Source organism: Zosterops lateralis (genome assembly GCF_965231275.1).
Source record: "Zosterops lateralis genome assembly, chromosome: 1".
NCBI classification, from domain to species: domain Eukaryota; kingdom Metazoa; phylum Chordata; class Aves; order Passeriformes; family Zosteropidae; genus Zosterops; species Zosterops lateralis.
In genome coordinates, this window is record NC_139762.1 from 92,790,981 (window position 1) to 92,934,658 (window position 143,678).

Consider the following 143,678-nt stretch of genomic DNA (forward strand, 5'->3'; position numbering starts at 1 on the left):
TTTATTTCTTAATGAGTCTGAAAAATGCTAATCACTCAGAAGAGTGTTGGCTTTGTTACTAGAAATAACCTCTGGCATCTTTAATTAGGTTGCTTTAGCCTGGGTCAGTGAAGAAGCACAGCTTTCTGTGATCTGTGCTGAGGCCAGTCCAGAGGAAGGACTGCTCATTGCAAATTCCTTGTGTCCAGATTCAGTTTGTCCTCTTTAGCTCCCTTCTGCTGAGCACTGCAGCGAAACTGCTGCTATTACAGGAGACATGATAATCTTCTGTTTAAAAATGTGCAGTTGAGAAATTTAAAAAAAATCTAGTGAGGAAGCTACTGCTGGCTGGTTTTCGAAGTCTCTATGAGCACAGGCTGTCATTGTACCTCCTTTTTAAGGCAGCCATTCAAAGAAACAGCCGGGGGACTTTGCAGCCCGTCTGTGCCTGCCCTTGTGGCCTCATTTTACAGCCGAGTCCCTGAAGGAAGCTCCCTGCAGGCACGTGTGCTCATGGCAAAAACACTGCTTTGAACAAAGGCACGTTTTCAAATAGAAGAGCAATAGTTTCCTCATTTTCCTCACTGCCTGGCTGGATGTGGCTGTCCCTCTGACCAAGGGGAAGCAACTGCAGCTGGCACCAGAGAAACCCTCTGAGAGGCTTCTGACATTCACAAAATTAATTCTCTATTTTCACCTCGCAGCAAGGGCTGGTTCCAACAGAGAGACATTGGACAGAGAGTGTAAGTTCATGATACTGCTGTAAAAAAATGACACTGGAAATACTGAAATCTGCTTTTCCTCTGGACAATCCTGTGTCCGTGCAGATGGAAAAACACTGTGAAGCATTCCTGGAGCAGGTCATTCACAGCATCTCAGTCTCACTGGGCTCTCTGAGGTCTCATACAGGTTGGCCTGCTTTTCCTTCCATTTCCACTGTCCCAGCCACACATATGGTTCATGAACCTTGTAGGAACTTGGGGTCTCCAGGACTGCTGACTGGCTGCTAGGTTTGATTGAAACTGGCCAGGGGTTTAAAAAATATTAATGATCACTGTGCACAATGTTTCCTTAGAAAAACAGGCTAATAGGTCCTGCTCATGCCAAGGTTGGAAGCTGAGCTTGGATCATGCTAGTAATAACTGCATGGAGCAAGTCTTAAAACTGTATTGGGAAGAGTCTGAAAAGCAGCTGTTTGCTGCTACTCCCCAAAATGTACTTGGCTTCTGGCCACCAATGCATGTTAAAGCCCTGGGGACCTGTGGGGAGGAGGTTTCTCTGGGTTTGCCTGAACCTTAGCAGATGGGGTTTGCACAGAAAATATTAAGAGTTCACACCAAGCAAAAGGATTGTGTGTCCCTGATGCAGGTCAGCAAATAGGGAAATTCTGCTGGCTGTGTGTGGCTGAGGGCTGTTTTGGGTGGCTTTTGCTGTCTTGCCATACCAGCCCAATACTCAGAGGCTCAGAGGTTGTGAGTGGTCTTGGCAATTCTGCAGGGTTGGGCCCATCTGTACCTCTTCACACATTGCTGAAAGCATTTGGTAAAAAGGCAAGAGCTGGGGAAGCCACAGCAGAAATATTTAGTGACTTGTTTAGAGCCATAACCCCAGGTGAGGCTGTATAGACAGGGTGTCTGTCCACATGCTCACCCCATGAGCACTGGCCACCCATGGCACTCTGATGGGTCTGGTTCTGGGTCCAGGTCCAGGTCCATGTCTGGATCCAGCCCTTGCCATCACTGACTGTCATCAGCACAAACTCATCCTGGAGTGCTGCCAGCTATCTGGGATCCAGCCATAGCGTTTATTGTGCAAGGGCGGGCTTAGAAGCTGTATCCTCTGGTGCTAATGTACTTTCACAACCTGTAACACTCAAGGCAAGGAATTAATGGCAAGTTTTAATCAAATCTCGTTAAGTATTCGTTGTTAGGCACATTTTCTCCTCATCAGCAAGGCCTACTAAAGTAATGTTGTGAAGAGTCCTTTATTATTTCTGATCCAAACTGGCTGTGCAATTTAGAAAGAAAAAGGTCTGCTTCATATTTCAATTTGTTTCCAACTGAAAAAAAAAATCATTTGCCATGAAAACTCTGAGAAAAGAAAGAAACCAGGAGCAAAAATGTCATGTTTAAAAGAAAAATGGCAAAAGCATCATTTATACATGAACTGCATAGCCTCACAATATGAAAATTTATCTTATTTTGTGATATGTGCAATTGGTTTATAGAAAAAAAACCCCAACATATGAGTCACTGGTGTCAGGGAAAGAAGGCAAGAATATTGTTTATATTCATAAATGGAAATAATCTATAAGCTAATAGACGAGTCTAGATTTAAACTACATTTAAATGACAATAAAAAAAAAAAGTGTGCTGTTTATCCTACTCATTCATGGTAATAATTTTAAATTGTGCTTTTGTTTTGGAAAGAGAGAAGGAGATTGTTCTCCTGCAAAGGAGTAGACTTCACGCAGTATGGGAGAGCTGTACTTTACTTCTTACCTCAGGGAAGTGTTGTTTGGAAACACAGTGTTGTGTACCTGAAGGCATGTTGTTTACCTTTATATTTGTGTGGGCAAAAAACCTTTCCTCAGAGGGGTCCTTTCAGGACCAGTGGAGATTGATGGATTTCAAAACCATCCAAGGCAGAGCTCTTTGTCTCCTCAGACCTTTGACGTGTGGAAATAAGAACATGCAAGTATGACTAATATTCACCCATGGCTGTGAAAAAGCTTTTCCCACAGAGCTTTTGTTAATTCTGTACCCATACAATGCTTAGACTCCATCCTTCAGTGGGAAAATCATAATGGGATTCAAGGTACATTTTGAATAATGATTAAAGTACTGAGAATTTCACATCAATAAGTCTTTCAAAACAACCTCAAAACCATTTGCATGCTTTGTTTTGGTTTTTTTAGTATTGCTCTCAATCATTCAATTTTTGGTGCTTTTCAGAAAAGGTGGAACTTTTTTGTCATTGTTCATTGCAACTGGGGACCCTGAGAGCTTACTGGTGAGTCTGCAGCAGACCCCTGGCAGGGCAGCTGGTGAAGAAAATGCAGTTGATAACTTTGTAGAACATGAAATAATTTGCGGGTATCAATATTAAGATTTCCAAGGAAATAGGTGATGACTGCAATTACCTGAGGAAAACAGACAAAACCTTTGGTAACTTAAGCCAGTAGCAACAGGGTTTTTTTTTGTTGTGTTTTACCCCTTCCTTTAGTGGACTGTGCTCTGCCTTATTATTATATGATTAACATATAAACAAACCTTCCTTCATTTCATCCTTCTGGATGCACAAAACCTTATCCTTTCTCAGCTGAATTATCAGCAAATCTGATAACTCTCATGCAGAACAGAAGTGGTCTCATACTCAGCATCAGTTAAGAGGTTTTGTGCTGGGGCAGTGGCTCTTATTGTGGATGGCTCTCCTGCTCCTCACTCTCATACACTGCGAGCTTACACGTGTCCTGTGGAGCCTTGTCAAGGATGCCTTGACCTTAGGAGACAACTGCTGAATAAAAGGAAGGTGTTCAGTCACCAACCTTCTCCCAGCATTTGTGGGAGTTCATATGAGTTTCACCTGGGTATAAAACAACATTTACCGAACACTAGGGGCACTGCAAGGGTATAACTCTGTCCAACACCAATGTTTCCCTTTTTGCTTGCATTAGAACTGCTATGTTCATACAGTGAGGACTTCACTGTTCTGCTGGGCATTAGTAAAACCCACAAGCCCTAGATTTCCAAAACAGGCTGCATTACCTAATGCCTTGTGCTAAATAGCTTTGGTAGAATAAAATCCATACATAAATCCAAATAAATTAAATTCCTGAGTGGGCCTAGGGCCAGTACCATTTAAATACGTCTTAGACTGTACTTAGGGGTGGAGTGGGAGCCTTGCACTACATGGGGGAGATGGGAACTGTCCCACAGCATCTTCTCCCAGGCAGAGAGCACAGCACAACCTCCAAGTCTGAGCATAACATCCTCAGCTTCTGCTCTGAAGACAAAGGGAATGGATCAATCTGGACATTTTGTATTGCCATATCACTGCTGCTGCTCTCCTCTGAGAACTGTATGGGCCTTATCTAGTCCCAAAATTTAGATGGATAAAATTGGTGAAGATAAATCCCTCTTGCAGTGATCTTCTTAAGAGGGTTTCAACATTTTTTACAAAATAGCTAAGGATGTACCTGAAAATAATTATAATGAGCTGTTTCAAAGCTGTTCATTTAAACAAAGTAGTTACAGAGTCCACAGCCCAGGCACCAGCGACCCTGTGCCAAATATAATGTGTGTTTTATTAAGCCTTTTAGCTCTGTTAATCCTTTTGATCAGAGTAAAGAGTGATATATTGGAAAACTAAGTTGGAAACAAGAAGAAAATGATGAGAAGGAACAGGCTATGCCTGTGCAGAGTGAAGGGCATCAGGGGAGAAGAAATGCACAGAACACCTAAGAGTCTTAAAAGCATTAAGGCATGGAGCAGTCACTACACTGAGCAGCTGGTTTGAGAAGTCCAGATAAAAGCATGTAACTTATATTTTAAAATATGAAAAAGAGCAAAATTTAGCCCTTGGCACATGAAAACTTCAACCCAAACAGGATAAATGTGTCTCTGGTGTAGATGCTGTGGCATGGTGTTTATGGTTAAATGGTTTTTAATACTTTGGAGATTATGATCCTGTGCCATAGGTAGAAGTTCTATTTCTCAAAGCTTCTGAGTGCTGGTGGCAGCTTTCCAAGAAAGACACCAGATCCTGAAGCTTCTTTGCAAGGCACCTTCAAAAACCAGTGTGGGCTCAGTTGTCCGTGGCTGAACTCTTGTACCTCTGCAAGAACTGAGTGTTCCTCTTGAGGAGAATCTGAGTTATAGAAGCATTTGTAAAGTATTGTATTAAATAATGGAAAGGAGCTACTTTCTAAGTGATGGACAGCTGTAGGGAATATCAGTATGCATCAAGCACATTCTGGGGCAAATGCAGACCTCCAGTAACATACTACTATCATGCTATTAAAATTGAGAAATACTTTTCACTTTACTTTGAGTTGCCAAATTTTCTGAAGTGAGCTCAACACTTATAATTTTCATATCTGTTATTCTACAGCATACCCAAGCAAAAGGTGCTTTCGTGTTTGTGACAGGCAAACCTCTCCACATCCAAAAATGTTACACTGCTTGCTCTGATGCTGAAATCACATTTCTGGGGTAAATTCTCTGTGTGCAAATGAGCATATTCAAAAACAATATAGAAATGAAGCTCAAATTTTCAGTTTTATTTTTAACATACAGATTTTAGAACACCAGGACAAAACTGAAAAAAAATTAACATATTCCAATTATCAAAGAAAAAGTCTGCAGTAAAATAATAGCAATAATCTTGTCACCATGTTTGCAAAACTGCTTAGTAGGAGTACCTGTTATGTACTTTTCATAAGATGAACAACATAAGACATGTAATGCTTTTGCACAACCATAGCAAAACTAGGCCCTTTTATTTAATACAAAAGATGAGATAAAATTTGAACCCTTATATTAAAATAGCTTCTGTTGTATTCACCAGATGTCAACAGAATAGCAGATAGACCCACATTTAGGGAGGAGAGTGCAGAAGTGTCTCCCTTTCCCACTCCTGATCATCACAGAGTGCAAGACCTCTCTCAGCAGCAGGAGGCACAGACAGGGACCTCAGAGTCTGGCCAGGTCAGAGGAACCATCCTATGGAAAATATGGAAGATAAAGTAACTCCCACAACCAGCTTTACCCTACTTACCCTTTCTATTTAAAACCTGTATTGAAGGGAGTTCAGTATCTGAAAGGGTTTTGGGGAAGGGATGGGCTGATGCATAATTGAATCGTTTCTAGTTTGGAGCGGCAGTACAAAGCCAAGTTTTTGCACCGAGTTCCTAAAATCTAACCCAAAAATGTCAAATCACCTTGAAGCAGAAAAAAATAAACTTCTAAGAAGAATGTAGAACAGAGAAATTCAGTTTGCTTATAATTGCTTGTATTTCCTTTGCTTTTCTAGTGCAAGAGTGCTGGATAAATCCAGTGTAATTTAAAACTTAACTAATTAATATTTTACCTACACATGCATATGGGGACGTTTTAATATACTCAGGTGCTCTTTGGAAACGTTGAAGCATTGCATCCAAGTTTTTCAGCTGGAATTGAGAAACTACCACATTTTATTACAGAATCATAGAATATCCTGAGTTGGAAGGCACCCATAATATGATCAAGTCCAACTCCTGACAAGAGCCCCAAGGGTCACACCATGTGCCTGAGAGCATTGTCTAATCCTTCTTTAACTTGGTCAGGCTGGTGCTGTGACCACTTTCCTGAGGAGCCCGTTCCAGTACCTGACCACCCTCTGGTTCAGTCACTGAATGGTTTGGGTTGGAAAGGCCCTAGTTTCAACCCCACTGCCACCTTCTTGATGCTGAGTGTTAGCTGATGATATCTCTGTAATGAAAGCTGTCATTAGGTAAGCCCATAGCTCTTGAGTGAACTATTTATTGCTCATTAACTCTGTGCTTGTGGTAGTAAGGTTGATTAAGCCATTTCCGATTGCCCTTTGTACTATCTCATGAGCCAGTGTGACTGCTAACAGGGACTGACTTGGGAGCTTGACTCAGGCACATACTTTCATGGTGCTTCCTATGCACCTGTACTGGGAAAAAAAATTAGATTATTGCAGCTCCAAGAAGATGGTTGTCTGCTGAATATGGAGAAGTATAGTGCCATGGCCCCCAACAGCAAGGACCTAAGGGAGGATCACAGAAAAATCCCATTTCTGTGCAATATGCAGGTGGGATGCAGAGCTCTCTGACATGAAGCTGGAAAGCTGTAAATTGTCAGAGGATAAAGAATAAGGAGAAAAGCATCACAGCATTTTGCCAGCTAGTGGACCCCCCTGCACAGTGACCAACAGCCACAGAGAAAGGCAGCAAATGTGCAGGGAGAAATTTCCATAGGAGATGCTTGGTTCACAGTCCAGGGCAATCCTGTGAGCCTGCCATGCTGTGCTTCCCTCCTAGCTGATGGGCCACCTGGTAGAAGGGAAGGATGGATATCTCTAGGAGGAGCCACTCCTCACTCCGAACTGAAATGCTTTCTCCCTAGGTCATTTGCTTGGAAACGTTTTTAGGTGCATATGAGGTAATACTCTTCTGTGGGACAGGGAAGAGAGAGCAGATAATGTCAGTACTGACACTTCCTCAAGGAGCTCATAGCTTGGGCAGATGTTGCTTGGTAACACTCTGAATAATTTTCACAGTTTGCATTACAGTCACAAGGGTAAAAGATTTTGAATACGTATATAAATACAGAGCTGAGATTGCAGGAAATAAGTTAGTAGATTTTGAAACAAACACGTGCATATAAAACTGAGTCCCTGCCAGCCTGACTAAGCCCCAACCATGACATCTGAAAAAAACAATTGTAACTTGTTAAGTGATATTTTCCACAGTTGCAGGTCCTGATGACACAGGTTGGGTCTGACAATACAGCTGAACTGGTCAAAGCCAGCCACTACTGGAAGCTGTGAAGAGAAATTACATTAGCAGGTTTGGACCCACAAGAGATGTCAAAAAACCAAAATCCCTTTGCAAATATCTGTGGAAGGTACTACATACCTTTGATAAGCATGAGTTTGCATTGCTTTCCCTTGCTAATTTAGGCAGGTCCTACCAAGCATATGATGTGTATTTAAGACCAGATTGGGTTGTCAGGAAGGGCAAAGGTTGCTTTCTCTCTCAATTTGGGGACTGGGAAGTGTTCTGCTTGCTTTGCTGAGCCCTCAACTTCTCAGCTGTCAATGCAGACATCAGTGTAGGAAATCCATGTCACCCCCACAGCCTGGGCTCAGGACAGAGGTGCAGGGAAGCTACGGAGATTCCAAAAGGCATTAAGTTCATCAAGAGGTTTACTTCAGAGCAGGAGACAGCAGTGGTCTTTCTCCCATGGAGAAGGGTCTCCTTCACAGCCACTACCTGCCTCCTCTGTCATCAGCACATCAATATTTCACATGAGTACTCTGGAAGCACAATGAAATGGTTATTTCTAAAAACCATGGTTATTTCTAAACCCATAAACTACATTGAAACATCATCCAGCCAAAAGAAGGGCAGGAAAAACACTTCCTTTTGCAGCAGGTCTGCATGGTTTCTGAATGTTGGCTGGAGCTGGAGTGGGAGTTTGCCTGAGTCAAGTCTGAAGGATCAAACACTTAGAAATTGTCCCTCTCATTTTGGTATTTCATAACTCTATGTCTTCAGTGCAGCTATCACCTATCCCCAAACTCCAGATGAGTGGCAGAAATATCAGCCCATATTATTTACATTTTTTACATTGATTGGCAAAATAGGGGCAGCTTCAGTTTAACTAAGTGTTGGTAAGGTACCTGCCCTTGGTTTGGTTTGCAAACCCTACAATAAATCACGATTATACAGGAAACTAACCTGATGACCTCAATTCTTTTGATGACCTCAAAGAAATGTACTGCACTGGTTTTTTCTACCCTTTCTAATAGTCATTATCACCAGGTTTGTTACACCTCATCATTAGCAAAAAAGAACACAGTCACGTATTATTTGTGAGTCAGATCAGTCATTTGAGATCAGTCATTAGTACTGACATTAAAGTTCTCACTATTTTAAAGATACATTAAAAACAAAAAGCTTTAGTCCTTGTGGCATTTTTAACCTGTTGCAATCAATTTGATATATTAAAATGAGGGGATTTAGGGTGCTATTGTTATATTGCCATTTGTATTTAAATTTTTTCCATTTAAGTACCCATCAACAGAGGCTCTAAAAAGGTCAGAGGGAGGTCTGGTAGACTAAAATCAATCATTTCCATGGTGCTACCCTGCTGAATTAATCAATTAGAAGTGTTTTCAAGGATCTTTTGTGCTACTTCCAACACTTGTGTATTGCTAGACTACATATTCAAAGAGAGTCATGCTGCATGAATTAGCTTTTGTGGAGGATATGCCTTTCTTTACTGCTTAAAAAAAGACTATTTAGTTGGTTGCAGGAAATAAGTCTTGTTCAATGAGTGCTTCCCTGGGTAAATGGTCAAAGATGTGTTCTGTGTGAAGGCACTAGGCAAAGAAAATTAATACCAACAGAATTATAGATTATACTTTATATGTAATACATATAAATATAAGATAGTGTGTATGTTCTAACATACAAAGAAGATTTTGAAAACTATAGAAAGTGAGGACTGTGAGATCACTCAAAGATGATTATTTGGCTAATTGTGTTTCAACTCTAAAACAAGGGATTGTTGTGGTCTCTCTCTCCATCTTTATATGACATGGTGGCCTTCACCATATATCAACAGCTGCACAGTTCTCTCTCACACACAAGTTAAATTAAACCCTGCAAAAATTATTAAGTAGAGTATTATCTGTTCTGGAACTGTGGCTGAAGATCATAATCTTGTTTATCTGGCACAGAGAAACATGGGCATTACCTTTGTACTATGACACAATTATTTTGGTATTGCCTTAATTAGCAACCATAATTGCTAATTAAGATGAAAACAGGGTACTTTGTGTCTCAGGTATTTTCATTAAACATAATTTACTTTAGGAAAAACGAACAGTGGCAGAACCAGATTTCAAGTCTCTTCTAAGCCTAACTTTTTCCAGCATGGGCTCGGTGTGTGCATGTGACAGTAACATGAGTAAGGTGCATGTGCTCTGTGTGCACTGAGGGCTGGCAGGGTGCTCTGGTGAGCACACCCAGGGGAGTGGGGGATCTGGGGGTGCTGTACCTCCCCCTGGAAGAGGAATGGGGGAGCTGCCCTTCTGCACAGCCCTGGAGAATCCCCCTCCTGAAATTGCTCTCTGGTCTGATTTTTCATTTCATTTGCAGGTTTTGCTCTTGCTGTTGCTGAAAAGCAGAAGCTTAAAGCCTTCTTGCTGTGGTGGCAGATGGGATTTGGGGGGCATTTACTCCTTCAGGGCAAAAATATGTGTCCAACTAACGATTTCATTTGTGTGGAAACATTACAGTGTGGTTGGGGCAGAGATGCTGAGTTGTTTATGCCAGACCTCTCTAATCAAGCTCTCTACAGAAAATGCCAAAATCAAGGCCATTTTTTAGTCTCAGTTACTTCATGAGAGTTGTTCAGTCACATAGAAACAGCATGTCTGAAGAGAAGTATGCAGGTTAGTATTGCAAGTATCCAGTTGGAAGCAGGATAAGGCTCATAATAAATGCAAATCAATTGCATGCATGATAAATCTGTATGTGCTGATAAATCCACTTGAATTACTAACACAATACAGAGCAAGTCTGGTGGTCACGGCTCTTTGGTGGCGCATTTTTGCTACAGCAATCAATCAGGGGATTGAGTGGTCCATGCTCCCTGACTTGTGATATAAACCTGCAATCTTTTCCTGCCAGTCCCTGAGAGTCCCACCAGAGACTGTGACTGCTTATTTTTTAATATTGCAATTGGTTCATCAAAGATGCGGCACAAAATCCTAAAGTGTCCCAAAGGAATGTTTCCCCCTTTGAGTGGGAAGGGACAAAGGTACTCTAGGGGCTGGGACTTTCAGTGTGATATATCTGGTGCTCAGCTACCCCCAGGTTATGTGGGATTAGGTACAATTTGTCCAGCATTTATCTCCTTGAATGTAAAAGAACCTAAAACAAACAAACCACCCAGTGAAGCTGAGGGAGAGTGGTGTAATTCTCCCATCCTTGGGTTTAAATGAGGCCATAAAGGGACAAAGGACTAAAACATCCTGCTCTGTCTGCCGAAGGTTAAACTTGCTGTGACCTCCTTAGTAATGAGCCCCTGCTTTGCAGGAGCCTGTGGTTCAAGGTTCCCACTGACGGGGGATCCAGATCTTCTCTCAGATGAATCCAAACCCTGCTAGTTCTGTCTGCAGTCAAGACAAGGTTATTGCCAAGGTTTCTGCACTCTGTTGGGTATCTCCTGTGGAGCTACATGAAAGAAGAAATTGAAAGGTAACTATCCTTCTCAAAACTTACAAAGACTCTTCTTTCAGCTGTAGGTCTTGAGAGGAATCACAGAAGTTTGGCTCCTACTGAGACCACTTTCATTGCAGACTTACCCCCTACTAGGCTCGAATCTCATGCCCACCTCCTCACAGATGATATGACCTCCTGCCAACTAATTCAGAGGGACAAGTTTGTCTCTGTGAGATTCTTCCCAAGCCATTACATAGGGTCCAGAGAAACACATTTGGGGAAGACAAGAGGACAAGCCATCAGCAGCCTTACAGAAATGGGCCTCCAAGCTGCTGTGCCTGGGTAGACCAATTCCAGCTCCCTTTCCTGATTCTGCAGAGGAAAAATTCCTGCCATGTTTCCAATGCCTTCCTATTTGTTTGCTATAAGAAAGGCCACTGAAGATCATCACAATGGCATTTGCTCGTAGTATTTGTACAACATGACTCTAATACACGTCTTACTGTGACTCATTTTGTCCCTAAACATTACATAGCCTAATTTAGATGGAAAAATTAGCACAATTATCAACTGAAGCCGAAAAAGCTATGCTGAGATGCTGCAGTACATCACATTAAAATGCAAGATAGGTTAAATAAGTATATTTTTGTTCAGATAATGTGTCAGCTTATAAGCAAGACGTTTGTCATCGTGTGTGAGATGTTTTTCTGAGAGCTGTGATTTTTATAAGAGCACAGCTCCCCAAAAGAGCTACTGCTGGTAGCTGCAGTGTGAACGCTCTATGCTGGCCCTGTACCTGTGCAGGCAGCCAGGCAGCTACCTACTGCCCAGGGACTGCTCATGTCCTAGAAATACCCACTTTCAGAAAGCAGAAAAAGATAAAAAGCACAAGGGAAGCAAACAAGCAGTGAGCAGCACTGGGTACCAGGAGAGGGTTGCTGATTTTCTGTTAGCACTGGCCTGTTCCTTCACAGGGAAGAGCTTTACACACAAGTGGAAAGTACTGGGATATGCAACTGGAGTTATTCATGCTAGTGCTCCTCCACATTTGTGCAATTGATACCTCCTTATTACTGTGGTCAAGGTTTGACATGATCTGGAGGAAGCTGACTTTGGTCTCGTTACTTCAGTTCCCGATTTCATGCTCATTACCCACAATAGTTTAATGCAATTCCTGTGTTTTTCTATCATTATTTTACCACCAATGTTCCTTTGTTAAATACATAGAGAAGCTATAAATGGAAATGTCAATAGAAATGAATTTGTTAGATTGTTTGAGTGAACGTAATTCCCCGTGACACTCATTAACACCCAGCTACATTTCTGTTTACAGAACAAGGCTTCTGGCACCACGCAGCATTGTCAGTAAGCACCTATAGCTGTCCTCCAGAAGCACTCAAAGTATTTTGGACATGTTGCTAATTAAAGCAGAGAGCTACAAGAGGATTTAGGTGGGACCAGCATTCCTGACAATTGTAAATGTTGAATAACAAAGTAGCACAGCTGCTTTGTGCGTATGCAATAGGCACATGCTGGTGCATGTGTTAGAAGTCCAACAACCCACCCAGAAGACCCAGCTGCTCAGGGAAATTGTTCTGTAGCTTAGGTTTTCCTGATTGAGTTCCATCAATGGGCTCTTTGTGGGAGTAGATGAATGCTGGTGTCAACAGCAGAGTGGACAGGACCACCATAAGGCCCATATAAATGGCTTTATCCTGGGGAGAAGCCTCCTCCTACTGCCTGGGGACATCAGGCTGCTGCACTGAAAATGGTCTCGTGTCTGAGAGGTGCTGAGATATTTTGTAGCCTCTCTGGAAGTCAGTATGAAACTTTGTAGGGGTGTGCTTACTGGTGAAAATATTGTTGCTTATAACCCTTGAGGAGCTTTGGCTAGTCTGATTTTCAGTGCTGCAGGGGGACTGAGAAGGGCAGGTTCCACCGAAGTTGCACTCTAGGTCAAAAAGCCTTTTTTCTTTTTTGTTTGTTTTTTTTGTTTGTTTGTTTGGTTGGTTGGTTGGTTTTTTGTTTGGTTGTTTTTTTTTTTTTTTTAGACTTTCCATTATATACAAGCACAGAGGACAACACAAGAAAGCAGGTGAAAATCTGATTTCACTACACTTTTTGAGATCTTTGTAATAGGTTTCCACTGCACTTCACTCACTTTCTTTTCATGTGCCCAAACTTATGTTTGTAACAACTCCTTTGCTGAAAATATTCCTTCTCCTTTGTTCCCTCTGCGACTTCATCAGCATTGCAACAATAGTCATGAGGGATTCAAGAGTGGTAAAATTAACTTCGGATCCTCTTTTACTTTGGAGGATGGTATAAAGACAGTGTAATTGGTAGCCTGTGTATTATCTAGTGACCTACTACAAGTAGATTAGTTATGGCTAAAAGACAGTATTGAGGGGTTGAAAATAAGACCAAATGTTTGGTTTGGATTAGAAGGCTTCCTGCTGGATATCTGTGAGTGGTTTTACTTGCTAACTGCTGATGTTCAGTATTTAGCAATAGGAATACTTAGAGAGGAGGACCTGGAAAGCCACAAATCCACAGTGTTGCTGAAATCTGTGGGAGGACCGGATGCCAGATACCAAGTACTAACTTTGTCATTATGTCTAATTATATAAACTGTATAATAGAGGGGTCAGGAATATAATGCAGCTCTTCTTAATTTCAGCATCTTCCAAGTCTGTTCTCTCACTGTGAGGTAGTTGCTCTCTCTGAAATAAGACTCCTCACAGGAGAGAGGGACATATTCTCACCGCCACATTAAAACTGCTCAGAGCTAACAATGATGCTAGTTAATAAGTTTAAAGTATCAAATTAATAGTTGCAGTGAGAAAAGACTGAAGGAGGCCTGCTCTTTTGGGCCTACAGATATAACTGAAAATGCAAAACACATGTTTTTGGGCACAGAAGCTCTTCTTCTGGTGGGAAGCAGCAGACTAAACTGAAGTCATGTACTGGGAGTTTAGTAATACTGCAGAGTTTATCCTAACAATACTTATCCTTTAGATACCTCATGCCTTGCAACCATGGTGTAATGGGGAATGCTAGAATCATTAGCCCCCACCATACAGACAAGAAATAGGTAACTATCATGTTAAGGGATTGACTGGGATAAGACATGGAAGAATTATTGTTTGCTATGAAATCAGTGTCTCAATTGCATTTATTATTTTTTAATAATAGTAGAACTATGACTTCTATTTCCCAGTCTAGTATTTGGAAATATTTTGTGGACATATATTAGGGGGGTTTTTTTGTGTTTAAGATATGTCATGACATGCATCAAGAAAGGCTCTGCAGGATGAAAACAGAACCCAGATGCAAAGAGTGCTGATATTTCAGTGTTGGAAAGAACAGCATGCCAGTTTCCTGCTGTGCCCTGGGCAGACACATGGCCTTGGGGACATTTTTCTATTTTAAGTGATGGGGTGGGCTCTCATGAGAGAGGAACTGATAGTGCTATTTTAACACCCCAGTTTTAAGAAAAAGTCAGCCCACAAAGCCAGAACAGTTCCTGCTACAGCTGCATCTTCAGCCTCAGTCTCAAATATCCTCAACCCCAAAACTATCACAAGCGAATCATTATAACTGAGTTCTCCTTTCTGCCTATCACTGTGTGAGAGCCTGGAGCCAGTGCAAGGTGTGTGCTGAGTTTTAATGAGATTGACCAGAAATGGAGAACTTTGAGAATTTCCATGAAAGGGGAGGAAAGCCTGCTAGACTAGTTAGATCCCAAAGAAACCATTGCTGGCTGCAGCAAACTTGAAGATGAGTTTTTCTACTTGGCCACAATTGGGTTTTTGTAAACATGGATTTCTGTTTGATGGGTTCAAAGAGGGAAATGGTGGTAAGGGAAAGAAAGCCTGCAAACCCCTTCTCCAAGCATTGACTTCTACCCCTATCTTTAAGCTGTGAGATGATTTCTTTTTTCCCCACTTTTTTTTTCTTTAAAGAGGGTGTTGCCAAGGGGTGTGCTATGACAGCAGCATCCTGCAGTATGTTATTTGCTTCCTTCCTAATCAAAATATTATGGAGATGTTATTGCATATCCCTGCTGTAATTTTGGAAATGTAGTCCCCAGCATTTGGGGGATCACACTCCTCCCTGCCATGTAAACTTCCTAAGCGGACTCTCTGCCAAGTTTTCAAGTGTTCCAATTTCAAGTCATTTTGATCTTATCTCTGTTGTGTTTCCATAGTGCTTTTTACCGTTAAAGATTCTTTATCACAGTCAGAAATTACATACAATTACACTCAGGATCTGTGAACACGGGGCATGCAATCCAGAGCTTTCTTGTTTAATGAAGAGTGAGCAAAAAGTTACCTGGGCTGCCCCAGAAATTCAGTTTAAGGAGAGGCACAGATTTCGTAGCTTTGAACTGTTTGAACTGCTGGAATCTGGCTCCCCTAACCTTAATATACCACATGTTAGACATAAAGAGGACCTCTCTAACTTTATCTGGTTTAGAATATAAATCTTAATAAATCATAGAATTTTCCTGTCTAAAAGCTGCAAAGTTCTGCCAAGAAAGCCAAGCTGACACGGGTATAAAAGAGAAGTTTTGCCTGGTGTCCCTCAATTACGCAATAGCGGAAATCGGTAGTAAATGTCCTCTCCTGATTTCTGAAAGCTCTCTGTAGAACTGGAGTGTCCTGAGGGAGTTCCCCCAAGCAGCTGCTTTTCACTGCTTGTTGAAATGCCTGCCGTGTGTAGTAAGGGCGTCAATGGTTTAAGATCCTTCACAGAGCCTTGCCTTCAATCCTCAGCTGTGCTGCTAAAGATGACTCCGCTCAGCCACACGGCTCAAAAACACCCGCAGCAGCTCCGGCACAGCTGCGCTGCCTTTGCTCCCGGCACACAGATTAATTCAAAGATGGAGAACATCATGTAACAGCCCAAATCTTTATGCTGATCCTGGGGCTCTTCTTCCTTAATGGGGAAGAACATTGTGCACTTTAGGAGGATTACATATTTGATGATTTTTTTTTTTTTTAAAAACACCTTTTCTTAACTGCTTGCTGTTCTACCCTCTTTCTTGGATACCAAGGCTCTCATAGCAGCACATTGCATGGCAATGGAAGACACATTAGTCTTTGTAAGACTCAGGCACTGTAATCCATGGATTCATTTGCACTCACACACTCAGAGACTCACTTCCACATCCTGAGTTAAATTCAAAGACTGACATACAAGATAGGAAGCATACCTTCTAGTATGACCCTTTGAACATCCATAGTATATCTTGGATCAATGAAACACTTCACACACCAAAATGATGCATTATGCACAAAATGTACTTGTGTAGATATGTTGAGGGAGATGGAGGCAGAGACTGAGAAACCAGTGGAAAACTGGCTTTAGGAGAAGAGCTTTGGCAGCTCTGACCATCCTATGGAGCAGGCAGGAATGTGAGGTGCTAAGGTCGCAGACAAAAGCAGAGAGTAAACCCAGAGTGTCTAATTTACCTACCTTGGGAACAGCAGAAGCTGCCACTCCAGGGCACTGATGACACTGTGCCATGGCAAGGTGAGCACTGCATGATCCACCAGGCACTGAATGAGAGGCTAAAGAAAATACTCAAACACAGTTGGGCATCAATAGCTCTGCCATACCATGTACTAGGGATAACCAATGATGAAAACTAATCCCATCTCCTACAGAAAGTGAGCTTCTTATCCTCGTGAAGTAAGCCAGCAGCAGTGGGGTCCTAATAGTCATTCTGAATCCTACCTCTTATTGCCATGGAGAAATGGCTTTCAAAAAGCTTTAAGAAACATTTTACACCAGCCAAATTCTTGATAATGCACAGAAAAGCCTCGTGTCAAAAACTCCATGTGATACTAGTGAGACAAGTAAAACATTCATTTATGAGAGTTTTTCTCCCCTGGGAGCTGCTAGGGTTGCTGGAACATACTTTGCAATCTTGGATGAGCATTCTCTGGTTTATACCCCATCCTCCCTGGGATTTCAAATCGCATGCAAACCAGAACTCTCCTGCTGGGACAGTCATGCAAATAAACAACTCACTGTTATTTTATGACTCCCCTTGATTTTCACAGCGAGACATTTCTAAGCAGCAGATAGCAAAAGCAATACTACATAGCATCATCTCTCTGCACTTTCTTGGAGAGCTCCAGCACTTGCAGCTGGGCATTGCACATCCTAGAATATGAGCTGGCTTGCATATGAAGCTCCCTGTCTTCTATTTTCTTTATTACTAGTTTTAGTAAGCCTTTACTTAGGTAAAGTATTTCATTTTCTTTTGAAAACTACTAGCATAGGTTGATCCATGATGTTATTCAGCTGAATGAACCAATTCATTCCCCACCAAAAATAGTGCATGTTCTGCCCCTCTATGTCATGTACAAAAAGAGTTTTCCCACCAAGACCCACTCAAAACTGCTTTATCCAGGCATGGTTGCTCTCTGCTGTGCCCTGTACCTCCCAGCAGCTTGTGTGCTTGTTGCAGCTCATGCACAGCATGATATCAGATGTTTACTATCATAAGTGGCCAGCTACAAGCAGAGCTGAACCAGTGCCAAGCACAGGGGCTGCAGCAACACTTAAGCATCCCAAACTTCCCCTCCTGGCAGCAACAAGTATCAGGTGTGGTTCATTTGGGTTGGTTTTTTTTTCTGTGCAGACCCAGCTGTGAGGTCAGGACAGGACAATGTGGGAGGAGCCCCTGGCAGGCCACAGAGGGGCATTGGGGACAGGGAGAAAGGTGCTTGTGGGGGTGCCAGACAGCACTGTGCTGGGGGATTGCGAGCACTGTGCCTTGATTTCATCAAGGGGGCTGCTCACACATAACAATCATTCTGCTGCCTACCTAGTTGGGGTCCAAGAGCCAGCCAGTCTGCGGTGAACCTGTCTGACCAACACTTTGCATCTACCCCTTGGCACCAGGGGTAGAAACCCAGCATTTTCTGCTCTGTGGTCCATTTCTGTTGTAAAGCTGAGGGTGTGATATGAAACCAGGATATGATATGAAACAAAACATTCATTTAACTTCAGAAAGGGGATGTTATACCCAAAACTATAACTCTTTTGGACCATTACACATTTTTGTTTCCTGAATCAACCTTTGCTCTTGTGTTGTCCCTTTGACAAATGACTGTCAATAAAATTCAGGGGAAGGCTTGATGTTATTGCAAGTAAGGGCTTCCTAAATATCTTGATCAAGAAAAATAAGGAAAAAAAATCCCTAATCAGTATATTTCTTTTAAAATGTACATAAATTCAACGTATTTGCTAAAAGTAAACATTGCATCAATGTTTAGTCTTCAACTTCAGCAGGACAGAACTGGCTTAGATTTTAGGCAACATTTTTTAAGGGTGGAGGCCACAGAGCATTGAGACAGACTGCTGAGAAAGGCCGAGATCCCCATAACCCAAAGTGTTAGGGAACAATGTAGCAAACATCAGTGTAGAGTAGTCTCACCCTGGGGGAGAAGAACTTCTGCAGGTCTGAACTAGCGCCTGTAGGCTGGAGGATTAGGTGGAGAGAAACTTTCTGATGATGTTCAAGAAGAGAAAGTGCAGGGTGCTGCACCTGGTGAGGACCAAACCCAAGTACCACCACAGGCTGAGGCTGACGTGCCAGAAAGCAGAGAAGGACCTGGGAGTCCTGGTGGGTGACAAACTGGCTATGAGCTGGCAATGTGTCCTTGTAGTCAGGAGGCCAGTGCTATCCTCCGGCACACTGGGAACAGTGTGGCCCCCAGGTCAAGAGAAGCGATCATCCCTGTCTACTCAGCCCTGGTGAGGGCTGTGTCCAGTTCTGGGCTTCTCAGTTCAAGAAGGACAAGGAGCTACTGGAGAGGGTCCAGTGGAGGCCACAAAGGTAATTTGGGTCTGAAGCATCTCTCTTATGAGAGAGACTGTGGGGACTGTGTTTGTTTAGACTGGAGGAGAGAAGACTGAAGAGGAGCTCTCATTAATGTATGTAAATATGTCCAAGGTGGGTGCCAAGAGGATGGTGCCAGACTGTTTACAGTGACAGGACAGGAAGCAGTGGCCATAAACTAAATCACAAGAAGTTTCACCTCAACATGAGGAGGAACTTCTTTACATGGAAGGTGGTAGAGCACTGGAACAAGCAGCTCAGGGAGGTCATGGAGTCTCTTTCTCTGGAGACATTCCAAACCCACCTGGACGCTTTCCTGTGTTACCTGCTCTAGGTGACCCTGCCTTGGCAGAGGGGTTGGAGTAGATGATCTCTAGAGGTCCCTTCCAAACCCCAACAGTTCTGTGTTTTTGTGATTCCATCTCTTCCAACCCCATTTTAATTTTCTAGGCTTTTAGCTGTCCTTAACAAATGTCCCCATTCAGTGCAGGGTAGCAGCCAGCAACAGCTCCCAGCATGATGCCAAGGTGGAGGATAGATGCCATGCAGGATACAGGAGGAGCCAGGAGGGGAGCTTCCAGAGGCTTATCTCCTCCCTGAGCCGAGGAATGGTGATGGAGGCAGAAACACTATCTCCTGCTGAGGAGATGTGGCTGCTCCACACCGCACATCACAGGCCAGGACTGCATCCCCATCATCATCAAATGATGTCTTCACCACCTGGCTGTGTGGCTTCTACAGTCAGGCTTTTGTGCTAAAAGAAAAATAAACAAAAGTGCCGAAGTGTTCTTCTTTTAAGTTACTCTATGAATGAAATTCTCAGCTTTTAGTGCACTTTATTTTCCTGGATTGCCAAAATTCTGCTGATGAGGAAAGTTGCTGAGGGTTCATTTTGTAACGAGAGGGCACAAGATGTGGAACACACCCTGGGATTTGCATAAGGCAACTGAGCACAAGCTGTAGTAATTTGTATTTACTTTATTGTGTCATCTTTAAACATTTTTCCTGCTCTGTAAAGACTGACTTACTGTCAGAAGAAGTAAAGTTTTGCATGTGGCAAAGAACTTGTTGTCAAGCAGTGACCTCCTGGAAATTGCACCATCATGCTCAGCTTCTGCCCTGAGAGGACATTTTGCCAAGTTGCTTCAGCAAGAAATCTTTCTCTTCCATTCAATGCCATGGATTTGTCTGATGACAAACCATTTTTGGTTAAACCTGTTCCTCATCTGTGCCTGAGTTTTCTCAACTCTCAAATATGCACAAAAGAGTTATGTGAGTGTTTGCTGGTGAGATGGGCCCTACCAGTTCCACACATGACCCAAGTTTTCAGATCAAGAGGAAATTATGGCTGATGGTGATTTCTGCTTCTCCTGGTAAATTGCTTAATTTCACTGAGATGGTACAAAATGTCTTGTCAGAAAGTTATTTGGGATTTTTTCTGAGAAAGAGATTTTCACCTTCTGGTGAACTACAACTTTCATTCAGGGTTTCAGCATCTCTTTCTGTCAAGAGATGTCTCTCTCAGACTTCCTACACAGTTGCTGAGGCTTACCTGGGCCAGGGGCTTAATTTAGCTGATGCTACACAATCAGCTCTTCAAACTCCTTCCTTCTTTGTTCCTTTTCTCTTTGTCCTCTCCTTCAGCGGAAAAATCTGGCAAAGATGTTTCCAGATTTAGCTGCGGTACCTGTGGGTCTTTCTCACTCTGCTTCTGCAGTTCTATAGTCCCATGATTTATCTACAAATTATAAATTGTCTTCCTGAGAATCATGTTTCCAGCCCATAACCAGATTGAGATTGCATAGACAGTAGCACTGGTGTTTGGCTAACAGTGATTTCATTGGATTTGCATTTGCTCTCCAGCATAGTATATTTGTGTTAGTTAAACTTGACCTTTTTTAAAAGAAAAATTACATCTTCTATTTTTAGATAATTTTATTAACTGTGTACCAAAATGCTGTACAGGTCTGTATTCCCACCATGGACATTTTAGGGGGTTCTTTTGTCAGGTGGTGGTGTTTTTTTTGGTTTTTTTTGGTTTTTTGGTTTTTTTTTTTTTTGTTTGTTTTTTTTTTTTGGGTTTTTTTTTTTTTTTGGAGGGGGGTTGGGGTTTTTTTGTTTTGTTTTTGTTTTGTTTTGGTTTTTTTTGTTTGTTTGTTTTGTTTTGTTTTGTTTTGTTTTTTTAATCCTTTCAAAGTGCCACAATTGAAAATTTGTTTTCAGAGTTTAATTCCTGACACCAAAGTAAAAAAACCCCTCCCATTATTTGTTAGTAGAGGAGAGAATTTCCATTGGTGAAGTTGTGCTCAGATAGCTATACCAATGTAATTTTATTTCTCACACAGTTTGAAATTTCACTCCTTTTAATAGGGCTGATTCCCAGGCATCAATTCTCAATTACTCTGGGATGATAAAAGGCATATATCCCAATTCCTTCTGCTGTCCTCCTTCCCTCCCCACTATATAGAAAGTCATAAGAAGAAAAGTTGTTTCTCCACCCACCTTCAGTCTGTTGGCAACCACGAGGCTGTTTTGTACCCAGTGGTCGTGGATGCTGCAGTTGAGGGTGTGATGCTGTAGCTTTCCACAAGCTGCTCTGGAAGCAGCTGAGATGGATGGAGCCACCATCGTTCTATGACCCTCAGCAGCCTCATCTGCTGCTCACTGCTCTAAGCTGTGAAGCTTCACATGGTGGCTGTCTCAGCTGTCAGCACGGCTGGACTGCCCTGAGGAATGTCACTGGCACCTTGTAGAAAGCCTCTGCCTGGGGGATTTGTTTGCTGTCTGCAGTCTGCGCTGTGTCCGCAGTGCCGGGATGGGCTTGGGGCAGAAGCTGAGTGTGGGAGACCAGGACTTCTTCCTCACCCTCAGGAACAGCCAGGAGGCTAGCCCAAAACCAAAATGGTAACAACTGTGTGCATGGTGCATTGCTCTTGGTGGGACTACTGTTTGCTGTTTCGATCTGCGGTGGTTTGTGTCTGATGGTTCCTTGGCCTGTCCATGGCTTGGGAGAAGAGGAGACACCTTAACTCCAGCAGTCAGCATGGATTTTTGGTGCATCAGGCCATTGAAAGCAGCTATTTCTGTGCAGCTTGGGATGTGAAGCTTGCAGGCTTTCTAGCCTCCAGGGACAACTGAATAAAGGACGTTATACTCTTGGATCTTCCTGTGCCAGTTCTTTCCTCAGCACTAAGATACTCAGCAAAATAGCTGTGCAAGTAATACTTTGAGAAACAAAGTGCCACAATGCATTAAAGAGAACATCATGAATATGATCAGAAGTGAAACCATGCAAGCAAATCAGTGGAAAGCTCTAGGCAGAAACAGCTACCACTGAGTCCTTGGTCCTGGGAGTGTGTTTCTGCCCAGGGCAGGTGACAGCAGGGCTGTGGGGCTCAGGCAGAGGTGTGAGGAGCAGAGGGGGAGCCCAGGGCTGAGCACAGAAGGGCTGAGCATGGAGTGAAGGCATGCAGGGCATTTCCTAGCCGTGCTCAGAGCAGTACATTTACTCAGTCTGTCCCCTGGGACACTGGTGCACAATCCCTCCAGTGCCTCCCAGGGCCACTGTGACTGACTACTGAATGAATGCATCAGCCATCTGGAAAAGAGATGCCTTCTGCCTCAGAGTGTTGCCATCTCTTGGGTATTTGGGTCATGCCCATCTGACTGTTTCTCCCATCTCCATGGTTCTGAGATACTGTGCAGGTCCTGGCAGTGCTCCCAGCAGCACCATCTTTTTTTTTTTTTTGAATCTGTATTCCATGCCCATGCAAAAGTCTTGGTACTGCCTGCAGGTACGGATGTCCTCCTTGACAAAGAACATCAGTCCTACTATTACGTGTCTGTGACCCTGCAGTTCCTGAATGCCAGCCACATGCTCACCTTCAGAAGGTGCAGATTGTTTTATCAAGTGGGCTGGGGTTTGTGGGTTTTTGGTTTGGAGTCTTGTTGGAAGGGTAGGGTGAAACTGTAGGACTACAAAGAAACCAAAAATATGTGTCTCTTCATTTATCCCCTTTTAAACCTGCATGAAACTTCTGACCATCTCACCCAGTTGTTAAGGCCTGTACTTCTGTCACAGACAGAAGCAAAGTCCTGAGTGACAACATTCCTGAACCAGAAAATTTTGAACTCCGTATTGGCTATACCCAAATGTAATATCTTCTAACATTTCATTTGAATTTGGGCAGCAGATAGTAGACAGGAAAACAAACCCAGCTCTTTAAGGTAAGACTCAGATTAAATCTTTCATTTTACACTCTGTGCAGATTTTATCTCCTAAATATTTGATGTTATCCTTTAAATGCCTACTTCCTGGCTCTTCCTTTTGCAAGTGATGAGAACATATCTAGTCTAGCAACTCTATATCTTCTGAATAGATCACACTGTATGTGCTTATGCTGGCAGTCATTGCTTCCTTGATGGAGGAAATGAAAGGAATCAAGTTTTTCACCATCTTGATGATAAAGAGAAATTCAATGCCTTCGGTGCCTACGCAAGCAAAGAGTCTCTTTTTAATCACATAGTACTAAAAGCAAATGAGTTTACCTCCAGATCTCCTACCATGGATTCATAACACATCCCACATTCATCACATAGAATAATGAATAAATAATGTAGGAAAAATGCTTCTAGCTATGAGTGGCATTCTTATTACAGGAACACACAGCATTTCAGACTTGAGAAATCTGAGGAAACTCACTCAAATGAGTTCTAAAATAGCTGCCATAAAAATTCACAGAAGGCTGGTATGAAATAAAGGTGGCTTCTTCCCACCAGAAGCATCAAGCAGGCTAAGAGCAACTGGAAAAAAGCTACTGCCACTGAAACACAAAAACAACAGGAGTGGGATTGAGCCAGCTGCAGGAGCACCTCTCACCTCGTGCTGCTGCTGGATTTGCTGGGCAGAAGGGACAAGCTCACTTCACTCCTTGCTGTGAGGCACCAGCCCAGCTGTTGGCCCACCATCACACAGTAGTTAGGCTTTTATTACTGCCATTTAATTACAGCATGCTCAGGAAAAGAGAACCTCTCCATCCCTAATTTCCACACCTGCTGGATAAATCTGTGAGGGAATGGCAACCTCACATGAAAACTCTCTGGCTTTAGCATCAACAGTGGCATCAGGAGCCAGTGCAGCTGGCTTTTACTGGTATTTTTAGATTGTGATTTAGGGGCTGCATGGCTGTTTCAGCTTTCTTAGGCCCCTCTCAGGCCTTAAGTTGACAAGTTTGCCACAGCACATCCTGCTGGCAGCTGGCCTGGTGGGGCAGAGCCCAGCAAAGGGGATGAAAGGAGGTGCTGCCTGTGCAAGGAAGAGTTGCTGTGGCATTGTCCCGTCACCCTGATCCTGAGCTGTTCTGTTGTGGCAGGACTTGCCAGTGATGACAAACAATGTAACAGAGTGGAAACACAAAAAAACCCCACAAAATTAATGCACTGTGTAGAGGTAGTCATTTATCTGATGTTGGGTTTTGAGCAGTGAAACAAATAAAGACAATAAATGAGTGGTGAAATTTAAGTCATTCAGTGAGAATCCTATGTATCTTTGCATGCAGAAAAATTCTCATAGTAACCAGCTTGGTAACACTACCCTTGATTATGAGGTTTTTATGTATTTTCAGCAAATCTCATATGTCTTTTGTTGGTTCTCTTAAACTAGCTGTGGCATGTAGGCATCTTCCTGACACAGCAGAGCTGCTTCACTGCCCTCTACCCACCCCCCCAAGTGCTGGTGAAAAGAGTTATTTGTCCCTAGCTAGAGTTATTTGAGTCAATTGTCCCAAGACAGTGAATTCTTCATGAACTTCCATTTGTATTTGAGTAATTAATCAAAGGAGTTATTTAGCTGTTCCCAACAGTTGCAAAGTAGCAGCAATACTATAAATCACACATTCCTGCCTTAATACACTTTAAATACTCAATTTCCCAACTACCAGTCAACTGTATATGAAAAGGGAGCAACACCACATATGAGAAAAGCACTCACTGTTGGTAGAAATTATGATCCTCTGGGATCATAATCATTTTCAGCTGCAACTCTGGCTGAAGGGATGAAAGACCTGGAAGACCATTCCTAGTTGCAAAGTAAGAGGAAAGGACTGAAAAGGGATCTGCTGCTTGGTGTATTCTGTATTTTCTGCACAGAAAATCGCATTTTTGCCAAATATAGTCAGTATCAGTGCATGGGGATTGGGTCATGTTGTCTGAGCCTTCTGCACAACAGTCTTTGGACTGAATCACCTCAGCTTTTCACTTACAGACTGTGAGAATCCAAAAGGCTTTTTGTGTCATTCCAGTTGAAATAAAACCCTCTCCGTGCTGAAAATTAATTATTGAGTGTTCTGCTGCTTTATAATATATTTATGTGCTCTTGGGAACCTCTTTCTTTTGGAGCACAGAAAGCAACATCTTAAACGCGGCTCAGGCGAGAGAAGTGCCCAGCTCTGCTTTGTGATGCCTTTCCTGCACGCAGATCAGGAGGGCAATGTGCTATCCACAGGCATATATATCCTGGATTTCCTGAGAACTGGCTATGAAATGGAAGGTAAAGAGAACCCTGTTGTTCAGGATGGGCTGCTACTCCTATGCAAAGTGGACTTCCTCAAATTCAGGTTAAATGAGCACTGTGCAACCCTGCAAGGAGCTGTATTCTATTTTCTGCTGAGATTTCCATCTGGGCTCATGCCCATGGCAAGTGCACCTTCCAGGGGCATGGCAGGCACTGTGGCTGGCAGCTGCCATAGTCCTCTTATTCTTGCTTCCCATCCCCAAAGGGACAAATGTGTCCAGTGGAGTGTTTTGGTGACCTTTTGTTTCTGGCTTGTGCAGGTATTTTTATAACAAATGTAATTTTACTGTTATGTATATGTTAGGAAAGGCCAGCTAACAAAGAGCAGTCTGGGCTGGGGACTGGATCACAGAAGCTGACCAGCTCTTGTAGCAGTCCTCTCCACCAGCCACTGAGGAACACATGTCCCTGTCTCATGTCAAAGTGGTGGCTTTGCTCCACTCATGGGGCTGTGGAGCAAACAGCTGAGGGGTGAGAGCTCACTCACAGTCAGGTCTGACAGGAGGCTATCTGGATGGAGCACGGCTTTTCTCTGCCTCCCCTGTTTCCAGAAAAGAGGGCTTGAGCAAGCAAGGATTCCTCACCCCTGCTTGCTGGAGCTCACTAGAGCCAGGCAGAGTCACTTGACTGTGACTGAAGGTGAGAGATGAAGGAACAAGAGAGCATGGGCTGAAAGCTCAGAGTGTTGCTGCTCTGGTAGCTTGCTCTCACTCTCAAAAAGCAATTGAAAAAGTAAAATCCACAAACTTATAAGGCTGGGTCAGTCCTTCTGTTGCTGTTATGCTGTTAACATATTTTGTGATCCTCCTACGCTGAGTTTCTTTCTTCTTATGCTTAACCTTGACCGCTAAGGAAAAAAAATCATCTAGCAACTTCAAATTCAGTGACTCATTCCACACATTACTGCATTTTCTAAAACACAATCTACTCTAAAGTCCTAATTGCAGGCTTATTGCCTGCCTCAAAAGTTTGCTTTTGGCCTAGAAAATGGAAACAGCTGTATTCAGGCACACTTACAGAGCTGGGCCTGGAATCCAGCAGTGATGGATTGCTTACCTGAATGCTAAAGCAACTGAGGACAAGAGGGGATTTCATTAAAACCTTCAAGAGAAGGCCTTTTGCTTTGCTTTAATCAGTCATAAATCCCCAAGTGTGGTAAAGGAACAAGTAGGCACTCTGGGAAGAGGTTTGGGTGAGTTGGCATTAGGCAGCATCTCAGCCTTGTGGTGCAAGGAGAGTCAGAATCAAGCTATCACTCTGACAAGACACTCAGAGGGCAAATCTCAATAAACATGAAGAAATAAAAATTAAAACTCTATGGAGGTTTCATGTATGAGAAGGCTCGTACATGTATGAAGTATTTCCTTCAGGTATTTCCTTCCCACCTCCAGTTCCCTGCTTCCCTCAGCAACATCCTCCCTGCAACTTGTCTCCTCCATTCATTGTCTGCAGGCTGGAACAGCGTACTTTTTTCGGGGAAATAATATTGCTCAGATGCTAAGAGATAAAAAACATCATTATTTGCTTTTAGGAAGGAAAACACAGCAAAACCAAAGGGCTTCGAATCACTCAACTCTTTATTCAAAATGCAAGTTCCGAATATCAGCTTGTAAGACTAACCAGATTTGGTTCATGGCCAGCTGCATAGACCTGGCTGTGTTTCAGCCAGGGGGCTTTGCCTGCTCCCCCTGCACAGAGGAGGTCTGTGGCTCTGGAGGAGATTCCCCTCATATTTCCCAAGTCAGCCTCTGTTTTCACAAATAACTTCCCAGGCAATGCTGGCCACACCTGGGAACCCTAACATAAATTTGTCTACCTAGCATCTTTCTTTAGTCTCTTCTAAGTCTTAAATTTACCAGAAAACTTGCCAGCAAGATCCAGAGACCAGATTGAGATTAATTTAAAATTTGGCTGACAAAAGAAGGCTCAGACGGAGCCAGCGCTGCACTGAATATGTCACCAGCTGCCTTTCTTCTCTGCTCTGCTCCAAAAGACAGCTACTTCAAACAGGCAGCCTTCCTTTTCCACCTTTCTCAGATGTTTTTAAGCAACCTAGTTTCACTGAAGAGTGGTCCATGGGGGCTGGGTTTTCTTACTTTGAAAATGTGAGACCTTCTGGGCATCAGTTACCAGGAGAGTGCCAGTCCCCAAAAGCAGGCAGTTTTGGAGGGTTACCAAAGCTGCTGCAGAGGCAATTCTCCACGGGGAGGAGAAAGGTTCAGAAATTGTTCTCAGCCAGCTTGGTCCACACTGTGAAACCCTTGCAAAAAGGAAATGGTCTTCCTACGTGTCAGTTTTGACATTGCCATCCTGTTTCTTTCTGCATTTCAGCATGTTAATTGCTTGGAAAGGTGGGGGGTAAAAGATCTTATACTTAGATCTTTGTGTAGGTGCTGTTGCTAAGATGCATGATGGAAAAAAAATTCCTTTTTTCTTTTGATTTTATTCCCATCCTGTCCATACTCTGCAGAGGAGCAGGGAGGAGGGGTACCATTCCCTTGAACACCAACCCAGGGTCTGGCAGGAGGGAAGGGTGCATTGGCAGGGGGCAGACACCCTGTGAGAGGTGGGGAGAGGCCCTTCCTAGGGCTCTGCCTCACACCACAGTGATGGCAAAGATGAGCTGCTGTGTCCTGGGCAAGGCCCACTGCTGCTCACCAAACCAGTCCTCCCTTGGCTGCTCCATCCTTGCCATCCTCCCTGAGCAGGATCATCTCTCTGCCCATCTCTAGGACTGTGAAATCAAACTGAGATAAAATATACTTCCCCCTCACCCCCAAGTTTTTTTTTTTGTTGTTGTTGGTTTTTTTTTGTTTTTTTTTTTTTTTTTGTTTTTTTTTTTTCAGCACTTTGTGCAGAGAGCATGAAGTAGGTTATGCCATATCTTCCACAGTGGCTGCTTTGTCACTCAGTGTAGATCACTACTTTGTTGTCACCAGTTTCTTGTCTCTTCTGCAGTTTTGAAACCTGTGTTGAGGCTATTAGATCAACCATAATACTGTCCTGTCCTAGAAGAAAGACCCTCCCCACAGGGATATGCTTTTTGTTTCTGGTTTTCCTTCTTTTTGGCCAGCTTATGTTCTTTTCTATCAGCCATGAATATTATTTCTGAATTGCCTGTTGTGTAAAATTCTAAAACTCATTAACATCAGACTGAGCCATTTTTTGTTTACTGTGAGAAACTAACTCCGCAGTACATTGCTGTTAAGAAGCACCTCATACTACTTCAATATGTGTGTGTGCAGTCTCTAAACAAGAGTTAAACTTGCTAGGAAAAGAAAATTCAGGAGATGCAAACAGGGAGAAAAGTAATTGCATGAAGTGCCACATTTTGCAGAAACTCTTGTTGCTATTTTTACTTTTCTGTGTTGTACTGCTCTCTCTGAAGTTGCTCTCTCAGCAAACAAGGCCAGGATGAAAGACAGGCTGATTAGCAAAATCAAGGCTGCTGAAGAATGACTGATGTAGTGGGTGGTGATCTTTCCCTGAGCCAGCTGAGCATTAGTGCAGCAATGCAGCAGGAGGGACCCAAAATCCTGGCCATGTACAGGCAATGGAAGTTTTTAGATATCTTCTGTGAGTGAAGTTTTTCTGGGATACCATGGCCAACAACTGCCATTATTTAAAGGTGGAAAACCTGCTCTTTGCTTCCTGTCTATAACTACTTTATGTTTTCAGAGTAGAGAACTGCAGATGCACTCAAATATTTACAGAGATTTCCTCATTCTAAGATACTCTACAAATGCTATCATTGTTTGTCCACCCAGCTGCCAGAACTTCTTCCTGAAAGATGTGGATGTGGCTCTTCACTACTTTCTCTTGAGGGACCTCAAGTCCACATTCCTTCAACTGACCCCCCTGTGCTTTGCAGAGAAGGGAGAACTGTTACTCTTCAGTGAAAAGCAACCAAACCCAAAAAAGCCAAATAAATCTGCTGTGGTCATTACACTGTTTCTGAGCTGCTAATCACTTCAACAAATTGCAAAAAGGGAGACACTGTGCTAAAAATATATATTTATTTAAAATCCTCTTTTCTGCTCTTCTTTGTGGGAGTAAAAATGAAGCAATCTCTCCAGGAGAGCTATTAGCAGCCCTGTGCACATCCAGCCCCTGCACATACCCTGTACCACTTGCTCAAGGAGGAAGGCAAACAGGGCGGGGATGCCTTGCAGTGCCATTTCCTTTACCACAGGTTCCGTTCTCAGCTATGCTTTTTTCCTAGGGCTTCAGATAAAGGAGAAGTAAATCCTGCTGTTGCAACTATTCAGAGAACTCGATCCCAGAGTGTTACCAATGTACCAAGAGGCTGAAAACACAAAACAGGGACATTTTTCAGAACAATTTCTCAAAAAGGTACCTGAAATACAGAACAGAATAAGCCCATCTCAATTTAACATTGTTTTGTCCTTAATGAAAGTGTTCTCCTCTGCTGACACATGCACAATAGGCAATATGAAAGCTTATCCATCCTTTGGAAACAGTTTCTTGTTTTCTAAAGCCAAAGTGCTCCAGTTTTAATAGAACCCCACTGCTGACTGTGTCATGGCCACCTGCAGTGTACAGGTTGGAACTGGGGAAAGATCAAAAGCTTGAGTGCTCAAATTGCCACTATTTAAGGAGTAAGTGCTCAGATTCCCTGGAACCTTGGCACCAGGTATCAGGGACACATGGCCTGGGAGATAGCACCTAAGTCAGGGCCAGTATCAGCAAAAGTTTCACAGAAAACAGACTGGGCTTGAAACAAATGACCTCCCTGGTGAAGCTGGTGTTACACCATCTTTGTCATTACCTGTGTGAGCTACAATGAAGTGGTGCCTTCCTACAAAACAGAGAAAGTTCAAGGTTTAGGGCTGTTCCAGCTCTTGGAGATACAGAATCTGTGTTAATGAAACTTTCCCACCTGACCATTCAGATGCCACTCACTCTGACAGTCACACTCCCACTGCCTGAGATTTTAACTCTGAGACCGAAGCCCCTTCCCACGGGGAAGTTCCACTGAACCAATGGGACCCCCATTTGACTCCATCCACAAACTATGCTCACACAGCAAGTTACCCTCATCCCTTCAATCCTAAGCATCCCATAGCAAAGTCCCAGACATCTGGCTTCATTAAGTAATTTAATTGTGGTGCTGTGACATAATAATAGCTCAAGCTGGGGGTGAGCAGGGAGGTCCCAAACAAAGGAATTCCTGGGCTTTGATACCCTTACAGTCTCTGCACCCACTCTTCACACTGCCTGAATTTCATACTCCTGCATGCAGCTTTATTTGCAGCAGCAATTCCTTATGTCCACTAGTTCCTGCTAAGTGCTCTGCAAGAGAGATGTTAAACAGTAATTTAGAGCATTTTAGGGACTTATGAGAAGAATGCATTGGAGGCAAGGGGGAAATGCTGAGACTTGGCAGTGTCCTGGAGATGGAGGCAGTTAAGTCAGACTGCCTGAGAGAAATGCACACTTGCTCCTTTGGGAGCAGCCCCAGGCAGGGTCTGAGCCATCTCACAACTGAAGCTGCCCATCTCACCCACAGTTTGTCAGAATATGGGAGAATGTCTTGAAAAACACCCTTTGGCAAAGGAAAAAGACCCACACTCTCTTGCAAAATACCCAAGATCAGTTCTGTCAAGAACTATCTCCCAGCAGCAGAAAGAACACTGCTGGTTTGAGCTGGTAGAAGCAAAAACTAGGGAAGAGGGCCAGCTCCTGAACTCCTTCCAGCAGCTGGAGAAACTGGAAAATACAATGTACACAAGGAAGTAAAGGCCCCCAAACTGAATAGTTCACAGGCAGAATTGTTAATATGAAGGAAAGACGTTCATCCACAGACATCATTTGTTAGACAGTGTGACCTGGGAGTTTAAAATAAATGACCTGGGGCTTTCACTCCATTTCCAATAACCTACCTAAAGGGAAAGAAGGAGACCTCCTCATATATTTTTTGAAATATTACTAAAATAATGTTGAGAATCACCTTGCAATATTCCTGGGATGGAAAGCATACAGCTGAACAATGACTTTGACTTTCTTGCCTGTATTTCCTCCAACACCCCAGGTAGTTAGTATTGGAGAAAAAAAGTATTATTAACAAGAATTATGGTAGAGAAAACTGAGATGGACTCGTGGCTTTGGCATAGGCATTTGAATATTGTCTAGATTTCTTGGGTCAAATTTAAAATTTGTTCACATTGGTAAAAGTATTATATAGTTGATATCTGACTCTTAGTAAAACATAAGATTTTGATGCTTAGCAGGATTGAGCATAGTTGTTGGTTATGCTGGGAATAACAAGTTTACATATTATTATGATATGTAGACTGCTTCTCTTTAACAATTTATGGGAACAATCTGAAGTGCTTCTGACAGAAACCCCTGGGATTTAATCATCAAAGGATGAAAAATCCATCCTCTATTCTTTGCTGATGACAATGACCTCACTGGATTACAGAGGAATAGGTGACAAAAGAACTAGGAAGAAAGAATGAAGGCAAAAGCAACCAGACATGAAAATTTCTTACAGAAGCAGAAAGATAGTAGGGATACTTAAATTGCTTGAAATAGCCAAAATATTCCCATCCCAGTCAAAAGCCACTGGAATGTTCTGGACCCCTCAAGCAGTGGGAAAATTTAGCACTCGGCTAACTGTCACTGAGAAATAAATTTAACAAGTAGAAATCCAGTATTACTCAATAGCTGCTCTAGCAAAACAGCACTAAGTCTAATCTCAAGGGATCCCCTGTTCCCACTGCCCTCCCCTAAGACAGAATCAACCATTCTTACATTATTCCCAATAGCTACTTTTCTGCTCTGTTCTTCAAAAGCCTTATATATGCTTTGTAGGTTAAAGCAGCACTCTGATTCACTCAGCACTGACTCACCCAAGCACTGTCTTTTGCTGCTTCACTGTCTTGGCTGTTGGAAAGTCGTTTTTCCTAACTTACTCCTTCCTATTTTCTGCTTGTTTGCTACCTAATCCGCCTCCTCATTTGCTTCCTCCATTCTGCACTCTCACTTCATGACACCTTGTTCACAACAAAGGCGAAGAAGAGGTCTTGAGTACTGCTCTTATCTCCTGTATTTGTTCTCTCTCCCTCAAATGAAGTAGCTACAGTTTCTCCAGTCTTTCCCTTAATTTCCCATTTCCTAGCCCTCAGAACAGTCTGGTTGTTCCCCTCAGGAGCATCACCAAACAGTCTCTATCCTCCTTGAACTGAGACCTCCGAAAGGAAAAGCGGTGTCCTGCTTTGGCAGAGGTCTTATTAAACTCAAACACTGCCTGAATTACTTTGCGTCTGTGCCTTTGATCACACCCCATGGCAAGCTGTCTGCTGGTTTGGGGTGCTGCTGCTGAATCCCCTTTTGCTGCCTCCTGCCTTCTTTCTGAAAACATGCTACTAAAGTAGCCATCCTTCAGCCTGCATGTATAAGGATTATTTCTAGTGGAGCATAGTACCTCACAGATCATTCTCTTGCATTTAATTGTTTCCAGACTCCTTCTCCAGTTTGTCCCTATGAACTTGAATTTTGATTCTGTCCTCCAGTGTATGTATGCTGGGAAGCCTGGCATCTGCAATTGTAATGAGTGTGATCATATCTATTCTGGGATATTAAAGAACATCTAGGATATTAAAGTATATATTGAGTAATACCAGATCCAAGGCTGAGCCCCACAAAATCATGCTTGACCGTTTTCTTATCTTTTGATAATGAGCCACTTGGGAACTACTTAACTGAGTACAATTTTCAAGATTATATTCATTCTGTAGGGGTTTCATCCAGCATGGTTTGCCTCCTCCCTTTGAACTGAAATAATATTTTGCTATGAGAAGATAATAGGCCAAGTGATACTGGAATGAAAAAGTGCTGTCTTGGAAGAAGCCAAAGTCACCTTTGATGTGCTGGTGGGATGTGCTAGGTGTTGTAGATTGCAGTGTTACACCCGAGGGTACACAAATGCCACTCACCCCTGGGGCATGCGATGGGTTCCCTGCTCACAGTGGAGTGGGGAACATGAATGGACACCAGTAGGACACCAGGAACAGGAACAACACCTGTGCCATGGTTCCTGCTCTCTGCAGTGTGTGTCTGCTGGGGAATTGAGCAAAAAGCTCATGTACTACAGGGGTCCTAAGGAACTACTGTCCTGTCTGCTGTGTGAATGGTTCCTGGAGCCAGCTCTTTTTTCAGCTCTCCCAAATCCGTGGTGTATATTTCACAGCCTTGTGAAGATTGGTGCACAGGGCTCCTAATGTCTGTGAAGTTGTGTGCAGTGAGTCAGACTGGCCTGGCCTGCTGACTCTCCTTCTGGACAGTAAAAGGGAGAAATTCTCCCAGGTTTTCTCTGGAACTGAATATCCCTACTTAAAAATAACAATAATATAAAATGTGCTTAGACTTTTGGCAAAAAAACAGTGCAGAAGATTTCAAGAGTTGGAAAGAAAAAATATGCTAAGCTCACACTGACACAGACTGTTTAAATATAATCTAAGTCCCTGGAGTCCCTGTAACTTGCAAATGAGTTAACAACTGGACAAGTTATTGTAACTCTATTTATCGGATTTCTGAGGAGCATGTTTTGGTGGAGGACTGACAGCAATATCAAGAGCAAAACTTTTACAACTACTCTGAATGTATATGAACACTCACTTTCCCAAACTCACCAGTGTCAGCCACCTTTTTCTACATTCCCTTTCATACTATCTCCACCTCTGAGTCATCTGCCCTTCCTTTATCACTTTTTCCCCCTCCTTGTTTTCCATGTAGATTATCCCACCAAATATGATCTTCACTCCCAAAACAGCCTCAGAACAAAGCAGGGCACTAACTACCTCTGTGACCTGCAACTTTCTGTATCCTGAGAATCTTTCTAGTGCTGGAACAGGAGGAGATGTGAATAGGGCAGAGCTGTTTCAGACACAGAAAAAGGCCCACTCATCTCTCCTGCTGCTGGTGGAGGTGTTGTAATTTAAGGTAGGGTTGAATTAAGACAACCCCAAAACTTCTATATGGCATAATTTTTTGCACTTCTTTTTAAGTAAGAATGGCTTTTAGTCCTGTATCTGAAGATAAAACATCAGAACATATGACTTTTTCCTGGATCAGAAATTATAATAAAATAAGCTGCATGGGACAAAGAGTAAGGTTGGAGTAATTTAAAGAAGCTGCTGTAGAAGTTGTCTCTTTTTGCTTGATCCACCCTTGTTTTTGACATTTCCCCGGATACCCCTGCTTTTTGTTGACAGGTTCTTAGAAAATGGTTAGAAAATGGGTGGTGGCTTTTTCTGACAGAGGTATCAGATGTGGTTACATGAAAAATACACACGTGAGAGTTTTGCAGTGGAGGCAAAATTGATTGGGGGGGGTTTGATTTTGTTTTTTTTTTTGGTGTGGAGTGGGTCTTTTTAAGCCAACAGGTGAAAAGAACTTACTGTGTTTCAAAACAGCTCAACAAGAATGAGAGAAAAGTACTTCTTGTGGGTAGACAAGGGAAAACCCCCAGATATGCTACAAAACAAAGCAGGAAGGAGGTCGCTTTGTTAGGCTGGTGGTTGAGATCAGTAAGCAGCAAAGACAAATTGCCAGGGCAAAATCCTGCTGCCCCAAAGGCAAAGATGGAGAAGGGTAACCTGGGCATCCACCTGAGGTGGATTGTTTTTGTCTGTGTTAATTTGTCCTGTCTCGAGGGAAGGAGCACTGTGCTCCCCGGGGGGAACATCACATGCTGAGAGCAATGTAGGTGAGGTGCTGCCAAGGGACGATGTGGCAAATGGGAACGAATCAAAGCAACTCCTCTTTGTGCATCTGCAACGGAGGCTGAGTCATTACCATTCATCACTAGCCCGACTGGTGTGTTAATTCTGGTGACAGTTGTTTTCGGCAGAGAGGACAGCTTTTGATGCCTTTTAATTCCTGAAAATAAAAGAAAAAAGGGCTGTCAAGGTAACAGGCATCCGGAGAGGCTGACTGAAAACAGTGGGTAAGGAAATAGCTTTAAGTCCCAGGGAAATGCAGCATAAAAGAGAGCTGCCACGATAACCAGGACAGTGTGGCTTGCTCCTTCACGTTTCTGAAGGAAGCAGTAAATGGCTAAAACTTCCCAAGCCCAGGTTACAAATGAGCACCAGTTTTGGGACAGCACAGGAAAGTTAGCACTGCTGTATTTTTTCTGTGATTCTTCCTGCTGGGCTGTCTGTCTGGTTTGAGTATTCACATCTGTATTTGTAGCATCATTCATCTTGAAACTTATTCTAATCAAGTCCAAAAACCTTCCTCAACAGAGCAGAAGCTTCTTCTGGCCCACCCCGGTCCTCAGAGACTGACAGATTCCACAGCACCCTGGGGCAGTTTAGCCATTGACTTCACAAGGGCTCAAAATTTCTGCCAACCATTTCCTGCTGTTTCAAGGAAACCATGGGCAGCGGCTGCCCATTGCCAGGAGTGGGTCTTGCCGGGAAGCTTTAAGATAAGATACACCCTGTGGCTGTCTTTCCTTCAGCAACTTCTCCTTTCCCTCAGCCCCAGAAATCATTTCTCATGCTGGCCTCACCAGCCTCTGCAAGCTCAGGGGTTCCCAGCCCTGACCCTGGGAAGCTGCACCTGGAGAGGTCCCAGCCTCCTGTGCCAGCATCCCTTCCCTCCAGGCTGGTGGTTCTCCTCTGCAGCTTTCACGCCTCTTACTATTCCTCTTTTCATACCTCTCTCTCTTGCCAATCCTCTCTTCTTCTCTGCTTCCCCTCATCACCCAATAATGGTGTTTCTCTCTTTTTATGACTTTCTCCATCTACTCAGCACCATGGCAGGAGGGCCATACTGAGGGAGAGGGATGCTCTTGTTGAGTACCATCTAATCAGAGATGGTCTTTGCCTGAAAAAATAATTTCAAATAAGCAGAGCAAAAGAAAGGGTGAGAGAGGATGTCAAAAAAAGGAGGAGTGACTTCCTCAAGGCTGTCCAGCAGGGCCAGAAACAAATCCTCTTCTCTTGCCTGTTGGACCAAGCTGTCATGTCTGTGGGGATTTGAACAAACATAATTTGAAAGCAAAGCCAAGTATGAGGGAGCCATATTGGGAACAGAGTTCCTTAAAGAATCTTGATGCCATGGCAGAGGACCAACCCAGCAGGCAAATGACAATGCCCCACTAAAAACCAGTCCTGGGATGCTCTTGGCTTCAACCACATCCACCTTGGAATACACAGTTTCCCAACCCTGGTAAAGCAGCAACTCACAGGCTGTGCAACCAAGAACCCATGATGTGACAACCAAAACACCTGATGTGACAGTGAAGGGGAGGCATGAGCAGGTGGAATGCAGCACCACTTTCCAAGGATCCTGCACCCAGAGGAGGTCTCTCCCTGAGCTGGGAAGGGTCTTTTCACTTTCCTATGATGACCAAAGTGCTGCCACAGGATTTGCTGATGAACATGGTCTGTGCTGAGGTGAGATCAGGTGCTTCAAAAGGACTTGTCCCATCATCTTTAGTTCAAGTTGTGCAGTGCCTTGCAGACACCCACTGGGAGAGCTTTACAAAATTCCAACATAATAACTAGAGAAGAGCTCATTATATCTGTGACTCATCTGCCGGAAGCTGCAGCAAACAGGGCTGCTGTGCTGGGAGTCTCACTTCCAAGGGTGTGGTGACACATGCAATTACTAGACTGAGTAATCACTGCTCAGTTCAGGTTTACTCTCATTACATTCTGACTTCTGATAGCAGAGCTGTGGGGAACTGCCTGTGCTAGGACCCACAATGGACAGACATATATATGAAATATCCCTGAGTGGATGATTAAGACAGCAGGGCTAAGCAAGGCTCAGACACTACCTAAAGGCCAAACATATTTTTGTACAAGTTTAGAGTAAGTTAGTTTGTAGGAAGGATCCTCTCATAAACTGAGGGACCTGACACAAGGGAGTCAACTTGCTTTATAAAGTTCAAGAAACACAGTGACAGAACAGACCAGTGTGATGCCGAATTAGTAGTGAGCGAGATACGCAAATAATATGCCTATTGTTGGCAGACAGCAAGTTTTACTTTGGTGTTGTTCTGTTGTACACCTGACCAGGAAGGTCCTTAGGTCTGGTAGTGCACCTGAGACTGTGACTCAGATGAGTGTAACTGTGAGGATCATGTCCCTGCCAAGGCATCTGCCCATGGGACAACTGGCATCACCTATGGTTTCCAGCTTGTCCACATGTCCATTGCTATGGGCCACCCCAGTGTGGGTGAGAAAGTGATGTCACTGCCGCCGTGCTAAAAGAAAAATGAGTTCCATGAACACATGACAGTGAGAGAGCCTGGGGGTTTCCTCATGTCACACTGTCCCTGGGGTGAAAGGGAGGAGTTGCTCTTCAGTCCGAGCAGGGTGAGTTGTTCCCCAGCTCTGCCTCTGCCACTAGAAAACATTCCCATTCATATGCAAAACTTTTAACACCCCGGGCTGACAGGGCTGTCGCTGCGCAGTTATGGCACTCAGCAGCAGGGCAGGGTGCATTTCGAGCCTGTCCTGCCTCCTCTGCCTCAAAATTAACTTCTCTCAGCAGAAAGGACACTCCACCTCAAAGCTCATCTCAAGGGCTGACTGTAAAAGCAAGAGGCGCCATTTCTATGAATGAGATTGTTTTTCTAAGTGCAGATGCGGAAGCTGTTACCACCGAAATATTTAGGAAACTGGTGAAAGGAAACAGTCGAGCTGTAGGAGCAGGTTCAAGCACTCGGCTCTGGCTGCGCCCAAGCTGCGTCCTTGCCACGATGCAGCACTCCCAAGAAGATTTGACTGCACTCGGAGAAGAAGACGATTCCTTTGGGGAAGGTAAAGTCATCTTTTATTAAACTAATCCTTCTGCTGCTCAGGCTAGAGACCGGTTACTAGCCCCGGTGGTATTTCTTGTGTAAATCTGAAGTTGTCTGTGGGCTTCAAGGTCGCAGGGTGACCAGACTCTTTTTCTCCTTAGAGAATGGAGAACAAAGGGACCACAGATACAATAAAAATACCTCCAGTCTGGTTCAGCAGCTTCAAGGAAGTTACTGCAGAAGAAAACTGGGGGGGCACACAGTGTATTTTCTAAAGTGGCTGCGCTGTGCAAAGTACCACATTGGGCATTCAACACCACAGGTGCAGCTGTGGTTAAAGTAGTAGGGGCTCTTTACAGGGGCTAAAGGTGACTTGCTACTTTAATTATCTGAGCAGAATTAGCATCCTCCTCTCCAACTGCCCCAACCTGGGACACAAAGCCGGTGTGATAATTTCTTATCCCTCAAACAGCTTCTGCTTGTGCTTGATTCCTCTTTGCTTGCATCCTGTACCATCATTTACATGTGTACTGAGTGCTATCAAGTCAAAATAGCAGAAACACAGATAAGAGGGCCCTGAGGAGGAGGAAGAATCTGGCCCATGGTGTTCAGTTTCTGCCGCTGTTCACTGCTCCCCTTTGCACTCAAGCCAGGGGGAGAACTTGCTCATGCAAATCTTCTCCCGGCCCCCAGCCCTCACAGTTTCTAAGGGAATTGAAGGCACAAAGAGCTGCCTGGATCCACTCCAAAGACTGTGAACCTTTAAACTCACTTTCAGCACAGCTTCAGCAAGCCTCGTTTAAACAAAGCTCAGCTGCGGTTGGTATGGAAAACTTAGCAGTGAATAGTGCCAAATCAAGTTATCTGAGCCCCAGTGAAAGGCATCAGCTCAGAAAGAAAGCAGTCTCAATGATGTTCTCTCTGTATTCAAATAGATTTCTCACGTCACTATGCCCCCACTTCTCACCCTGTATCCCAGTCTGGGCTCAGAAGGGCAATGGATTTGCAGAAAGGAGAGGTCAGTGTATTTGCATTGTGGAAGAAATCCTGATAGTCCAGGAAGCACCTCATGCCAGTGAGCAAATCAACTGGCATTGAAAGTACCCCACTGCATTTGCTGCATCCTGCATTCAACACAGGTGGATGCTGCTTCCCAGAATAATCATCCATATGTCTGACTTGACACAGACATTTGCAAGTGCTCTGAAGAGCCAGTGGTTTTTTAAGCTTTGCTGTTTCTGAAACCTTTAGCCCATGTTCTTAATCAGAAATGTAGAAGGAAAGGAGAGAAATGTGGGCAGGTTAGTCAACATATATAATTGTGTTATCTGAAGGGAATGATACACCACTTCAAAAATCTGTTCCAGCCTCTCAGCTAAGTTGTTTCTGGCAGGGCTGATCTAGAAACAGCTAGAGGAGGCTCTGCTTTTCAAAGGCAGGAACATTTAAAAAACCTCTCCATGACTCTTCTTGGAACAGGAGGTTGGAAATAGATGATCTTCTGAGGTCCCACCCCACCTGAGGTATCCTACAAGTGTGTAAGTTGGTGACATCCTCTTCAACTCACCTACATGTAACTGGGAGCAGTTGTATCCCAGCTGCTCTCTCAGACAGAGGGATTGTTGGCTCCCAAACCTGCCAGCTGGAGAGCCCAAACAACACAGGCACAGTGCTAGACTTCCCCTTCAGCCCCCTCTCCTCTCTCTTGAACGGGTTAGCAAGGAAACATTAACTTTTTGGCTGCTATTTCTGGAGCGCTGTTGACCCTGGACAAGCCAGTGCACTCCCTCGGGCTGGGTGGGATGTGAGCAGGGAGGGGCAGGGCCCGTTTGGGTCACGGGGCAGTCCCGCCCCGCTCATGCTGCAGGAATAGGCGCCAGCCAAAATTCAGTCACAGCCAAAGCTTAGTCGCAGATTTTCAGGCATTTGTCAGGCACTGAGCTCCCAGCCCAGTGCAGACCTCAGCTCTTAGGGCATGGGCTGCTTTTTATTATTTTCCACATCCAGCTTGATTTGGAAAGTGATGATGGCAAATCTCCGTCCACCTTTTTAACTCATCCCAAGGCTTAGTTACCATCACAGTTAAAGACAGCTACATTTTATTTCTTCTAACTCTGATCTGTCTACTTTTTTGGAGTTAGTTTCCCTCCTGTCTAGGAGAGCTAAGTTCTCCCTATTGCTTGTGCATATAAAAATCTCGTATAACTATCTACAGCCAATATTCAGACCACTCTTATCCTTTGCCAAACAGACTGTTATCAATAACTGTTTCCTTATAAAGTTTTATGGTCCTTGAGATCAGTCCCTTGGAGAGATGTGGACACCAGCATGGAGCCCAGCACTCCAAAACTGTTAGACCAGGGACAAATCCACTATATATAAACATGATATGTTTACTCATACTTTTTAAGTATATATGTAATATATCAGGATCAGTTCAAGGATCTGCTGAAGTTCTTTCAGGTTGCAGCATCACATGAGAGTTTGCTCTTCTCAGATTTTTCTCATTAATCCTAAAGTCTTTCAGAGTCACATTTCTCAGGACAAAGTCAATGCTATCCTGTCAGGATGGCTTATCTCCCTTGCTCTCAGCTATCCCCATACCAAAGCCTGATAAATCATCTCGCTTTGAGTATACTCTTTTCCACTTCTCCAGACATTGTGCCATCTGCATACTCAGTCAATCACTGTTTAAAGTTCCCTTTCAGATCACTGACATAAAAATAGTTCAATCCCATGAGGGAGAACCAATCTTTGTATGTCCTCTCTAGAAACTGGCATCCTTGATGATTTCTCAGCTGGGAAAGTATGTAAAGATCTCATGCAGTACCAAATTTTATTTCTTACTAAAGTCTGAGTACACTATCAATACAATTATTTTCTCTAAATTCCTAATGATTGCCACTGATTGTACTCCATCTCCTTTAATTATGTTTATATGACTTCTACATCAGCTATTTCTTGATGAGGCCAAGACCACTGCCAGGCTATCACAGCACTAGTGACACAACATTAACTTACAGCTCTCTGAAATTCCTCTGGTGTTTCAAGTTTTCTGAAATATCAACAAGGAGTTCCTAGGATAACTCTTCTCAAAATTACAGTTTTAAATTCTCCTGGGAAAGATCAAGGGGGAAATATTTTCCCATTGATATAGACTGTCAGATGGCACTGATATTTTCCCACATGCAAACCATTTGTTGAAAACTTCTGTGTTTTCTTCAGCATAATTCATAATTCCACAATTTTCATTTACTAATTCTTCAATAGGCATTTTTTTTTCCTTATTATACATTAAAATAACAAGTCACAGAACTGGGTGTAACAAAATAGGCTAGAACTATCTTCACAAAAGTGCAGTAGGTATTCAAAGCTTTGAAACGTTCATCCTCAAAGAAACCTTGTTAGCTCTTTTCCTTGTTTTGTAATACCAGTGACTTGCACTTGACATGGCGCTCTCTCCTTCAGAGGTTTTGCAGAGATTTTGCAAGAGACTGTGTTTAGCTTCAGTGAAGCACAACTCCCTCTCCTCTACAACGTGGCCAGTGTTGAACTTTTTGAAAACAAGAGTTTCAAAAAGAAATTCTTTTAGCCTTTTGAAAGCACAGGAAGCGGTAGGGTAAATTTCTTTCAAGCCTTACTATGTTAACTCAAAGCAAGTGTCTTCAGTTACTCTTACAATTTTGTTAGGTCAAAGCACCCACTTTGGGGAAAATGCTGTTTAATTGTTTAATTTTTAGTGACTCTAAGTGCTTGAAATTCTGAAGTTATATTTCATTAAAAAGAAATCCCTTCCTCTAGCACCAGGCTTCCCCTCATCACTGCAGCCTGCAGCGATGGTGTGGATTTTCCCTGACTCTGTCTAAGGTGAGGAGCCAAGCCTAGAGAGTGAGGGAGATTTGAACATGAGTCAGCTCTCTTGGCAGACCCTGGTTTCCTGGGAGAGCTGAGGGCCCACATGGAGGTGTGATGCCACCACACCAGCACAGCCTCTGACTGGGACCAGAGGCTCAGCACAGCAGGAGCTCCTATATCAGGCAGACTTTGCAAGAATTTGCAAGTAGTCAGCAAACATGGGCAGTGTATCACAGAGTCATAGGATATGCTGAGTTGGAAGGGATTCATCAGGATCAAGTTCAGCTCCTGGGCCTGTACAGGATACCCCCAAGAGTCACACCACGTGCCCAAGAGCATTGTCCAAACACTTCTTGAACTCTGTCAGGCTGGTGCTGTGACCACTGCCCTGAGGAGCCTGTTCCAGTGCCCAGCCACCCTCTGGGGGAAGAACCTTTTCTTGATCTCCTGCTTAAACCTCCCCTGACACAACTTCATGCAGTTTCCTCAGGTCCTGTCACTGGTGACCACAGAGAAGAGATCAGTGCCTGCCCCTCCTCTTCCCCTCACAAGGAAGTTGTGACTGCAGTGAGGTCTCCCTTCAATCTCCTCCAGGCTGAACAGACAGAGTGACCTCAGCTGCTCCTCATGTGGCTTCCCCTCAAGCCCCTTCACCAACTTTGTTGCCGTCCTTTGGATGCTCTCTAATGGCTTCATATCTTTTTTATATTGTGGTACCCAGAACTGCCCCCAGCACTCGAGGTGAGGCCACCCCAGGGCAGAGCAGAGCAGGACAGTCCCCTCCCTTGCCTTGTTGGTGATTCTGTGCCTGATGCACCCCAGGACAGGGCTGGCCCTCCTGGCTGCCAGGGCACTGCTCAGATTCAGCTTGTCACCAGACTTTCCACAGAGCTTCTCTCCAGCCTCTCGTTCTCTAGTCTATACACACAACCAGGGTTGCCCCATCCAAGGTCCAGAATACAGCATTTACCAGTCACTAGAGGACACAAAATGAAGGACACACATGCAGTCAGTCATCAGGGTAAAAATAGGGGTGTTTATTTTTCGACTTCAATTTATATAGATTTTGGACAATGACCAGGGATTGGATGATGAAGGTTGCCACCTCTCCAACTACACTAGTCAAACTAAAAGTCCATCAATTGTCCCTCCTCAAGAGAGGTATGAAAAAAAAAAATCACTTTGTTTACATAATAATCTATGAAAAACTCCACTACAAAAATACAAACATCAAAAAGCTGAAAAAAATCAAAACAACACTTACCCTTGTTGAACTTCTTACTGTTCATGATTGCCCAGTCCTCTAATTTGTTGGGGTTTCTCTGCCCTTGAGGGAGTCAACAGCTCCTCCCAATTTAATGTTGTTGGCAAACTTGCATGGTATTCCTTTGAGAATTAGGTCCAAATATTTTGTTAGCACTAGCCATCCTATCCAAACTGAGAATGCACAGGAAAAGTAGAATTAAGCTGTGATTCATTGCAGATATTTTCATGCTCTACACTGATCTCTCCTCTCACCTCCACTTCCCACTTCCTGTGTATGCCCTCTGGTTGTACATGGGGTAACCATAACCTCCCTCTCAGGTCAAAGCCAACACAAAATCCCATCAGTGTTTCCAAAGAATGTGGGGGAAAACCAATACCGTCTTTTTCATTAAATTCATTGTGTGTGCTCCAGTTCAGTAGACCAGAGCGCCATTTTAGATGGGGCACTGCACAGTGTCAGAGTCCCAGGGCCCTTTCCTTGCCCAGGACTGACATGCTGTTTATGGCATACAGATACATTCCAGCACTGCTGCCCATCAAGGCTCCTGGGAGAACAGTAACTGCATCAAATGTTTAAGATGTGCTTCAAAAATGCACCAGATGCCTTTACATCCTTTAAAGCCTGCCTGTCTTGTATAAGAGAGAAAAGAGCTTTAGTTCTGGGGTTTGGGACCAGCTTTGAGGCTTAGCTGAAATGAAAGGTAGCTGCTGTACATGGTTATGTGCACTGCCTGCACATAATGAGGTTAGAGATGTTAGAGAAAACTGAGGATAAAGCCTTGGATATTAACTTATAGTTGATGCTCTTTATTCAGCAACAATTCAGGTTAAGCAACTTTTCACTTTCCCCAAAGCAATACTAGACACCTTGCTTTTCTTGGATGTACAACTGCAGTGGCTTGTCAAAACGTCTCATGGGTCATCCATGTCACAGCTTGTCTGTGACCCATGGGACCAGGTTTCTTTCCATGCTGTACTTGGCCCTGCTTTGGTGAGACCCCTCAGGTATGACCCCTCCCCACAGAGTACATCAAAGTAGTGTAACTTTAAGAGAATTATGTCTTCTAAGGATACTCACATGTTCCTATCAGTATGATATTCCAGCAGATGCCTACCTCAGAGATATACAGAGATGCTGGTTTTCCCATGTTTTCACCCTGAAGAGTTTGACATGGCTACTCTTTATCCAGCATACCAGTTCCCAATACTGCAGGAGGCTGTTGTAAGGATGAGCAGCCTTGCAATGTATCAAGCATGGGAGCTTCTCCTTCCTCACTGCTGGGAGACTGCAGATCAGTGTCCTGAAGATGTTTACAGGTCCCACCAGCCCTACCTGTCTTTTTGGCTTATCTCACATTCCTGGAGAAGTGTGTGCTGTACTCCCTGCAGCCCAGAGGATGAGAAGTCCCATCACCAAGGCAACAGTGTCTGTTTCATCCAGATACATGGATTGTAGTGAGATATTTGGCCTATAAACTCAGATTGAAGCACCTTTCTGCAAGAGCATGATCAGACCTATTTAACACCCAGGACAAGGATGGCAAGGAAAAAGGGGGGGGCTCTCTTATGGAGCTTTTTTGTTATTCCTGTTTACACTAAATGCTCCACTCACCTGCTTCTCGCAGCTGCTTCGTTTTGGTTGTAGTCCGTGGGTGGACACAGAGTTATGCAGACGGGGGAGAGAGCTTTTTGTGGCCAGAGGAGTCAGTGTGAGACGCCCATCCCCACCCCAGGCGCCCCCACACTGACCCACCCGCAGTGCTCTGGCACTTCCAGCTGTCATGGGCAGCTGGAGGGTTATTTTTAATGGGGCACTGCACTCCATATATGAAGCAGAAAGGTTTGAGCCCATGAGCGCCCCCCCTCCCCAAAAAAAAAAAAAAAAAAAAAAATTTAAATGAGAGATACTTTCTGCTTTGTCCTCCCTATTTTTTAATTAAAGACCTTTGATCTTTTTGGTGTTTCCTTCCCCATTTCTGTAAGGCAGCTTTTTTGGTTCATATCTGTTGATGATATATCTAGATCACTAATAATAACAATGAGGGGAAAATCCAGGTCAAATAAACAAGTGGCATTTAACCAGCCCTCAGAGAAAAGAGGAAGGTGTGTACAAGCCAGAGAGAAACCACGGATCAGGTGTGCTTGGGGCACCTTCTAACTTGCAAAACAAGAGTTGCACCAAAGGCTGAAGCAAAATTGCCTTTCTTTTCACACATTTTTCCCCTCCTGTTTTTACATAGCATCTTTACGAAGTTCCAAGAAACACAAGCTTTTTGTCACTCAGTCCTGTCATTAAATTCACAAAATAAATGTGCCTTGGCTAACGTGAGTGAGTGGCGTAAACAACTTCACCCCTTTAATAATTCGAGGCACGGCTCAGCCGCCTGTGAAATGAGCTTCCGCCTGCCTGGATGCTGAACCAAAGCCTTGTGGTTGGTGTACCATGGGTGTGACAGGCACAAAACAACCGGGTCAGGAAGTACAGAGTTAAAAGGCAAGGAGTGAAAACACATTCTGTGTGTATGGCTGAGGGGGGGAGAGAGAGAGGGGGAGAGTAGTCAAGCACTTGACAATGTCACAGAGGCACTAAAAAGTTGATCGTGGGAAGATTTCCCAATAGTAGGATTTCTCCTATGTCTCAGCATTGCTTGTGGGAGTGAGGGGTGTTGTCAGGCCACACAGAATTTTAAGCAGTGTGTTGTTGATATGGCATCCAGGAGCATGGAAATGGTTTGAAGCAGGGGTGATGCTGTGAAAGAATCCCTGATATATGTCTTTGGCATTTGGAAAACAGGTGAAGCAAAACTGCTGTGGAAATCCTGAGCATAAAAGGCTTTAACCTGCATAACTTATGGGGTCTGGCATTGGCTAACTCTGGTTTAATTGCAGGTAGTCTGGAAGTTGAAAAGTTCAGAGATGCAGAGCTTGGAAATGATACCTTCTAGTAGTTGATAAAAAGGTTGGAAGACCAGAAGTGAAGTAGAAAGATAGGAAGCCATAGAGTTTGAGAAAATAAACTGGTATTTTGGGGAAAAGCCCATTGTGACCAGCCCTTGCCTGAACAGATGGCAGTGGACAGACACAACTAGCTGCACACAAATTGGGGCAGTTTGAATGACCTCTATTCCAGCCTTCTCTGAGATTTAGTGTTCTAGCTCCTCAAACTGGTTACCTTATGTTCCTCTTAGTCAATAGTGAGTGTGGGTGAGAAGGAGGGAGGACAAGAAGCCCCTCCAGGTGCCAGTTCAGGGCATGGCATGGAAATCAGGATCCTTCACTGCTGGAAGACCTGTGCTCTTTCACTGACCATGGCCATCCCCTGGTGCTAGCCTGGCAGCAGTGGGCACAAGTGTGGCTGGTGCCTGTTGGGTCCACAGCTCAGCATTCCCATCCACAGGGCAACAGGAGGAAGATCCACTGCAGGAGTTAGGTACACTCATCTTTGTGATAGCAGGTTCATCGAGGAAGCCCTGCAGCAGCTGCTTACCATTGAAGTGATATTTACTTGAGCTTTGCCTCTAGCCAGGATCCAGTAGCTAAGGTAACACCCACACGGGCCTGGGTTGGGTTCCCCCAGTGCACAGTGATGCTTTTAGTTATGCCCCACTGGGAAAACTGCCTGCACTTGGTGCTGCTCTGTTGCATTGTGGTGGGGGAGCTCAGCACTCAGGCTGCTCCTGTGGCATCACTAACCAGAGCCCTGCCCTGGATTTACTGCCCATGTCGTGGCATTGCATGAGCCTGCCTACAATTAACCACAACTCATTCCACAGAGAAGAAAAGACACTCAAAACAGTCCAGCAAAATAAATGCTCAAGCCCAAAATCCCAGGTGAAATGACCACCCTGGGAAGAAAACCCCAAATTTGCCCCAAAAACTCAGACAGAGCTCTCTGAGGTGCTTACAGCAGTGCACACAAGGGCTTGCAAAAGCTCCCCTTTCATCATACCAGGCTGCACCCCAGGCCAACCCTGTCTTCCTGCCCTCCCTGTGCCCAGCCCTAAGGGAAGTGACCTGCAATGATGAGTTTTTATGCAAGTGATCCTCTCTTCATGCTGTGTTACACCAGAGTGAAAAGCCCCTAGCCCTCCTCACTCCCTGAGGAGTGCACCTATGGTTCAGGTATGACAGCAGCTGAGCGGTATCCAGGAGGTTCCCTGGCGGGGAGAAGAGAGAGGGGGCTTGGCAGGATGGCTAAAAGCTCTCTGAATATACTCAATATGTTTCATTAACAAAGACATTAAATTTTCAAGGATGCCTGCAGGACCTCAGGGAGATGAGCTTATAAAATCTCACACATGAGCCCCATGGCTTTCTCAAATTTGTGATTAAGATGCCAGTAGCTAACAAGGTTGGCTAGCATTCAGGCTCCATGGCATAAATGGAGCTTTGTTCACGTCCTTCTCATTTCATGGTAGCTCAGAGCAGTGGAAGAGCTTTGTTGTCAACGTGGATATTGTCTACAAGGCACCGTGCTCTTTTTAGCATTTGGTTGTGACTGTGTAGAAGTGCAGTTTACCAACTGAGAGCCCCTGTAAGTTTTGGAGTCCTGCTCACTGCCTTCACACTGAAATAACAGATCTCCTTTTCTCGAGGGTCTTGGAGAACAGAGATACTTTATAAATGTAGATAGATTTGAAACCAGATAGCATCTCTTAAATCCTCCTACAAACACATGCAAGGAGTGCCACACTAGCAATCCCAGCACACACTTAACAAGGGAGGCTCTTTTTTTTATTATTATTAAGAGGGGTGGGAATGTTGAAAAGAATCCATACAAAAATATTCTCAAAGAAAAAGAAAGCCACAGGAGGAGCAGAGCATTCCAACACTGCTGAGCTCAGCTCTGGAGTTGGATGTTGGTAACTTTTTTTTTTAATTTCCCCATTGAAACACAGGCAGCTCGGGAGGTCCTGATGTGCTCTGCCTCTTCTGTCACTCTGGGGAGCTTCCTGCCCACTCTATTCCCAATGCCTGTTGTGAGCCAAGGAAGAGTTAGCTTAATCAGCAACACCAGCCTCTGGATAGTGCCAAGTTGTTGTCATTAATCACTTCAAAAATCACTGCACTGAAAATAGTACACAGGGTCAGATGTTCAAAAACTGGCATGGTTTCACTGGTGTCATTTAACCTCAGCCACAAAGCCAGAACACGCCCCTATAGAAACACTTCTTGTTTGCTTTATGTATTATTTGTGAATTTTAAATCCACTCACACAAAGCTGCTCTTCACCTTTCCTAGAGGAAATAACTGCTATGAGTGGTCAGTCACCTCCAGGTGAAGGCAGGCTGGACCAACAAGGAACCTGTATCCCCCCCGCAAGACAGGCCTGGGGGTAATGGTCTGAGGGTTTGGTCAGAGCTTCTCTGTGCTACAGACCACCCCCTCTCCCTTGGAATCTCAGTCCAAATATTTGGCAGATGCACTTGGGGCTCATTACATTACAGAGGCAGCATGTTCACTGCGCTCCCCCGAATGGCATTTTGTGTGTGCTGCACTTGTTTTGTATTTGCTATATTTAAGCCACAGAAATATGCGCTGGTGAGGAAAAGAGGGAAGTGGTGGTATTTTGGAGGCAGAGAGGGAATGAAAATCATTTCTCAAAGCTGCAGTCCTCTGTGCAGAATTTTGGCCCACAAGAAGGAAAGAGGAGCATGGTCTCTGCACCAAGGACCTCAATGGGTCACCCATCGAGGGAATGATTACAAGGCAACTCTGGTGTTACACTAACATAACTAAGGATGGAAATTGCTTGGAGCCTTTGCAACTGGGGACTCCTTCTGAGTGAAACTGCCCTGTTAGGGACATGCAGGGAGATAGGTGTGCAGCACTGCAGGATTCATACACAGAACTAGATTTTTAAACTTGCCTGGCATTATTTGCTCCTTTGCTTCCACCCCAGCCTTTGCAGCTTTCTTCTACCTGGCCATCATTTTCCCCAGACCATGCTCATCACCCCTGCAGCTCCTTCTTTCTATAACCTGTGGGGCTCACAGAGCAGCAGGAAGGCAAGGCCTGTCTCTACACTGCTGCTGGAGGTCACAGCAAGGCAGGCCAAAGTCCTGGGTTCTCCTGATTTGCTCTTTCAGTCATAGACTAAGGATATCTTTGATGTTTGCTAACATGTCCTATAGTGTCTTCCCCCATATTATACAATCTTTCATGGTCCTTCCAGGCCACTCTTCTGCTTCATATCATGGGGTGGAGGAGAACCAGAGTGTGCTTGGGCATGTATAAAGAAAGGTTTTCTCCTCCTCTGTGCTTTAGAGCTTGCCTAAAATTTGCCTCTCAAATGCAGGTGAGGGTGCAAGAGGAGTGTGGAGGTGAACATAGGCTGGGAACACCTTTTAACTGTAGTCCTGATGTAACCAGCAAGTTTCAGCAGCAGGCATTACTGCTTGATAACATGGGAAGAGGTGGGCACAGACCCTAAGAGAACCCCAAAGAGATTCAGAATCTCAGCTTGCTGTCATGATGGACGGTGAAGGTTATAGCAGGGAGACAGGTCTGGGCATTTGAGAGCCAAGAAACAAGTAAGAGGCAAGAGATTACCTAATGATTCTGTAGGATTCCAGCGAGGAAGCTAGGAACATATTGACTTGCTGTCTACAAAGCTGATTCCTGGAAATGGTCTAACAGGGCTTTTTTGATCTTAAGCATGTTGGTTGTACTGAGACAGGCAGCTCTGAGCAGGAATCTCACATGCTGCAGACCCATGGAAAGCAATGTGTTCCACTCCCTGCACTCCTCTGGGCAAGTTGGTTTCATGGGTATCCAGCAGCAGGACTTCAAACCAGCCCATTCCCAGCAGCATGGATGACATAGTCCTGCAGTCATCTCCCAAAAAGCAGGCTGATAGTGCCATACCTGTCTCTCCAAGTCTCCAATCCCTCCCATAGCAGCTTCGATCATCTCATAGTGTGGCTGACTTCCAGCTGTCCAGGAAAGCAAAAATCAGTTTCCAGCAGTTTTTCAGGTGCCTTAAGTAGAAAACAAGGAATGATTTTCAAAAACAAGAGACAGAGAAAAAATAAGGCTAGAGCTGCAGTACTAGACACTCCATCCACACACTTGGTGTGCACTTAAGAGCTGCTCAGCCAGCCCTGGTTGCTAAGCAGTCTGAGAAACTGGAATGTGCTGCTCCCTCCAACCCTGCATGAGCATTGCCACATAAAACCTGCCCAGAAGAGGCATCAGTACTGATTCTGAAACAGGTTCTGGGGAAAAAATTGCAATTGGTGGCTCCTTTGTCCTGCTCCCCCAAGTTATACAAGTGAGGGTAGGTAGGGTGTGTGCTTGTGCATACACCTCCCAAACATCAAATGCTGCCAGAGGCACAGACCATTGTGGGAAGTGTTCTTGATCTGAAGGCAGCTATCTCAGACCACCACAAATGCAGCCAGGTGGGACAAAGAGCAGATAAAAAAAGGATTACCTAGGGAAAGTGTTATCTCTCTGGTATGTCAAAAGCTAAAGATGACTCCCCTTTCTGTCCCTGGCCCTCTCCCTCTGTATCCATAGCTGTTCCTTGGCATACCAAGTGTGTCCTGACCACCATGCCACAGGACACAACCACTCCATTATGCTTCAGTCATTCCCAAAGATCCAGCTGTGCTGAACATCTGACCAAAAGTCCCAAATGGAATTTGTTCCTGAATCACTGCAGAAGATCAGCAGTAGTAACTTTTCCCCACAAAGCGCCCCAGAGCAGCAAGTGGAAAGACTTGCAAAAACACCATCATGAGAAATGAGGAACTTGAGGGTGGAGCAGCAAGAGAGTGATGGGAAGTAAAACAGGGGAAATGATTGCATAGTGGTTAGAGGAGAGAAAAACAAGTGGGTATCAAACTCCTCTAGAAAGAGAGCAAGAAGTGTTACAGGATGACAATGAGTGTCCAACAAACTGGACAGAGAAGGTATAAGGAATGGAGTCAACCCAAAGAGCAGCATGGCCAGGGTGCAGGAGGAGAATTGTGGCAACACCTTAATGTGTATAGTTGGAAAGAATAATGTCAAACTTGCATATGGTCAGGATGTTAAAGCTCACGTCTTGCCCAGATTGGTCATGACAGGGGTCAGGGTCTTGTCTTTTACCTCTCCCCTGAAAGCTTTCCCAAGTGATGGTTCCAGCACCTGCCATGTTCCCCATTCTCAAATATGATCATTCATCTGTATTTTTGGACCAAGATCCCCAGGTAAGAGCAGTGAGGTTTGCACCCTCACAGTGAGAAGACTCCCCTAGGTGTGATACCTGCTGGAGATGTCCTGTGGGATGTCCATCAGCAATATGAAGATGTGTTGTGCATCTCTTCTAAGCATGGGAGTTACACAGAAACACAGCAAAGACAAGTTATATCAGGAAAAAACAGGTATAAATTGTCTTCCTTAAAGGCTAGGGCAGGCCTGATCAACCTCAGACACCCAAAGCTCAAAGTTGTGGTCTGCTCAACCATTCCCCCTCATCACCTCCTTTGGCCTTTTGCTGCTCTGAACATCCTAACAAGAGACCTCCATGCAAATTGCTGTCTGCTTGCTCTGCCGAGCACTGCCACCCACCACCAGTCCTTGCTTTCAGGTGTATGAGGTCACCCAGGCCTGAGCTAAGTCTTTTTATCTGCATAACAGACACACATCCCCACGGCAAGTAGGGAAATTTCAACAATATCCCACTTTTTCGGGGGGGGATCCACATAGAGCCCTCCCACACAATATCTTATGGGGAAAAGAGAGTTTCCTCTGGATGTCTGTCCAGACTACTGATCGTGCACTCACTTTCCAGGTTTGTCTAGGTCTGCAATGGACCTGAAAGCCTCGTGCTCTCTTGATTCAGGAGATTAGTGGGCTGCTCTGTGTGGCAATGGGAAAAGTGAAGTCCCTCTCGATATATCCACCCCCCAGAGCGATGTGTAACTGATGCATATCAGCCAGAAAATCCTGCTCAGCCCTTTCAAGCAGCTTTCTGAGTGCCTGGGAGGAGCAGAGCATTTAGGTATTCTCAGACTATAATCTCTTCTCTGATAATCCTGATTTACTCTTTGGCCTGGAAGCAAAGGCTAATGGAAAGCAAAGTGCTTCAGCAAAGCTCAGCAGGTAATTTAGTAGCTCTGGTTTAGTTGTCTCAAGTATAATGTGGGGTTACCACTGCTGAGAATTAATGTTTGTGAAGGTGCACTGGAGCTGTCACAGAGATAGAAGCACACCATAATTGTCAATTACTGCTTTGAAAAGGTCACTGTTTTCTGGAGACAAAGCTAAAATCAGCTGTTGTCACTTAGAAATTTCACTGGGGACACTCACGATGACCTATTTTTAACATAACAGAGGACTACGCTGCAATACCGTGAATAATTTATAGGCATAGTAGCATGATCACAGCCACAATACAACGGCAGCTCCAGTTCCTGCCTGATGATGGAGGGAGACAGAGCTCTCTGGCAATTTCCACTGAATTAGCAAAACAAGACACACGTGGAATGACTGTCCCAGCCTTTCAAAAGCATGTGTGTCAGGATGAATACATGTCCAGGAGGACTAAGTGGGGCAAAGATTTTATCTAGAGCATCCATAAACCTACTCAGTCTCCCAGCTGTTTCAACAAGCACTGGGGGCAGAGAAGTGGGAGTGTATGTAGGGCTTGGCATGATGGGGAGGAGGAGGGTAGCTTTCTGCGTTTGCTATGCTAAACTATATTGAGAAACCAAGAGAAACAGCTCCTACATCCCTATCACATGTATTTGCATAGGATAGAGGGTATTTCCTTGAAAGAGGAGGCTGCAATATGAATGAGGTAATTTGCATCTGCAACCTTAAGTGCAAAATATCTTCTGCAAGATAAGATCAAAAAGGCCAGAGGGAATCGGTAACAATTGACCAGAACTGTAGGAGGCTCCAGGTTGAAGTAAGATGTTGCAATTAGTCGATGGCACCGAAAACCTTTAACAAATTAACCAGGCTTCCACAGTGAGAGCTGCCATCCCCTAAAAGGCTGAAATGGACTCAAACACATATTAAGTGTGCATGATGAGACGTTTATAGCTTTCAGCGTTGCCACAAATATTTCCTCTCCTCTTTCCCTGGCATTCCATAGCCCAAAGTGCACAGCTGCTTCTTCCAGAAAGCGACTCCTGTGCCTTTGCCGCAGAGTTCACATCCTATGTGACACACATGAAACGGGGGAATAGTTGATTCAGTCAGAAATGTAGAAAGGTCACCCTTAAAATTTTGCCTTGGAGCTACAGCAGTGACACTCTATTGACAACAGCCCCTACACTTTTTCTAGTGGAGAAATGGGTGCCTCTGGAAATAGCACAGCCCTGACGGCTGTAGAGCCTGTCTGAACTCAGAAACCTTGGAAACAGCCTGCAGGCCCCAGAGGTCCACACAGCAGTGTGAAGAGCATCCTTCTCTGCTATTACTAAATCTGGAGTAATTTTCTCTCATTTCTACTTTCTAAAGGCTACAGGGTTTATTTTCAGCATACAATATAAATAACTTATGTTCATTATGCCTGCTGAAAATTACTTAAGATGATAGGTCATCTGGAATTGGCAGCTTGGATTTTTTTTATTCAGGGACAGTTTTGGGGGGTGGTAATACATGCACAATGCTCTGTAAAAACCTAGCTCTGTCTTCCTTGTCAATTGCTGACACAGTATCATCCTCTGTGTGACAGGTCAGTGTACTCAGTGAAAAATATTTGCATTTGAAGTGGTGAGTCTATCTCTCCTGACCCAAAAGATACAAGAATATGGGAAGGGTATCAACATTGACTTCTCAAGCCTCCTTCTGAATTGTGTCTGTTTACCAACCCCATAGATTTGCCAGGGATTCCCTCTGCCCCTCACTCCCTTTTCCCCCTTCCCCTAAAAAAGAAGCACTTGCAGCTGTTTAAGAGGCACAAGGGAGAGCTTGTTGAAGGACCCTACAACAGTTTTAAATGCTGGCAGAGGAACAGCAAATCGTATAGAAAATACAACGTGTATTTGGTACTTCTGTTGGCTGGCTGATGTAAAGTCCAGTATTAAAAAAAAGTCACAGAAGAGAAATTAAAACGTCCTAAGGGTAGCAACAAATATATGTAAAATCGGTATCTCTCTAGAGAGATATATTGATAGTAAATAGGACTATACATTTTGGAAGGAAGACTGAATTCGAAGAAAATACCTCACAGTCTCTGGGAAAATACGGTATTCCTGCCTTTTTTTTTTTTTTTTTTTTTCTTGGTGTAACAGAAAAGATGCTTAAAGGGAGAAACGCAAGGTCCATTCATTGCAACGTTCTTTCATTTATATCCGCCTTTAACTGCTGTCTTCAGCCCGCCCAGTATCCAAATTTAGAGCTCTCACACACTCTGCTGAGGGCATCGGAGCTGCAGCGAGTGCTCCACAGGCAGCAGGGAAGGCAAGCGGGGCCGCTCCTGCCCATCCCATCCCAGGCGAGAAGGGTCAGGGGGGTTTGCGGATGTTCCGTCTGTGGGACAAACGGCCCGAGGGGCCACACGCGTCGAATGAGAAAACGGAGGAGCCGCGCCGCCGCCTCTCCCAGAAAGGTACCGAGACACCGGCAGCGCCGCGGGACCGAGCCCGGGGGGCTTTGCCACCCGCACTGCCCGCGGGTGGGGGCGGGGGCAGCACCGCCCCCTCCTCCTCCTCCTCCTCCGCCTCCCTCCCGCGGCTCCGCAAGGAAAAGCCGGCAGCGGCTCCGCTCCCGGCCAGAGCGGCGGTGACGGGAGACGAGTTACCCTCGCTTCTCCTCGCTTTTAATTTTTTTAAAATTTAATTTTAAAACTTTAATTTCATCCTCTTTAAAAAAAAAAAAAAAATTATCATTACTCGCCGTTTGTGAGTTTTCCAGGTGCGGGCGCTGCCGCCCGGGATGGGGCTCGGCGGTGCCCGAGGAGCGCTGGGCGGCGGCGGGCGAGCGGCGTCCCGGGGCGGGCTCTGAGCCCCATCCCGGGCTGGGAGCCCCGGCAGCAGCACCAGGTACCGGCCGGGGGAAGGAGGAAGGGGCGCTGCCCAGCGGGGACGTGGCCGAGCCCGCCCGCGGGGCTGGAGGGGATGGAGCGGGTCCCGACCCCGCTCATCAACCGGCCGCAGGGTTTGAGGAGGGTAAAGAAGCTCTTCTGGGGCGTCCCGGGCATGGTTTGGGGCTGCGGTTGTGAAGAGAATCTTGAACGTGGGTGTTCGCTGAGGGACGTGAAACTGGCTTAATATTTTGTCACAGAGCGTGGAAGTGCTTAGCCTTGTTTCCAAAAAAAAGTCTCGGCGTTTCTTTAGGTCTTGTCTTTCTATTTCCAGTGGGCTTTTATGGCATTACTGGTTAGAGGAGAGCTTAGACCCTCTTAAGTTCCCTTTCCAGTCCTCTGGCCCGTTCCCAAGGACTGATGCAAACACATTACACACTGGCATTGCTCTTCAGTTTACCTTTGAATGCCCTGGATACAAAAGGTCACCCTAATCCTGTGACTGGTCTTTCTATTGCTGCGTTAGCCGAGCATTTTGCTGCCTCTCATTCAAAGTTTCAAAAAAGCTTTCTGGAAACTGTGTGCTTGTGGCCATGCTGCTTTTGCACCCTTTCATCCATCTCTCTAGGAAGAGCTGAGTGTATTCCCAGTGTAATTTCAGCGTTCATTAATCTGGCCGTGCACTCAGCCACGCTCATTTTAATTACCGTGTTTGAGCTGCTGTCACGCAGCTGGAGCCCGGGGCAGGGAACACGCTCCCAAACAGAAACATCATCATCTCCAGTGGTTAATTAGGTTTCACAAATATCCCTCTCCTGCATAAACAAAGGCGGGAGCATACCCAAACAGAGCTTTAAGGAAGAAGACGGGAGGAAGGTGTATTTCCTGAAGGAGTCCTGTGCTGGTTGCCCAGCTGTCCTGGAGATCTTCACACACTGGGAGGAGACACAACGTGGTGTGTTTTTTGTGGCCAGACTCGGAAAGGTATCCACTGGGATGGGTTTGGAGCCCTGCTTTATAACCATAATGGGCAAATGTGACAGATTGTTCCACTTTTAAATGAGTGTGGGTGGGTATATATGTTGCACAGTGGGAGTCTAAAGGAAGCAAAGTTTATCTTTTTTTCCCCATAAATCCAGTGTTTTCTAAGCTGGTAACTGAAGATTAGGACAGTCACTTAAGATGGTGTCTGTGTTGCTTGCAAATGCAGGTAAGCACTTGTGCAATGTGAACTTTTACAATCCCAACATCCATAACCTGGTGCTGGTTTAACGTTTGGCATCCAAGCAGCATTTCCTTGACAAAGTGTGGGCTTTGGGGGTTTTCTTTGTTTTGTTTCTAAGAAGCAACATGTTAAATTTCTTTTCAGGATGCTGCATAAGAAACAGAGCACTAAGCTTTGCCATGTTGCTACTCCTCTCTAGAGTGACAGTACAGTTATGCCTTAGAGGTTTTTCCACAGCAGAATTAATATTTCTTAAATGCTTGGGAACATGTAAGTGGTGAAGTGTGTGGTTCATGAAGGAGCATCTGTAAGTGAAAAAGGGGCTTTTCTTCCCTTGTGCTTTCAAGGCACATGACCATTTTATTCACCTGTGTCACTGAGTAAACACTTGGGCAAAGAGTGGTACAAAGCACAGTCTCAAAGCTCACTGTGGCATGTTTACATGCCATGCAGGGTTGCCTTTTGCTCTTTGATATTTTTAAACCTGAACAGGCAGAAAGGTAACTTCCACACAAAGTGCACTGCTGGAAAAGGTCCGAGAAAGCTGCCTTGCTTTCCAGCTGGGAGAAGTGGGAGTGAGAACTAAAGGCAGCTTTGGCTTTTTCCAAAAAAGGGATGGCTGGTTTGATACTTTTTTTTCCGGATGCTATACATGTGGCAGTGACAAGCTGCTCCCAGGCAACCCACTTAACTGGGGTAGTTTTCATCAGGCAAGCTAGGCTGTGAGCAGCAGGGAGGTAGACAGCCTGTGTCTGTGGCCATTCAGCCTGCACAGAGCATCAGCTGAAAGCAGACTGGGAAGGAAGTGAAGACAGCAGTGCCTGAACACACACTCCTGGCACGGGCTTGTTAGAGAGGGCTGGGATGTGAATTAGTATCAGATAGGGGCCTGTCACATCACTTTCAAGCTGTGTGGTTCCTGGATGACTCTATTAACAAAATGGGAGGGGAAAAAAAAAAGGTTATTTTCTCACTTAGCAGGAGCTTGGAGGTCATTGTTTTGTTCGCTCAGCTTACAGTGCCTGCTGATTTACTGAAAGGGAGATTGCTAAAGAAGTTTCTTAGTAAGAGATTTTCAAAATTATTCAGGAAGAGCACGCACTGATTTATTTTTTTTTTTTCTCTCTCCACTAGTTTTGCACAGATTGTTGCATTAACTCAAAGATGTGCTTGCCCTTTTAGGAGGCAGAGAGAAAGAACTGGGCCCACTTGGAATTTAAAGTCAAATGTGAAGTCTTCTGAGAGCAGAAGCAATTTTGCCCTGGGAGACTTAACAAACCATGGTGGCTGTGCTTTAAACACATAACAGAGTCAATGAGAATTTAAGTTGCCAGCATCTTTGTTTCCCATGCTGTCCTTCAGACAGTTCAGTTACACCAGAGGAGAGGCAGAAGGGCAGTCTGTGAGCAGGGGAGCCAGGCAGCTGGAGGAGGAGTGGCGGAATGGGCTTTGCCAATTCCCCATGAGAGCTGGAAGGAGATCGGCAATGGAAGCCAACTCTGGATGCAATAAACTGGATCATATTATATCTCTCTGCCTAATGTCAGGAGTGGGTTAGCTAAGGCTGAGCAGTCAGCTCAGTTTCAGCTCCATGACTGTCCTTCCCTACATACCTCAAATCAAAGCAGGAACTGCATTTTCTGTCCTGCAGCTTTATTTCTGCTCCTCAGTGCAAACACTGCTCATGCTCTCACTTATCTGCTCCCACCTGGGCTGTTTGGCTGGCCTGGGGCTTATTTAATCCTGTCCTGTCCCTTCCCATAAAGCTGGTGCTCTGGCACCTGAAATACCTCCAGGCAGGTATTTCAAGGGGAAAGGAAGCAGTGGGTACCAGGTAGTCTCTGGGAACTGGTGTTATCCCCATATGGCAGCCTAGGGACAGACAACCTTCAGCTCTTGTTTTACAGCAAGTGGGTACCAGTTTTATCTCAACCTCCACAAAATCATAGAATGGCTTAAGTTGGAAAGGACCTTTAAATGCCATCTAGTCCAAGCCCCCTGCAATGAGCAGGGACACTTTCAACTAGGTTAGGTTCCTCAGAGACCTGTCCAATGTGACCTTAAATGTTTCCAGATGGGGCATCTACCACCTCTCTGGGCAACCTGTGCCAGAGTTTCACCACCCTCATTGTAAAAATAATATTCTCATGTCTAGCTTAAATCTGCCCTCTTATAGTTTAAAACCATTACCCCTTCTCCTGTCACCAGAAGTCTGCATCCAGGGGATTTGGATTAAATCCCTTGAATTTTTGCTCTTCAGCTCTAGCTTTGAAGTGTTTTTCCTGCTGGTTCTGGTGCTGTTTGGAAGAAAGAAGATTCCCCCTCCCCAAGCCCATCCAGATTAATTAGGAAGCTGCAGTGAGGCTCCAGGAACCAAGCCATGATCAAAAACAACAATCTCAGCACATACTGCCCCATGGGATTTGGTAGTGTGGAGAAGGGCAGGTTCGTCGTGTATCTTAATTGCTTTTTGGTAGCCACAAGTACAGACCTTGCCTTATTCTTTGCATACAGGCTCTGCACCCAGTGGCCTCAAGAAGGGAGTCCTCTGAGCATGACACAAGAAGTAATTGGCCTTTTTTTTCCAAAAGTTATCTTTTTCTTATGTCTTTATGTTGTAAGTGTATCCTGTAATTTTTACTTCCCGACCAGCACAAAAGAAATGACGGATTAGGACAGAAGTATGCGAGCATCTTTCTTCTTTTCAAAAGGAGGAACAAATTGAAGCTGACAGTTCCCTGGAACTAGCGCAACTCATGAAGTAGTCACAATAATACATTATATCTTCCTGCCCTTTTAGAGCATCAGAAGCTCTCTGGTCTCTGATGCCTCCAGTAAGCTGACCTTGGCTGGCAGAGCCAACCACCTCATTACTGCTGTCCCACTGCTCACAGCCTGCCCTCTGTCCTGGCCCTCAAACAGCCTGATTAGCTGCAGCAGCAGCTATTGCTTTCCAGGTTGTGCAGCCTGCTGGTGACCTTTCAGTAACATGAAAACTGTTCAATAATCCCTTCTGAAATCAGCCTTTTTTTTTTTTTTTTTAAATTCAAAACCTCATCTAGCTGCAACACCCAGACATTTGTCATAGATGATTTTTTGCTGAAAAGCCTCATCAACAGGAAAACTTCTAGGCATCCATTAACTCCAAAAAGCAGTTGCAATAGAGAAAATACATCTCGTCATCACCGAGGTTCTGGTTTTAGCTTGTCTTTCCCTCTACAAAACACCAGGTTAGACCAACCCTGTTTCGCTCTTTAGACATTTCTGTTTGAGCTGACCAAAGGAAGGAACTCCTTTTCAGTGAAATCTGTAGAAGACAGGCAAATAAGCATGTTTAAATAGTGGCAGGAGGTTTGTGTTTCAACAGACCATGCAAGGTTGCACACCAGAGTTTCCTTCACTTTCCCCAAATTAACATCTTGCTGTCTGAACAGCCAAAACTGCTTAATTTGTGCCTCAATGAGGTGTTGTCTTCATTGTCTTATATCTGCTAGAAGACTGAATCTGAGGAAAACCTGAGTTTTTTTTTCCTCTGACTGAACAGAGGAAGAAAAATTTCTGCTTGTAGCAAACACACCTCTTGAGGATGCCTTAGAAGCCGTGGGAATCTGGGCTTGTGCTTGGGGTTGAGGTAGTGACACTGGTCTGTGACACTGCTGCAGGCAGATAGGGCAGACAGTGTAGCTCTGTGTTCAAAGTCTGATAGGCATTTTCTTGTTGTATAACATGAAGAAAAATGCCTTTTCCATAATTAAGAAGCTTAACATTCTCTGTTAGTATTTTACTTTAAAATGTTTGGTTTTCAAACTTTTTAACTGTTGTACAGAATTTGTGATGTGTGTTACAGCTTTGTGAAATGATATCCCTGTGACTAGTCCTTGGCCAGTGAGTCTCCTTGGGTATGGACACACCTTTTACTCTGGTCACTCCTGCAAGTATTGCTGGGTCATGGCAGCAACAACTATCCCTGTGCACTTTCCCAACCGTACAGGCACATCAGTGGGTGACAATGCTGTTGCTAATGCTCAGTTAAGTGTATAATGTGTTGCCCTGCATGACTGACTGCCCTTTCCTTGTCTTGTTCTGTACATCAACAAAATAGTGCTCTGTTAGTTCAAAGAAGAACTTGGGTTTTCACAAAGAGATGCTGGTGGCATTGGAAGCAGGTGGCTGTGAGATGCTCTTTGATCCATGAGACATTTTCTTGAATTTAGTGTGACACTTGCAGGCCACATCTACTTAGATATACATAAAATCCTGTATATGAGAAGAGATGTTTGCTAAAATAAACAGAGAAGAATGTTTAGTTTATTAGATGTTCAGATTAATAAAGCCAGGAGCTGGAACTGTTCACTGCAGTAAGTTGTCTGTGCTACACAAACCAAACCAAAGCTACATTAAAAATGCTAAGACTCAGCTGAGGCCAGAGAATTATCAGCTTAAAATTCTGCCTGCATAAACTAAGGTTTTGCTTTCTTCGAAATCAGAGGGGGGTGTCATCATCATCTCCCCAGATGACAGCTGGACCACAAAGCTGTGTTTCATTGTGCTGGACTAAAAGAGCTTTCAATACATTTGATTTCCATGCCCTACACTGAAAACAGAAGTTCCCTGAAGGTTAGATGGCTTTTCGTATGCAGTTATCCTGCAAAAGGTTGCTTTTTTCCCCATTCTCTCCTAGCTCTACCCTTAAAAAGAAAATAATCTTCCTTTCTAGTAGAAAAGGTGGCAGCAGTAGATCCAGTGTAACAGCTCCTATCTTAAACTGAACCCTGTACACAAGGTTCCTCCAGGCACTGTATTTCTTGTGGGCATGTCACGCTGCCACCAGCTGAGGAAGACAACTGCCTCCATTGGCAAAAGGGCAGAACAGTTTTCTATCCTCGTGAAAAGCTGTGATATCCTCCTTTTCCTATATCCTTAATGATGGTCTGTTAATACGATGTGAATTGGAAAATGCAGAAATCAACAGAGAAGGAAAGAAGAAAGGAAGAGCAGCAGAGGACAAGCTACGGGGTCATTCCTAAAAGCTTGTCATTAGTCTGCAATGGCCCCAGTAGGTCTTTCTTTTAAATGGCATACTGTGGAACAGCAGAGATGTGCCAAGATGCACTGCCTTCATTTGTGAAATGAAAAGTTACACAAGATAATTACCTTGTACTTCAGTGACAAAAAATACTGTCAGATCTTTTCCGTTCATGCTTGGTTTATCTGTAATATCTGTGTCTAGAAAATTCAAATGGTAACTAATCTTTAAACTCAGGATTTGGTTTTTTTTAATGTCCACTACAAATAAAATTTGCCAGTTAACCCTGACTAGATCTACTTGCTGTAGATTTAAGGGTTTCATCAGGTTTGCATTGGCTTTGTCTGTGACAGTAAGCTACAGGCATTTGTGAATGTTTTTGGGCAGGAACAGCAGCAGGTACAGACCAGCCTGTATCTATGGCATTACACTCCTCTGCCCTTCAAAGGAGGAAAGTATGTCAAGACTGCTTTGGGAATGGTCCCTGGTCCATGCTTCCCAAAATCTGCACAGTAGTTGTGTAAGAAAGCCCGATCTGGCCCAAACCAGAACTGTGCCAGTGACTGTTCAGTGTAACCTCCTTTGCCCCAAGGTGCAGAAAGCTATTGCAGAGTTAAGAGAAAATAACTTTTCTGTACTGAGAAACTCAGAGTTGTAGAATGATTTATGTTGGAAGGCACCTTTAAGGGCCATCTAGTTCCTATCCTGCCCCCATCATGGGCACCTTCCAGTAGACCAAGTTGCTCAAAAGTACAGTCCAAGTCAACCTCAAATGTTTCCAGGAATAGAGCATCTGCAGCTGTTCTGTTGCAGATGTTACAGTGTTTCAACACCCTCATTGTAAATAATTTCTTCCTTATATCTAGTCTAAACCTACCCTCTTTTAGTTATAAAAGATTGCCCTTTGTCCTGTTACTACAGGACCTGCTGAGAAGTTTGACCCCATCTTTCTTACAAGCCCCCTTCGGGTGCTGAAAGGCTACAATCCAGTCTATGGAACCTTTTCCAGCTGAGCAACCCCATCTCTCTCAGCCTATCTCTGTAGGAGAGGTGCTTCATCCCTCTGATCATCTCTGTGGCCCTCCTCAGGACTCACTGCAGCATATTTGTGTCTTTCCTGTGCTGAGGGCCCCAGGCAGGGATGCAGTACTTGATGCGGGGTCTCACCAGAGCAGAGGGGCAGCACCGTGTCCCTCGCCCTGCTGCCCACATTGCTCTTGATGCAGCACAGGATACTGCTGGCTTTCTGGGCTCCAATTGCACATTGCTGAGTCATCTTGATAAGTGCTGAAATTAAATGTGGTTTCAGAAAGTGGTGACCAGGAGAGCAGGTCTCCCTAAAATTCTAGATATTTTTTTCAAGTGATTTCTGTAAACACATGTGTGTCTATAAAGCTGTTCTGCTCTTTTTGTGGATGCTTGTATGATAACTGAGTGGGACAGGGTTAGGATAGCTGTGTCTTCTGGCAGTCTGCACATAGCAGTCATCTTTTTTATTTTGCTCAGCTGCCCCATTAGTCATCGGTCTTTTTCAAGCACCAGTGTCACTAACACAAGCTTTTTCCAAGAGGGACCCTAGCATAGAACCTTACCCTTTTATCCTCTTTCAGATGGTTCTTAGAGATCCTTTAATGATTCTGACCAGAGAAATTGGTGGTGTTTTGGGAGAAGTTTAGGCTGTTTCATGGTATTAGATATGTGCTCTTGTATCCTGTGCCTTCAAGAGGTTTTTAAAGTTTAAAATACTGTAGCCAAGAGAATAATAAACTCTGCCATAACTTCAAATAAAATTTTCAAAAGTCATGTATATAAGAACACTGAAGTTCTGAATTTGAAAATGAACTGAAGCCAAGAGACAAGCAAATTACATCAGAGCAGACAGCCATTCTTAGTTGGGCATGGAGAGTGTTCAACAACTTGATGTACTGGAAGAGAGCTTCAGACAGATGCTATAGCCAAATGTAAATGAAGTAACACAGGACTTTTATGGCAATGCTTTTTAAGTGGCCACACTTGTAAGGTGTCAAAAAGATTAAATAAATCTGTTTCTGCAATGCTCATGTCTGGGAAAAGAACATCCAGCTTTAAAGATCTTCATCCTAGGACATATAACGGTGTGTCTTCAACAGTATAGTGAGCAGTGTGCCATTACGACACTCCTGGAAATAGGACAATCATATAAACATCCACGGAGTTTTAAGTCACCCTAATCCCATGTATTTAAAGAGGAGCAGCAAAGCGTTTGTATCTCATTAGTGGCTGAAAGGATTTGACAACAATGATGTTTTACTTTCCTTTCAGGGATGGAAAGCCTGTCTTACTTGTTTAATTTAGCTCACTCATGCTTATATTAGAGCGTACCTGAGTGGGTACTGGGAACAGCTAGTTTGTCTGTCTTGGCTCAGGCAAAACAAATAATCTCTAGAACAGCCCACTGGTTATCCAAACCATCCTGCATGTATTTACTTGATGCATTTATTTTCCTGCAGTTGCAAAGAAATAGTGTGCTCAGCTTGCTGTCCTTGCCCATGATGCTACCATTAAATGGGGTTGTAAGAGCAAAAATATTGGTGCAAAGTAAGTAAAGAAATCAGCATTCTCAAGAACAACTTTGCTAGCCGTTGCTTTTTTCTCCTGTCACGGAGAAGATTTTTATATTCGTTCCTTGCACAGTCTGAGAAAGTGAAGCCACTCTGTGCTGCTTACACTTGACGTGCAAATTTAGGTCACTGCTCAGATTCATCATGGATTTTGCCAAAGGACTCCCACTAGAGTTGCATCTATTGACATCAGGGCTGTCTTAATCCCACTTGTGCTCAGTTGTTACTCCTTACTCTTGGGCTTGCCCAGGTGTTACTGTTGGTCAGTAAGGGTCAAGGGAGACCCACCCACAGCACTCACATGTTCCTAGGCCTCCCTTAATGCTAATGCTTGCCAAAATGGGCAATAAGTTGGTCACTTTTTGTGGTCTGAGCTAAGAAATTAAAATTCTACCCAACATCTATGGTCAACCAGGCGTATGCTAAAAGAAGTAGAGAAGTAGCCAGGCTGCTTCTAGATGGAGGAGTTCCCGCAACCTGTTTTGCATCCTGCTAGTCCTACTACTGCCCACAAGATTGCTCCTAGTAGTTTATCTCCTGATGCAGGGATAGATAGTAGAGCTGCCCAAAGTCTTGCACCTTTATTACTGTGCAGTGCTGCCAGAACAACAATGTGTTTAATTGTGTGCTCAGGTCACTTGTGCTGAACCGCCTGTTAGGGATTTTGTGCAAGGTGGATTTAAAGCATGAGAAGATTGTTCTCAGCTGGGTTTCAGAAGTGCTTTTTCTTTGGATTATTTGCCAGCACTTGAACGGCAGTGGGACTTCATTTTTAATTAAATCCTACATTGACATAAAGAATTATCAGTGATGAGGAGAATTGGAGTTGACTTCTAATCAAACATAATTCTGCATACTGGGGTGGGTTTGAGATGAATGAATGTCAAATGTAATTAGATGGTCAGATTCTGATCCCTCAGCCACACTCATAAGTACAGTTATAGACCAAATTTTGCTTATTTATGCTAATGCCAGCTGAATATCTTGATTGCCCTGTGTCTCTAATGCTGTAGGGAGCAAGATTAGGGACGGCTCCATGTGGGCTCCTGCGCATGCTCAGCCCAGCCACCAGTGTGAAATAAATGTTGGAAATGGAAAAAAAAGGAGGTCAGCTGCCACGAACCCATCTGTTGTGTGTGGAGCCATTTAGGATCAAATTTATTTTCCTTGGGTTTATTACAGTGAAATAACTCATTTGCATTTCCCTTTCCTTCAGTTTTTAGCTGTAGTAAGGAGAAGGTGTAGTAGTTCTTTCTCTGGGGGGAGGTTAAGCAGAGGCTCCCTGGCAACAAAAGCCAAGAAACGGGGGCATTGCACTGAGAGCTCTGGTGAAGGAATAGCTGCAAAAAAGAGGAGGAAGAAAGCTAACTGTGGTATGAGACAAAAAGGGTGCTGCTTTCACCTTAGCCACTGCCAATCCTTATTTCTGTGTTCTAGTGAGGGGATGAGAATTGGAGCCAAAGGCATGTTTTATGACAAAAATAAAATGAAATGAAAAGTTCTCACACTGACTTTGGTACCTAGACTGGTGTGAGAGATGACTTACTGAATTTATGGAGCTATATTGCAGTGGGAGCATCTATCAGATTCTATGCATTTACAGCCATATCTACTTTACCATTTTGCTCTTGACTTGGATTGTGAGCTTTTTTCTTACTGTTACTATTGCTTTTTGCTTTATGTGCATCATCTAGTTTGGGTAGGAGGAGCAGAACAAACAACACGGGCTGTTCTACTTGGTAGACAATTTGTATTTCTGCTCAAGGTGTCTAGTAATGAACTAGCAAATACTGTATCATTTGAATTGAAAATGCACTTACATGCAGCATTTAAAATGTTCTTACAGAAATGAGACCATAAAGTACAAGCCTTGCTATTAACCTTTTTCCTAAGGCTTGATACTATTTGAAACAAAAGCTGAAATTTGGTACTGAAATACTACATTTTTCATTTGTTAGGAACAGGTAATGGCACCTCGTACTCAGTTGAGGGGATTTCTGCATGAAAAAGTAAAGCCTCTAGCTGTGGGCTTAAGAGTTATAAAAGATGCATCAGTTGCATAAACATTTTTTTATGCATTGTAGAAACTGAATCCACCCAAACTGAAGGTACTGAAATCCAGCTAATAAAAGAATCAGTGTAGGTGTCCCTGATGGACATAAAGTCATCAGTGAGAAGTGCGCTCAAGCCTTCAGAGAGATCCTGTGGATGATCAGTGCTGAGGATGTCTGTGATGGGGAAGAGGCCACCTCAGCAAGAGCAGGATGAGCTAAGCTGGGCTAAGCTAAGATTCTTGTTGTTGCAAGAGATGGGGCAGAAGTTTCCCTTCCTGTGCTGTGGCTACTGATGGCTTTGATGCCCACCCAGGCGTGTTCCATTGTGCTCCCACATGTCTGGTTTGAATGAAGGGGCTCCATCTGAGCTGCAGCTCCTTCTCTGTGCAGCACTGCTCTCTGCAGCCATGCAGGTAAGCCCACATGGCTCTTTCTGTACTTAAATCAGCATCTGAAGTTCATGGATCCATTGGCCTTTCACCAGCTTACGTAGGCTCGGGAAGCATGCTTGTCAGTGTAGCCATATGCTACTATTTAGGAATATCTCTAAGGCTTGGACTTCAGTGGAAAGAATACACATGATTTTATTCTGGCAACCAAGAATAGTTCTTCAGATGGAGCTCACATGTCTGTACAGCTCTAGCAAATGCTGCCCTGCACAAGGGAGCAGCAGCCCAATCACTGGGAGGATAAAATATGTTGTGAAGGTTGTAATTTGTGTAATTGAATGACCAACAGAAGGCACCTTTCTACAGGTGCTTCCCGGAGACCCCCACCCGACAGAAATCTTCCTGACATATACAGAAATTATAAGCCTGCTCACTCATGCCTAAGAGTTTTTGTCTTGAAAGTGTAAAACCTCTTGTTCAAGAATTAAATTTCCTGTGAAAATTTTTATAATGCTTCTGAGCACTCTTACCCACACATCACTGTCAAATTTTTATATTAAAAAAACCCAAAAGGATGTCTATTTTCTCATCCAAGATGCATACCACTGTACCTTCTAGGAGCCTAGGGAACATGGAAATCATACGTTCCAGGTGGTTACTTGGGCTACTCACCATGCTGGCCTTGTATTCCTGAAGTGATTCAGCTAAATCAGAAGGAAGAAGTTGGAAAATAAATATTAAAAATTATTAGACTTGAGGCTACAAAAGCAAGCAGCATGAGTTGAAGGTGCACAGAATGAGCTTGGCACTGAACTGAGCCTGTGTAAGTTTAGAATTGCATTATGCTCTTTGGGCTTATGAATGCAAAGCAGAAAGAATTGGCAGTTTGGGAGGAGGACATGACTTCTAGGGCATAACAGTTCCTTCCCTTATTGTGATTGTCTTTTGGAGAGATGCATGGTCCTAAATGTTATCTCATTGAGTTTAAAAGTTTCTACCTTTGTAGGACAGCCAGCCCAATAAGCAGAATACAGACCTTGGCATAGATGAGAGGGAAAATGTTCTTTTCTTTTATTAGTCACAAAGACATCAGCTCATTTGTCAGACATACCCCAGGTTTGCAGGTAAGAAATGTTCCTAGCATGCCAAACAGAATTAGTTGGCTTTTGTAGCCATACACTCGCATTAGTCAGTGGACCCCCTCAGCTCGCCTTAACCTGAATAATTATCACTTAATTTTTAACAGACAGCCATGGATCAGACCATCATGGATCGACAAAAGAATTAACACACAAACCATCTCACTTGTAGGGATTACCTCTCCTTAGATCCAGAATGGATCTTGAACTATTTGTCACACAGGAAAATAATATAGGAAAAAGGGATTATCAAGGATGCTTTGTCACGCAGTCCTACCCCACATTCCCATTTAATCAGTGATTATATGTAATCCTGGAGTGTCCTCGAAGCTTCAGCTGCAGACAGCTCCTTGACACCTTGCAGCAAATTCTAGACCTGGAGCCATAACTGTAGCTCTACAAGGAGAGAACAGGAGGACTCAAGGACACCATCACCACTCTGTATTGCAGCTTTATATGGTTGCTAGCACATGTCTAGCAAAACCAACTTCCCCTCATCATGTGGTGAGCAAAAAATACCATCTCCAAACTGGTCATGGGGAAGAAGCAAAGAAAAAAAAGAGCTGTGCAAAAGTTAACTAGATTTAGCAGATATGTTTCTGCCTGAATTTCCCTTCTTAGCTTGAATCGAAGTCCACACTGTTTATCAAATATTTTGGCACTGTGGGAGGTAGAGGTCTGTGCTGAGGGTGATAAAGAGAGGGCAGCCCTCTGGAAGTGATTGTCCCTTCCCCACTCATTAGCTCAGGCTCAGCTGTTTCCCCATTTCCAGACTGAAAGGAGAGCTGAGAGAGGGGACTTTTATTTCCCTGGGGACAGAGACATCATCAATTATCTGCCATTCTCTGCTGCAAGCTGTCAGCGAATAGGGCAGAGGAGTACTGATAGGATTTCACCTTATCCCTTGACTCACTGATGGGCTCATCATTCAACTGCTGTGCACTTAGCATGGGCAGTACTAATTATATTAATTATACTTCTACACAGGGCGTGCTTATTTTAGCAGTAAGGAGAGCGGTGTCTTTAAAATGAAACATCCCTGGTTCATTAACTATATAGATTTAAAAGTGTAAGCGAAGTCATTATATCCACTGCTGAAGTGGATCTCTCAAATCACAGAAGCATTTAATATCATTTTAGATGTGCAACTTGCTTTATATTGAGAGCAAAATTTATACTGCATGTAGAAGACAGTAGCATTATATCACATAACTGCTAAATGTAGACCAAGAAACTTGATCACCACCTTGGCGTAGCACCAGAATCCCCTTAGCAGTGTTCAGCTGTGGGGATACCCATCAGGTCAGAAAGAGATCTGGGTGAGTCCTCATGGGCTGAGCCTTTCTGAAATTATACTAGCAACTGCATCCATGCATATCATCAGGATACAGCTGTATTATTAAATTCAGAGGTAGGTTTTGTGTAGTTGATAGCAGACAGGCCTGTGAATGGTTTAAGAGGCAGGAAAATAAACCCCTCTCAACAAAGGATCACAACAACATGACAGATACTCATCACTCAAAGTGTATTTGCGAGATGGGTATCATTAATAATCCATCAATGCGGTGCCCATATGCAACTATTGTCTCTCTGAATCTGGGCCAAGGGGCTGATGCAGAGTCTGCAATTTTCTGAGGTTGGGTGGAAGTGTCTGAGATGTCATATTATGAACATTAGTTTAAATCTTAAGAACAGATGGTATTTGTATAATAGAGTCAACCTTAACCTGACCAATGGAAAATAACTGAACAGAACTGGGAGATTACACTTGTTCCGACTCTGTTACCTCCTTTTATCTCAGTTTTCTTCTGTACAGAAATTAAACATACATTATTCACCAAGATTATATATAATATATAGGGAGAGGCCACAAGCCTATCTGGGCTCTGAGCTCTGACCATTTTATGCAAAAGCAAAGCTAAAGTAGCTCCAGGCAGGTCTTCAATTTGCATTTCAATTGCACTTCTTGCACATTTTTTCTGGTATCTTGGGGAAAGTCTCAGATTCTAAAGCCTTTCAAAGCCATCTGAGTGCTTGAGCAAAATAAAGAAAATAAATAAGTACATTCCTTTTCCAAGATTATTTATTTTTTAAGTTTGCCCAAAGGAAAAGAAAATCAAAACAGTTCCAGTGTTTCTGCACAGTCATATTTGGACACTAAGATTCTGTTCAGAGTGAAAGCCATTCATATTCTGTTCATATTAATAGAGAAAAGACATCATGCAGAAGATGTTATTTTCATTTTCTCAACACTTTTGAATCTCAAACCCTTTTCTTTTCAAGTTTTGTTTTGTCTCTCTTATTTTTTGAGGAATGGTTGATGTTTATGCAGCTAAATCTCCTCTGACTGTCAGTGTTGTCTGGCTCCTCCTAGGTCTCCAGATGTTGTCAGGGTGTGTGTATTAATCATTCTGTCAAGCGATGCAAGTCCTGAACACTTGCAAGGGATTTTCTGCTCCTTGGCACTCTGGACCCGATTTTTAATGCAAATCCTTGTATGGGAGCAAGTAGATTGCAGCCTAATTGTCTAAAAGTTATTTGCAAACCCAAAGGGAGCTTGCTGTACAGACCCCAGAGTACTGTGGTCGGGTGGTTTCCACTCTGTCTCTCAGGAGGTGGCTCTCTATGGAGTTTGAACTGTAAGGCATAAGCTGGCACAGGGAAACTCTGTACTATAGGGATGTGAGGTTTGACCCTGGAAGCTGCAAAATGCCTTCTGGCAAGTGCTGTGCCAGACACCAGCAGGCCTGAGCACAGCTCAACCCTGCAGAGGTGTGCAGAGGACCTTATGGATGTAGGGGTGAGTACGGAGCCAAATTTGGGCTCTCACTGACTGAAGACTCAAGCACCTCCAGCTGTGGCTTGGAGCATGTTTATCCCTGTGGGAGTTAGCCAAAGTGCATCCTCACTGTGGTATCTTAAGAGTTTGTGAGGAGCAACTGCCCCAGACCCTCTCTGCTCCCTCCACCCTCTCCCCTAACCATGTGTTTCTGCCCAATACAGGTGCTCATGGTCCTGGTCTGTCTGACAGCAACTTCTCTGTCTCAGGGGTTTATCCTTGCTGTGGTTAAACTCTCTGAGCCCTGAGCTGGGTGGGCTGCATCTGGGCTAGGCCAGGGGCAGGAATGGTGAAGTACCATTACCTGCTGACCACAGGGGAGGAGAAAACTGTCTTTGACTGCTCCCCGTGTGGTATCTCTGAGGCTGTTCAGTCAGGGGGACAGCCCTCACTTCCAAAAGAGGAAGATGTACTCTGGCTGGGTTGTGCAATAGAGAAAATGTCTCATTAGCAGTAGTGCTGGCGGTGCTGGGACTGGAGGTGTTTCTGGCAGAGGTCTTGCAGAAATATTCCTGAGAAAGCAGCTCCTTGGGCAATGCAGTCTCCTCCAAAGAGAAACAGTAGTTTGCCATGGCACGTACTGCCACACCAAAGAGTATTTGCCCAGCTTAATGCTACAAATTAAGTATAACTGAGCAGTGCACAATGTTTCTTCTTATATTTGCTTTTTGCAGTGAATGTTTGCCATGCAAGCACCACGTAGCTCTGGTGCTTATCATTAATAAATACATTCAGTTGTGAAGGCTTACAGTGTAGATCTCTGGCTTTCACAAATGGCTGGGTTTTTGGGCACTTGCAATCATTCCTGATTTGTGGGGATGAGAGGGTGGTTTAGACTTGCTATCACTCCCTCAGCCCTGTAGGTCAGAGTTTCACAGAACATCAGCTCCACTGCCTGCAGGCAGCTCCATCCCCTGCCATAACATCCTGCTTCATTACCAAGCTCGTCCCTCAGCCCAGCTACTGGAGTGAAATGAACTGGGGGCATGGGGCAGGCTGGGTCCAGCTTTTAAAATAGATGGAAAAAATTGCTAAAATCCATCTTTTTCATTTTCTGTCAGGTTATTTTTAAGCTGGCCTAGTTTCTCAGTCCATTTCACAGCACACTGGTGTCATCAGCTCAACTGACATCCCAGGAAGGATGGAGGCAGTGAGAGGATGGGTCCTGCAGGACAGGGGAGCTGCATCTGGCAGCACCCGCTGACCAGCTCCCTCTTCTCCAGCATCCCCATTTTTCTCCTGCTGCCTGGCCTGTCTTGGCCATGGTGCTCCCCACGGATTGGTGGGGCCATTCCTCTTGCCAGAGCAGCACAAAACCAAGCCAGCAGAAAAATCAATTTAATTGTCTGCCGAGGGCAGAGACAAGAAAAACAGTGGATTAAGGAGAAAAGGAAGATAAAGGCATCCCCCTTTTCCCTTGTGGCAGCAGATAGAGCTGCTGTGAGCCGTAGCACTTCTCTGCTATTTATTTGTGGATGGATTGAAATCTTCCTAGTTTAGTGCAGATGCCAAGCTGGGCATTGGAAATGAGCACACAGAGGGCAAGGGCTTCCTCCCTGCTGAGCCCCTCTGGACACATGAAATGCAGAGCATAAGTGCCTGGAGCTTATTTGCTCCTCTCTCTGCACAGTGGAGGGTATCCCTCTTATCATGGCATGTCATGGCTGCACATACACCCAGCCAATCTTCCTTCTCAGCAGCCCCTGGGCTGAACAGCCATGGGAGCAAGGATCAAAGGGATGCTGCAGGGAGTTCATGATGTATCAATCCTTTTTAAAATTATTACTGTATGTAATCACACTTTGCAGTGATGGTGAGTGCCTCCAAAGAGCTTTGCATGCTCCCATAGTAATTCCCAGGACAGACGGGGACACTGGGACTGGGGGTGAAGCATGCCAGGCATGGTAGAAATTTGGGTTGGCATTGGGATTATCACACTGAAGTATCTGGTTTCTAGTCCCACATCCAGACCCTCTTTTGTCTCCGGTACATTTTCTGTAGGCCCTGGGCTGGAAGTCAGAAGTTAAAATAGATTTTACCTATTTTGGTTTTGAGTAGGAATGATCTGGTTTTTTTTCAAAACCATTTTGAGTGGGAATGGTTTGGAAATGCAAACAGATTTGTGCTCTGGCTTGCAGCCCCTTGTGGGGTTCAGGTACCCCTTAATGTCATGGATGGACACCGGGCTGTCCTGCCTCACTGCCTGCATTTTACCATAACCCCATCCTCTCTGATGTGCTTTCTGTTGTTTTTCAGGAATATCTCCAAGGCTGCCTGAAATCATGTCAATAGGATCACATTCATTCTCCCCAGGAGGTCCTAATGGGATTATTAGAAGCCAGTCCTTTGCTGGCTTCAGCGGGCTTCAGGAAAGACGGTCCAGGCAAGTGCCCTTGCTCTCTAAGGGGAACTTCAAAATCAGGCTGCAAGGGAGTCCTGGGCTTTAGGGGATGAAGGGGGAAGAGAGGTGAGAGAGGACTTTTTTCTCTCTGACACACTACCAAATAAAGTGTCCTAGGCTAAAATGTCTCTGTATGTTGTTTGTATAATTAAGCTGTTACCCTCTGCCTCTCCCTCATTAATGCAGGGCTTCCTCACATGCCTCAGAGCTGTGAGAGAATTTCAGAGAATCATTTTAACTTATGCAGTGATCTTTTCAACATGTGAAATGTGCAGGAACACTGCACACGATACACTTGCCATCAACTCCTGTTTAAGACCACTGCTGCCTAAAAGACAGTTTTCTCATTGCTGCACCACTATGAATTCAAAACAAGCTGTTTCCCTGAGCTTGGCTGCAGAGCCTTTCTGTGCACTGCCTCTTAACTAGACAGGGCTTTGGGTCAGCCATGCCCAAGCCATCCAGTCCTGGATGCTCCCAGAGGCCACTTTACAATTGATTTTAACTTATGTAGTCTCCCAGTTAGACCACCAGTTAGCAATTGAGGATTAACAGCAGGCAAAGGGTTGCCTCCTGCTGTCAGCCCAAGTCAGTGATAGTTGTTAGATGCTGACCTACCCACCAGCAAAGTCTCCAAAGAGGCACCTGTATGCAGCACAGCTGTCCTCACTTTGCCACACACTCCACACTCAAGACCAGTGGTGTGATGCTGTTCTCCAGAAACTCTCTTAATCAAATCTCAGTCTTCCTTAGGACCTGCAGGCTTCACACCTGAGATTATCTGGGCTCCCCTTTCTTTTTAGCACACCTGGATGTAGCTCAGCTCTCTCATGGGCTCTCTAATGTAAGTTAGGACAGGCATGGTATAAGACAGAGAAGTGTCTGACAAGCCTCAAACTCGGCCTTGCATTTCCAGACAAGCATTTGTCTTGGGAAGCACATATCCCAGGCTGCTCAGATTCTTAACCTGTGAAGAAATGCAGTCCTTTAACTGGCAGGCACAGAAGCAGATTCATTTTTGCTAGCAGAGATAATATCAGAAGATTTCTTCAAGCTACACTCCTTTGAGATTTCTATGATTTATAGGGATTTCTTCCTCTTTGATGTTCATTTTGCAGGTGTAACTCCTTTATTGAAAATTCCTCTGTGCTCAAGAAGCCCCAAGCAAAGGTGAAGAAAATGCATAATTTGGGCCATAAGAACAGCACAACACCCAAAGAACCTCAGCCTAAAAGGATGGAAGAGGTCTACCGAGCCCTGAAGAGTGGCCTGAAGTAAGGGCTTTTATCCTGCTTGTTGATTGAAGCTTTCTGTGACATTTTAGAGCCTACAGAAACTAGAACAGGGATCCTTCTTCATAAGAGATGAACATACACCTCTTGAAGTCCGGATTGTGACACTTGGTATCTAAAATACTTGTATGGGAAACAGGAATACAGGAGGCAGAATCCCATTTCCATTCACATTTTCAGAAAAGTTCCCAAAGTCTGGGATTTCAACATCAGATTTTTTTTTTCCCTCTGTTTCCTAGAGTCCTATCAAAGGCTTATATTGCCTTTCAGATAACATCCCAGATGATAACAGGGCTTTTATCAGCCAGATACAGGGGCAGCGACTGGAAGGCACCAGCCCATAAACTAAGCAGCAGATTAGCTTTCTTGAAACTGGTTGTTCAGTGTAAAGAGAACACCGAGCTCTTATACACAGTTAAATAAGTGGGCTCCTATTTATTCCCCAAAAGGCAGCAGGGAGCTGCTTTTAGGACAGATCAACGTAAATGAGTTTTTGTCTGTAAACACGTCCAGTGAGGAAAGCCATTTGTCAGGCAGATTTTCTTTTAGGATAGTCATCAGCCAGCTTGGTATGTTCTGCAGAGCTCATGCCTTGTTCTCTGGTTTGTGTTTGCAGTGAGTATCTGGAAGTTCACCAGACAGAGCTGGATAAGCTGACTACACAGTTAAAAGACATGAAAAGAAACTCACGCCTGGTACGTGCCATGTTTTGTCATCGTGTAGGTGCACAGTGGCCTTCCTGAGGTGCTGGAGCAGCCAGGGGATGGGTGTGGGATACAGGGAATTTGCACTGATGCTCTTCTTCCCTTCTATCCATGCTCTTGTTTGTGATTTCTGTTGAGTGTCAAATATTACTTTCTCATGGTGCTGCTGTGTTGCAAAATTAATCAGTTCTGTGTTCTCTGTTTCAGGGAGTCCTGTACGATTTAGATAAGGTATGTTACTCCCTTTAACACTCATTTTGCAAGGAGGCATTAATATCTGTACAGTGTACATGGAAACCTTTCTCAGAGGGATCTGCTAGCCAAACCAACACCTGTATTTTTAAAGGAAGAAATCCCACTCCCCTCCTCTTCCCAGGATCTCTGGTATTGCCCACTAATGCAGCATCAAACACAGTGTGCTCACTAATCTGGCATCAAATGTAGCCCACCAACCCTCTTTCTGAGGTCTGCCAGGTCAGCCTGGCTCTGGGATGGGCACAGACAGAGAGACAGACCCCTGCCAGGCAAGGAAGGAAGGAAGCAGAGGAGAGACTTCCTTTTTCTGTCAGCTGACAGCCATTAAATCCATTTCCTTGTGCAAATTCTCTCAGCCAGCTTCACTCAGTTGGGCTGTCGAGGGGATTGATAGTGGCACACCAGGGGGCTGGGGGGGATCCAGGTCAAGCTCCAGTTCATTCCTGCTTCTGCCAGTTCTGAAGAAAGAAAAACTGAAAATATATTTTCCCTGCACAAAAATTTTGGTGAAAGAAAACTTTCAAAAACATTTCCTGAACAAGTCTGACTTTTTTTTTAGTCAAAATGCCAAGCTTGGGTTTATTCTCAAAACCAGCTTGCTAAGGAAGACAATGGATCTTGAAATGCAAAACCTGATCCATATTAATACTGGAATTTAAAGTACTGAAAATATTATTCTTTAAGCTAAAAAAACCTCTGCTTTCTTTTTTTTTTCCTTATAATAATTAAAAAAACCTAGAGAAATCCCATCAAATAAAAACTCTTTTTTACATAAAAATATACATTAGGTAAAGAAGCGAAAGAGCTCCATTGTCAGCAGCAGCTTAACAGTAGTAGAGTAGGACAACTGATTCCAGATTCATGGTCAAGGAAATCCTGTATGTTTTAAGGAGGAATATCTGGGATCCCTTGGGACTAGCATGGAGCTAGTGTGTCAGTGCCTTACTGATTTATTTAAAGGTGCCTCACCCTCTGCCTTTTCCTTTCTTTCAGCAAATCAAAGCAGTTGAGAGATACATGAGAAGGCTGGAGTTCCACATTAGCAAGGTACTGCGCTCTCTCCTATCATCTTTCTTCTGCATCTGTTCCTATATTATAGAGGAAACAAACCCTTGACCTCCTGCTACCCCTTTGTACTGAGGAGGCCGCTCCCAGATTTGCTGTTTTCTCCACGATAGGCTGGTGGTCAGAGCCAAAGAAAGGGTTTCCACATAGACCCCAAGGTCCAGCCATGCCCCAAGACACTCCCACATGCTTTTGGTACAGAGGGAACATAGGGTTGGAGAGTTGCTTGGGAAAATCTATCCCATAGCAGGCTTACTGTCAGACTTTAGGTAGAAAGAGAGTTGCATCTGAAAGCAATTTAATTCAGCAGTTATCTCTAGCACACACAGCAGCTAGCTTGGATTTATTCCTGGATTTCACTGCTAATGCTTTTGCTGCATGGTCTGGGGCCCACATCCACTTGAATGCATTGATGAGAATATCGGTAGAGGTACTTGGGATTTACACTAATACATTTCAGAGCTGGATAAAATCCATGGCATGTATTCTCTTATAAACATATCTGCTAGTGATTAGTTACTTTTTTGAGCCTGACAAAGGAACAAATTATTTTTGACAGATGAAACATCTTTTGAGAGTCATTTGAAAAGCATTTGTGCAGCTTCAAGTCCTCTAATTATGACAACCTATCCAAACCTTTTAATTTTAGTCCTCTCTTACTCTTGGAGCCGAAAATAAAAATATAAATCATAAGGCGATAGACTGAGATTTTGTTCCCCAAGCCACCTACTCTCTTGCTGGCAACATGAATGGCAAAAATTAGTACTTGAAGAACATTTCCATTCAAATCCTTCCCACTTCAGCCTGCTCAGGGCTAATGGTTTCTGGGTATATAATAAGAGTGAAAAGCACCAAATGCAAGAGGTAACGCTGGTCAGTGTTACTCAGGCTTGCCAACTGCATGAGTTCACTCTCTGTAACCCACAGCAACAGAGACAAAAGGAACTGAGTGTGTGGCATTAAAGCCACAGGCTTGGGCAGGTGGAGAAACATCTTTGGTTTTAGTGATAGAGGAGGGTTTTTTCAGCAGTATTTAATCAGGGACACAGATATGCCTTCTGTCTTTTACCTGCCACTGCTCTGTAGAGGAAGCAAAGCAAGGAGGACAGGGTGCACCACAGTAGATCCCACATGCTTGGGGAGCAGATGAGCATGTGCTAGCCACACTCACATGGGCAGGAGCAGAATATCAATCCTGCACCAAGGCTCCTCTCTGATGTCAGAAGTAAATACCAAGTGACAGCTATTTATAGTAGCTGTCTTTAGCTTGCTGGCTTGCAAGAGAAACAGGAGTCAATATGAGTGCAGAAAGCTTTTTTTGTAACTTCAAAATGGCAAAATACTACCTATGTCTTCATTACCTTATGCTGGACTCCTTCACTTTGCAAAGCATTCCCTGTTTTGGGTAGGATGCCCTCAGGTCAGAGGCTTCAGCCACCAGTTATCCAAGATGGCCTTATAAAAAGTGACCCAAAACTTTGAAGCCATCAGGAAGACAAGTCCCATTCCAAACAAACTAGCCAACAGCACTTTTTGTTTGAGGCTAAGCAGGCTTGGAAAATGGGATTTAAAACATGCCTGGATTGTCACATCAGGCTCAGCTCTAATGCAGCCCACAGCCACAGAGTGATGAAGCCAAGGTGCTGGATGCTTTCATAGAGAGAAATTCTGCCATGGAAATCCAGTACTGAGCAGGAGCACTGTGGGACACAGAGTGACTTCTTGATTTCAGAGATAACAATGGAAAGAGTTATTTTAGGTAAAACTCAAATAGCATCCTGTTTTAGGAGGGACATTAGAAGCCAAAAGAAGAGACAACTTCTTCCATTCCTGTTCTTCCCCTCACCCTGATAGGTTAAAAAACCCACATCTTCTGTATCTGACAGATTCAGTTTATAAAAATATAAACCACTATATATAGCTGGTGTATATATGTACTCAGTTGCAGTAAATGTATACATTCACTACAGGGATTAGAGGGAAAAAGGAAACCAAAGCACAAAGTATGTAAATCCGCTGCCCCTCTAAAGCTAGATCCAGGTGAGACTTCAAAGAGAGTGTGACTATGATTTGCAAAACTTCCATCTCATTTACAGTATTTTGGGTCCCAAAGTTATGTCAAAGGAGCATACGAAGATGACCAGATGTAAATGTCTGGGGGGATTGTAGTTCAAAATACTTTTTTAACTTGACATCAGCTGTTTGTAAGCCCTTCACTTGTGCTGATTCCTAGTATGACTCCCAGTTTCTGGAGGATGGAGGGTGAGAATTCAAAATACCACTCCCAGCTTCCAATACTACCTATTAGTCAAATATTGCAACAGCCTTGATCCATGGCTGATATTAGGGAACCAAAGCCACTGCTGACCCTGTTAAATGTGCCATTTACCACTTCCGGTCACATTTGGCAGCGTGGGCATTGCAACTGCCTTTTAAAGAGCTCTTCCACAGCGAGATGTTTGGGAAGCTGGCTGCATTCCTGCCTCACTAGTAGGATGGGGAGAACACAAGTAGCAATGCTTAGAGGCATGCAGGGCAAGAAGGTGAATTGCTGGCATCTACTGTTGCTCTATTGAGATTTTTGTAGTGGAAGTTACTTTTATCTTGTGTTTCTTTTCCACAGACTGTAACACTATCACAGCTTCATTTCCTCAGCCCCTCCATTGGATATAATGGTTCGGCTGAGTTTTCTTTTAATGAAAATGACTCCATTGTGTTGCTTTTATTGTGCTGGGTTTTCTGGGGTTTTTCTCAGTACATTTTCCTTGTTCCCACTAGGTGGATGAGCTTTATGAAGCCTATTGTATCCAAAGACGTCTCTGTGATGGTGCCAGCAAAATGAAGCAAGCTTTTGCAATGTCTCCTGCCAGCAAAGCAGCTCGAGAGAGTTTGACTGAAATCAACAGGAGTTACAAGGAGTACACAGAGGTACGTCCTCATCAGTTCATTCTTTTCACTCTCACACTGTTTGAAAGCCATGGGAACTTTGCCACTAATTTCAGGGAGTGTTTAATCAAGATAGAAGAAATAAAAGCAAACTCAGCAAAGAATTAGTATTTTTTTTTCTTCAGGTGAATAACTGATGACTGACAAAGACAGATTACGTGCACCCAAAGAGTTCTTTGAAATAATAGTTTAGACTCCATGAGAGCCAGAGCTTTTGCAGCACAAAAGCAAAAGCATAAATCTGCCCTAAATCTAGTTAAACTCTAACTACTTCCTTCCAGCCTGCAGGATTAGGGATGGCAGGTTGACTGGAAACCATGTGCCTACAGACATATGCTGCATCCTACATGTTGCACTTGCTGTGATCAAAATCTATCTTATTAAACAGGCAATAGATGATGAACAACAGTCTAATAGTGTTGCAAACATCCTGGCACACAAGCTGGGACAACCTTCTAAAACCTGAAGGAAGAGCTGGAGAGGGTCTAATATCTAGTCTCTCACAGTCTTCTTTTTTAATGTAGTTCATGTTTCTTGAGAGGTGAAATCATGCTGGAAGCCACCTTGGCATAGAGCTGCTGCTGCTGGCACAAGTCCTGGCTGGAGAAGACCAGAAGAGTGAGCAGGTTACACTCCAAGGGCAAATCCTCCTTTTGCCATCAGGAGGATTAGCACACAGCAGCAGAGGAGCACGGGGTTGCAGTGTCAAAAAAAAACAGGTGTAGCTGCCACTTTTTAGGGCCAGACCTAGCTAAGCAAGAAGGATGGCTCTGAGATTGATTTTATTGCAAAATATCTTTAAATTGCCTAACAGAATCTATCCTTACTAACAGACCTTAAAAAAAAAATCCCAAAGAAGTTTTGTCTGACCTCACTGTTCTCTTTTCCAACACAGAACATGTGTACCATAGAAGCAGAGCTGGAAAACCTATTGGGGGAATTTTGCATCAAGATGAAAGGTAAGTGCCATTTCACCTTTCCCTTCTTTCTCAGAAAGAGGAGTAGTCGCTGCACACATTGGTGAGGGAATTGGGACATGCTTTTATGACAGGTGGGGTTTCCAACCCCCCCACCCATTGCTGAGCCTTCAAACCCCCAGTTTACACCCCTGCCCACTGGAAAGGATTACAGAAACAGAACACCAATGTTTACAGACTTTCTGAGATTCTGCTTTTTGTTTTCTAGACTAATTACTTCCCACAAAGACTCCTCTCAACAGCCAAAGCAATTTAATTTCAAAGGCTGCTGTAATTTTTGCCTTTATTTCAGTAATTTTTTGAGAAGGTGACTGGGAAATTACCTGAATTTCCATGGAGCTGAACTTGAAATTTAAAATACCTTCTTAATTTAACATCAGCTATTTCTAACTCCTTTACTTTTGCTAATTGTGACCAATACTATTTTCAACCAAATGTAAAAACAGCAAAAAGCTGGAGATAGTTTTCCTAGATAACTCTGTGATGGCATTCACCTTTCCATTCTATTCCTTGTCTTTATGATGGGGAGTTTATGGGTTTGAATACAATGGAATCAGTTTTACTTGAAGTCTCAATGGATCATCAGGTATTGCTAATGCTGTTGTCCCTTTAAGACTCAATGTCTCAAAGAAGAGATTGGGAGGGGATATCTTTTTTGGATCTTCAGTCACTGGCATGAGAATAGTTCTATAAAACAAAATCAGCATCTAAATATGTATGAACTCTTAATTTTTCACTTGATATCTTGCCATTTAAAACATCCACAGTATTGCTGGTGGACTTTTGAGAGCTCACAAACCTCATACAAGGTTTTGGTTCTGCCTGCCTTGTCACAGTTGTTTCCTATGATTGCATTGCATAAGATTAAGTTTAATCTTAGATTAAATTAAAATAGCTACTCTGTGCTCTCATATTAGAGAAAACAATTGCAGCAGATGTTGGAGCTCTCCTAGCTCTGTCCCTCAGGTTTGAGATGAACACACAGAGACTGAGCCAGATATTTCTGTACAGGAACACACTGCAGAACCACAACATGGACATGATGAATGAAACAATGTCAGAGTATATAAAGGGATTTTCCAGCTCCCTTGGAGCATTTCTTTACTTGCTGTAAATGCAGTGCACAGTTCTTGACAGTGGGACATGTGGCAGAAGGTGTCACAGTGTCAAAAATGTCTTGGCTGAATAGGTCTGGCCCTTCTCTTTTGGATGCCAAATCCTCTGGCAGAACTCAGGGGCTCTGGAGAAGGCAGGTATTGCACTCACGTGTGGGAGCAGAGCACAAAGCACAAGCAGCAGCTGCTTCTGGACAGTTTGCATCACATAAAGGAGCCCAAATTAGAAAACAGCAAAGAGAAATGCTGTATTAAGTATTCTCTAATTAGGGCATCTGAGATTTCTATCTAGATAGTTTTCCCTAGGAATAGGAATCCTATAGGACAGTACAGCCATCGTTATTGCTAAGGCTTGCAACAGCTCTGGCACAAAAGCCTGCAGATCACACAGCAAGTGTCCCCCTTAAGTTACACTGCAGCATATCCAGCTAACTTTAGGATCTAATTTAAAATCAAAGCATTCCTCTCCCCAAAGCTTATCTGTTCCTAGCCATTCCAGTGAAAGTTATTTTTATTTTGTGCCCTCTGTCACTTACACTGAAAGCAAGCCAACCTACACAATGCTGTCAGGAAGCAGGGGAGCTGCACAGAGCTTTTATGACTGATATTTATAGGGAAAAAAAAAAGCCTAATCATTTTTCAAAATCAAGATAATAAATGTGCCAGCAGGCATAGCTAACTACTGGTCAGGATTAATCAGTTGTTGAAATTTACTGGGGAGACTCAGTATGGAAATTCCTGTATGGAATCTGTGTGTCCTGTTGTGATGTACAGGAAAGTGCCCTTGCAGCTTTTTGACAAGCCAGGACAGCAGGAGGTGAAAAGCCCAGATGTTTCACTCAAGAGAGAACAATGTGCTGGCCTGACAGACCAGTGGCTCTGCAGCACAGAGTCACCAGCATCCTGCACACCAGCAGAGCTGCACATGCTGTGTGAGCTTCAGGAGGCCCTGCCTCCTTATCACAGCCCCGTGATGGCCCTGTCCCCTGATTACTTATGCTGACCCCCCCAGAAGCAATCTCCTGTTTTGTCTGCAACAAAGGCCCAGTGCATTTACAAAAGTGTGATGTTTGAAATTGTATGATAGAGCCATTGGTTCCTGCCCATTTTTTTAGTCCCCAAAAGCCATTCAGTCACCAAAAACTTGTTTCCTGTGAAAGTACTTATGCCCTATTGTCAAGTCAGCATTTGGCCTCCTCTTCATCATGCTAAAAAGATTTAACCAGCCTGGCTGGGCCAGTCACAGCTCATAGACCTAGACATCCATATGGAGTTTTAAGCTTGGGTTTCCTCACCCACCCACTCCATCCACTGGGCAAAGAAAAGACCTTTTATTTTCCTCACGTGCTTTTGATGATGTGTCCCAGGAGAGATCAAATTCACTTACAAAAACATGCCTGGGGAGAGAGAAGCAGTGGTGGAGTGCTAGTAATCTTAAATTATTTATAAACAGTAAATAAATTAGAAAGGAATTGGTAATATGAGCTCTGTGCAAGGGCCTCTCTGTTCTGCTAAACACTAAGATGAGCAAAGAAAACTATTTTCTGGGCAAAGAAATGGAAGAGGCAGATAAGCAGATCACGGGGACAGTCCATGACTGCATGCAGGGATTGAATTGCTCCTACAGTACAGCTAGCAGGATTAATTCATCCCTGCAAATGCAGCACCACTAGGGTTCCTCATACTTGCCTTGATTTTAACACACTCCTGTATGTTCTGTTGTGGCATCCCTTTCTCTGCCACATAGACATGTGTGTAACCTCAAGACGGTTTCTTTGGGCACTGCAACACTAGAGGCATAGATTTAGGCTCACGCAGGCAAAGCTGGGTAAGTTTTTATACCAAAACAAGTGCAATGGTTACATACTAAGGGGATCTATGAGAAAGGAGAAGCTCCCTCTGTGGGAAAAACAGCCAGCTGAATTCTGTAGAAAAGCAGGTCAGCAGGCCAGGAGAGGAGTGGTAATTCCCCTTGGATTTCAGCGTGGTCCCTCAGGAGACTTTCATTTTATACGCACAGTGGTGATATAAAAATAGCATTGTTGTGTCCTACCTTAAAAAACCCCCAAACCACACATAGATCACAAGTGCTTTGCTGTGCTACTTCTTCTGCTCTGGGGAAAAGTGGGATTAATCTGGTATTACAGATGTCAGTCATATTTCTTGATGCACTTGCTATTGAAAGACACTCAGCTATTATGGGAATGATAATGTTATGGAAACGCCAAGCAGAAGGAGCCCCTATTGCTTGCTGTGTCTCTCTGAAGATGTACTAAAAAGGAATCTGTGTTGAAGTGTAGAGCTGGGTTGGGTTAGTGTTAAGCAGCACTCCAGGGGGATCAGCAGCTCACCTACACCTCAGCATGGGAAGGGCTCTCAGCTGAGTGTCTGAAGCCAGATGATGTCAGGAAGCAGTTTCTCCTTTCTCTATAGTTACTTATATAAAAGGAAACCTTAGGCTCTCATAGGGGAAAAAAGCTGGAAGGTATAAATCTTTAATGTGCAAGAGACCACAGCCCAACAAATTTTATACAAAATAAAGAAGAAAATAGAAAATTAAGATGGTAGGCTGTCTTGGTTTGGAGGGTGTACAGGCAGCAGTAAGAGGGGGGATATGAACAGCAGCTGGGGGCCTGCAGGAGAGTGTTGTTCTCTTCTGTCCAAGTGTGGCAGTGGTGGCCCCAGGCACACTGCATCCCACCTCTGGGCTCAGCCATGATTGGCAGCCCAGGCCCTCCCACAGCCCCTCTGTGTCTTTCTTTCTCAGGTCTGGCTGGCTTCGCTCGGCTCTGCCCAGGAGATCAGTATGAGGTATGTGTGCATGAGTTTATTGTTTATTAAACAGAAAAAGAATCAAAAGGAAGGCATACCTGTGCTGCTTTTTATATCATGATGAACAAAACCTTTTCACAACAGCACCTCAATAAACAGCTATTATTTTTCCCATATGAGCTCTGAAAAACGTTGTGATTCTCTATATATCTGCTTTTGTCAGGGCATCTGTGAGAAGACCTGGATTTTACATGCAGATGGCTATTTGAAGAACTACGAGCTTTTATTTTTTAGCTTTTAAAAATCTTATTTGTGACAAAAGTTTCTCATTCCCTTGGGAAAGAAAGCAATATATGCCCCATCCCATTCCCGCTGGGCAAATGGAACGCATCCTTGCGAGAATCCTTTACTGAATGCATAGACTCTAATTCATCATAGAGCTAAGTAGCAGAAAGACACTGAATTTCACTCATTTCTCAAGACCCAGATATTACCTCCTGTGAGGCTGCATCAGAATCTCTGGTCATTGCAGTATTTCAGTAGAGAACCTATTAATTACCTGGGAGCCTATTAATTAGAGATGGATTAAAAGAAAAGCCTCCAGCTCTACCAGAACACAACTAACCTTGCAAGAAATTTGCAGTGGATTCATAGTGGATCCCCTCAACCAGTGTATTCTAGCTGCCTGAATGATAGATTCATTTGTTCCCACTCTCATTCCCTGTGACAAATAACTCCTGCTGCTCTCACTCCTTCTTCCTCTGTGGGGTCAGTTGGTTGGTGCAGGTGTCTCCCAGGTGGCCCAAAGTGGTCTTCCTGTCTTCCTGCTGTTGATGCTTCAAAATGGGTTACTCTACTATAGATGTCATTCATTTCCATCATCAGACAGCCAAAACCTCACAGCTGGGGAGGTCTCTGATGGGGAATGGCAGAAAGCTCACCTGCCTGGGAAGTCAGAAGATCCAGCAAGTTGTAGATGTTAGGATAGACCATGGGTGCTTTCATCCTGCCCTCCCAAATCTCCCTTGCCCTGCTACTTTCCCTGTAAATGGAATTAAATGCCTTGCAGCTGTGTTATGGGTCATCAAGTTACATGAAGTTAAAAATTTGGGTGAAGGGTATGATACCAAAAGGAGCAATTCAGAGAGCTGGGAGATCCTCCAGTAGATTTTTCCTTCTGATGTGATGGGAAGTGAATGGGCAGCACTTACACCACTAACTCTTCCTACCTTTCTCAGACCTTTTCCCCAGTTCTGTTTTTGATATTTGTGCCTTGTGAGAGCAGATTTCTCAAGAAAATAAAAAGATTTTTCTTTTTTAGATTTTCATGCGTTATGGTCGCCAGCGATGGAAACTGAAAGGCAAAATAGAAGTGAATGGCAAGCAAAGCTGGGATGGAGAAGAGATGGTTTTCCTCCCTCTCATTGTTGGACTGATCTCCATTAAGGTATACATGCTGACTCCTTTGGCTGCTGGCAAGGCAGGAATCAAGAACCTGCCTTCTCATGCACCATCAGCAAAAACACAGAAGCAGATCATTAAACTCTCTAGAAATGAGCCATTATTAGTATTTCTGACACACCTACTAAAGTGCTGTAGTATTGTCCAGTTTAGATGTTACAAGACTAATCAGTTTTTGAGAGCTGTGGGAGAGATTTTCTTCTCAAACTGGAGTCTTTCCATCACTTGTTCCATCTCTTCATTGCCCCCAGCCTCTCAAGACAGTTTTCTCCTGGCAGAAAGTTCATATGCTTTCTTTCCAACAAGCCTCCAACCTAGAGATACCCAATCTCTCACCCCTGTCTATAAATTGCTGCTAAAAACCATTCCAGATGTCCCTGGTTAGGTAGCTTAAACAAAGGAATGTCTTAAAAGTCTTAGGGGAAATGGCCCACTTAGACACTGCAAATACTTTATGAAAAAAAATGCAGGTGATTACAAAACCCACAACCAAAATAATTCCAAATGTGTGAGACAGTAGGTTTTCAATGAAAGGCAAGTTGTGACACATGGTGAGTCACTCTAACACACAGGTTTAAGGTGGAAATGTTAGGAGAGAATCCCTTTTTACAGTACAGAAGAATCCCAGTATTATTAAGGTTAATGTGTATATTCTCTTCCCTTTTTGGACTCTGTCCAAACACTTACACATAAAAAGCTTAAGAACTGACTTTAAAGCAAACAGGCAAAGGCTGGTTTGTGTAGGAGCTGCATATAGTACTGTCACTCTGAATTTCCAGGCAAATATATCACTAAATATGAATAGTACTCTACTCTTACTGTAACAACATACATGGAGGTGGTTCATTAACAGTAGATCTGTGGAAGTCCTCACCAAAGGCCATTCGTGGTGCAAACAATTACATGGTTTCAGAGTTACAAGAGAGAAATACCTGGAATAGCACTCCCGTGGGAATTATTAATTAGGCAGGTTACATCAGGAGATTCCCAGTAGAGGAATTTGTCAGCTGCTGAGACACTCTGTGCCCTCCCTGTTCTCACTCTTCCCTTGGCCTCTCGTTATCATTAGTGAAAAGATCAATTACAAGACTAGACAGCCTGTTGGTCTGAGCCAGTATGGTTGTTCTCTTCTAATTCCTATAAGAAAACATAAAGAAAACATGGAATCATGATCATATTCAAGTAAGCATTTCTTAAAAAACCAGAACAAAACCACCAACAAACCATAGGTTTTTTTCTTAAGTAATGCAACCAACAGTCATATTTTAGAAGCTTTTTAGCAAGGGGGCCAGGCCAGGCAATCAAAACTATTATCTTGAGATTAAGGATTGCAATGCTTTGTCTGGTCCTAAATATCCTGTTCTTGTCTCTTGCAGGTCACAGAAGTTAAAGGGCTTGCCACTCATATCCTTGTGGGAAGTGTAACCTGTGAGACAAAAGACCTGTTTGCAGCTCGGCCTCAGGTGGTTGCAGTAGACATTAATGACCTTGGCACAGTAAAGCTGAACCTTGAGATCACCTGGTAGTAAGTACAACAATTTGGTCAGTTGGTAAATCAATCTATCCATCAGCTGTAAAACTTCAACCAAAGAAAAATGGTTCATCCGTGTGGGTTGTTCTCTCCATATTTTTTCCTGCCAAGGAACATTGTGAAGGAACTGTGGCCCAAGTTTGGTATATGAGAAGTAGTTCATGGTCAGCCACAGTTTGCCTGCTTTTTCTGTGGTAAAGAGGGTTGTGCCTAGTTTAAGCTGTTAAATTAGGTTTGGTAAATACTGACATTACAAGGTATGGGAACTGCTTAGTGAAGATAGATCTCTGAATTGCCTAAAGCTTACTTCAAAGCTTAAAAATAGGATATAACTGAGTGCTCATATATATATATATATATATATTATTTTAAAAGATCAGTGTAAAAATCAGTGCTGGATTTATGGATTTACACTAGCATAGCAAAGTTCAGGTGCATGCCCATTTTGAAAAGCTGGCTTTTAAGGGCTTCATACACCATAAGAGTGATGGAAAAATCTCTTGGTGTTTTCTATTCACATTGGTCAGCATAGGTGAGCTGGTAGTCTTAGGATATAAACCCATTTCTCATTGCATTTTTATGAAATAAGTAAATGTCATTTCTGAAGAAGCATTGATGCATTCAACTTTTAACAATCATGTGTGCTGTTTCTTGTAATGCAATAAACATGAGGCCAGCAATAACAACTCCTGGTTTTCTTTATAATGCAACAGCTCTATTAATAGTTGAGCACCTTTCTCATTAGTATGTGTGACACTTGGCAACTCAAATCCAAGAATATTTTTCATGTGAGAAGAATAACATCAGACTACACTGCATAAATGATTTCTGAGGGAACACTTTTATCAGAACCGAAAACCACACTTCTGAGACTGCTGTCTAATTAACAACATTTTCTTTAAACACTTCAGTTTAAAAATTTGCTACCTCTGGGTTTTGATGTGCTAATAAACCACCCTTTCAAAAATTATTTCTATGGATCTGAAAGTCCCTCTTGCTCAGCCTAACAACCTTTTATTTTCTCCCCTCTTGCCTGTGTATCTGTAGCCCCTTTGATGTTGAAGACTTGACCCCATCCACAGGAAATGTGAGCAAGGCATCTGCTCTCCAGAGGAGAATGTCCATGTACAGCCAAGGCACTCCTGAAACACCAACCTTCAAGGACCATTCATTCTTTGTAAGCTCTGTTTGGCTTCGTGTTTATGTAATGGGAAACATTAGAGGAGTTCAGACACTGCAAACATTTCATTGCTTTACATGTCTAAGCTTTTTTTTCCCTGGTTCCAGCAGGTTACAAATACTTACAAAGCAAGTGCATTCCTAGCTGCTAATCCTAAAAGAAGGTGACTATGATCCTGGCATCTTTGAAACTATGTGGCCAATTAATGCATACCTATCCTTCCTGCCTAACTGCTGTGATACTTGAATAATCTTTAAAAAATGTGTTTTCATGTTGCAACAGTAGTTAAACAACCATTATAGCACAAGTATTTTTAAGTATCCTCTGATAAAATTTGCCCCTGTACTGAAGATATTCATAGGGTGTTCCTACATTTTGCATGAATCAAATTCTGAATGCTTAATCAGGCCATCTGTAGAGAGATTAACTTTACAAGTGCTGCATCCCATGCCTGTAATTTAGTACTTTGCTACAAAGCATTCATTTAACTTGCCCTTCCTCACACCCTCTTTGCTTTAACTGTTGAAGAAATGGCTGCATCCCCTGCAAGACAGGCCAAAGTTGACAATCTTAGATGCTCTTCAAGACACTTTCTTTGACAAGCTTCGTCGCAGTCGCTCTTTTAGTGACCTGCCATCGCTCAGGCTAAGCCCAAAAGCAGGGCTAGAGCTATATGTGAGTCCTGGTTTTCATGTGGTGAAGGATTTTTTCAGTTCCTGTGTGGCATTTCCATTCCCACGCATGCTTCATGTGTTGCTCTCTGTTGCAACTCACTCATTTTGCTGACTGATTAGAGGGCAGGACATAACTTTGAGCCCATGCAGCTCACATTAAATAAAAATTCCTCTTGGTTTCTATAGAGATAATGATCAGAAGTCAAGTATCTGTGGGCAGAGAACAGGGCAGGAGTACAAGCCAACAGTGTTCTTAAAAATCACCTGTTACACTGGTTGATGCTCTACATTTGCCTAGAAACATGACTTTCAGAAGCTAAAAGCATACCCATGTCAAGGGAAATAAGAAATAAACCTATGATAATGTTTAGGGAAAGAAATCTGCTAATAATACTAGAAAAAAAATTCAAGTTTTGGACACTTAAACCTTAAGTTTAGCAACATGTGAATGCCTACAGTTCTTTCCAGCAAATTGTCAGCAAAATAGTAGTTGCCTTCCATCTGTGCCATGCATTTCTGTGAGCTGGCCACATAACAAAGCAAGGTCTGTACATCAGAGAGACAGGTTGTGACTCCTGTAGTGATTTTTCCCCATATGTCAGTCAGACATGAACATATATATGTATTTATATATATCTGCCTTGATAAGTCTGGAGTCTACATAGGCTGGTTTTGCTTCTTAAATGATCAGTGTCCAGCTCAACACACCACCAGTTTTGCTGACTTATTTCAGCAGGAACTCATGTTGGATGGGCTCCTGTATAACTCTTGTTCAACAATTGTTCCAGACATCCATGCCACATGCATGGGATAAAAAAAAAATAGCACAGTGCTATCACCATCTAACCACCATGACCCTAGAGAAACTTTTGGAGCAAATTGTGTTACATTTTACAGATTGCTACTTTAGAAGTCAGAAAATAAGTAAGACAGAAATCTGTAATGAGTAGGAAAATGCAGATGAGGTGGTTTACATACAATCCCATTAAAAAGAGCCGTGGTACAGGAACTAGAGCAGTGCACTGGAAATGCTGTTGGAGAGAATATAGTAGGATGAGCAGTATTTATGTCCCTCTTCTGGAGATCATTTCTTAGAGCTCTCTATTTAGCAGAGAGATGCTGAGCCGGGGTTTTCCAGCAGTTTTCATGCTGAAATTGAGGAGCTGTGCTAGATGAAAGCAAAGTTTGATTTGAAATCTTTTTCCCATCTCTCAAGTCTTGAATGCTTCTTTAATCTTTTTCCTTGCCTTTTTCTTTCCTGGGCAAGTGCTGTATTTCTATCCTCTTTCCAATGCTGCGTGAAAAACATTTTCTCCCTATTATCTTTTCAGTCGAATTTGCCAGATGATGTATTTGAGAATGGGACGGTGGCCACTGAGAAGCGGCCTCTCTCCTTCACTTTTGGTGACCTGCCTTACGAAGATGCCGTGCCCCCTGCCAACTCAGCAGAGTCCTCCTCTGCTCATGTCAGCTCCAGCCCTGACATCACTGCAACTCCCACCCAGCACCGAGCCCTCGAGTCCTCCCAGAGCTCCAGCCTAGACTGTAGCAGCAGCGACTCCCGCAGAGACTCTGTTGCTGAGCCAAAGGACCTGCCATCCTACGGAGAGGGAGCAGTGGCTGAGAACAAGAACACCCCGAGGGCAGCTCCTGAAGTTTGCCAAAAAACCTCTGATGCTGGGAGCGATCGTGTCTTTGTAGAAATGAGTGTCCCAGTGTCTCTCCTGCAGGACACGGATGAAGGTTCAGAACTCAAGCCTGTGGAGCTGGATACCTTTGAGGGCAACATCACGAAGCAGCTGGTCAAAAGGCTTACATCAGCAGAGACACCCCTGACCCCAGAGAGGCTGCCGTGTGAGGGATCCATTAGTGGGGAATCAGAAGGATATAAGTCTTATCTTGATGGAAGCATTGAGGAAGCCTTGCAAGGGCTTCTCTTAGCTCTTGAGCCACATAAAGAGCAGTACAAAGAGTTTCAGGACCTGGATCAAGAAGTGATGCATCTAGATGACGTCCTAAAAGTGAGTACATTTTCAGAAAATACTACCCTAAAGAAAATCTGAGCAGGTAGAATCTCCTCGCCCACCTTGCAAACATCAAAGTAGGTTTTCTGGAGAATAGTAGAATTCCCTGGTAGCAGTAGATTTGCTCCTGCTTGGAGCATCCTTTCACAATGTTGCTTTTTTAAACTTTTGTTAGCAATGTACTTATCATAGCCTTGTGTCCTCAAGCAACAGATCTTTTATCAAAACCTGAGGGAAAGAGAAAAAGGTGCTATGACAGAAGGGTAATTAAATTACATCCTTCTCTGAACGCTTTGTGAACCATTGTGAATCACCACTTGTGAACCCATTGCTTGTGCCATACTGGAGATCAAATATAGCCAAACTTTTACCTTTGAAATCTATGAGTCACATCCTCAGTGGGTGTACTTTAGCATACTACCCCTGAACTCAGTGGAGCTGTGCAAAATTACACTAGCTGAGGATCAGGTCTTGTAGCCGTAGAAGCTGAATTTTCTAAATTGCCAAAGCACACGTACCACTGAAAGTTACTGTCCCCACATCACCTGGGCATGGCCTTTTCCTTTTTTCCTCATCCATTTTCATAATGAGAAACATCCTGTCATTACATCAAGATGCAGAGAATAATGTTAAAAATAGAAAGAAAAGGAGTTTGCATGTGTGTTGTTAATATGTTAACTGCGGGTCACTGTTACTTGTATTTCCCTCCTGAATAACAATTCATGACATGTTACTCTGCAAACAGTATTATATGGGAAATAATCATTTCAAATGCTTCATATTCATATGCAAGTTGGTCTGCTAGTCATTTAAGCCTCATCATTCAAAAACATGGCTGAGGAGGAAGCAGGGAATCATTTATTCTTCTGCATTATCTTTTTACAAAGAAACTTTGTTAACCTCCTTATTTCCATTGGTGTTTACAGCTGCATGGTACTTTCTCAAATTAAGTGCTGTTTTTGACAGCCTGCAGCCCCTGTTCCTTGCATTATTTATTCCTAGAGAGGTTTGAGCAGGCAGAGGTACCATTACTGTTATTTTCTCACTTGGTACAAAGCGGTCGACTATCCAAAGGGCAGAGAAATGGAGACTGTTTATTTAGGCTGCTTGGATCAGAAGTTACAGAGAGAGAGACATGGGATGGGGGCAGAGAGGAGGGACATGTGCAGATAGGATTCCTGCACACTCGAGATGGACGCCTCTTCCAGATCTGTTGAAGTCTGGATGTCACCTATTGATCAGCTCTCAGAATGACATTCAGCATCACCAGCAACCATTCAGAAAGGGGTTGCATGGGCTCCTCATGCAGAAGGGTTGAGCTGGAATCCAGCTGTGGCTGAAGAAACCTCTCTTGGCCATATCAGATGAGCAGAGAATATGGCCCACATGTTGCTGTTTGTGTCTACTTGAAGAAGCTGCACTACCAAGCCCTGAAGGAAATGGAAGCTGAAACCATTGGTGCCGCACAAGAGGCAGGATACGGTACTCATCCTTGTCACAGATGTGTTGGGAAGTGTGTTTGATCAACTAATGACTGTATAGTCAGTTGAAGGACTCAAACATCCTAAGTGCAAATGGATGACCATTAGTATTGTGTGCAGATGAATTGCGAATAGAACTCCACAACTCCCTTCAGCTCTAGAGCAGCTGGTGCTGAATCTTAACTCCTTGGAGGCCAGTGCATTTTTCCGTGAGCTGAAACAAAGTCGTGGCTTCTGCTTAGGACTGGAGGATGTGGCTTGTGTAATGGCATCAGTGGCTCACTGTTTCTGATCAAATAATCACAGTGTGTGAAAGGTGAAGTCATTGTACCAACCAATGGAGATATCTCTCAAGTTACATCTGATTCTTTAGGATGACCCTGGAAGCAATTCTGTGGCTGCATGTGGATGAATTACCACATGGAGACAGGGTCCTTCATACTTCCTACAGCAACAGCAAGTTTTCCCTTTGCATTTCTTCCCTGCAGTGAGGTGGGATAGTTTTCCCCCTGTCTAGCACTGTTAATTTCTGAGTTACAAAACTGCCTTTCTCTGTCACCTAGGAACCTGATGCCTTATTGGCTTTTCCTTGATAATCCATTTGGCTTCAAAGGCCACAAAACTCCTCTCATTCCATTAATAAAATGCAGCTATGGGACCAAATTCATTCCTGGCTAAGGTCTGTTAGAGTTATGTCTGGAATAAATCAGGTACTGCCACTGGATATGTATAAATTGGCTTCTGTAGCTAGAACAGCAATTAAGGAATGTGCCTTCCCCTTTCAACTTCCATTGCATTAATTCCCGTCATTCCTTTTGGAAAATGCCGAGAGCTCCGAAACTTGGATTCAAGAAGTACTTCTCATTTCTATAAAACACGTTGAATTTTTGCCTTTGAGGGTTTTCCTTTGGGGAAGAGAGTGGGTAGCATGAGGAGGGGAGGAAGAATGAAAGGCTTTTCCCAGTTCTCAGGCTTTGATTGTATATGCTATGAATATGAAGGCTTGAAATGAAACACCCAATAAAATGAAGTTTTAAAAATAAAATGAAGAATTTGAAGTTTTAAGCTTTATCTTTTTTTTTTTTTTTCTTATCTTTCTTGTAGTAGCTAATATGTGGGGTTTTCATTGGTTCGTTCTGCCTTTGCAGTGCAAGCCAGCAGTAAGCCGAAGCAGGTCCTCCAGTTTAAGTCTAACAGTTGAAAGTGCTTTAGAAAGCTTTGATTTCCTGAACACCTCTGACTTTGATGATGAGGATGGTGGTGGTGTGGAGGTTTGTAATGGTGGAGGAGGTGCAGACTCAGTATTTTCAGATACTGAGATTGAGAAGAATAGGTAAGTTTGTAGAACCTGCCAGCTGTGCTTACGCCAAACTGACACCCTGGCTCTTTGTCGCTAACACAGGATCCTGGTGCACAATTTATTCAAGGAAGACTGACTAATCCTTGATGAGTTTTAGGGTCAGAGGGCTCCCGTGGCTGCTGCATACAAAATCTTTAGTTTCCAGGACCATTTTTTTCCCCTTGTTCAAATAGATGCAATCTGTCCTCCAAAGGAGAAGGGTAAATTAAATTAAGCTGACATCAATACTAGCAGAGCCTCTTCCTTGACATAGGTTTGGACCTGGCTTTCCTTGGATGTAATTACTAACTCCTCTGTGGTTTTTCCCCCCTCCCTTTGTCTTTTCTCTCTAGCCGAATGAGTCTTTGCAGTGGATTAAGCTTGTCAGTAACAATAACACAGGGCCAGATTTAAGCAGCATGATGTAGGTTGCCTTTGGAATGTAAGAGTGGTGACTGGTACTCTGTTCATGGCCCTGCGTGTTACCTGCCCTTCTTTCATCACTTTTGGTCTTTCTGAGTTAAAAACAAAAAAAAACAAACAAACCAAAAAAAAAAAAAAAGCTGTGGTGTTGTGCCGTGGCCTGCCATTGTTGTGTGACTTTAAGATGCTGTGCTTCAATCATTAGATCTTAAAAGCATGTTTGCATCCTTTGAGCTGACGATGCCCAGCAGGCACGTAAGCGGCACTAGAGCTGGAAAAAAAAGAAAGGAACACTGTTCCCACCCTGCCTACACTTTCCAACCAGGGAGCTATACTACTCACAGCCTGCTTAAAGCAATTTGAGTGCAACAAGCAACCACCATACAGTTCCCATTATCTCATGTCCTCATTCCAGAATAAGACTCGGTGGGAAAAAAAATTTGGGAAATTGTGTTGCTTGCTAAACTGGCACTCTGACCTCAGTCCAGTCTGTGCTGATTTAAGGATCTAGCTTCAACCAGTTAAAATAGAAATTAAAATTTCCTTTTTCCCCCTCTGGCTCATCCCCAGACAGTGCAGATTCCCACTTCCATTTTTAGATGTGTAAGTGCGTGACTCAGTGTAAAGATTGCAAGTGTTGAAACTTCTGAACTTGCAGCCAAACACACTTGCCATCTGGGGACTGACCTCAGGCTTTGCATTTAAACACAGGGAGGATCATTTGTACAGCAAGACAATATTGTAAATAATGATTGAAAACACAGTGTAAGAATAGCTCTACACCCTTGCAGAAACAATTGGCAAAGTAAGTTGTACACATTGTGTCGTAAACTGCATATGAAAACGTCATGTCCCTTACTTCAGCAGTGGTTTTCTTTTCCTTCTGCAATGAGCCTTAAATTTGGCAGCAGGAGGACTCTGAAAGCACAGAACTGTTCTGAGCAGTGCAGTGCTTGGGATGGTACAAATTTTCATGGTGCTTAATCCAGAGTCACTAGGCAGGTGACTCATCACAGATGGGAGAAAGCTGTCACCACCAAGGGACAGTAACCACGGGTTAACTAAGCCTGCTGTTGAGGGCATCACATCACTCAAGGCAAGCCTGTCCAGGGCACAGGTCTGTCCCGTAGATGGGTATGTCCCTTCTGTACACAGCCAGGGCAGCCCTGCTCCTTTGTGGTGTGATGTGCTCATCACCAGGTTTGTGTGTGCTTTCAGCTCTTCTGCCGTGCTCTTTGCTCATGTGGTGGTGTGTGGGTGTGGGTGTGTGTGTCTGCTGTGGCAGCTGCCAGCCCTGCACTGACCTGCTCCTCCCTCCCTCCTCCCCAGTTACAGGACGGAGCATCCTGAAGCCAGAGGCCACCTGAGTGAAGCTCTCACCGAGGACACGGGTGTGGGCACCAGCGTGGCTGGCAGCCCTCTGCCCCTCACCACAGGCAATGACAGCCTCGATATAACCATAGTCAAGCACTTGCAGTATTGCACCCAGCTCATTCAGGTACCAGGCCCGCCTCATTTGGGCATTCATTTTAAAATCATTCCTGCCTGCAGCATGGGTACGAGCAGGCTAGCAAGGTCAGCGCTGCTCCTGCAAGGCAGTGGGAGTGCAGGGTTGGGACAGATACTGTGCTGGGCTGGGATGATGATACCCTCACCCCAGCCAGAAGTGCCTCCATCATTTCCATCCCAGCCCATTTCAGATCAGATTTGATATGTGAACTGTGGGGCCCTTGGCACGAGCTGCCCAGGAGGGCAGAGGGGCAGGGAAGTGGAGGAGAGGGGCATCCCCTGCTCTGGGTTACAAACTCCTGCTGGCTTTCCTGGGAGGTTCTCATTGGAGTCAGTTCCCAGTTAGAGCAGCCCATATCTTCAGAGGTAAAACAGGAATCCTGTCTCCACTGTTTAACTGAGCCCCAGATGAGCCTGCAGCGTTCAAGAGCAGAGATGAATTTTTGCACATGAGGCAGAGAGATTCTGTCTGCAAAAGGCACAGTGAAGGCTGCATGAGATAGCCCCCCTGGGACATCAAAATCATCGGTTCATGCTCACAACTAGAGAGTTTTTTCTGTAGGTTTTTTTTTTTTTTTTCAGAGTTTATGAACAGCAAATGCAAATTTAAACATCCAGTAAGTGAGGTCATCAGGGTTTTCCTGACAAATCAAAACATGCTGTAACTTCCTCTTCACAATTATTTTACTCTTGCATCTTAGATATAATTAGCTTTATTTTCCCAAAGGCTCATTGAAGCAATAGAGCACAAGCCTGATTCCAGCACCCTTAGTGCTGAGCTGGAAATTCTGCTGACTCACAACCATGAGAAAAAGGGAGGTTTTTTGGTTTCAATACAAGAGTACACAGTAAATATGCAGCTGAGTAAGGTGAACCTGAACCACGTCCATACATGGAGCAGATTTGATATGAACATTATTTACGTAGACTGCTAAAGAAGATGCAGATATCAGCAGTAGGGAGCATTAGCAAGGATTAATTAATTATAAAATTAATAAAGGCACCTAAGTAATTGATCAAAGTTGAAGTGGAATGGAGAAAGAGCAGCCTGTGGTGGTCTTCTATGCAGGGTTGTCCTGAAAGTCTACAGCCTATGTTGTGTAAAAGTCAGACTGATACTCTTGCCTGGCTTCAAGTCTTGTGGTGATGGGTTTCTTTATTTTTGTGGAGTGTGTAAATCAGAAATTACTTATGCAAATGGACACTTGGATACTCCCGTGTCTGGATCTGGATGTAGATATTGAAGGTACAAGCAATGATGCATATCAACTAGGACCAGAAAAATATCCCAAAGAACAAATTTTTTTTAAGTTAAGGAGATCCTGTGGTTCCAGGCAATGAATTTGTCATTGCACTTCAGGTGTTTTGGAGGTTTTTTTTGTTTTTGTTTTTGTTTTGGTTTTTTTTTTTTTTTTTTTCTGAGGCCGGGTTTCTTTTTTGTTCAATGACTCCTTTTTGTCTCTTCCCATTTGTCTTCACCAGCAAATTGTGTTCTCCAGTAAAACACCATTTGTGACAAGAGACCTCCTGGACAAGCTGTCCAGGCAGATCCTCGTGATGGAGAATATTGCGGAGATCAGCACTGAGAACTTGGGAAACATCACCTCCCTTACTGATGGTAAGAAACAGCTTAGGGGCTTTCCTTCTGACAAGGATTTTCCTGGGCTTGTGTGTCTGTTGAAGTAATCACTGTGCAGAGCTCACCAGCAGGGCAGGAGATGCCACTGTAGTAAGGGCTGGCTCAGGGTCACCAGGAGGTGCAGGAGTCAACACAGCCAGGCAGGTGTCACCTATATCTGTCCTCACCCTGGTATCCAGAATTTTGCAAGTGAGGAGAGAAAGGACAGCTTATCCAGCAGAAGATGGACAGATGTCATTGGTATTACGGGGTGAGGATACTTCCACCTCTGAAGACCCAAATTATTCTTCCACCTTTCTTTCCTGAGGAAAGGCAGGATTTGTATTACAATATCAGAGGCATAATACAGCTTCTTGAACATTTTCATTTTTAATCATCTCTGTGGAGAACTTCTAAGTTATTTTTCTTTTTGCATCTATTTTAATACTTGAAAGAATTTGACAAACACATAGTTTTTCAACCCTCATGTACGCTCTGGCAGAATAGGTAAATACTGCAAGGTGTATTTATTATATCAGAAAATTGAGGCAAAAGTTGCGTGACTTATTTGAAGTCATAGAGCAGTACTAGGACAGGAACCAATGTGCAGACCATTTGTGATGGTCCCCTAGTATTTTGTGCCTTTTAAAAGGAAGAGACATCAATGCCAAGAGCTGGATCAGGAGCAAATTTTCTCACATTACCATGGGAAACAGAAAAAACATGTTACAAACCTGGCTATGGCCACACTCTGTGAAGGTAATGGCTCAGGGAGACCCAGCAAACAGTAACTGTTTATCAGTGGGATAAGATGGGATTTCCTCCATTCTTACCTTCTTTTCTCCAAGCTGATGTTTCTAGCATGGCTTTGTTCATCATTCATCTTGTCTTCCCCAGCAATTCCAGAGTTCCACAAGAAGCTGTCACTGCTGGCTTTCTGGATGAAGTGTACTGGCCCTTCAGGAGTGTATCACACCTCTGCAGACAAGATGATGAAGCAGCTGGATATCAATTTTGCCACCACTGTGAATGAGGAGTGTCCAGGACTTGCAGAAACAGGTACAAACTGCTGCAAAAAATGTGTTAGCCATCCAGATGGAGAACAGTTGTGTAGAGCTTTTTTTCCCAACCCCTCAGATGTCTGTTTGGCCACAGTTCCAAGATCTCATATGAAAACTAATGCTACAACTCTTGAAACAATTTTGGCCCCAAATAATGAAAAATAAAGAGGTGAAGTTAACAGAAAAGAAAATACTGTTTTAAGGTTTATGAGCTAACCAGAAAGGAAGTCTATACAGATACAGATACCCAAATACAGATTTGTAAGTGATTCAGTGAATCAGGAATCCTTGCACTTAATTTTGTGTATCTGTATAATACCCACACTCTATTACAGTGCATTGGGATGAAATTAATCTACATTCAAGTGAGTTTGTCTGAGCACAGGTTCTCATCTTGCTTGGGATGTACCACACCTCAAACTCCAGCTATACTGACCTGCTCTCCCTTAGACAGAATGGGGATGGAGGCTGATTTGCCCAGGTGTGGCCACCTGCACTGTGGATGCCTACACAGTGTTCTCCTTCCTGCTCCATGTTACAGCTCTCACAGACAGTGCCTCAGACTAGCTTTCTGCATGCCACACTAGTGCAGGAACATAAAAAATAGCGAAGCCAAATCTTGCCTCTGTGCACATCTCCCCTGCTTCAGTGGTGTTGTGGGGATGTAACAGGCAGTGCATGTGGAGAGGGGTTTATGATTCAGGACATTGTTTAGGTAGAAATGATGCTGTATTGATTGCACAGGAAGCTGCACTAAGCATCTGTAAACTGGAAGAGGTTCATCCTTACAAAGATATTCTCTGGCAATGAGACCAATGTTTAGATGTTCCCAATATTTACAAACACTGGGAAGTACCTGGCCTTGCAGATGTGATTCTTTCTTTCTGGTTTTGAAGTGGACTGTGTAATTTTGCCTGCAGCTTTTGCTCTCACTAACCTGTCCCTTTGTCCATGGCTGCCTGCAGTCTTCAGGATCCTGGTGTCTCAGATCCTGGACCGGACAGAGCCTGTTCTCTACTCCAGCATGTCCTCTGAGACCATCACTGTCTTTCAGTATTACAACTACTTTGCCAGCCACAGTGTCAGTGACCTTGGAAGCTATTTGCTACAGCTTGCAAAAGAAGGTAAGGTATATAAATTCTGCTGGCTAGTTAGGGAGTACATCCCTGTCCTTCTGAGCTCAACACAAAGCAATTCAGCCCTGAGGCTGGTTTTACAAAAGAAGGAGAGAAAAGAGACAAAGAAGTATCCTGGCTATTAAGTGAATGCACCTGAACTGTTGTACATGTCAAGGGAAAGGAGCTGATGCAGACAGACCCTCAGCCATTTCTATTTCTATACTCAAATGGGAAAAAAAAACTGTTTTGAAAGCATTGTTTTTCAGGAAATGTCTGATGGTGGTGGGCTGAGCCCAAGGTCTGGGAAGTTTTCTGTGCCCACAGCTTGGATGGTGTCTCGGTGTTTCACCATCTGTTATGGAAACAACTTCTGAAGTGCTGAGCAATTCTCAGGAACCAAGGTCAAGCTGATTACAGCACCTCAGAGTTTTGCAGGCTCTGCCACCACGAGCTAAAAGAGAGAAGCAGACACTGCACAAAGTGTGCTGGTCTGCAATCCCTGGCAAGCCAAGTTCTCTTCTCTATTTGAGAGAGAGTTTGAGGAACCTTGCCTAGTTTTTGTTTTTATTTGGGCATACTAGGGGAGCTTTTGCTCAAAAGCCTGGAAGCAAAATGGCATTTCAACCTCAACTCAACCTAGCTCTTGTTGGCAGACATCAGTCTATCCAGGAAAAGGTCTCACAGAGATTCTCTGGAAGTCAGTACACTTGCAAGAATATTTGTTTTCAGTTGTTGGAGTGAGAATTTACATCTTCCAGCAGAAAGCAGAGATTTGACAGGTAGCCCTTTGGGTGTGGGTAGGCCAAAGTGCTGCACTATCCCATAGCCCATCTACTCATCTCCTCACTTGAAGAAGGTCTGAGAAACTGGCCCAGCTTAAAGCCCAGACAATTCCCCATGCAAACACTGCCATGCTGCAGTTGCTCAGATGGGGGTATTTTCATATCCTTAGTGTGTGTAGTATAAATCAAGGATTGCTATGAGGAAAGGATCAATCCAAAATACTGAGAGGATAAAGTAAGTAACACAGATCTTTTTCTTACACTTCTAGCGTCTGTGGTTCAGGTGCTGCAGTCAGTGAAAGATGGAAAACTGCAGCAAAATGTGTCCAAAATAAACTCCAATAACCTTCCACCACAGCAGGAAGTTTTAAGAGCTTTGGCTTTACTTCTCAATGAAAATAAAAATGAAGTCAGCGAGACTGTGGCATCACTTCTGACAGCAACTGCAGAAAACAGGCACTTCAGGGAGAAGGTAAGTGGCAGAAAATCACTGTTGTATGAGAGACCCATGTCATAGTAACTTTTTTCTACCTGTATGTCTCAAATATCTGTGCATATAAAATAACTGATCCAAGCTTGATTTAAACTGATCCAGAGGGATATCCTGTCTAATTTTTCTGCACATGTGCAGGTCTGTTTCTGTCTTTATGCCAGTCTGCTTCTACCTGTAATTACACTGAACAGGTACTAACCAAAACTGCAAATACTTACTGAGTGCTGTGCTCTCCAGCTGTCTTCCACACTTGAGCATTTCTGCTGCCCTGTCTCAAACTTGGCTTCAGTCCAAGGCTTCAAGGCAACAATCCCCAGCATCACCAACATGCAAAGACATAGGTCTCAGATTTTTTTTTTCTAAAGGAATCTGCCATCTGTGGGACTTCCCACCATTTCCAGAGGGGATGGACTGCCTTGGGCAGACACAGCTCAGCTGTGAGAACTAATATTTGAGTCTATCTCTGATACCAAATGCAACAAGCAGGGCCAGGTTAAACACAGAAATTAAATAGAGAGGAGAAGGAGGAGTAAGAGGAAATTAGGGATTGGCTCCTACCCTTTCATGGCAAATCTTTCCCTACTATCCTTGTTCTCTGTCAGGAAAGAGCAAAAGAAAAGGCAGCTGGAAGAGGAAGAGTGACAGAAGGAAGGCAAAGGGAAGAGAAAAAGGAGCTCAGTCTTTGCTTCTCTTGTCTATCAATCCAGTCCCCTCTTTGCTTGCCCTCACACTTCATCTTCCCTTTTTGCAGCCTCTTGGTATTTCATACCATCCTTCTCCATCCCCATCTTCCTGGAGGCAGCATCTCAGGGAAAATATAACCTTCTCCTGGAATAGGCATGCATAGCTGATACCTGGTCCACTGCCTGCAGGAAGGACCACAAAGTGGCTTCTGTCAGGGTATTATGCAGCTTTATGTTGCAGATGAGTTCACTGTATAACTGAGTGCTGCTGAGATTTGCTGCTCAGTAGTAGCTACTAATTTCTAGGGTCAAGCAGTAAGCTGGTCTAGCAGCTCATGCCAACATTGTAATCATTATTTTAAGTTTCCCTGGGGTCTATACCAACTAATTCATTTTTATCCCTACATTAAAAAGACTGTCTGAAGGGCCACCTCGAGATATTTAGACTCCAAGGCCCATTCAAAGCTCTTTGGTGATGGTGGTGATGAAGTGGTATGGTGAAAGGTGCCAGACTGTGCATCTCACTTTAAAATGAACTTCTCCACACCAAAAGCTGGCCTGAGACTGCTGATCTATGATGAGTGGTCTGGTCTGGATCTACTGTAGGGAATTATCCCACCCTGTACCATCCCACATGTTCACTGTCAGGGAGGCAGGCTGCAATTACTCTCCCTTTAACAGGGTAGCAATACCTCCATGCTCCACCCTCCTCCATGGAGGCACAGACATTTTCATTGCTATTCTTCTTTATCTGTTTTCAGGCCTTGATTTATTACTGTGAAGCACTAACCCAGCCCAACCTCCAGCTGCAGAAAGCAGCTTGCTTGGCTCTAAGATACCTCAAGGTAAGAGACAAGGAATACACTGTGGTGCTTGGCTTTACTTTATAGAAAGGACATCTGATAGGTACAAACAACAAAATAGAAATCGCAATAACAGCAACAGTAGTGTTTTTGTTTTGTGTTGCTGTGCTCCATTCTTTTTCAGATAAAGGGAATGGTTTAGAACCATTCTAAACAAACACCTGGGCTCTGTGACCTTGGCAAAGTTTTTTCTTTTGTATATCTTTTCCTCCCTCTCATACTGACTTCAGGAGACTCAGTTCCACATCACAGAGAAAAAAAAATGTTCATCTCAGTTTGTAAAGTACTGACTGAGAAGGATAAAAAAATGCGTTCCCAGGATAAAATTAGCTCTAATGCATGTGGGCTGCAGTAGCAGAAACAGAAAAGAGAGATCACAGCTTGTTTTGTGACAAATAACTGGTGCATCTGGACACTACAGCTTCAGCTAGCATCTGGTACAGCCTTTGCACTCTGGACTATGACAGGATGGGGAAATGCACTTCTGTTTTGGTTGTATAGAGCCATGGGACATGGCAGCCACCCTAGCCTGGCTGGTACAGGACACTGGGGCAAAAAACGTCTTCCATGAGACAGATGCACTTTGGACTGACTACTTCTCCCTCTAATCTGTCCCCTGGAAGGCAGCTCTAAACTGTAACTTCATCCCAGTCATAACTGATGCCATCCAGTACATAATCCAGTATTGTTTAAATATGAAAAAAAAAATTCCCTTAAATGAGAAGCTAGCAGGCATCCCTGAGAGACAATGGTGAGGAACATCTCTGCTGCATGCAGAGTGCAGTGGGGTTTTTGATTGCTGAGACTAGGAACCAGTGGTGAGAACTGGAACTAGACAATTTAACAGTGTTAGCCATCAAAATGGAGTGGCTCCAGTGAGTCTTGAATAGTGAGAATGGCTGAGGAAAAAAGCTACTGAGGGGAAGTATCATCATTTGGGATCTTCAAAGAAAAAGCTGAAGCTGGAAGTTATTACTTCAGAGATGGAAATGCTACAATGGATAGGTGGCTGTGGATGGGGTAACCCAAAGGCAGTTTAATCCACGTCATTTGCACAAGCTCCCACTGAATCTCTGAGTTGTTTTTCAGATTGCAGCAAGCTGTGTGTTGCTGTGGCCCCATCACTCACATGCATTCCAGCTGTAGTCACCAGCATGCACTCAGTGCAGCCTTACCCCGAGTCACACACAGGTGACCACACTGAAGACAAGGTGGTGACATTTTAATGGCTCTGGTAGCAAAGTCCTCATTCAGAGCATGTAGACCAGACCTTGTGCCCCTTGGATTGACAGGGCTCATACAAATCCTGACTCTGTAGCTCAGTGCCTCTTCCAGGTGTCACACTGGGGCAGTACCTGCCCTTCCTTTCACTCATCTCTCCTGCAGTATTAAATAGCCAGCCACAGACACTATGACAGCTGCTCTCCCCCAAGACCTGACATTTTTGTATCACATAACAGGATTATTCCTTAATTTCTTCCCAAAAATAGCAGAGACAAGACAGAAGTCTGCAAATATTGGTGAGCATGGGCTTGACATGCTTTATAGGAAATCCATTTGCTAGACCCCTGTCTTCTGTTCATTTCCCTGCTGTACCCTTACCTTGGCATTTTATGGCCATGGTCCACAGCCCATCACCTATCCTACAGTCAGAAGTGGCAGACAGCTGGTCTGCCAGATTTATGTATGTAGTGCATAGGGTAGGAAAATTAGAAAGGATCCACACCAGCAGAAGAAAACATATCTCCTCCAAATTCTTCCTCTCAGGGAAGCCCCATTCCTCCTGTCTCCACCAAAGCCCTTTGCTTGGAGTGGGAAGGGCAGTGCAGAAGAGGGTTACTATTTCCATGCAAGGTTGTGGAAAAAACCCAGAGTGTACTGAGTGGTGCTAATGCAGTTCTTTTTGCACTTCCTAGGCTACTGAGAGCATTAAAATGCTGGTCACACTCTGCCAGTCTGACAATGAAGAGATCAGAAAAGTGGCATCCGAAACCCTGCTCTCCCTCGGTGAGTTGTCTGGTTTAGAGCCGTATTTAGGTTTGGTTTTTAACAGAGCAGCATGTAAGACACCCGAGCTATATAAACGTGAGACTGTCAGTCAAAACAAAACCTTACAGAGTGACTTAAGTCAGAAAATACAAATTCTTAAAAATCATTCATTTTGAAAATGAGCCTAAAAGAGAGAAATTGAAATTGTGTAAGTCTGGAGGGGGAGGTAGTAAAAGGAAGGATAGGAAAGGAGAAATTGAGAAACAGAAATAGTTGAGAATTAATCTGCACACTTTCTGGGCACCAGTACTTCAATGGCACATAAAAAATTGGGTTTTCTGGCCTTTTGGCTAGGCATTAATTTCTTCTCCATGGGGGAGGTGTCCTTGTGTGATTTCAATTATGCAAACCCTTCAAATATGCTCTCTTCCATTCACCACTTCAGCAGGAATTCAGTCTGTTGTCCATGTTACTGCTCAGGTTATAAAACAACTAGCCCAAGGACACTTTTGAAAACTGATTGTTCTGCCATTCTTCTAGACAACATACAGAGACCATTTTTGGTTCCTAATGGCCAGTTTAACACATTAGGCTCTTACTGAAAGTGCACATAGATGGCAATAGCTAAGGGAAAAGGATTTGAAAGACCATTATATTTAGCAAACATACTGCTTCCTCTTTTTGAGCAGTATAGAAGTAACAATGTGGAGAGACTCATTTCTTTAAAGTGTCAGGAAGTGGGAGGTGGATAAACTTTGTATTTTCCAAGGTTGAAGTGGATAAACATCATTTACCTCAAGTACATCACAGCAGCAGCAGCCAAGACCTTGACAAGCACAATAGGTCATTCAGTACAACAAGGGTGCAGATACTGTCACCTAATCATCCAAGCCACATCTGCTTCTGTTTGGCTTTAGATAACCAAGAAAATTACATGGGAAAAAAAAATTTGAACATTCAGAGCACCTTTAACTTTTCCAAATAATTTCTGAAATTGCTTCTAACAAGATAAATTTTAAGATGGGGTAGAAGTTACTGGCTAATTAGTACTTTCTAACAGCAGAGAATCCAGTATTTTAAATGTTCTTGGGCAATGTCATTATGACATTATTATGCTTTATCATTTTGCATTCAGGTGAAGATGGGAGGCTGGCCTATGAACAGCTGGACAAATTTCCCCGGGAATTTGTTAAAGTTGGAAACCGCCGTGGAACTGAAGCTGCCACAGCTTTTTAAATGGAAAAGAACCTGCTAATATTTAACAGGCATTAAAGTAGGATGGAGCTGCACTTCAGTGTGGGGAACAGAAGGAAGATTTTAAAGAATTCTATGAGAACGTTCCAAAATGTAGCAATTTACAGACTTCTTAAAGAAAAGCAAAATCTAAAATCCAGCTTAAGGTTTCCTATTGGCTCCTCGTTGCAGCTCATGATGAACAGTTGGATGCTGAGGAACAATACTTTCTTGACTGGTTCTAAACAAATAATGTAATTGCAGTTATTCAGCCTCAACAGACTTCTGTGAGGTTTTTAGAATTTGGCACCTCCATATATTTTCCTATTATATTTACTTCCTTGAAGTTGTCGTGAAAGCTTGAGACGTGTGATACCATATCTAACAAGGACAATCAGGAGGCCACCTGAGCAGGCATGCAAAGAAGTTCTTCCTTGAATCCCAAATGAAGTGTCTGCTGCCATGCAGTGTCCCCAGTAACACTCCAGGGGCAGGAAACGCTGCTCAGCTTTCTCAGTCGTGTCTTGGTAATGAAATACAGGGAAAGTTGTACAAGTTTTGCCTGGAGAAACAGCATGTGTAAACCCTGGGAGGGAGGCGTCACTTTGGTGACTCATTCTAAATGCCTCCACTGGTCTTTTATTCCCCTCTTGCCTTCCAGCAACAAACCATCATTAAGCCAGCATTTGTGAGGGGGATCAAACAATCCTGTAGGTTTCTGAAAACGAAATGAAAAGGTAAAATGCATTTATTTATTCTGAGGAGGAGTGAAAACAGCTAATTGCACGAGTCCCCAAAATCATTTTGTCCTGCAAGTTGCAAGCAGGATTGGATTTCATACATTCTAATTAGTGGAGCATAGTTTCTATAGAATGATTTCAATATAAAGAACAGAACAAACTCAAGTGGACCTCGGAGGCAGTAATAAACAGAGGGGGAAGTGAATGCACCTCCCCTCCCTGCACTGCAAGGTTGAAAGACAGCAAGTGCTTCAAACTGTTGATTACAAGCCTTAAGTTAACAGAGGAGGTGAATAGAATTTAACAGAAGAGTGTTCCTGTACTGTGTTCATTATGCATGAAATGCTATTTAGATGTCAATTGAAGTATCCAAATTTGCATAGACGACATAGAAAATATTGCAAACAGTTCACATCAAAAGGAAACCTTGTGAGCCAAACACTTTGGCAGGCAGGGGTCATTTGTTTTGTTTTTTCTACTGTGAATGTTACAAGAATGTACATATCTGTATATTTATAAATATATATATTCTTCCTTTAATTAAAGAGGTACATTTTGCACAGTGCAAAATGCTTTCTTGCTTACTGAGGGATACAAACTCTTTTTGCAGAAGGTAAAATAGCCATGTTATGGTTTTTATACTACACCTGATCCATCAGTTGAATTCTTTCAAGGTGTCCTTTTGTATCCACTTTTTTTAATTTTTTTTTTCTTTTAGTTTTGTGGCATTTGTACTCACCGTATTTCCTATCACATTTAAGTTATAATAAAGATTATTTTTTAATTACTAAGCACATCAGTCCATATGTATAGTCACTCCTTCCATCTGCAGCCTCTTCACTATCAGGCTCACAGTTGAAGTGAACAGCAAAGCAGTTTTGTGTATCATTCAAGATACTTACCAAGAAAGGCTCCACAGGGACTACTAGAAAATGTGCTGGAGAAGCTCCAGGATTGTTACCAAACTTGCACTGATTACTCCTCCCTCCTGTGAAGACAGGCTCTCCTCAGACAGAAGACATTCCTTCCATTCATTTTCCCTTTTCAACCATTCAGGCTTACAGCACACACCTTGGGGAATGTAGAGCTGCCTATGGAGTAGGGAGCCAAAGCTGCAGAGAACAGGGAGCAGCTCACAATAAAGAAGTTCTGCATCACATGGAGGGTGTATCTCATCTCATTGAAGTTTAAAGCCACCCCTTGAGAAGTCTGTTAGTCTAAAGCTGATCTGCTATACCACAACAACCATTAAAAATCATGCATTCAGTTCAAAAGAGCCAGATAAGAAGGAGCAAATCGTGCTCTGAATAAAGTCATTGAGGAAATGCACAGAAATTTTAGTATGAGCAGTTAGATCAAACTTAGCCTCTGTACACCTGTATCCCAAGTTCAAGCTTGTCAGTCTTAGATACCACAACAGGAACTAAGTTTCATCTGGAGCATTAATACTGTTTTAGAAAACTAAATACACAAATAACCATCTTCTAACAGGATTCATGACAGCTTTGACAAAGTGAGCAGACCTTAAAGCTTCCAAAACCTGAAAAATAAAAACACCCAAACCATTTATTTGTCTTATAGTTTGTACATTTTTATGCTTGCAGAGCTGACAACACTGCCTTTTCCTGGCACCTTAATGCACTCCATAGCAGAGTAGGAAAAACCAGATGCTCAGAGGTGAGTATCACAAGGCTCATGCTCACTAACTAGAAAAGGAGGAAGCAGCAGGCAGTAATTAGAAGTGCTCTTAGGGCTGCAGCAGGCTGACTTGGACAAATTTAAAGGTCAGAGCCACCCCAGGGAAGTATGTTAGGAAGAAGTTCCCATACCAAAGTAGCTCAGCAGCAGTGCAGATGAAAGAGATGGGCAGCTCACTACAAGTGCATTTGGGAAAGGGGTTTATCTGGTGGTAAAGGTATCCTTTATATCCTTATGCTGTGGAGGTTTTTACTTCTACCATGCTGTCACTATCTCAGCTTTTGTCCCCATAAATAGAACCCTCTAGCAGCCCTATACTACTGTAGCTACAGCAGCAGCAGGTTAGGCTGTCCAGTTTCACACTGCTACTGGGCAAGGCTGTTGCATCCATCAGACCTCCAGAAAAGTTGTCCTCTGGAGTTTCACCCTATCCTGCAGTCTGTGATACACAGATTATTCTGGACTTCAAAACTGGGAGTCAATACCACTGCCAAACACTGTATCTTAAGTGTGGCTCCCTGCTTTGCAGTGGGATTGTCCTGAGGAGAGGACCCACAGCAGCCAGCTTCAAACGGCTGCAGTGCCCAAGGGTAGGACAGAAGTGTCCTCACAACTGATCACGTTTCATTACAGGCAGCTGCCAGCAGTTCAACAAAGAGCAGCCAATTAAGGTTCCTCATAACACCATTATCAGTTTCTGAACTGCTTTTTGTTATTAGAAGAATGGAGAGATAAATTAATCACACAACATTTTCTGCTGACAAAAAAACCACTGATGACAATGAAATTCAGTCTTAAGAACATCGGTGTGCTGGAAAAGCACAGCCTTGGCACAGTTTGCACATCTTATTAAATTCTCAGATCCAGTTCTGAAAACAACTTGAGATGGCCCTTGAGGAAAAGTAAATGAAAATGCATTTAGAACACATTGCTAGAAAAAAAATAACCTATGACTACCTTCCTGACCTATGCAGAGGCCATACCATAAGCTGCAACACAGGACAATGCTGCAGGACCTGACTGAAGCAACCCAATGCCAAAACCCAAGTGAGTTTCAGCTGCTCAAACAAGTAGCTATTATGGTCTAATTAATTTCTCTACACATTGTCTTAAGTACAATGAATGTTTAGCAAAATTAACAGCTGTTAGTATAAACCAGTTATGAGTTCTTCCTCACACAAAGCACCTGCCCCATAGTTTGTTTGTCCCTGCACAGCTGCTTATTCTTGAAGCATCTGACACCTGCCAAGTGACCCACCTCCCCACTCTTCACTCTTGCATGGCTGAAATTCAGCCCTGTGCAGACATGCACATTTTATGGGAGAAGTGCTAGGACACTGCAGATACATCCCACTTCCACACAGCCTGAGCCTGTTCAGTGAAAGACAATCTTGTGTCTGTACCCTCCACAGTGAAAAGGAGTCAACGTGCTGGTAGCACAAATGCATTTGACTTCTTGGAAAGAATCACATTCTGTAGTTAGGTTCCAGAACTGATAATTTTATTGTGCTACACAATGTTCTCTTATTCAGCTGGATACAAGGGTTGTCTTCAGTGATGTTGGTTTTCAGCTGCTACATAGCTATGTTCCAATCAATGATAATGAATTTCCCTATATACTTAAAATGTCAGACTGTTGTAAGAGAACTAATCACAAAAATCTCTGTATAATATCTACACCTTTGACAAACCCTTAGCATGTAAACACAAAGTTCCTAGACTTAATATGTAGCACAATGTTACTGCATGCATGTTCAAAAATCACTCAGCAATTTTCAGAATAAACAAACTCAATCCTTTTAGAACATCTCTAAACAGCAACTATTGCAGCATCCTAAAACTGCCGAGACCATTTCTATACATTAATGTCTGATACAACAGGCATAATCAGTTTGATCAAGATTCAATGCATCTGTGACAAAACATGTATATAGGTTTTATTACTGTGGCACAGTTTGGGTCTCACATCTGGCACCCGCCTGCATCAGTTTTTTTCAATTTATACAGCAAACTATCCTCTCTGCTAACAAGCTGCATTTAATACCACAGTAGTCTTTAAAACATTAGTATGTATTACTGAGTGGCACATGCCTTTTTAATGTAAAAATTTACTCTATTTACTTACAGAACTTCTATGATTTATTTGTACACAGTCTATTTCAACAAAAGGATCCAGCAGATCAAGGGACTGTCACATCTTTTATTTAAATAAAACCAATCCAGAAAAAGCATAAGATTTAAACCTAATAAGCATTCTTCTTGATCAACTTGAAGAAGCACAGACACTGCACACAAGTTCTGGATTTGTCTCTTTTTAGCAGTTCTGTTCTAACAGCACCTCTACCACAGCAGTTCACAGAGCAGGAAGTGAAATAGTGGGAAAGCTGCATTTGCTGTCTCATTTTGGTCTGCTAATTATACCACAGCAGACCCTTTCTTCCCTTCAACTGCCTCTGCAAATACAATATGCCTGATGTTTAAAAATAAAGCCACTTCTAAAAAATTAGTTAACAATGAATAACAAACTAAATGGAACTGCAAAAAACAATTACAGCAAAATGAAATTTCTTTCCTTATTTACTAATGTTGAACTACTTTATTATGAAAGTTGCTTAGAATCTCAGATAGGAGGGGTCCAAGTCATCTGACAAGCTTATATCCACTTCTTAACAGAAAGCCAAGGTTGCTTTACAAAGAACTTGCCCGGCACCCAATTTTGTTTTTTCTTCAAGACAGCATCAGTGCAAGATAAAGGACACACTTATCACCTTTTCAGCACTGTGATGGAAAGGAATACATCTAAGCACACATTGGAAGATATCATCTTGGGTTCACAAAGTCCACAAGAAATTGTGATGCCGCATTTTCCGGTTAACATGCTTGAGGTAAAATGGCAGCCAGGAGTATTACCTCCTACCAATGTTTCTGACATTTCCTGGATGGCACAACTGAGATCAGTTGTAAAGCATCTGTTAACTTACCAACAGTCAAAGGAAGTAAAACAGAAGGAATATAAAGGTGCCAATCTGATAGCTCCAGAGTCATTCACACATACCCTGAAGGAACCATCTTTGGAAAGGCCAGATAGACCCAGGAACCAAGGTCCTTCTAATCACCTCTGCCTCCTGAAAGCCACTCACCGTTAAGCTGCACCCAAGATCTGGTAACAGCCACCATTGTTAAAGCCTCTCCTTAGAGGACTTTGTTACAGAACACCCACCCATGAGTTCGCTCAGTACTGGAAAATCTTGTGTCCAACTTACTGTCCTGCTCCATCACACCCCAAGCAGATGGCCAGATAAGGTGCTCAGGGTTTTAAGGACCACTTTCTATTCCTGTAAACCTCTCAGAACCTAAGTACCTTGGTAAAAGGGTGTCTCATTCCCTGGTAAATACCAGAGCAGTATCTTTCCTTTCAGAACAGCTCTGAAGTATCAGCTGCTTTGTCTCCAGCCCGTTTTCAGCGCAGCTGCTACTGGGACCAAGAACACACCACTTGCTCTTCATAAGCCAATGGGAGTTATTACTAAAAGAAATCGTCTAGTATTCCCTATTTAAGTTCTCATAACACAGCTTGCAAAATCTTTCCTTAGAAGGCAGAGGAAATTAAAAAAAAAAAAAAAAAACCACAACCTGAAAATCCTTAATCTAACTGACCCTTAGATTTTGACTCTTATTCTCAGTCTTGACTTTCTGAAATCTCACCAACAGCACACAAATTTTTGCTTTTTCCCCTCTCTAGCCCCAGAAAAGCAACTTTGTTCTCCAGAATTCTGCAAATCTAAAAAGATTTAAGAACTGCCCAGGCATTCCCTCAAAAAACTTGAAAGCTTCCATCTATAGTAGTCATAACTGATTTGAACTTGGGATTAGCCATTCCCCTGTCAATTAAGAGGCTGTTTTGGCAAAGATTTATTTATCAATTTTCATATACCACTTCAGACCAACTGATAAGAAAGATATTTACACAACAGTTGAAATACACAGTATTTGTGTTTCATACAAGCAACTACATGCAGCCTGTAGTAAATTTTCCATGCAGTATTCAAATGCTCCTCCCACTGCTACATAATTCCAGTTAAAAATACCAACATCTGTAATGTTCCCACAAGAGTTTCTATACCTGAGGTTTAGTATACCCTTTCAAGAGGAAGTCCGCAATTAAAAGCCACATACATAAACCTATTTAAAGGTTGTCATTCCAGTTGCAAATGGCTTGCTTCCTTTGTAGGAAGATCTGATCTAGTCTCCCTTAACTCAGACAATACTTGTGATGGCTCTTCTTCAGAAGGGCTGTCTGCCTCATCTCCACGGTTATGCTCTTCATTTTCCTGTCTGGATTCCTCTAGAGCCAGACTGTCCAGTGTCTCAAGACTGTCAGGTGCTTGCCCAGTTAGCCTCTATAAAGAAACAAGACAGTGAATTTAATTTTTTTCTACTTAATAACTATGAAATAGTGAAATAAGACTCTGCATATTAAATTAAGCAAACTAATTACCTTCATTTGGAGGCTGTTGATATAATCGAAACATTCCTCAGTTACAAAAATCTTAAGACACAAGTTCAACTCAAATGACTAGCTCTTAACTTGTACACCGCATCTGCTTTGACTGTTAAGTTTCTTAGGTTCTACAGTAGGAAGAACTGCTTATCTCAGGCAACGTAAAAAATGGGAAACAGGTTCCCAAGTTTAAGTATTTACTATAGTACCATACAAGTTTTGCTTTAGAAAACTTACTGTACAACCAATTTACTCCATTTTTAGTTATAGATAATGAAGCTACATTAAATCTAGACAAACTTTAAGATCCAGCAGTTTCTAGCACTTGATCAACCTAGATTTGCCAGGCATCCAGCTTCATATCCCAGCTTAATCCCTGCAAGAACAACCTGAAACCCAGAGCATCAAGGTTCCTCAGCTATCTATATATATTTACTGTAGCTACAGAGGCTCTTACAAACAATGCACTTCTGCTAGAGGAGCCTCGGAATCAGCAACACAATTACTTGCCCCAAGAAATTCGCTAAGTGAGCTGTTAGGAAATTTACAAGTTTATGAACCCTAGAGAGTTTGTGTACAGCCCTTTTTGGGCCATGAAACTGGCACTGCCTTGACAAAAAACCTTGACTTTAAAGCCCATAATCTCCCTCTCACCACTCTACTTTGGAACGCTGTTCCAAGTTTAGTTTCTCAAACTGGACACAGCCAGTACCACCCTATTAAGCACATGAATTTAAGTCATCCCAAAAAAGTGAAAAGTCAACTCTTCTTCCCCTTATCACAATCTCCTGCATGCAAATCTTGTTCTGTTAAAAGAGTAGGTTGAATCCCTGCTTCAGAAAACATCCATCTTAGTATTCTCATTACTCCTGTAGGTTTCTAAGACGGGAAAAACTCATCCCTTAGATGGAGCTTTATGACCCTAGAATTAGAGCAATCCTGCAGGAAATAGGTCAGAGAGCAATTTAAAATGAAGAGTCATGTGAGCACATAAAACAGAAGTGATGATTCATTATAAATACCTTGGCTGGTTTCTCACTTTTTTGTTCTACAACATTAACTGAAAATTGCTTTAAATACCTCAATCACACTGGTCATATAATGCACATGCTCAGCAAGGGACATGAGCTCTTCATTCTCTTCTTTCAGGCGGGCAATTTCACCATCCTTCTGCTCGATTTCTTTGTGCAACTGAGTTCAAATAACAAAATGTTAGAAAAAGAAGACAATAGCCAGTGATGAAACAATTAGGTATCTTTGAGTAGCTACCTTTTCATTTTCTTGAAGCACTTCATACAGAGCCTTCCTCCTTTCTTCAGCCACTTCTTTCCAATACTGAGATGAAGGACTTCCTGAAGTTAGAGGCTACAGTAAGTCTGTGGTAAGATTTCTTACGAGCACCCTAAGATATCTAATTTGTAGGCAAGTATTCTGTGAGCTGTGATACTAAGAACTCACTCTGTATAGTGTTTCCAAAGATCCATTGTGGAACTACAACTAGTGACAGAAGCTTACAGGAAACAGATCCTACACTGCAGAAATGGCTGTACAGCCCTCAGGAAGCTGCCTCAAGCCTGGCAGGTTCAGCATGATGGCCAGATTTGCAAGTGCTGCTCTTAATGTGTGCTTTGTGGAAGACAGAAGTGTAACTTCCAAGTCACTGTCCACACTGGGCACGATGGTTCTGGGAAACTGCACACACACAGTGCCAGAACAGGCTCTCATTTCAACTTAATTATTAGTCACTGGAAAACTAAATAGCCCAGCCAAAATAACAAACTACAAGACTCCTTAACACTGCTGCACACAGTGCTCCTCAGCTTCTGCTTATCATGAACTCAGTTTTAAATACTAGACATCTATACTTTATTTAATATAGAGGGTAAGTATCAACTCCTGCTAGACATTACAAAAAGCCCACAAAGCTCTTATCTAAATGATAAAGGAAATACATTTCAAGTAGTAGTCCAACAGCAGCATCGCATTTAAAGTGCAAGAAAACATTTCAGGAATTACCAAATACCTTTCATGAGATCTTCAGCTTGAATGACATTCTCATTTTCTTGATCCTTGTCCACAGACACCTCAGCTTTACAAACCTTTGAGGCAAATTTGTTATTCCAGAGTTTCCTTCTGACTGAAGATTTCTTCTGCATAAAACATGGGCAGGTTTAAGTTTAGAGCAACATCTCAGCCTTCATAAAAATACAAACTTCTAAGCCTGCAAGTAAGTCCCTTTAATTCCTGTTTTCTTCACATTATAGTTCTAGTTTAGGCATCTTCCTTCATACCCATAGAACTCAGAAATTGCTAGGTTTTAATATTGGTTATCACTAGAACAACAGTAAGCTTAAGTTGTGTCACACTAGTTAGCACATTATATTTTTTCAAATCTATTAGTTTTCAGTTAAAAGCTCAAAAGCATTTCACTATGACTAGAAATAATTCCATACCTACAGATTATCTTTTAGCTCATACCTCATTATGCCTGCCGACCAGGCTACCTGCTGCTGAAGGCTGAATCATTTTAAGAGTCTGTCTTGGGGCAGCACTGCATGTGGTACTTGTGAGGTACTTCTGAAAAGACAAATATGGTTCAGACAGTAGCCACTCTTCACAAACTGAAAATTAGGAATCAATCATGTTTCCATTAAGGTAACACACAATTCATCTTTTCAAGACAAAAAAAAAAAAACCAAAAAAACCCACTGTAGACTATATTAAGGCTTTTCTAAGGAAGGGGCCCTAATTATTTGTAGCAGAGGTAGATCTTAATCACATGAAGCTATGATAAATCCCTGCCTCTTAGGAAACATTTGCCTTTCAAAAAGGAATTTGAGCAGAAATACTGATTTCAAGGCCAGTGACTTTAGCGCTGGAACTCTCAAACTCGAATAGTCTCAGACTCTTGGGGACAGGGACAAAAGTGATTGCAGTTGCAAGGTTAGGTGGGGTAAAGGCACATCGCTTCAGGCAATAGCTGTTTTTGTAACCTGTGAACACACCATCAAACAGTGTTCATTTAAATAGATGTGCTATTTTGATTATCCATTAAAATGAATCAAAAGCTTCCTTGCTTCGATCCAGACAGGCTATTGTTTTGTCTAACCAGCATGTTTATCACCCTTCCTATCATGCATAAATGCCTCTTTCCCGCATCAAAGCCTTCTGATTGGGTTGGTTACACTGCCACCATGGGATAGCAAACAATGGCAGACAACCAAGCAAGATCAGGCAGGATACAATGCCACAGCAGCGTGAGAAAGTTACCGATTCACACCGTCCTTCACGGGACGGGAGCTCGCCTTTCCCACGGTAGCTGCGGCCACCAATTATCCCACTGTTCCACTAAAGGACAAACATTAACTGCGGTGGGAACAAGAGTCACACCGTGTGTCAGACACTGCTTGCTGCTGCTTAGGAGTACAGTTAAGTTTACTCTGCCAAGAAATCATTGGCCGATACTCAAGTTAACCCACTGAAAGTGCAAAAAGCCACACCAAGCAATTTACACTCTAGAGACACTATGGGACAAGATTGCCATAAATCAGATCTATCAAATGGCAATTTTCATTAACACCTGAAGTTTTCATTCCAGTTATTATACCTCATCACACAAGAGCTACTAGCCTCTATTATATAGAGTTTTGTACTATTCTGATTAGGGCCTACGTTAAAAGATTTACCAAGAAAAGTTACTAAGGTTTGTACCTAATCAGTTAACTCTTAAAAACCTAAATTGTTTAAGCATTTCCACCAATTCCAAGGCAACTGTGATTCACGAGGGTCACTTTAGAAAGTGAACTGCCTGCTTGAATACTTCAATTAAAACATGTTCAACGCAAGATAGATGTAACTCTTCATAAGTTCCCACCCATAAGAAGCAGCCTACAAAACCTACTCTACAGCCCCCAGGCATAATAAGCCAGACCGATTCAGTAAGCAAAGGCAGGACAAACAAACCAAACTAACCCTGAAAAATTAAATGGAGAGACAATAAGCTCAGTGTCTAAATAAAAAAAAAAAATTGCTGAGCAACAGGAAAAAAAGTAGTCATAAGCACATAGGCCCAAGCAGGACAGCATGTTCCCAAGCCATGCTGTCTGCCAGGAGGTTACTCAAGCCAAATGGACATAAGCCAGGTGGAAGCACGTTGCAACACATCCCTTTATATTCCTTCAGTGGACAGAGAAGCTTGTGTCAGACAGAGGCACTAGCATCAAGGCTTTAAAGGCTATACCTGCAAAGATCCTGAGGACTTTTCTGTGGTCAGTTTCTGTTTCATTTTGGAATTCATACGATCAACTGCAGTAGGAAAAAAACCCAATAAAATTAATACAACACCCGCCTACTCCTGAAGTTCGGGAAACACTAGTTAAAGAGCATTACAATTTCGGATTATCAGCTCTCATGGCAGCCGCCAGTGCTCAGCCGCGCTCGGCGGGGTCAGAGGCCGCCCCAGAGCCCCTCCTGAGGTGCGCCCCAGACAGGAGCGCGCCGGGCAGGCAGCGCCGCCAGCCCCGCGGCCTTCCCGCAGGGATGGGGCTGTCCCAAAGGGCTGGGGGGGAACCGGACACTCACCCACACCAAACCCCGGCCCCGTTCCCGCCAGCCGAGCTCGCAGGGCCCCTCCCGCCCCGCGCGCCGCCGCGGCCAATGGGGAACAGCGAGGCAGGAGCCCGCCAACACCCAAACTCGGCCACGGAAGCTTGGAGCCCCATCCCGCCGCCGGTGTGGGCGGCTCTACCGAGACGGAGAGCAGCCCCTTCCTGCCCCGAGCCCTCTCCCGAGCCCCCGGCCCCGCTCACCGGCCCCGCTCACCGGCCCCGCTCCCGCACCGACACCCGGACACCCTCTCGCGCCCGGCGCGCGGCTATAAGGAGCGCGCGGGCGGTCACGTGGCCCGGTGCCCCTCTCCGAGCCAATGGCGGGCCGCGCTCCCCCCGCCCCGCGCGCCCAGGCCCCTGCTGAGGAGGCGCGCGCCGCTGCGCCTTGGCCTTTGGGGGTTGGGGTTTGGGGTTTGGGGTTTGGCTGCTCCTGGGTTTTGTTTTTCGTTTTAGTTATAAAGGAGTTGTACCAAATCAGATTTAATCACCTCTGCGCTTATTCTCATCACTCCTAACTAAACACGGTGCAGCCTGCAAAACGGGGGAAGAAATTTGAAAATTAGCAGTGTTAAGCCACAATAACTGCTACACCGCGTTAATTTTTGCCATGATATAGACTACAGCTCTTATTAATTATGCCTAATGCTGCTGTTAAATTTGTTAGAAACCACTTGAGTACTATATTCTTGCAAATATTTGCACATTTATATTTTATTTATACTAATACTATCTTCTGGTGACTTGTGAATAAACATTTTGTCGAGTTAAGGACACAATCAAGGTCTCACAGAACAGCTATCAACATTTTTCCCAGGCAATATGATGGAGCTATTAGAAATTAGAATAATTACAGAGAGAAGTATTTATTTAGTCTGCCATTCTGTCATCTCCTGTTTGGAAATAAACTCTAAGGCACTTATGAGAATATTTTAAATAGAATGACATGGTCCGATGAGAGCAAGAAAGGCAGAACATATAAAAAAGGTGCATTAGGAAATCTTTAAACAAGGATAGGGAAATAAAGCTGATGTCTCTTGCATAAACTTATTCAGTCTCTCATTGACCCATTTAAGTTTTCATTGTCCACAATATCCTTTGGCAAGTACCTCTAGAGCTCAGATAACCTTTGGTCTGAAGAACACCATCCTTTTTTTTTTTTTTTTTTTTTTTTTTTTCTTTCCCGTTTGAACCTGATTCCGATATTGTCACTTAATGTCCCCAGTCCTTGTACTGGAAGGGACAACAAACAACCTGTCCTGATCCAGGCCATTGTTACACAGACTGCTCTCCAGTGCTCTCTCCCAGGCCTTCGTAGCCACCCCTGACATGAAAGCTGTTCCATGTTCCTGCTCTTTTGTGAACTGTATGGCATTTGATTTGCCACTGCCGGACACTGGGCTGGCGTTTCTGTGGGAAAACCTGCCATAACTGAGATCTTATTCTTAAGTGATGATCAGTTCAAAGTTTGTCATTCAATGTGTGAAATCAAGATTTATTATTTTTATTATTATTATTATAATTATACATATTCTTTGATGTTTATCTGCATTGAATTTCATTGCTGTATTTGCCCATCACTCAATGCCATAATGTCCTTCTGCAGTTTTTCAGTCAGGTCCCTTCTTATTATCTTGAATGATATAGTGTCACAAGCAAGCTGTCACCTCAGTAAGCTTTGTCTTCTATACAGAAAATAAAAATAACACATGCAGAAATGGCATTTAAATTAACATTGTTCTGTTACAGTGCCCAAAAAAAAAAAAAAAAAAGTTCAGGCTCTAAAGTTAGTTTAATTCTTGTTGATTCTGGAAAAAAATTTGAAATTTCCAGGTTTCAAAACACCAGTAGATATGTTTAACTGGTTATATATGTACATAAATCATACCAGCAATGAATGTCCTTTCAGAAAAATCTCGATAGAAGTAGTACCTATATAAGCACAATATAAAAGCATTATTTTATTTTTTCTTATACAGAAATTCAAAAATCCAATTAAAATTATACTAAATTTTTAAATTAGAGGCATGCATCCATTTCTATCATAAATCATATGTAAGAGGCACTGTGTGCATTTTATGGCTGCAATAATTGCACATCTTGTAAATACTATGTTTTCAAATGAAACTTTGTCAGACATTACCTCTTCAAAATTCAGGTTTAATTCATAAAAAAAAAAAAAAATCAGGTGGATTTACAGTTCAGAAGTGGAATAACTGCTTTTGGAGATACTGGTAATTGGAAAGGTCTGAGGTAATGGGAGATGGTTCTGATGTGACAATTGTGTTTGTTTTTCCTTTTAATTTGTTCCTTGCTGGAGGCATACAATCTGGAGGTTTATTACAAAGCTGCCACTCCTTCAATTTATCCAGCTGAAGAACATGATCGTGTCCCAAAGTTCAGTTTCTTCTGTTTGAAAGCTTTTTAAAGACCCCCATCACCATCTCAGAAAGAACTCTGAGAGTTTATTATTAGAACCTAATTCATAGCCTTTTGGGAAACCAGTATAATGATATAAAAACCTCACCAAACAAACAAATGAAAGTGTCTAGGTTAGATTACTTTACTGTAATAATTCCCCTTTTTGAAGCCAAAGTTTTAATTTAAATAGGGATTGGGGCATTTTTATTTGCAAAAATCTGTCAACTCAATGCTAGCAGAATATTTTTTTCTTCAGACTGAGTGCAATATAATGCATTTCAGCTTGTTTGTTTCATAAAAAATAAAGCCCTCGTTCATGAATACTTATGACTATTTGCACTTCAAGTGAGCCTAAGCAAACATGCTGAGGTTTCCCATAGAGCTCAGCCAATTTGTTAGATTATTCATGGCAGCAGAGAATGTGTACTTTTTAGAGCTTTTGTACTCCGTTGCTGTTGATAAAAGTTATCAGTTTTTACAGCAAATGACAACTGAAAAAAAAGCTCATTTTTTGGAAGACTTCATGTGCCTGTGAATGTGGGAATAGGTGGGTCTCCAGCAGCTTGGGGGTCCTGTATTGCTTACACACCAGTTTGTGGAAACTTCCTAAGCATTGCAGAGGGAGAGTCTGGACTTGGCTATCTGAATCCAGTGCTGGCAAAGATGTATTTGTACTTGAGGGTCACACCGTGCCTTTTGTCAAAGCCCTTTTTGTACTCTGCAGATAATGATCTAGCTCTGGGCTGCTTAAGGACTCTTTATTTCTACCTGCCACATTAAGTACAGGTAAACGACACTGAAGTTTTTAAAAATTTTGTGCACTATGTTATTACGTAAATATCATACATGAGCTCCTATTTGTTAGTATTTACTGTAAGCAACGACTGTAAGTGTTTGGGATGCAGAGAAACACCCTGGGAGAGGGCCAGGGGAGCCACTCTGACACGCAGGAATGTCTCATCTCAGTCCTGCCCTGGCCGCAACCCTGCAAAGGGTACGGGGAAGAAAGCCCCGAGGCCGTCTTTGAAATCCCTGAATCATAAGACCTGTGTCTCTCAGGGTCCCTCGCTGATGTTCTCTTGGTCCTCCTGTCCAATATTTATTTCAGGGATGAAAGGGCTCCTCGCAGTCCGCCGGGTGACAGACAGTAGGTGGCAGCGTGGCATCACGCTTCCCCTCCCTCTGCCTCTTGGTTTTCCGTCGGTTTTTCGTGTGTGACTGACAAGAAATTCACGGTTTGTTTTCTCTTCTCCGGGTTAATCAGCATGGAAGGTTGCATGGTAATAAAAGTCGTGGATTATGTACATGGCACAATCCAGGTATAATTCATAAGGCCAGCTGGGTGGGTTTAATAATCTTAAATAATTCGATCTCTCCAGAGAGCGCACAATTTTATGTATTAGAACAAAAGACTGTCCTGTGGACCGTAATCCTGAGTTCCTCAGAGGTGAAAAGTTAAAAGAAAATTCCACATCTCACCTGTTTATTTTTTTTTCCTAGTTAAGTACTGTGTGAGCCACTAACATATCCCTTAAGACACTGTTAGGTCTTAACCCACAGCTTCAAAAAATAATTTATAAAAGTGCTTTAAGATTTAAAAATGAAACATTCTCTATGAAGGTTATAAATTAATAGTAAGCTAAAGTTACTGTTGACTGCAAGTATTTAGAATATTACTTACAGACTGAACAAATAAAAGAAGTTTTTTTGAATTTTACCCTTATTCTTGCGAGTATCTGCTGATCAGACACAAAACCTACATTATTTAGGACCAATACTTCACATGCCCAAGAACTTATGTCCTGTTTTATGACCACATCCCCCTGAAACTAGAAGGTGAGACATAAGGAAGTGCCAAATGAAGCTTAATATTGTAGCAACAGCTGTGCAGTGGTGTGCTGGTTTTGGCAGGGGTAGAGTCAATTTTCTTCTGTCCACTGCTGTTCATCACGACAAGAGGTGTCCATCAGGACAGTGGTGGACAACCCAAGTCATTCTATGATTCTGTGATTCTAACTGGGTCCAGAACACAATATAAGGAATGTTGTACATTAAACACTGACATTTCTTTGCACAAAAGCATTCCCGTTATGCCTTAGAAACTGTTTTCTCTGAAGGCAGAAAAGAGTGAATCAGTATGTTCTGAAGTATATGAAACAGTTTTAATTACCACCTAATTTGTCTTGTTTGAATTTACAAAGAATACTAATTTATTTATGTCTGATGCATAAATATTTGGCACTGAATTAATCATAATTTTGTTTTTGAAGCAAGTAGCTTCAGGGCTGATTCTGTTTCTAACATACAGTACAGTATGTGTGGAATGTACAGAAGAAAGATAACAGAATCTATCTCATCTCTTCCTAAATATGTCTATAACAATATGTGTTATTATGTAAATATGTCTATACATAACAATTTGTGACAATCTATTAAAAACTAATGTCTATAAATATGTCTATATGTCTATAAATATGTCTATACATAACAATTTGTGACAATCTATTAAAAACTAATTATTAACATGAAATCATTAATTTTTAATTAACTAACCATTAAACTGGAAATTAAGAGCAGAGGCATTAGAGTACAATCTTGCCCACATGCTTACAAGTAAACATGTAATTCTGAAAAGAGAAATTAGACTCTGAAGTTACAGAAATTTTAGGGAAAAGAAACCCAAAGTGACAAGGTGTATCTATAAAGCTTTCAGTTGTTTTTAATTTACAGAAAAAGCACAAGTTATTATGCTAACGAGTGCTTGATTTCACTGAAAACAGTGAGGATATAATAACACGATGACTAGAAAATACCAGCTTTTCGGAGAACAGCCAGCAACTGGATATTCTAAACTTTCAGTGCTTCTCAAAATTCCATGACTCGCTTTCTCTCCAAGGAATATATTTTTGCCACAAAGTCTTTCCTACCTTCCCATGGGCCATTGCCCATGCTGCTGGATTCTGTATTTCTGCAGGATGGCAGCTCTGATGCTGCAGTCTCAGTCCTCAGAGGGGTCTGTGTGCACCTGACTCGTCCAAGGGAACAGGACTGCAGCTCTGTGGTGTTGTACACTGTCCTCCTCGCTCTGGGGAAAAGCCTCAAGGACACCAGCTGATTTGTCTGTGCTGTGCTAAGCAAGCAGAAGCTGACCCGCTCTGCTGGCTGTTTTGCTCAGCCTGGATTTAATGTGCGCAAGAAACACTATTTTTTTGCTGTGTTAATGGGATTTAAGCCTAAAAAAGGAGAATTATCACTGCATATAATGCCCCAACCTACTTGTCAGGTTTGTTTTGTATGACATGCACATTCCTTTCTTCTCAGTGATAACCTTATATTATTTTAAATTAGATTTGAAGAGAGGCAGTTTGTCATTGGATCAAGTGTTATAATTGCAAAATACACACCCAGCTTCCAGGGCCACAAGCTTCTCTTATAAATGATGCAACATTGCATAACCAGTATGAAGCATAACAATAATATGCAATTATGTAGTCAAGAGAGTTATGGATCAATAGCATACAAATATTTATTTTGCTAAGTCTTATCTCTCCCTTCATTAAGAGATGTTACTTTTAAACATATGTTTTAACTAAGATGATAATATTTTTCTACTCTATGAGGTTCATTGTTGTGCATGATGGAGAAGAAGAAGCACAACTATATAAAAGTAGGACAAGACTCAGCCATTACTCATGAATTTAATAGTGCAAATATTTCTGCATATAAAGGTATAATAAACATGCTTGGATTGGTTAATTTACTCATTTGCAGATATGTTGTCAGGGTACCTTTAGTAGATAATGAGCCAAGAGGAAAAAAAAAATCTTCTCTGAGCTTGCTAAAGAAAGGAAGTTGTCTATATAAGGAGGAGCAGGAGTCTTTACAGAAGGAACCTGGAGTGATTCCAGCTCCCCATCCTTTTTTTGACGGGATTTGAGCAGCCCGAGTTTGCAGAAGACAGGTGGTGGCTGCTTAACATGTAGTACTTTGTACTTATCTCTCTTTTCCTTTACACACAGACACATGCCTATCTATATCTGCATATTTCATCAAAGTATATATATTCCTCTCCTCGTGGCTGTACTATAAAGCCCTCCAGAAGAAAAAGTGCTCCTACATTTGACAAAAATTTTTGGATGCATTCCTGAGCCTGGGGCTGCCCGATCCCTTGTGACTGCATCCCTACACTGAGAAGGGCAGCTGGAGTCCCTGGGCTGGAAGAAGACGCCTTCTTTCCCCTGTGCAGGTGGGCAAGGCGCCAGTTCCCTCCGCGGGCCCTCTGTGCCGGGGCAATCCCCACGCCAGGCGGTGCCGAGCCTTGGCTGCGTCCGCTCTGCCGGCACAAAGAGGGTCACAGGCCGAGTGTGAGTCACGGCTTAAAATAGCAGCGGGCGCAAGGCTGCAGCACAAAATGTCGCACAGGGCAGGCCAGAAAACAAAACTGGACCGAACTGGCTGGAGGAGCGGTTATTCAAACGCGGCTCTCCTTATGGACAGACTGATGATGTAGTTAAAAAACTCTGTCAGTCTGAAATAGCCACAGAAGTGCAGAGCTAATGTAATCCTCCTGTTTTACCTGTCTTGGTTTCTACCACCAAATAAAGAGTTATTTTCAATCGGCGTTGCTCGTTAGGACTGAACAGCAATATCTAAGTAGGTAAAAATGATCTGTTCCTGCTCTGTTGTTCAAACAGCAGAGGAATGTTGTGGGCAATGCCCGTGTCAGGGAAGGCAAGAGGGTCTGACCAACACCCGGGGAAGGCAGTGAGGCCCAAGGGCTGGACACAGCTCCCGCCTACAGGACAGCCAGGAGAGGGGTGTCCGAGGGGAAGGATGTCGAGGAAAGGCGCGCTAAAGGAAAACAGCTAATTTGAGGATCAGGAGAGAACAAGAGGGATCGGCAGGGACAAGTAAGAGACTGGGGGAACAAAGACTGAAATGTGGAGTTCTGGAGAGTGCCATTGCTGCGCTGAATGGGCTTTGAAACACCATCAAGTGAGACGGTGCCCGCACTTGTCTTCTGCCTGTAATCTCTGTAACATCGCCTGTTACATCGCTGCTGTTCGGTGAGTCACAGGCGCCAGCTTCCAGCCAAAGGCGGGAAAGGTGCCTTCACCCACTCTGGCAGCCCTCGCCTTGCTGTGGCACAAACCAGCCGGTCCCCGGCCTCGGCTCCCCCCGCCCTGGGCCTGCCCACAGGGAGAGCGCTCAGCAGCAGGCCGTGTCCTCCTTCGCTCCCATCGCTTCCGTCCCATTCCTCCTTCCTTCCAGAGAACGAGGAGGGAAGGAGGGCATTTCCCTGTCCTTGTCGTGCGGAAATAAAACCGCTTGTCTCCAAGGATTAGGTTTGTGCCTCTGGAACAGCAATTACTTATTTATAAAACTTAGCCAGCCTCCTCAGGGAGCGCTACGACCTCCCCGGAGGAGCACGGGCTGTCACCCTGGCTGCTCTGGCGGGGCCAGGGCTGCAGACAAGCCCCTCGCCATGGCAGCTTTGAATACATGTTGGACTTTGTTGTTTTATTCATCGCTTTACTTCGCGTACGTGAGACGGGCTGCACACAACCCCGACGGACAAAATTAACACAAAATATGCCACTACAAGCCTTGTTTACCTATAACATCACCACGCTTAAGGGTGGAACAAGTTTAAGTATTCCCGTAAGGTGAGGGAATTTAGGGTTGAGGGAGGCAGGGCAGATACCACCTGGGGCGGGGGGAGCGATGTTCCCTCCTCCCCTTTGCCTCACGCCCTGCCCGTCGTACCCCCCTCCCCACCCCCAGAACGGCGTTGAGCGGCCCCATCCGGGTCCTTGTCCCGCGGGCACCACGCGGGGCGAGCGGGCGGTCACACGAGGCGTGACCGCGGGGGGTGGAGGGGAAGAAAGAACAAGGCAGTGCGGGTTCCTGGCGCGGTGAGAGCTCGGAGACGCTCCAAGCCGCTGTTGTACTTTGCTTCCTGCCATTCCTGACAAGGCGTGTCCGCAGTGGTTACCGAGGTTGAGCTCTACTGCCTCGACCACAGCAGTGGCTCGCCCCCCCAGAGGCACGAGCGCTTGGTACGCGCCGGCGGTGCGGGCAGGGCGGTGCCTGTGTGACTCAGGCGCTGCCATTTTGAGGGGTCCTTGGTGGCTGCGCAGCTCCACTCCGCGCTCGCTGCGTGCCGAGGCGCAGGCACTCCCGCTCCCTCCTCCTCGCTCCTGCCGTCGCCCTCGAGGACGTCCCGGGACCGCCTGGGCGAAAAGAGGCTCACCTCAGCCCTTTCATCATTCTTCCCGGCCGTCCCGGTCCTCCTTCGACGTCTCCGGGATCTCTCTATGCCCGCCGCCCTCCTCCGTAGGAGCCGCTAGCGCAGGGACAGCGTCCTCCTCCTCCTCCTTCCGCCGCCGTCGCCTCTTCCTCCTCCTTCTCTCTCCGCCACCATTTCCCCACTCCCCGGGCCCGGGGCGCTGAGCTAGACTATGGGGACCAGGTCGGGGCCGAGCAGCGGCAGAGCGGGCGGCCCGGTCACCGTGTCCCCTGCGGCAGGGATGGGGGGGCTCCGCGGCTTCGTGGCTTTATCTTGACATGGCTCCTCTCCGTGCTGCCAGCACCGCCGCCGCCTCCTCCTCCACTGCTCCTCCTGCGCCCGCCGGCTGCGGGTAGCGAGCGGGCCACGGTCCCGGGCTCTCCTCGGAGCCTCGCAGTCTCTTGCTTAACTAGGGGGGAAGCTTTGGGAGGGGTTCCTTTTTTTTTTTTTTTTTTTTTTTTTTTTTTTTTGTTTCGTTTTAGTTTTCCTTTGTTTTTTGTTCCTTTCTCTCCAGAGAGAGAAGGGGGAGAAGTACTTTTCTCCCCCCCTTCTCTTCTTAACCTGGTCCGGCGAATTCGCTCACCTAAAAACTTTTTAACCCCGACTAATCAAACACCTGGGGAGGGGAAAAAATGTCTGGAGAGAGGAAGAAAATAACCTGATAATTGGGGATTTGGTTTTTTTTTTTCGGGGGAGGGTGATTTAGAGGTTTAAAATTGCAACCTAGATTGCAATTTTTAAAAAACCAAAACAAAAACCTCGCAAAAAATTCTGTCACCGAAAAGCAGGAGCAAAACGCACTCCATGTTTTCCGAGTCGTGGCCATGAAGTGAGAGGGGAGAGAGGCGGTGCTGCTGTGGGTGTCCCGCTGCCCCGGGCGCGGCCGCCCTGCGCGCAGAGAGAAGCCAAGGGAAAGCCAAGAGCGCCGGCCATGCACAGCCTCGGCTGACCGGGATCGCAGCAGAGAGAGAGAGAGGGGAGGATCCCCAGGGGATCGGCGACCCAGGGAGTGTGTGAGGTGTCGGGGAATGTAGGGTTCTCCCACTGGTAGGGAGCCCGGGTTGGGGGCACTGATTCAGGTCTGAGTCTCTCGGTGAGAATTCTGTCTTTTGAACCCCTGTGCGCCCCTTGTCATTGGCCATCATGATCCCTCTCCTCTTCGGCAGCAGTAGCCTCAGGGCAATGATGAGCAGGATGAAGTTAGAAATGACTCCGCTGTCTTTTCTCTTTGCTCCCCTGCAAACCAGCGCTGTGTTGACTGTAGTTGATTTTGTTGTTAGCGGCAGAGAAATGTCATACTTCCCGGGTTGTGCACTCCTCCTTTGCACCCTTTTCTCTGCTCTCCACCAAGTGTAATAATTCTAAAGAAAAAGACGGGCAGCATAGCAATAGTGGAAGGCTGAGAATAATAATCAGTAGAGTCATGAATCTGGCTGGGGTAAAACGCAATTTGTAATTTCAGCTTCGGGTTTTTATTTTTTTAAGCAGAGCAGAAGTACCCCCCCATGGATTGGGCTTGTGCCAGTTGCTTTTTATTGTACACATAAATTGTGATAAGATTTGTTTGGGGTTTGGTGGTTTTTTTTTTTTTTTTTTTTTTTTTTTTTTTTTTTTTTTTTCTCCTTCATTCTTATCCACTTATTCCTGCGGCTAAACTGTTCAAATTTTTTTCTTCGAAATTCTTTGGGTTCTTTTCCTTGATTTGTTGTAAAACTTCTTGTCCAGCCATGGCTGGACAACTACTTTCTTTGTTTCTTGACCCCTCCAATACGACATTCTCCTCAAATATTGCCTGAGGTGCGGTTTTGGGTTACATTAGCGTTTGATCTATTCAGTTTTATTAGCAGGAATCAAACGACTTGTTTCTGTTGTACTTAAGTCTTACGAAAAGGTGCCCATAGTTTAGCGACAGTTTCCAAAGGCTTTAGTACCACCTGTATTACAAAATGGGGGACCCAAACTCCCGGAAGAAACAAGCTCTGAACAGACTTCGTGCTCAGCTTAGAAAGAAAAAAGAATCTTTAGCTGACCAGTTTGACTTCAAGATGTACATTGCCTTTGTGTTCAAAGACAAGGTAACTTGTTTTTTAAGTGTGTCTCTGCGTTTGCTGCCTTTTAAGTGTTTTATGCAAAGTCTTGCTGCCTGATTGCATCAAATGTTTTATCCTTAACAAATTCCATTGACCTCTTGTTTTTTTCTTAATTGCTAGTTGCTATAATATTGACTGCGTTCATGTTTGTCATTATGAGTCTTGGTATGTTGTGGTTCTGTAAGGCAGAGGGTTCCAGAGGGTACCATTAAATGGTTACTTGGTAACTTCTCTGTTGGTAGATACTTTCCAAAGTTAACACTGTAACTCGTGAAGCCTAATTGGGTCTGACCTGCGCAGTTGCTGGCTGTGAAGGGAATCTGGCTGGGGCCATTGCCCCCCGTGTTTATCTGGTGAAGGCAGAAGGGAAGACCTGGCAGTTGAAGGGAGGAGTCGCAAGATGTGGTGTGGAAATGGCCCAAGTGCGCAGGCATATGTGGAACTGCTGCTGTCATTTTGAAAGGGAGTGGGGAGGGCAAAGAGGAAATCTTCATTTGCTTGGCTGCTTCCTCTGCTGCTGGATGCTGCTCATCTGGGTGGGGAGCTGGGTCTTTCTAAAGCCAGCTAGAGGCCCGCAGTTGTGGGAGAGTTTTTATCCGCAGAATGCTAAGAAAAGTAGGTACTTGGAGGAAGTGAATGTGCTGAACAAATGAGGAAATGGAGAGAAGCAACTGGCAACAAAGTACATCATGTACAAAATGCACGTAGATGAGCACTGAAATAGTTTAATCCCCTCAAATGTGTAGTTTTTGCATTTGCTGTAATAATTAGATGTTTACAATTAAGACTTTTCTTTGAAAAGCTTCTTTAAAATTCCTAACTTCAGTTTGCTTTTGTCAGTTCTAGTGCAAGCAGAGATGGATATATTGGGGGTATAATTTCTGGTTACTGTGTCATAGTAACGTAAAAATGAATGTTTAAGCAGTGGCAACAATTAGATTTTCTTAGATGACACAGCTTTAACTCTTAGTTGAACACTGATACTACTTTTTGGTTGCTTTGTAGAAATTAATTGCAAATACTTGTTTTAAATCCTGTTATATTTGCTTATATCACAGTGAACTGAAGATGTCCATTCTATACCAGTTTGCCTAAAGTAGGAGTTTAGCTCAAGTTAGCTTGGTCAGCAAATAGTTGCCTGTTATCTGTGTTCTGATGGGGGGGAAGGGAAGTGGAGCATTATTTGGTAGAATATACTTTGGCCCCTAAGTAGGTCAGGACTTTTAATGAGCTGTAAGAAATCTGTTAGAAACAGACCTACAACTTCAGTGATTTTACATTTTCATAATGTTTTGGCCTTGCTTGAGAGATGCTAAAATATTTATACTGAGTATAAAAGTTATTTAACAAATGAAAATAGTCTTTCTTTGGGAAGATTATAACTAACTTCAGATGGGATCTCAATCACCTGCTGTCACCAAATGTGGCATTGGAAGATTTCACTTTTCATAAAAGCCCAACCGTAAAAAATTGAAAAGGAGAAAAAAGCTGTTATTTAAATGATATTTGCAGAGAGAAGCTTGCAGAAGTCCTTGGTCATCCCAAAGTCATGTACTCTACTTGAAGAAGGGGCAATTCTGTTAATGTTTAGATAGAATTTTAGTGTTTGCAAGATTCATACGTAAATCTGCATTTTTGGAAACTACAAAAACCTGTTCAACTTTTATAGAAGTTGTCAGTCTGATTCTGTTTAATTTATAAATCTCTGCCTGTAAGTTTTAGTGTGGTTTATGTCAAAGTCCTAGTCTGTGTGATGTTTACTTTATACATTTATACAGAAAATCACAAATCCTGAAATAAATGGTTACTTATAGTTTCCTAAAAAGGGTTGTAATCTTAATGTCATCTGTGCTTTTTTTTTTTTTTTTTTAGAAGAAAAAGTCAGCGCTTTTTGAAGTGTCTGAAGTGATACCAGTCATGACCAATAACTATGAAGAAAATATCCTGAAAGGTGTGCGGGATTCCAGCTATTCTTTGGAAAGTTCCTTAGAGCTACTGCAGAAGGATGTAGTACAGCTCCATGCACCCCGCTACCAGTCTATGCGCAGGGTAAGGCTCCTTTGTGCACTTGCTGAGTTAGACTTTCTCAACACTTGGCTTTTCCTTGTGGCTCTTAGGGCTAATCCTGCCTGTTTGTTTTCTCATTTGCTGCATGAGGGCTTTGTGGGCCTGTGTTTATGGGGTCTAGTTTGAAGGGTAGCAATGGGGTAATAACCGTTCTGAAACTGTTAAAATCTGTAGTTCTTAAGCTTTACCTTTCATTTGTCTCATTCAGAGATGTGCCTCGGGAATTGTAATTTCCTGCCATTTTTTAGATCTTCCTTTAGAAGGCATGTGTTAATTCTTGCAACAATTCCTGCTGTGCAACTAAGTGATTTTGCTTTATGAATATTGGAAGACAGTCTTTGCTAATGTTTTCTTAAAGTTGTAGTTTATATTAAGTGGGTGTTGATATTAAAATTCAGTGAAAAGCAAGGAAGACTTCAGTTGTGGTATGAGTACTACAAATGGAAAAATCAAACAGATGTTGTCTAAGTATCACCTCTAAAGTATGTGCCTGTATAGATAAGTTGCTTATCTGTGTCTTTGACCACTGGAGGGAAGGGATGTAAGTACAGACTTTACTGCTCACAGGATGTGATCGGCTGTACCCAGGAGATGGACTTCATTCTATGGCCTCGTAATGATATTGAGAAGATAGTCTGTCTCCTGTTCTCTCGGTGGAAGGGATCTGATGAACCCTTTAGGCCTGTTCAGGTATTTGGTTTTGGGTTTTGACTTCAGTAACTAACTTATTCCTGGAGGGAGTGTTGTCTTTAACCAATAAGTTAATGTGGTATGTGAGTTCTGTGCATGTTAGAGAAGTATGCTCTCTGGTTTTATTTAGAAAGCAGTCAGTATTCTGAATGCCAAATTCTGCCTCTTGTCTTCATGAGCTGTTGTATTAGCCCTTCCAAAATGTAAGTTTCCAAAGGGCCTTTGCAAATGACACGTATGTGTAAGTGCATACAGTGTGTTCGTATTTGTAGAAGTGGATTAGATATGCCTCTTAGTACAATCAAATCTTTGTCTAAATGTGATGGTTTTGTTAAGGTTCTGTCAGTATTCCAAATTGCTGTATTTGATTAGATGGGAGTGAGATGGATGGAACCTTTGCATTATAATTCTCCTAGAAATTGTTGCACAGGGATCATCTGCCACAGGGAGGTAAATTGGGTTTTATAAATGCTACAGGTAAAGTTGTACCTTTGTGGTGTTAATATGTCTGATGTCAGTGTTGGCAGAATGAAATTAAGGGATGCTTTAAATTGTGTCAAGACACTGCCATACTCCCCAGTTCCCGCTTTTCAGAATAGATCAGAAAAGGAAAGAACAAAAATGGTTGTAAAGCCTCAGGCTGAAGGAAATTAATGGGTTACATGTGAGCTTTATCTTGAAAAATATTTTATTCCTCTCCCTTACACCATGTAGGCCAAGTTTGAATTTCATCATGGTGACTATGAAAAACAGTTTCTGCATGTTCTGAGCCGAAAGGACAAGACTGGAATTGTTGTCAACAACCCTAACCAGTCAGTGTTTCTCTTCATTGACAGACAGCACTTGCAGGTGAGCTTCTTCTGTACTTGTCTTCACAGGTGGATTTTAATCACAAAAAGCTTTCTCTTCTTTGCAGAATCAGTGATTTTGCTGTGAGGTACTCAAATAGAAAAACTGATCATGCATTTTGGCAGTTTCAGGGGAACTTGCGCTATAAATAGGATTCATATGTGCAAAAACTATGGGCCACATATGTATTCACATGAGAATTAATGTTCTTGTATTGAAAATTAAATAAGTTCTAAAACAGGCCTAACAGTGTTTAAGAAAAATTAAAGTATTGGTACCAATACTTTAATTCTAATACCAATTGGTATTTGGTACAATGCAGAAATAATTCAAGTTAAGAATGAACAAAATAGTGAAAACATTTTATGCATTAGAGTTTGCAGACTAATTTTAAGCTCGGGCTGTTTATGTGTATGAAATAGTGAATTTTAAATGTGTGTGGGGGTCTGCCTATTACTCCTGAGTTAATTTCTAGGTTTAACACCTTTTCTTTGTGTTTTATTTGCCTCTAGACTCCAAAAAACAAAGCTACAATCTTCAAGTTATGCAGCATCTGCCTGTACCTGCCACAGGAGCAGCTCACTCACTGGACGGTTGGCACCATAGAGGATCACCTCCGTCCTTACATGCCAGAGTAAGGCACTGGCCAGCAAAATGGGGAAGATCACAGAATGCAGCAGTGGATTTTCACTTTCCTCACCACTTTATTCTTTCAGAATTTAGAAGAAAATGGACTCATGTTCAGAACACTATACATTGTGAAACTTGATCATCCTGGATTTTTTTAATCATTTGTATCTCAGAACTTTGCAGGGGTTTTTTTTAGATGTTTTCTGCATGGACCTTGTGAAAGAGAGGATGCTCTGCACACTATTGCACTGCATCGGCATCTTACTAAAATGTGAAATGAAGGGACTGTACATTGAAACAAATGTATCCGAAAGCACAAGGTGATCATTTGTGGTGATGTTCCCATTTGTGCTGGTCATGCCCCCTAACATCTCTAATGTTAACCATCAGTATTTTGAGGGTGAGACGTGAATGTAACGGGTATAAAAGCCTTATAGCTTTGCTGTTAATGATTGTATCGAAGAGCACTATCATTCATTCTAATGAACGAAGAAGTGGCTATTACAATAGGAAGTAAGTGTGGGAAAGAAATCTTCCTTCAAAAAAAAAAAAGCATCTCATTTAATGTATAGGCATTTTTTGCCTCTCTTATTTTGCTGGGCCATGTCTTAAGTTTACTGGCACTTTTGTTTTGGATCTCTTTCCCCAAGTTGCTGTATAACTGTGTGAAGGTATTCTTTTGAGTTGGATGCATTTATACAGATGAGGCAAACCTGGAGTCTGAAGTTGCTAAAGCAGCTCAAAAAAAAGGTTAAATAATAGCTGCAGAAACAATGTTGGTAGAGGATTATTTTTTCTTGAGAGTTGAGACTTGTAAACTTGCAGGTGAACTGTGCAGGAAATACTGGTTTCTAAAACATTTCTGATGGAAAACCCATCAAGGGTTGTTTTTTTTTTTTTTTTTTTCTTTTGGAGTAGACATTATAAACCAATGTAAAATAGTGTTTGGAGTGTCAAAAGTTGGTTCTGACAGAACATTTTAAGATTGTGCAATGATAAAAGGAAGACTACTGTATAGTTTTGATGACAGAGAAGGTTCTGCTTAAGGGTTGAGTACTTTACTGGAGTAAACTGCATAAGCCTACTCCCTTTGGATAAAACTAGTGCTTACCTGTTTAAAACTTGTATTTAGCTTTTGTTTGGAATTGAAAAAAAATGGAAATTAAATAAATTAGGTGAAAGATGCCTGGTTTTATTTATGGAAATCCCATTAAATCCCATTGAATCTTAAGTAGTATCTTGCATCTTGCAGTGTCACCCACTGCAAACACTGAAAATGTACAAACTGTAAAATGTTAAGATCAGTGGCAAAGGTGTTCTTGCAAATGTGGGCCATATGTTTCGAAAAGTACTGGTCAGAAATAATGACATTACTGGTATCTTACTGTATTGGTACAGAAGTATTTTTACTTACTTGGTAATAAGTTCCTACAGGTTAATCTGGAACACCCTAGAAAAAGACCACCTGAAAGCACCAACTTCACTTTCGTAGTTGCCTTAAGTTACAAAGAAATACCTTGAAAGTGCTGCTTTTCAGAATGCTAAGACTTTCTAAAATATTTAATAACCACCATACCTGCTAATAGTATTGAAAATTTCTCAGCTTTAAGTGCTTCTGCTTTGAATGATCTGTAAGACATAATACAAAATTTCCATATGGAGCTTGAGCTAAGTTTCATAGAGTTTTGAACATTCAAGTTTCAGGAGTTTACAATTTGCTTCCTAAGTGCCATCCTTTGTTCTTAGTTTGTCATTTTGAGCATCATCTCACCACAGTGGGAATAGGGCCATAGTTAACTTGATTAGCAAACAAATGACAGTTCTTGCATTAGGAATTTTGGTTTTCTTCAGTCTGGTTTCTGCTAGAAGCAATCTCAAGATGCTGGCCTGAGTGGCTGTGTACAGTGCTCTCCATGGGTCAGTAATCACATGGATTTTAACTCTATATTACAGGAAACAACCCGTTCTGTTTAATTCCTTTTTTAGTTCTGTACAGAGGGCGTAAGACAGGCTGCTCATTTGTCCCTCATGACAAACCATACCATGCTTCTTTGGGAGAACACAGTTAGGATTAGAGGAAACAAAAAATTGGTAAACTAGTTTTGTTAAATGTGGTCTGTACTGCCCAGCTAGCAAACCTTATGCTTTTGCTGTGCTGTCAGAGTGAGTTGAGAACCATCACCATTGTCTAAGTAGTGGGGGAAAAAGATAAAGGGGACCAACAGGTTTCAGAGGATGAGAATGTTGGGGAAGATGGGATTTTGTACTTGGGTCATTTGGCATCTTTGAAGAGTTTATCTCCCCTTAAAACAGGACAGCTTTTAAGGGAAGAGATTCAATTCTTGTTCCACTCTTTCTCAATGGAACTTCCAGTTCACTCTCAAAATACTCTTCCATTACTTTAGCAAAATGCCCTTCAGAAGTGAATGGAAGTAGTTCATAATTTCTAGCTTTTGCTTTCAGGCCCTCTTTGTATCAGCCTAATGGCTTCTCAGTAGTCTTTTTTCAAAATGTAGGTTCTAGCTCACAAAACTAATTTTCCAAACCACAATTTGTCATGGTGTGCACCTCATTTTTGGAGCTGTTTGTAAATACAGAAAGGCTCTCTTACAAGAATTTCAGTTACTACCTACTGTCAGTTGCTCTGTATGGCTCCCTTGGACATACAATTGAAATTCATGCAATATTGCATCTGAATATGGGAGTTTACCTGGGCTGTTGTTTAAGGATTTGCCATGAGACCTAGGTAAGTGCCAAGGGGGCAGGGATAAGTTAAGTAGACAGAAGGCCATTAAATGTTAAATGCATCTCAGTGAATTGTCTGGTGCTCCCTGGATGATGAGAAGCTTCTTAAGTGTTATAGTCTGTGCACGACTATGAAGCTTCGCTTCTCAAGCTTCTGCAGCTGTGCAAGAGTAACAAAATACGGTAAGAACTGCTGTACAAGTACTGCCAAAATGTAACAGGCTTGTTAGTTAGTTTGCAGTTGCTCTTTGTCATGTCTGTCTCGAAGTATAAATTCCCTCTCAAAAGCTATTTTAGAGCTTTAGTATTTATTTTATAAACATGAAAATTGACCTATTAGGTGATATACCAGCTAGTAGAAACACATTGGGATTAATCTGTGCTTCTCTAAAAAGGGAAAAATTGGTTACTAATCTTTGAGCATTGAAAATTTTATATCAAAGGTAATGATCTCTCACTGCAAGTTCATTTTTTTCATTGCAAAATATGTGTTAGAAAAGCAGCAGGTGCAAGGATGAAAATTGGAATTTGTAAAATTACCTAGACTTCTAAAAAATCAATTTCTATTTGATTGTACTTTGAAAATACAAACCTGAGGATCAGCCTGCACTGCAGTAAGTGGCTGTGGTCCTTGGGAATGACCACATCAGTGCAATATATTAGTTTTGAAATTACTTTGAAACATACAAATGCCATAAATGTTTGGTTCTTGCACATACTTGCAGCTTGTGAGCTCTGCAGACATCCTTCCCTTGCCACCCCTGTTCTGCTGCAGAACACCTTTTCTTGTCTGCTGAGTCATTTAGGTTACTTGCAGTTACTGAACACCAGCTTATGTTGAATCAGGATCTGGGGGCTGATCAGTGAGAAGAGTCACTGAAAGGTTTTTTGCCTCTTAATAATGAGATTAGTCTAATGGACTGTTGGAGGCTTCATTTAATATTGCATTAATGTTACTGCCGTTGAGCATGATAGTCGAAATCAAGAATGAGTAGAGCACATTTACATTCACTAAGCAGATAGACATGCCATGTGACTTCACTTAATTGCTATTTACTTTTATTAGTCTGGAAATTCATTTCAGATTTTTCATTCTGCATTTCTTGCAGCAGTAAATTCACAAGCTGTGTAAACCTACAGATTCTGGAATAGCATTCAGGAGCAAAGTAATGAGACAACATTATTAAAACCCTTTAGGTCTGCAGCAGTAGGTGATGCATTCTGCTTTGTGCACCACAGCTGGGAGGGAGCTCACGAGGCTCACTGGGTAGTGCAGATGCTGTGGAGGGAGGGCTGTATCAGCTCTACAGGTTAACTGAAGCTAAGTGTAATTTCTCTTCTGCTTGGGTGACTGAAATGCTTTGTAGGGCTAAAGATATCCGTGGCCTACTTCTGCTTTGAAGGGATTTACATATGGAAGGTCCCTTAATTTAAGCACAATTATTGTATGCTAGAGCACCCACTAAGTAAACTGTTCTGAAATTCTCCTGAAATTTATTCAAGCAGCTACCGCTTTTAAAAAGAAATCAAAGATCCAGAATTTGACTAGTGTTACAAGCCCCAGGTACTATCTTAGTAAACAAAAATAGGGGTCTTTTTGTTTGGTTAATTTATTGTTGTTTTTTTTTCCTGAAGGATAGCAAATGTGTCTTGTTTGATAAAAGCTGGCAGGTAATTTACTCTAAGTGAGAACTGTATATGCTGCTGTGTCCCACAACCATGGCAGCTTGGGATTCTGGTCTGGTGGTAGCAGGGGTTCAGAGAATGCACTGCAGAATGATGAAGGTGATAACTGTCATCATATTGGCCCTGAACTCAAGTAGCAAAATAGGCATCTAAGTGGGGTTTTTTCCATTACCATGGATAGTGAGGTAAGGGAGAGGTTTGGAGGGTTCTGGCTAAATGGTTTTTTTAGCAGATGGAAATTCTAAAATTGTGAATGATATAATGCAATTGGAAGTTCTTCTGTATGCCCTTGCAGTGGCTCAGAGCCAGTCAACGAAGCTGAAGAGATTTGAACTGCTGTTCAGAACAGTTACTTAACAGCACAATTCACCTCACATCCCTGCCCCATCCCTTTTAGGTGGTGATTTGTGAATTTGAGAATTGTAAACCAGCAGCTCAGCTGTGAGACCCCTGTGGTGGGTGGCTCGACTTAAAAGACTTACAAGGAGTTCTGACAGCTCAACACTTGTTTCAGCAGTGACACCCTTCCTTACCTTTTCCCTAGTTTATCACTGATATCTTCCCAAGAGCTGGAATCCTTAATGACTAAACCCCTTCTCACTGCATCTTAATCTGTGATCTGTATCTGCCCTGATTAGCATCTGGACCCCGGTTTCAAATGGCAGTGGGAACAAGTCTGTTCTGATTCCTTATTTTCTCAAGGCATCTGTAGAGCACAGCTGTACGTGGTGCACGCCCGTGGGTGGCAGTCTGAATGCATTTGTGCAATAGCAGTGATGTGAAACCAGCATGAAACTCTTGGCTGGACAGGCTACTGCATGAAGTGTGAAGCTGAAGCTACTTCCACTCAGAGAGACAAACTGTTCCTCAGCCTTTCATACCACTATGTGCCCTCCATAAGAACAGACATCTAGACATAAGTATAATTTGGGTGTTTGGCATATTTAAAAGAAAAACCCCAAAACACAACAAACTACAATATGGGAGGGCTGGTCTCATTTTTAGCTGTTAAGATACTTGCAGTTGTCTGTCACTTACTGGATATGTAATCTGGTGTACTACTAAGACTCACAAGATGAGCTCACGAAATCACGTTGTTTGCTTACTTGTAAGGGAATTATGCCTAAATCTGCAGTGATGGAACCAGGTCAACCCCACAGGAGGTCTTGTTTGTTCATTCAGATGCCAGGTGGAGCCATGTACCATTTGTCCTTATTACGGTAATTTGTTTCCATTATACTGAGATTCAGCTAAGATAAGATGCAGATTTTTCAACACATAGGTTAGAGTTAAATCAGTAAAGAACACTTCCAAGTATTAAGTGTGATGCTTGACAGTTTATTCTCCATGCCAGGTAAGCTCAGTGGTGTCAATTCCTTCTAAGATCATCTCTGCATCTGAGTTTAGCTGTGAAATAAATTACGAGGTCAACATACTGCTGCTGCTGAGGGATAACAGACAAGGTTGTCTTAAAATAATCCATTTAATTAACTGCTTCTGAAATAACTGGCCTGCATATTAATGATGTCCCTCTTATTAATTAGGCAGTACTGAAATACTGTGTTGAATAGTCTGTTGTAAGGGAGAAAAGAATTCACTTGTTATTTCAGGAAGGTTTATTTCTGTTTCCTTCAGCCTGAAACAGTCCTTGCCAGGCTTGAATGGGAACAGGAGGATACTGTTGTTTCCGTGTTGAGGTTTGCCACTCTCAATTGGCCTGGACGCTTTTCAGTTGTAATTATGTAGATATGATGAATGCTAAGTGATAGAATGGGACCACTTAACTCTGATAGGTTCCTGAGGCAGCCAGCGCTGATTGAGGAAGTCGTGTTAAGTTGCAGTGGGACAGTTACACAAGGACAGAATGGCCCCAGCACGTAGAGCTGAGCGTATTCTCAATATTATGGCACTTAATGAATTTGACACCTCCTTCATTCTCACACTCTGCCTTTTATTTCAGGTAATAGTCAGAATAGATCTTGCGTTCCAATGAGGGGAATGGGTTTATAGCAATTGGAGGGGAGTGGTTTTAACTATTTTCATGCACTCTACTACATGTGTAACCCACACAGGAAAACTGGTAAACTTAAGAATGAAAAAAAAGATAACTGGAGATGTCAGAGCATGTTAATAGGAAGATAACCAGAAAGGCAACTGCCAAAGTCAGTAAGTGCGTCCAGTTGCTTTGATAGATCCTCTTCTGCTAATCCAAGTAATAGCAGAGGAACTGGAGATGCTTAAGACTCCTAACAGCACTCCAGGCTGAGGGAGCTGTAAAGTGAGAATTTCATACAGTGAACCATCTAGTTCTGATGAGCGAAGATTTAAAACAAAAAAGGTTATTGCTTGGTAGGCACCTTTGCAGAAATGTTTCAGCAAAGGACTGTGTTTCTTTAAATGGGATTCAGGGATTATTTCTGAGTATGAGTGCAAGTACTGGGGGAAAACCAATTATGAATATACTGCTAAAGAGAAGATGCTACTATTAAAAGTTCAACTAGCCACAGGCATGTAAGCTGTGTATGCTTCTGAGGCAGCCCCAGAGAAAAACCTTTTCTGAGAGTGTATATACCATGAAAAACTGTTCTAAACTTGCAGCAAAAATACATGCTGGTGGCCTGAGCCCACTAGATAATTTTTTAGAGAACTTCCACTGAAGGGTCAGTCATCTACTCATATTAGTTGTTCAAAAGTCATTTTGGAAAGATTAATGACACATTAGTAAACTTGTACAAGTTTCTATTGAAAATCAGTCTGCATGAGCAGGTCACCTAATTAATTGAAAATTATTTCTTTACGTTTAGGGATACACAGAAGAAAACACTAACTGCTCATCACAACAGTGAAATGACTGAATACAATGAGTCAACTTCCACAAAAAAAAAGGCTTACAACACGTGCCCTTTACTAGCGTAGATGAGCTTTTTGCTAGAGGAGAAAAACATGCACTGCATATGTAGAATTGCTGTTCTTATTACAGCTTGATAGCCTTACCATGGATTGTTTGTCAACAGTTTGAAGAAAGCAGTTAAGCCTGTCTACAACAGTGCAAGAGGAGACCAGGCTTCAGATGATGAACAGCAGCTTAACTCTACCACATTCAACCCAGGTCAGATACTCTACAGCCTTAGCCTGAATGAAAGCTCACCAAATTACCTTTTTACATCTGTAACATATAACTGATGGATTTTAAACAAATTTAATCACAACCTGAGGTAGGGAGAGCTGAAAAGCCCACACAATATAACTATTTTCACATTCAGGGATAAGAGGGAAATTATGACATCTCAGATGAATTTGTGTACAAGGGTTCTACCACACCCTCTTGCAATCACTCCATGCTGGCAAGCTTTTACTTATTGCAAAGAGGCTACAAAACTATGAAACAATCTTTAAAAAGGTAGTTTCAGAAAGCTTTATTGAATACTTCTGGATTTGTTATAAATACATCAGTAAATTACATTTTGCATTACCTGCTTTACACTTTCAAGCCAGTTCTGGACAATGTTACAGGAACTCTGTACTACCATCTCAGGGAGCAAGTACAGTTTGTAAGCATTTCTAGTGGTGTCTTGAGTGTGACTGTGAGAGGCCTGAAGAGAGGGTTGCTCTTTCACATGGCAGCACAGGTAGAGAAAGCAGATCTCTCAAGATGCTGTCGTGCTGGTTCACCATATGGCTGGTCCAAAAGCTTCCCCCTTCTGCTGTCTTGACCAAAAAAAGCCAGGTGCCTCCCTATGTTGTCACACTCTGTTGTTCATGCCAAATCCAGGCTTGTAGCCATTCTGGTGGTAATTAAGAAATCTGTTTGTTTATTATAGAAGTGAGACAAAGTCACTTGGTAGAGACTATCACAACTTTGTGCGGATATCGTGTAAGTGAGAAAATAATTTTATATGGGATTATGAAGTCCAACACTTATTTAAAATAATTTTTCATATTAATTTCCTATGAACTTTGTATGTCTACCTTGTGCAATTAATTTTCCTGTAGCCTTATTTGTTAAATCCACAGTGGCAAATGCAAGAGTTCTTCCTTGCTTCAAAATCTGAGCTGTAATCAGTACCTCTTCTCCAATCTTAGCAGCAGAAGTGTATCTTCAAGGAAGAAAAGAAGGAACAGGTAAGAGACTGTACAGAGGAAAAATCCCAGAATATTCTGCATTTTATATTATCAAAGGAATTAGCAGAATAAGTAATAAAGACACATCTTTGCTTGTCTGCCTACTTGCAAACCCCCCCTTAATGGATTTGAACTCCTCTGATTACTGGCAGTTCTAAGTAAGTGTAAGAGTTCTCTGAGAATATAGAGGCTAGAAAAAAATCCATTGGCTGGGTTCTGAGGAAAAGTCTGTTTTGGAACGGAAACAATGAGGTATCCAAGACTTCAGTTAAAAGTTCAGCTCCAAGTCCTATTCCAACCACTGCTGGCTTCCTACGGCCTTTCTAAACTAGTCTGGCTGATTCAGCTGCAAAATGTCACCGTTGAAAAGGCTGCAGAAGGTCATTTCCGTATGGAACTGTAGGCACAGGTTAACTGTTCTCATACCCTGGTTAGATGAAAAGTCATGGAAATCTGGACAGCCCTTAAATGTTGTTTCCATTCCTTAAACAACTCTTTGTTTTTATTTACATGAGCAGGAGGGTGTGCTTGTAAAACACGCTCTTTGGGGAATAGGAAGAAATTTCTGTACAAATAATTCCCCTGGAAAGAATTAGGAGGCACATGATCCAACCGTGATGTGAGGTAAGGGAAGAACATTCAAATGTCAGAGCTGCAGAGGAAAATGAAGAATTGGTGGATATTAATCTTGTTGAGATAAATATCATCAGCCGGTCCATTTTTATACACGACATCATGTCAGAAGAATGTCAGTCACGCCTCATGCTGATGTAGCACCAGCTCCATTCCTTGACAAGGGCAGGATTTCAGCCTTGTCTCATTTCTAGAAGCTGCTGCTGATCCTCTTGTGGTTACCAAAAAAAATTTTCTCTGTTTCTCTCTGTTCTTTCCAATACTGAAATAGCTTCCTCATGACAACTTTTTAAAAAGCTCCTTCCCAAAAAGGAAAAAAGTTCTTGTAACAGTATTTGATATCCAATCTCACTTGTTCAATGAATGCAGTAGTCCAAGTTTAAAAAAGCTATTAATATTGCTTCATATAACGTTGTCTAAAGGTAATTTTGGATCACCTCCAGAGACAGCACTTTCTTCAGATTTCAGCCCTTATGTAATTGGACGTAACTGATAGTGTCAATAATTCAGCCTGTTGTTATACTACTGCAGGAAAAACCCCATAATGATGACAGAATTTTAGGTTTTAATTTCTCGTAAGATCCTAGTCATCACAGTGGTAGTGAAGCTCAAATACATGCTTAATCCCATCTACCCAGTGGAGAAATCAGAAGGTGATGGGAGAGAGAGAAAGGAGACAACCTGGTGAAGAGCTTTTTATATTTTTTTAAGGCAGTTTTGATGAGGGGTCACGTTTCTAGGACTTTTAATGCAGTGTGTTAGTTATTCCAAGTAGAATTACTTTAGTTCCAATTGGTTATAATCTTTTCATTAAAAGTAATAAAGCAAAGCTGATAAGCAACAATAGCATGATCAAAGAAAGTTTCAGAACAACTGTTTTTTTAAGACACCGTGCTTTGACTTTTCGTTACAGGAAGAACTATTCTCAGTACAAAACTACCTTAAAATGACCTGGAGCAAAGAAATTCTGATTCAATCTGTAAGTCATCCTCTATATGAACACACAACAGAGGTAAACTGTTTCCCACTTTAATATTTTTCTCTGGTTTATGGAGTAATACTAAAAAAGGGTCCATAGAAAGCTGTTTACCCTAAAGCTTGGGTTTTGAGGAGACATTAACATACCTGCTCAAGCAAAAACTGAAACCAAACCAGTTTCTTAAGAGTAAAATTAGCCACACATCACCATCTCATTACATTCTATGAAGGAATAGGCATTTGTGAACACATGTAACAAATAAAAGCTTAAGAGGGTCCAACTCAGAATTTGAAACTAAATGGTAGTCTCCAAAAAGACACATGCAACCCCTTTAACTTATCAAAACAGGACTTCTGAAACCAAAGAGAACACCCATTTTTAGTGAGTGCCACAGCATAGAGAAGATACACAAGGGAGTCAATAGGGGAAGAAAAGTTAGCACGTTTTGGTAACCACAGTGGATGATACCTACGTGATGTTCATGTCCACACTGACCCCAGGCATTGCTCTTTCTGTGTACAGCAATGCTGCTGTTGACACCACATCCACAAGTGTGGCTGTCAAACCTCCGTGCAATGTGCCACCTCTGTTTGTATGCTCCTCCTCTACTTTCAACTCACAAACAACTTTTCCAGGAGTTGCAGACTGAAGTTTCATCTGTATAACCAAAAAAGAAATAAAAAGCTTAGTGACAGTAGTACCAACACCTAATATTGCCCTCAATCAAATTGAAAGTAAATTTTGTCTGACTCCAGACTCATGAGACAAATTAAAAGATGGAAAATACAGTAATTCAACTGTCCCATTAGATATTTCCATAATTTTTGAGCAGAAGACTGTTGCCTTAGAAAAATCTGTACTTCTAACACTGATAAATATTTAAACTGACAGCTTAACTGTACTTCAATATTTGCTATGCTGTCAGGAATTCCACAGGAGGAAACTGTCTTCAGTTATCCTTTTGCTTTAATCTGTGAGTGAAAGACCAGATTAGAGGGAACACAAAACTGCTCTAAGTATCTGTGTGTACCATAGTTGTGAAGGCGTATCTGTTAGCTGGCAAAATGGAAATGAGACCACCAGTAATTCATTGATCATTATATTAGTGCAAACTCAATAAAAATCAGTATTTTGAAATGAGCATTGGAAATACTAATCAGATGGGCCTCCCTGATTGGAAATTCATATTCATGAGCAGAAGTATCCAAGGCTGTATCACAGTGTTACAGCATCATTATTTGCATATACAGTTTTATTCCAGCCCACAGGTGGTAAATCCAGAATTATAGCTCACCTATGGTACCATGCTTCCCTCTATAACCAACACAAGAAGCTGGAATTTTGAGACCAAGAAGTTATTGCAATTCAGTATTTTAAAATCTCTAATTTCTTCAGTTAGTAGCACTATATTCAAAATCTGAAAGCAGATGCAAAA

At 43.0% G+C, this 143,678-nt stretch overlaps 3 protein-coding genes across 5 annotated transcripts; 2 read left to right on the plus strand and 1 right to left on the minus strand.

Annotated features, from left to right (window-relative positions):
- The first annotated feature begins 37,919 nt into the window (after window positions 1-37,919).
- Window positions 37,920-107,016, plus strand: RIPOR2 (RHO family interacting cell polarization regulator 2). 2 transcript variants are annotated; one of them, XM_083868221.1, is made up of 22 exons: window positions 37,920-38,174; window positions 72,767-72,893; window positions 74,030-74,185; window positions 74,820-74,898; window positions 75,115-75,138; window positions 76,156-76,209; window positions 79,006-79,155; window positions 80,069-80,132; window positions 84,033-84,076; window positions 85,359-85,484; window positions 86,875-87,023; window positions 88,077-88,206; window positions 90,215-90,904; window positions 93,537-93,721; window positions 95,480-95,648; window positions 97,142-97,277; window positions 98,175-98,336; window positions 99,304-99,462; window positions 100,508-100,710; window positions 102,176-102,259; window positions 104,194-104,284; window positions 105,402-107,016. In XM_083868221.1, exons 1-22 carry the CDS (start codon window positions 37,970-37,972, stop codon window positions 105,500-105,502), a joined length of 3,288 nt encoding a protein of 1,095 aa, XP_083724347.1. In that variant the 5' UTR covers window positions 37,920-37,969; the 3' UTR covers window positions 105,503-107,016. The 2 variants fall into 2 exon arrangements, with proteins under 2 accessions (XP_083724347.1, XP_083724348.1); XM_083868222.1 differs by lacking the exon at window positions 37,920-38,174 and adding an exon at window positions 54,341-54,824.
- Window positions 107,017-110,363: 3,347 nt separating this feature from the next.
- GMNN (geminin DNA replication inhibitor) lies at window positions 110,364-117,300 on the minus strand. Of its 2 annotated transcripts, none has more exons than XM_083878994.1 (7): window positions 117,260-117,300; window positions 116,679-116,743; window positions 114,917-115,015; window positions 114,462-114,588; window positions 113,708-113,790; window positions 113,519-113,629; window positions 110,364-112,337 (listed from the first exon to the last, which is right to left on the minus strand). In XM_083878994.1, exons 2-7 carry the CDS (start codon window positions 116,733-116,735, stop codon window positions 112,134-112,136), a joined length of 681 nt encoding a protein of 226 aa, XP_083735120.1. In that variant the 5' UTR covers window positions 116,736-116,743; window positions 117,260-117,300; the 3' UTR covers window positions 110,364-112,133. The 2 variants fall into 2 exon arrangements, with proteins under 2 accessions (XP_083735120.1, XP_083735119.1); XM_083878993.1 differs by having other exon boundaries at window positions 117,247-117,291.
- Window positions 117,301-125,627: 8,327 nt separating this feature from the next.
- Window positions 125,628-133,263, plus strand: LOC310915184 (uncharacterized protein C6orf62 homolog). The gene is made up of 5 exons (XM_083871885.1): window positions 125,628-127,827; window positions 129,715-129,891; window positions 130,477-130,599; window positions 131,314-131,448; window positions 131,961-133,263. The coding sequence occupies exons 1-5, from the start codon at window positions 127,699-127,701 to the stop codon at window positions 132,084-132,086; spliced, it is 690 nt and encodes a 229-aa protein (XP_083728011.1). The 5' UTR covers window positions 125,628-127,698; the 3' UTR covers window positions 132,087-133,263.
- Window positions 133,264-143,678: the final 10,415 nt, after the last annotated feature.

Coding starts and splice junctions, on each gene's coding strand:
- GMNN (XM_083878994.1), bottom strand. CDS start 116,735: ATGAATTCCAAAATGAAACAGAAACTGACCACAGAAAAGTCCTCAGGA. Junction 114,589..114,916: donor TGGTCGGCAGGCATAATGAG/GTATGAGCTAAA, acceptor TGTTTTATGCAG/AAGAAATCTTCAGTCAGAAG. Junction 112,338..113,518: donor ATATGACCAGTGTGATTGAG/GTATTTAAAGCA, acceptor GTTTCTTTATAG/AGGCTAACTGGGCAAGCACC.
- RIPOR2 (XM_083868221.1), top strand. CDS start 37,970: ATGAATGAGATTGTTTTTCTAAGTGCAGATGCGGAAGCTGTTACCACC. Junction 84,077..85,358: donor GCCCAGGAGATCAGTATGAG/GTATGTGTGCAT, acceptor TTTCTTTTTTAG/ATTTTCATGCGTTATGGTCG. Junction 104,285..105,401: donor CGAAACCCTGCTCTCCCTCG/GTGAGTTGTCTG, acceptor TTTTGCATTCAG/GTGAAGATGGGAGGCTGGCC.
- LOC310915184 (XM_083871885.1), top strand. CDS start 127,699: ATGGGGGACCCAAACTCCCGGAAGAAACAAGCTCTGAACAGACTTCGT. Junction 129,892..130,476: donor GCTACCAGTCTATGCGCAGG/GTAAGGCTCCTT, acceptor TACTGCTCACAG/GATGTGATCGGCTGTACCCA. Junction 131,449..131,960: donor TTGACAGACAGCACTTGCAG/GTGAGCTTCTTC, acceptor ATTTGCCTCTAG/ACTCCAAAAAACAAAGCTAC.